At 48.2% G+C, this 143,528-nt stretch overlaps 1 protein-coding gene and 1 long non-coding RNA gene across 5 annotated transcripts; both read right to left on the reverse strand.

Moving 5' to 3' along the window:
* Window positions 1–3,373: 3,373 nt before the first annotated feature.
* ARHGAP25 (Rho GTPase activating protein 25) lies at window positions 3,374–95,301 on the reverse strand. 4 transcript variants are annotated; one of them, XM_008254309.5, is made up of 11 exons: window positions 94,860–95,301; window positions 48,115–48,314; window positions 40,542–40,629; window positions 34,719–34,835; window positions 20,689–20,896; window positions 15,243–15,375; window positions 13,196–13,269; window positions 11,587–11,708; window positions 10,613–10,809; window positions 6,561–7,093; window positions 3,374–4,136 (listed from the first exon to the last, which is right to left on the reverse strand). In XM_008254309.5, the coding sequence occupies exons 1-11, from the start codon at window positions 94,918–94,920 to the stop codon at window positions 3,929–3,931; spliced, it is 1,941 nt and encodes a 646-aa protein (XP_008252531.2). In that variant the 5' UTR covers window positions 94,921–95,301; the 3' UTR covers window positions 3,374–3,928. The 4 variants fall into 4 exon arrangements, with proteins under 4 accessions (XP_008252531.2, XP_069925127.2, XP_008252532.2 ...); XM_070069026.2 differs by lacking the exon at window positions 94,860–95,301 and adding an exon at window positions 94,578–94,746; XM_008254310.5 differs by lacking the exon at window positions 94,860–95,301 and adding an exon at window positions 56,879–57,016.
* A 3,939-nt stretch (window positions 95,302–99,240) lies between these two features.
* On the reverse strand, window positions 99,241–100,679 carry LOC149128070 (uncharacterized). Its single transcript, XR_016229679.1, has 2 exons — window positions 100,557–100,679; window positions 99,241–99,469 (listed from the first exon to the last, which is right to left on the reverse strand). It is a non-coding gene; the product is annotated as an uncharacterized LOC149128070 (long non-coding RNA).
* Window positions 100,680–143,528: the final 42,849 nt, after the last annotated feature.

Raw genomic sequence — 143,528 nt, forward strand, 5'->3', positions numbered from 1 at the left:
TTCAAAAATCACCTCCATCAATCCTCATCGCTGTGTGAGCACTGGCCCTTCAGCTTATGACTCCGGGCTTGTTTTCCTGTTGAACAAGTGGGCACACGATGGTGTCATCTGGGTCTGTTCCTCTGTGATTCTAAGCGTGTCTTCCAGCAGCAGGGGAAAGAGCAGCCACAGGTCCACACCCAGGTGAGTAGCGGCTCTGCAGCTGCACTGGAGCCCTCCAACTCCAGCCCTCTCTGGCCAGCCTGGGCTCCCCAATCAGCAGCCAAGGCTCCAGCTGTGGGGCCTGTGTCCTCCCAGCCTTCCGGGGCAGGGTGAAAGACTGCGTGTGATTCTTGTAAAGGTGGCCCAGTGGGGCTGGCGCTGTGGCATAGCCAATAAAACTGCCGCCTGCAGTGCCGGCATCCCATATGGGTGCCAGTTCGAGTCCTGGCTGCTCCACTTCCAATTCAGCTCTTTGCTGTGGCCTGGGATAGCAGTGGAGGATGGCCCAAGTGCTTGGGCCCCTGCATCCGCATGGGAGACCTGGAAGAAGCTCCTGGCTCCTGGCTTCGCATCAGCTCAGCTCTGGCCATTGCGGTCATTTGGGGAGTGAACCAGTGGATGGAAAACCTCTGTCTTTGGTTCCACTGCTCTGTGTAACTCTGTCTTTCAAATAAAAACAATAAATCTTAAAAAAAAAAAAAAAAAAAAGGCGGCCCGGTTTATGCAGCCGCAGGCCCAATGTTCTCTCTGCTCCCCAGCCAGCATGAGGCCTGACTGCTGCTGGTATCTGCACAGGAAGTGGTGGAATGCGGGAGTTTACACGACGCCAGTGTACGGCATCTTCCGGGCCAGGCCCGTGGAGCCCAGCCAGTGGATGCCGGCCACTGTGCCGCCCCTTCTCAGCAGCCTGGCCAGCCCTGGGTTCCTGTTTTGTGCTTTTCTCAGACGATGGCCTCTGAATGGAGCTTGAACAAGTCGGCCAGAAGAGCAGCTACAGATGTTTACTGCTTGCTTCCTGTGCAGCAGCTCCATCCTAGGAATGCCAGACTCAGTTCTCTCCTGGCTTCAGACTCTGACCACAATCATCCCAGCTGACCCCTAGGACAAACTGTTCTACCCAGGGCACAGCCTTACTGGAAAGCCACAAACCTGCCTCAGACTTGAGAGAGAAGCGTCCTGGAGAAGCCACGCTCGAGGCTGGGAGGCCAAAGAGTGCAAGGGGCTCTCCAGTGCACAGCGAAGATCTTTGCAGGTTTTCAGCAGGTGCGTGGGCAGAATCGGGGAAGGTGAAGGTGATGGGTGTGGCTCGACAGAACGAAGACTCAGCAGAGCCTTGTCTTTGAAAAGCATTTGGAAGCAGACGGGAGCTGGAATGGGCCTGTCTCCCAGCACTGCCTTCTAGAACGTGGCCCCAGGTCCAGGTGAGTTCCAGATGCATGCCCCATCATGCATCTCGTGGATGCCCTTTTTGGACATTGAGGGCGGTGGCATCGGAACCCACATGCCCCTCCCTTGTCCGCCTATGGACTCAGGAGGACCTGGGGATGTGGAAGAACGCTGTTTCTTTGCCCCCTTATCTGGAGGGTGGCACAGGAACAAGGGGGTGGCAACTTCAGCAAAGTCGGATTCTCGACAGTGAAGAGGAGCTGACAGTCCCAGCCTCCCCAGTGCTTCAGAAGCTGCAACGGCGCTCTGCTCTCTGGCATCTGCACTCCCAGACCAGGAGGGGCCGGGACACACATGTGGCACTGCCACGCAGCCAGGCTCTGGCTCGCAGACCCAGCGAGCTCCTCTAGCAGGGCCTCAAAAGAAACCGACTGCACGGTCTCCTCTTCGACCAAATGATCTTGAGACTCGTCGCTTCCACTCTCAAATCAACTAGCACCCTCCGGGTCAGTGCGAGGGATCTGCACACACTCACCAACACAAGCCAGGTATCCAGTAAGGGTTTCCTGCGTGTGGATCTAATTAAAATACAGGTAAACTCCAGGAAGACACATATTTGACCGCGTTTCTTAGTGATGTCCCAAATTTCCTCCTCAATCTCTGTAAGCAGGGCTATCAGAGGATGCTTTGTGCTGTCCCCCACCCCATCAATCCTCAAGGGACTGTGTGGTGGGGCAGGGCCTGCGCACCAGGAATAAGCAATTCTGACCCTTCTGTCTGTGGGTACTAAGTCTTGGCCACAGGCAGGGGGCACTAACCAGACTGAAGAAAACGATTAAAGTAAAAGGCGTGAACAGGTGGCACACATATGCTGGGGAAGGCTACGCCCTCACTAGGAACCTCAGACTGCACACCACAAATTAAGCCATGGCTTAATTCTAGGGTTCAGGTAAACTCATGGGAGCAATGGGATGGAAAGTACTAAACACGTACAGCTAATACCTGCTGGAAATCACGCCAGGGGTCTAGAGAGCTGAAAGTACATTCAAGAGCATCTATCGGCCTTGGATTTTATCTCACTGGTTTCTGTCCTGAGTGTATTACCTTATGCATGGTGTAGTAGTACAGTAGTACATGTATACACAGTTCTCCAGCTGTCCCACAGTATCCACGCTGGGTTGGATACTAACATCCTGGGGTATTAAAGTCCCTTAGATAAAATGGTGCTGTATCTGCACATAGCCTGTACCCATCTTCCCATATATTTCAAATCATCCCTAAATTACTTACAGTACTTGACTCAAGGTAAATGCTAGGTAAATAGTTGCCATACTATATTGTTTAAGGCATAATGATAAGAAAAATTAGAACATGTACAATGCAGACACATTATTTTTTTCCTTAGTATCTCTGAGCCGTGGTTGGTTGAATCCATGGATGTGGAACTCATGGATGTTGAGGTCCGGCTGGAATTTATAGACAGATATGTCTACAGTGGGAGGATGCTCTGACCAACTCCTGCTGATGGCATACACAGTCAGAAGAGCTTGGAGACAATCTAACTAGAAGAATGGAAACAACCATAAAAGACTCAACTAAGCAGAATAAAGGGTCCAAGATATTACCAAGGGTCTCTGCCAGGCTGACCTGATGTAGAAAGGGAATAGTCAGCTGTCCACTGGGAAAGTCCCTCCCCCAGGGATTGCCTAGTGCCCTATAGTCTCTTAAAGGATAAATTCACTTGCATTTTGGTGAGACAGAAAAGAATATCATCATCCTGACTCTTACCGTCTAAGCCCGCAACCAGTCTCTGGCGTCTCATTACACTTAGCAGCCTTTGTTCTCAGGCCCTCCACACACAAGCATGGCCCTGAAAGGCTAGGAGGGGCTGCCGCCCAGCCCACGCCCAGCTCACCAACCCACGTGCCTCAGAGAGGGGCCGTCCGTTGAAGGAAGAACCGTCTTTTATGAATTCTCACAAACGCTCTGTAAGCAATAGCAATGCCCTTGCTTTTTGCTCTTTATTTGAATACTATTTTCCCATTTGGTTTTGCTTTTATAAATACAGTTTATTGCTTGTTTTTCTTAGTCTAATAATAAGTCTGAGAACCCTTGAGCAATGTGCATTATTGTAAAGGTGGCAGAATGAGGTTCTGACTTCAGCAGGTGCAGCTTTTCCCAAACACAGCCCTCCAGGTGTCAGCACATGACGCTGAATATCGTTTCCTGCCCATGTGGCTGAGACGCCCTGAGGCCATCCACATGGAAAACACAAAACGAAATGTTTGAGTCCTGCCTCTGGCTTACCAGCCTGTCTCACATATCTCTGTTGGACATGGTCATTCAGCAAAGGAAAGTTCCAGGCCACACATCCTGAGGCCGCTGAGAGTAACACAGTCGCTTTGAGTGCTGCAGCAGGTGGCCACAGACGTGCACAGGTGTCGCAGCTGACTCCACTGATTTATGTGCTGGGAAATGCAGTGCCTTCTCCCCAAAGTCCTCTCCCTCTTAGGGAGTAACCGCCTCTCTCAAGATGTCCCTGTGGCACTTCCCGGGATGCTCAGGCATCAGGTTTGGGCTCCTTCATGGATTTGACAAATTCCTTGACTTCCTCTTCCAAGACCTTGTTCCTCCGCTCCACATCCTCCCGGGAGCGCTCCACGTTGCGGAGCCTGATTTCCAAGGCTGCGAATTTCTTCTTTTCCTGCTCCAGCTCTTCATTGAGCCTCACCACCTTAGCCCAGACATCGTAATTTTCCTTCTCCAGACTATGAGGAAAGAAAGTGAACAGGGCATTAGCTCTAGAATCTTCCTGCACTCTGACCCCAACCTCCGCTCATTTTCCTCCCCAATCACAGAACCATATGCAACTCCTATTTCTTATTCACGCCCCTCCTCCTACATAAAGACTTCCCAGTAAATCTGAATTCCCAGAACATATCTGAGCCCCTCCTTCCTCACATAACACTCCTATTATTGCTATTGATATTCATGTTGTTTTGTGTGTTTTATGTCATCTTTGTAAGAAGGGACCCCTGATATATACATATTGTTATTAGTCCTGCTTGACGAGCTGTGGAAGCCCCATCCATGTTCTCAATCTCCTCATGCAGGTTCAAGGGTGAGCACAGGCCATCACGCTCTCTATTAAAGTCCTCCTGGGGACCAGGATTCGAAGAAGCAAAGGCAGTCACCCTTCGGGAAGCAATGGTCCCAGGTGCCCCACCCTCACTTCTGAATCCTACTGCAAGTGGAATATACGTAAGATTCTGCATTCCTTGGATTTTCATTGCTATTGACCAAAATCCTTATGTGGTCCCAGGTAACCCCCTGCCAGGTTGAATTAACCCTTAGGAGTGAGTACACAGAGATCATTTTTAAGCCAAAGAAGGGAATTTCAGATGAGTGTGACTGGAAATTTGTTTAGCGTTTCATTCATTGGTGAGCAGCCTCCCAACAGTCCTGGCTCCCCAGACAGCCTGCCCATGCTCGTAGGGAGACTCGACTCCCATCTGCTCTGGGTGCTTTCCTCAAGGGCCTTGGCCTGTTCTGTGTAATGGCCCTCTTCAGAGCCTTGCCCACGCCTGCCTACTCCTTCTGAAAGCTAACTTGGGCTCCTTCCTTCTGACTGGCTCATTTCAGATCTAATTTTCTTCTCCAAGTTCTCCATGCCCATCTGGCTCTAGCGGAGACGATGGATTTCCTCTTGACCACTGAGCACGGGGCAGAGGTGGAATCCACACGGGCTCAGGTGCCTGGCGGACCCGGGTTCACATCCCAGCCCACCTACGTATGATGAGTTCTGAGACCTCCAGGAGGGTTTTACACCTCCCGAGGCCCATTTCTGCTGTTCAATGGGGCTTCCCTATTTCACAGGACGGCTGTGGGGACTGCATGAGCAGACGGCACTGAAGCACAAAGCTAAGAGTGGGCACCGCTCACTGTCAATCCCCCTCACTCTGCTGTGGTTGAGCTCCCTGACAGGTGGGCTCCGAGGTTCTGTCCTACCCAGCAGGAGTGGCCGCCGCCATGGCAGCTGGTTCCTCTCCTACTCTCTCAATGCCACCAGATAAGAACACACTGTGATTCTTCTCTGAGACAGCTGTAGTTACTGGCAAGACATCACACAAGTCTCATCATCCTACCAATGACTGCTGTCAGGTTCTCAGGCACAGAAGCTATGTTTTGCTTCTAAATGGGCAGCTCTGGACCAAGAAGTATCCATAAATATGAGAACCCCGCTCATTCACATTTCACTCATTTTTTTTTTTTTTTTTTGACAGGCAGAGTTAGACAGTGAGAAGGAAAGATAGAGAGAAAGGTCTTCTTTCCATTGGTTCACCCCCCAAAATGTCCGCTACGGCCTGCGTGCTGCACCGATCTGAAGCCAGGAGCCAGGTGCTTCCTCCTGGTCTCCCATGCAGGTGCAGGGCCCAAGCACTTAGACCATCCTCCACTGCCCTCCCGGGCCACAGCAGAGAGCTGGACTGGAAGAGGAGTGACCAGGACCGAATCTGGCGCCCCGACCGGGACTAGAACCCCGTGAGCCACGGCACTGGCCTATGCATTAGATTTTAAAGCTCGTCTGGAGATGGCTTAGAGTGTATGGGAGGATGTGTATGGGAGGATGTGGGTGACCCATGAATCACAAACCAAGTGCCAACCACCCCGAAGCTTCCACCTTACTCAAGCTTTCTGGAGGTCACCAAAACCCTACTGTGCTCTGGCTTCCTGTTTCTCCCCCCTCACCCTGTAGCCTTGCCCTCCCTCTGCTCCAGCTTTCGCCTGCTATCCTCCTGTGGCCTCTGCCCCTCTGCTTCTCTCCACCTGCCATGCTTTTTCCATACCTGTGGACCTGACTTGGTTGCAGAATCAATGAACAGCTTTGAAATGAAACAATTAAAAAGCTCCTTTTAATCCATCAAAGCATGTTGATCCTTAAAGAGCCACTATTTATTTGGAAACTAGTGACTGAGTTACTTAGAGATATACATTTCTGGAAATCAAATCATAAGTTTAGAGCTTACACTAATTTAGTCTCATCACTTCCCTTATCCTTTCTCCCTTGGGCCTGCTGCATGTCAACTGTCTAAACTGAGTTTTACAGCGTGAATTCTTTGGGAGATGAGAACAACTCCTCTGCTCAAGACGGAAGCCAAGCACTACCTAGCGCTCCTCCGCGTGTGACTCACTTTTTAATCTGCTCCTCGTACATTTGCTTCTGGGATTCGATCTCCTCTCGCAGCTCCTGGACCGCCCTCTGCAGGGACTGAAATTCCTCTTCTTCAGAGTTCTTTTTTCCAGGCCCTGTTTCAGAGTGTGGGCCGGCAAGAGGATCTCTCTTGGAGTCCCAGGCAGGGGGAGAGAGGGCGCCCACTTCCTGGCGAGAGGACCTTGGTGGGGCCGGGACATTGTCATAGGTGGAAGTCCGCTGGGAGTTGGGAAGGGGCCGTATGTCTTGAGACATGGTTCTCCTGTGCCCCTCCCCTGCCTTGGCTTCTGTGGAAGGCACCCAGAATTCATTCTTAAAGATCTCCACTTTGCCGCCGTTGGCGCCTTGGAAAGCTGACGTCAAGAAACATTTTCGGTTAGGGAGCGTCTGAGTCCTTTTCCGTGACTGCAGCTTCCAGTCTCCTGGCTTGTCCCTGGGTGCTTTGCTGCTGTCCTCTGGAAGTCCATCACTAGGCTGCTTTCCGAAGGGGCTGCTGGCCTCAGAGTCGCTTGTCTGGAAAACAATGGCCATGGTCATTGCAAGAGTTTTCCCCACCCTGTCTTGTGCTCCCCAGATCAGGGCTTGGAAGAAGTGTTTCTTGGTTGCACACCTACGACGCGCTTAAACAGAAGCGTATTTCTTAATTTATCACATCCGTTGATTACCTGCCCGGTACTTTTTTTTTTCCCTGAAGGACATTGAACTGACAGCAACCCTCGCTCTACAGATGAAGTGAGTCCACTGTTTGTTGGTGGTAAAAGAATTCTACACTAGGATACTTTTATAACCCCAGAATGGGAAGTCTTTCAAACTGTGACTCAAAATCCAGAAGCCATAAAAATTCAATGAATTCAACAACTGACATAGATTTCCTTGACCTTTTGAATTAAAGGGAACAAAAATAAAACAAGCAAGTCACCACATGCTAATTCAAAAATAAATGACAAAATGGCAAAAGTATTTACAATGCATATCACAGGCAACTCTAACCTAGAAAGCTTATAAAAATCATTTCCATAAACCTCACAGCCAATATAAATATGGATAAAGGACAAGATTAGACAGGACACAGAGGGAAAAAATGTGACTGATTTTTACACACAAGGAAAACCTTTCTCATAATGGCAAACTCAAATTTAAATTCAAATTTACTGGAATACCAATTCTCTCCTATCACACGGGTAAATCCTCTAAATTTGACAATTCACTGTTGGCAAAACTATAGGGAAACAGGTTCTCTCAGGCACTGCTTGCAGATATGTAAGTGGCATAAATTCTAATAAATTTTATAAAAACTACACATTTAAATCCATTTGCCCTCTGAACTAGCAGTTACACTTCTGGGAGTTTATTGCAGAAAAACATCTGCATGGATATGTAAGGAGATATGGTCAAATTTCCTCATTGCAACCTTGTTTGTAGTACAAAGGACTGAAAACAACCTGTTCTTCTATAGGGGCTGGGTAAGTAGAACATGAGACATGCACAGAATAGGATGTTATACACCTGCCAAAAGTGAGGTGATGGCCTGCTGACACTGGGAAGTCTCAGGACTTGGTGAGAGTCTGCTGAGTGCAAAATGCCAGCTATAAAGTGCGTGTGTACGGAAAGAGAAAGAAAGTGACATTATAACACATTTTGTGTAGAAAGTGTGGTAAGTAAGAGTTTGCTTCCATGTGCACTTACATTTGCATAAACAAAGACTGGAGGGAAAAATAAAAAACTAACAGGGGCAGGGAGGGTTGGGGTAAGTGGAGACAGGTGAAGCAGCAGGACTTCTCAATGTATACCTTTTCCTATCTTGATTCTTTGAACCAGGTGTATATATTATGTAAATGTAAAATCAGGGGCCAGTGCTGTGCCATAGCAGGTAAAGCTGCCGCCTGCAGTACCAGCATCCTATATGGGAGCCGGTTCGAGTCCCAGCTGCTCCACTTCCAATCCTGCTCTCTGCTATGGCCTGGGAAAGCAGTGGAAAATGATCCAAGCTCTTGGGCCTCTGCACCCAAATGGGAGACCCCGAAGAAGCTCCTGGCTCCCAGCTGTGGATCCGCACATATCCGGCCATTGTGGCCAATTGGGGAGTGAACCAGCGGATGGATAGACCTCTCTCTCTCTTTCTGCCTCTCACCTCTCTGTGTAACTTTCTCCCTGACTTTCAAATAAACAAATAAATCTTTCAAAAACATTGTAAAATCGGAAAATCAAGACTTAAGACCCCCCTCTTGTTCTTTCAGCTCATCGTCTGCCTCACAACCTCATCTGGAGTTGGAAGCACTGGGTCCTGAGGTGGGAACAAGAGTGGGTCCCCTTCTATACCAGGCTGGGATGATGCCGTGGGCCCGCTGGTCAGCTTCTTGGAGTCTCGGCTCCTCAAGCATAAAATGTGGACGAGAAAGTCTGCCCTGCACAGTTAAGATAAGGACTCCAGAGATGACATATTTTTAAAAATGTATTGGCTTATTTTATTTGACTTCTGAACTTTTTTTTTTTTTTTTTTTTGACAGGCAGAGTGGACAGTGAGAGAGACAGAAAGGTCTTCCTTTGCCATTGGTTCACCCTCCAATGGCCGCCACAGCCGGCGCGCTGTGGCCGGCACACTGCGCTGATCCGAAGGCAGGAGCCAGGTACTTATCCTGGTCTCCCATGGGGTGCAGGGCCCAAGTACTTGGGCCATCCTCCACTGCACTCCCTGGCCACAGCAGAGAGCTGGCCTGGAAGAGGGGCAACTGGGACAGAATCCAGCGCCCCGACCAGGACTAGAACCCGGTGTGCCGGCGCCACAAGGCGGAGGATTAGCCTAGTGAGCCGCGGCGCCGGACTGGCTTATTTTATTTGAAACATACATAGACAGAAATGAGAGAGAGAGAGAGAGAGAGAATGAGCTCTTATCCACTGGTTCACTCCCCCAAATGATTATAATGGCTGGGGCTAGGACAAGCCAAGGCTGGGAGCCAGGAACTCAGTTTGAATCTCTTACATGGGCGGCAGCAATCCAATACCTTCTCCCTCCCAGATTACATGTCAGCGGGAAGCCGGAGTCGGGAGGCACTCAGGTGTGGGACACAGGCACCCTAACCAGTGTCTTAACCACCGGGTTAAACATTCACTGCACTGCCAGAGGTGATCTATTTAAATCTTCCAGCATGGTGGCTATGGAGCCAACAACAGACAGTAAAATTCCGTTAAATCAGCACCATAAGGGCTGTTTTCAAGGATTGCTGGGATGATCTCTTCACACAAAGTGTAAAAGTTTCTATTTGGTTTTAGAGTACAAATACGTTGCAGTGTTTCTAGAAAGACCTCAGCTAAGGAAGACCACAACCACTGTCTACCTTTTTTTCATCTCTAAGATTACTGGTTACTATAGGTACTTTTCATTATCTGGTCAGCCAGAAATCTTGCATTCATTTCTTGGCCACACATAAAGAATCAAGTTGCTATATTAAGTTTGCATGTTCTTTATAAAAACATCTGTCCCTATAAATATATGAAAGTATTTGACCTTTGTAAATGATTGCCCTCAAATAGCCTACATTTCAGAGTCTGCAGGGTTTTTGGACATTGAGAACGTGAGCCCCAACCCTTCAGTACAAAGGAGGGGCTGACATTGCTGAGACAGTTTATCAGGGAATGAGAAATATTCCACAAACACATCACATACTCTGAGAAAGAAATCACGTTTCACGGCTTAGCAGGAAACCGGCTCTCACTCAGCTTTCACCCAGGATTTCCAACAGTCCTCACTAGCATATTTGCAGTGTGGTCTATGTTTTGCCCTCGACCATGAACTTCCTGACCTATGTTGGAAGGGGTTGCAGGGAGGCCGCCATCATTCAGCCTTTGGGAGATCAGTACACACATCACTGACCGCCCCCTCCATGAAGCCAGTAGAGAAGAGATTTTGAAGGAGGCCAGGCTTTCGGGCTGTCTTCATACTGGTCTGCTCCAGCTGTGCCACAAGCCCCCAGATTACCCAGAGCCGCTCTCGCGTGGAGTGAACAGGACTAGCAGGGAGGTTCTGCATCTTACCCCGCTGCTGAAGCTGTCCGTCCTGGACACTGGGGGGTCTTCACTGGCATCCCAGCCCACAGAGCTGCGAGGCACAGGAGGCTTCTTGGGGTCATTTTTCTGGGCAGGAGGTGACAAGGGCACATCCTTAGACTTGGGGAACAGGACTTCGTGGTCTCTGATCATCATTGTCATCACTCTTTGGATCTGAGGGGTCCCTGCAAGAAAGCAGAGAGGGATTAAGAGGCATGAAATCCATAGCATGTCTCTACACACGACTCTCAAAACAGAGGCTCCCAGAGACCTCACTTCGCTCCTCACAGGATCTTTCTCAGTTGCTTAGTGGATTGAAGGGATGCAATAGAAGAGAGGTAGCAGAGAAGGGTGAAAGAGAGAGCTATTAAAGTATTTTCAGCCTACGATGCACTGGATCAGTCTCTGACCAGAAAAAAAATAGGCTATATAACAAGAATAAAATATAAGGAGAGAAAAATCAAGACATCTTTTTCTCCTAAGGTGGTCCTCAATATAACATTTGGTTTCTTTTGGGACACACAGAAAATATGCGCCAGGCATACTATTTCTCCAAACCCATGTCAGGCATCAGTAGTCTATGCCGGCACTTATGCTCGTTGAGAGAAGATACAACCTCAGAAGTCTGATAACACATTTCTACAAGCAGCCTTTTCATGAGCTGGTCTTCAAGTGAAACCATTTACTCTATCTGGCTAAAGGCATTCAAAAGTAATGAAAGATTAAGAAACACTGTTTTCAGGCTAGCCTACTATACCGTGTGAGCATTGGGCAAACATTGACTTCTCTCTTCCGTTGTTATCTGCAAAATGGTCATAATTCCTGCCCTGCCTTATTTCACAGGGCTATGGTGCAACTGAGTCAGGAGATCAGCTGAAAATGCTTAGGAAACTACAGAGCTGTACACAAGCATCAGGGGTAGTGTAGTATTGCTGCCGCTTCCTCTTTATGACCAGCCCTACCTCGCATGATCACTGCAGGGTCTTCCACTTTCGACCTGATGAGATTCACACCAATCACCGTGGCCAGGTTGTCCACGCTCATCTTGTTAACAGCGCAGTTCAACTGGATTTCATGCAGGAACCTGCAGGCAGCCAAGAAATCCCATAGTAGAAAATGCAAAGCTGTCAGGAGAACGAATTTCAAGGTCCTAAGAACTCAGGGGTGGATCCCAACTCTTTCCCGGGTCTCAGGATTATCTCTAAGAGTTAGCTTCTTCCTGAAAGACCCAAGGCCAAGGAAGGAAGAGAAACTAGGAGCAGCCTGCCCAGCTGCTGTGGACCAGGCAAGGGGCTGGAGGTAGGAGGGGGAACCACACCAGCAGGGGGCAGGATCCTATTCAGGGAGCAAAGAGGAGACTGGAAGAACTACAATCTTGCCTTACAGGCTTGTCTTCCAACTCCAGAACCCACCCCACTCAAGTCTTCAGAGAGGAAAAATTTGTTGGTGAGAAGGTCTTGGATGGGGCTCGTGGTGCCTTCTCATCCCCATCCTCCCATTTCAGCCTCAGGTATTTCCAATTTCCAGCAAGTGCTCAATAACTAAACTGAATTTTGACTATAGTTCTACCCATTTGGGGCATGCAACTCTCATATTCACTGTAAAGAAAAAAAACGAACACATCAGTGGGGGGATTTCCAAATATTCTGTAAAAATCATTTTCAAATGGGTAGAAAATTCCAAACACAGAGAAATTGTTAAATAATTGGTGGTGTGCCCAAATGATGAGAATAGTACAGTATGGAGTAGTATAGATTCATTTATAATTGCATAGTCTTATGTTATGATATAAGAAAATGCATATAACATAAAGTCAAAGGAAAAAAGTCAGAATATGACTCCTTATATGAGTATACTCATATATATATGTATATATAGTGTAATTTTAATTTGTATTTCAAAGTTGTGCCCTATATTTATGTTGACATATGAAATGGTCTATCACAGGGAGAGAATACCCAAGGAAACATACTAAGTATTAATAGTGATTATTGCTGGATGAGGGACGTGCGGATAATTTTTATTTCTTTTTTCTAGTTTGCTGTATTTTCCTGGTTTCCAAATCAAGCAAGGATAACTTTTGTAATCTGGAAACCAAAATAATAATAATAATAATAGTAATAATAATAATAAAAGCCAGAACTGGGTCTGTGTGGGTTGAAAATCCAGGGTCCCAGCCCAGGCACGAGATGATGCCACAGGCACGGCGCACAGTAGGTCCTCAGAAAGTGAAAAGGATGGCCCAGGATGAATGTCTCCAGGGAGCTAAGTTCCAACCCAGGGTTAGGAGAATGGGGGATAATTCTAGAAAGACTCCGCATTCTCTCACACGTTCCGGGACTTTGGGCAGTGCAGGGGCAGACATGAAGGAAGGAGCACGTTCATTTTGTATGCAGATTGGGTAATCAGGGATCCTCGCAATTACTGTGTGCAGACAGGAAGCCAGCTCCGTGCTATGTGAACACAGCTGACCTCCCAATACTCTGGGCCAGAGTCTCTGGTCCTTGTCTAAGCAGAGCCTTGTTTCCAATGCAGCTGAAAACTGTACGGTTGGTAGCAGGGGACTCTCACCTGCAGAGGTAGCTCAGGAGACTGTAGTTGTCGCGAGGAAGGATGGAGAGCTGCTTCATCAACTCCTGCTGAGCCTGGGAAAAGTTGCATCTTCCATGAACTCTGAAGACCCGTATACTTGACTTCTTTAGCTTCTAAATCCCAATAGTGCATTCAAACAAAACTAGTTTGGGGGCAAATATTGCTTTTGCCTACAGGGATATATCACCCTGTAGGCAATCAGTAAATGAGCCAGCCTAGGAAGTCAGCCTGTCTACTTGCCAGCAATGAGATCCTGAAATGTTTTTGGGGTATCTGTCCAGAAACCACACACTGGTGGTCACACCTGTTCATACAGTTTTGTGGGTTTTTTAAAAACTCATTTTGGAAAAACAACCAATTCTTAGAAAGTTGCAAAAAAATATCCTGGAGAGGGGCGTGTTTTGTTGTTAAGATGCCCACATCCCACACTGGTGTACCTGGGTTCAATCCCCAGCTCCAGCTCCTGACTCCAGCTTCCTGCAAATGCACACCGTGGGAGGTAGCAAGTGATGGCTCAACTCGTTAGGTTCCTGCCCCCCCCGTTTGGGTGATCTGGATTGTGCTCTGGGCTCCCAGCTCTGTCTGCCCTGGTACAGCCACAGACAAGTCCCAGCTGAACTAAGATACCTGCATAAATTAAGACTTCGCTTCATATCCTTTCCTCTCTCCCCCTACAAAAATTACAAGTCATGTATAACATCCCCTCCATCAGGTCACACAATCTAAGTTTTGCTTGGAAAATAGCTACAATAGCTCTAGCATGTTAACTGCTTGTCCCTGTCCTCGTCCTCTCCTGATTAACTTGGGCGAGGATTTACTCAAATCATCAGGTGCTTCACTGCAGGCCAGGATCGAGAAGTCTCCCACAAGGATAGGGCACTCTTTCTTCATTCATTTTTAAAATACGTATTCTTTCTATGTTTTGCCCTTAGTCTTCAAAGAAGTTCTGGGTACAAGAGATATGATTATTACAACTGTCTAAGTTTGTGCTGTCCAATACAACAGCTTGCCACATGTGGCTGTTTAAATTTAAATACATACAAATGCGATACAATTACTAATAGACTCCTCAGGTGCACTAGCCACAGTACAGGTGCCTCACAGCCATGAGTGGCTAGCAGTTACCACTGGACAGTGGGGAGATAGAGCATTCCATTCAACACAGACTGTTCTAATGGTCAAAGTAAATACATAGTCTCATAGATGAGGCATAATTTGCTTAATGGCAGAATCAGATTTAAATGCACATCTTCATTATAGATTTTTTCTATGCACCACCTCACCAGAAAAAACTTTTAATATAGTCATGACAGAAACCAACCTATTCAAAGGAAGCACTTAGCCCCCCCATGTTAGCAATGCAGTACACATACATTCAATGGCCATTTGGTGTTGAAAATCTTGGTTCAAAGCCATGAAGGCTTTACAGTGGTGAAATGGGCTTATTCATTTCTTTCTGGTTGGCTTGTTAACATACTCCAGTGTGGTGATTGTTGACTGCAAGGCTTCCCTGGAAACAGTTTATGTAGGATCAAAAAATTCTATCTATGAATTTGTGTGCTCTCACAAGCACGATGGTGCAGCCGGTAAGCAGGACCTTCAGGCAGCTGTGGCTGAAAAGAACAAAGAAGAGCCCCGGTCCTCTCCTCTCCTGGCACACACATTCCCTTGGCACACACATTCCTTGAGCAACCCTGTCTGCTGCCCCAGCCATCACAGAGCTTGTACAGGGCTGGCGAGGCCAGCCCGCCCCTGTGTCTCAGTAGGTGTGCCGGCGCCGCAAGGCGGAGGATTAGCCTAGTGAGCCGCGGCACCGACCCGTTACTGGATTCTTAAACAGCCTATACGTTTGCCAGTCACTGTGATTGGCATTGTCTGCCTTTTGCTGCTGAGCTAGTTCCAGTTTAACAACGAATCTCATCCAGAGGCCTGGGCCCCCTGATCCACTGTTGCCTACGAGAAGAGCAATCAGGAGACAAATCACTCTCTCCTGAAGCAGGACACTGGGTGCTAATGGCATACGAACCTTGATCTCATCCGCATTCATGAGCTGCCCACAGAGCAGGAAGCCCTCGTACTGGCTCCAGGGAACCACAGGCTCTGGCAGGTCTCGGAGGTAGAGCTTTAGGAGGGAGGCCACGGTGTGCACGTCCGTGTCACTGCAAGAAAACAGGCAAAGCTCTTCGAAAGGGGAACTGCAGCACTCTCCCCACCCCCACCCGCGAATCCACTCAACAGAACTTCCAGCTTCCAGCTGGCGTTTCACGGAATACTAGAGGCTGATGAAAAGTCAGGCCAGAGTGCTTGTACTAGTGCCCCCTTCCGGAGTAACAACCTCGATGTTTTTCCCTCTCTCTTCCGCCTTGAAGGGAAGTTGAAATCCCTCCTCCCCCTTTTTTTCTAAATTCTTTTTAACTATCTGGGTTTTTATAGCTTTTTTTTTTTTCAAATCACTTTGTACCACAAGCACTGTCTAATTAGTCACTAATTTTTCATCAGTTAACTATTTATATCTTTGGTGTATTGATCCCTTCAAGCTCCCAGAGTGCTTAAAATAATCCTAAGAGTCATTCATATATTCACTCAAGAATTCACTCAATCAATAAGCTTTGAGAGAGCTTCCTAGGTACAAGACACTGCGCCAAGTACTGGGATTTCAGTAGCAAGCCCAAGGGACACCCGGGGCTCATAGCCTCATGGAGTCACAGAGCCTGGGGGACTCAAATATTACCAGGTCATTGTTAGTGCCATGATATGGGAAACCAGGGCTCAGGAACAGTGGGAAAGGGATGCCCAAGCCACAGCTGGGGAGCCACTGGTGATTCACCAGATAAACAGCACCGCAGTGGGACGCACAAAGGGGCTACAGCACAGGGCAGGCAGCACATGTGTCAGCCTGGAGGGTGGGAGAGGAGCCCCCTGCAGGCGCTGAGATGGCATCCAGATGACTGCCTGGTGGCCTGCGAGCGGTAGGGGCTCTTTGGTTCAGCTTGTCCAGTTTACAGCAATGCTCAGCAAAACACAGTCAGCAGGCAAATCTGCTCTATGTGCACAGCCTGTGACCTCAGAGTGATTTTTGCATTTTTAAATGATTGACAAAAAAACTAGCCAGAAAGAGAAGGATATCTCACAGCGTGAAAATTAGGAGAAATTCAAATTTCAGTATTCATATACACAATTTTAGAAGCACACAGCCACACTTGTTCACAGATGTGTTGTCTTGGTCTGCTTTCTCACGGTGAGAGCAGAATGTGGTTGTGGCAGAGATGGTCTGGTCTGCACAGCCTAAATATTTAATACAAGGCCCATTAGGAAAATGTTGATGACCCCTGTTTCATAAGGGTATTGCTACAAGAGAAAATAAACCTGAACCTTGTATACACAGTCACGTGTTGCTTAACGACAGGATCTGTTCTAAGTGATAGGCCACTAGGCAATTTCATGACTGTGTGAACATCACAGAACATATTTACACAAACCTGGATGGTTGAGCCTCCTACACACCCAGGCTGTATGGTGTTCACTGGCTTCTATGTGTCATTATACAGCACATGACTATACGTTAAGCTCTTTAAGGAACAAATGTTTATCTCACATAGATAAAAACTGACGTTATTTTTCATAATGTGCTCTAATGCAATCCTTCCTTTTTAAAATAGTTATCTTTATTTGAAAGGCAGAGAAAGAGAGAGGGGAGACCTTCCATTTGCCAATTCATCTCCAAATGCCCACTACAGCCAGAACTAGGCCAGGCCAAAGCCAGGAGCCTGGAACTCAATCGGGGTCTCCCACATGAGTGGCACGGATCCAACTGTGGGGAGCAACTCGGACTAGACTGTTACTCGAATTAAGACTTATTCTATGCATCTGCTCTCCCACAATATGGCGCTGGGAGAGGAGGAAACAGCTTCTACACAGCTGCCTCCAGTTCAACCAATAAATAGCAGGACCTGCTCCTGATTGGAGGAGAGCAGCGTACTCGGCGTGTGGGTAGCAGAGTTGGGATTGGTGGAAGAGGACTATAAAGGAGGAGAGAGACAACATGCACCAGGAACATCTGCCTGAGGAACACCTGTGCAGCCCCCGAGAGAGCCGGCCGGCGGTGTGCCGCTCTCCCGCGGAAGTGGGGAAAGTGGCAGGGGGAACCGCCCTTCCACGGAGGTGGAAGGGTCGGTAGCCAACCCGGGAAGAACCAGCAGCAAACCCGGGGAGGGCCGAGCAGGCAAAAGAACAACGCAGGGTTTAGTGTCGTTCCTCCACGAAGAGGGGGAGTGACATCCAACCACTCGGATCATCACCTGCTGCCCCGAGGGTGTGCAGTAGTAGGAAGGTGGAGTTTGGAAGCAGAGCCAGGACTCAAACCCCGGCACTCTACTATGAGGTGTAGGCATCCCAAGTGGTATCTTAACCACGATGCCAAATCATCCCCAAATTGGCATTCCCAGGAGGCAACACACGGGCATCTTGAAAAGCTGTGATCTGCTAAGAGGTGTTGATAACCTGGGAGGATGGGACAAGAGCTGGAGGAGAGAGGCATCCGGGGCAGTAGAACCAAGCACCTGGGGACCTGACTGTAAGCCCTGCCCTGGTGTTTTGTGTCCATTTTGTTGGCTGTTGACCGCCAGGTGTCAGAGCTACCTTCTGAGAAGGCTCCACCGCTGCACCGTGAACTCCACCTCCACAGGAGGACGCAGAGCTGGCACAGACCTCTGCCTGTGCCCCTGCCTGCAGGAAGTCTGGGGCGGGGGCCATTCACGTAACATGGGGATTTGGGAAAATCCTTTCCTGCTGAGTCACTGCCTAAAAATACCCCTGGACAAAGGCCGGCAAAAGCATCCATGGCAAAATACAATGAGAAGTTCCTCCGAGTGTCAGGAAGACAACCAGCTGACAATTTGCAGATGCTGTGTTCTCCCCAAGTCCTAACATCACACCCTAATGTCCTTAATCTCAGTTCACCTACTTGTCTTTCCGGTTTCAGGGGGCCATGTCTTCACTCGACCTCTAATTAATCTCCCCAATCCCCTCAATTCCATTAACCCCAGGTAGTGAGAATCCCACAAAGCCCATCTCCTCCATTCACTGCCCCGCTTCCGGTCACTGCTGCTCATCAGGTCTCTGCTTCAGGCCTCTACGCAGCCTCCTATCTGGTCTCCCTGCTTCCAGTGTTCAATGCGCTGATGCACTGTCCACAGCCCGGCATGGCCATCAACACACAAAACACACCCATGGAATGAATGCAGACAACAAAGAATTTGAAGCAAGAAAAGCAGCATAAACAGTAAGTGTAGAACTCAACTTTTTAAAGAAAAACAACAATTTTCTTTAAAAGGCAATTAAATAATTTGATCAGAACAAACTTTAACAGCTCAAATATTCAACATTAGAAAAGAGAAAATTATAACCAATAATCAGAGATAGTATAAATAGGTCAAAGTTATAATAAAAAACGCAATTAGCTATATCTGAGTTATTGTCTTAGAACACTGATGCCTACAGGAAAATTCCCAATTCATTTTATCAAAGATTATGCTGATAAGTGGTGCTCACCACTTGGCCCAACTAATTCCTGTATTGGGTCTCAGCTTAAATATCATTTTCTTAGGAACCTCCTGAAATCCACCAAGCCCCTGCTCTAAGTTTTCATAGTTAGCTATTTTTCTTGCTTACAGCTTAGCAGAGTGGACCTTATATAGCTGTTTCTTTAACTTTTGGCTTTAACTTTTGTGCACCAATTATGCCATGGCTGACACAGATGTCAGTCACACAGAACAAATTCCCAGCATCATTTTTCCTGAGTTGGCTATTCCTCTAACCCACTGAGACATCCTTGAATGATTTTTTAAAAATCAAGGACCAAGAGCAAATCAGGCAGGAGCCGGGTGGCTTCTGAGTTCAACAGTGGATGGGCCAGCGCTGTGGCATAGTAGGTTAAGCCTTCACCTCTGGTGCCGGCATCCCATATGAGCGCCAGTTCAAGTCCTGGCTGCTCCACTACCAATCCAGCCCCCTGCTGATGGCCTGGGAAAGCAGCAGAGGATGGCTAGGTGCTTGGGCACCTACACCCACATGGGGAACCCAGGATCAGCTCCAGCTGTTGTGGTCATTTGGGGAGTGACCCAGTGGATGGAAGACCTCTCTCTCTCTCTCTCTCTCTCTCTCTCTCTCTCCAAATATTCCATAGCAATCAGACACTCCACCACCAACCCCCATGCTGACTTTATAGGTCAGGCAGTTATCTGGAAAATCCCAATAATCACCTCTATTCCTTTTGCCTTGCTGTTTGGATTATTTTAACAATAACCCACCTGTATCTTTTAATCCACTCAAGGCAAATTAAAGACATAAAAAGGGGAAAAGTGGCATGTAAATGTGGGGAGCTTAATGGAACAGATCCCTGCTCACAAAAAACAGTTTACAGTGTTGCTGATGAGTCCCTAAAGTGGACAACCCATATCCTGCCAGAGCCCCAGCAACAAACACCCCACCTGGGGCTTCCCAAGGAGGCCGTAGGACGTTAGAGTAATCTCTCTTGGTAAATTAACGCATTGCATGCCAAGGGCAGAAGAACAAGTATTGTTGGTGATTACAGTGGGGGGGTGAGGGAGAGGTAGCAATGAGCCTGCCTAACACTCGGGTCTTCACAGTTCCCCCAGGATCAGTGCTACCCCTGCACACCTCCTAAGTTCTGGACAATTTCAGCTTTTGCACACTGGATAGAGCTCAGGCCCATCTTACTAAACTTTGCTTTATGGGCTCTTAACCTGGAAAGAGCAACCCATCCTCCGCCAGCAGGACAAGCGCACACAGGCCGCTGGGGCAAATGTTGCACAAGAGGCAGGGCTGAGCAGCGCCAGGGAGGGCATTGTGCTACAGAAGGAAACGTGTGCTGGGCAGCTGGAGAGGGGAGAGGAGCGGGAGGGTGGCAAGAAACGCCGCCGCATTGCTCCATGTGCTTCTAACAGGGGTGTCGAGGAAAAGGCCAGGGGCAAGATAGTGAAATGTGCTCCCCCAAAAAGGGCCCAGGGCTGCAGTTAGAACTGCTCAGTGCTGTGGCTCGGACACTAGCTGAGAACCCCCCCAGTTCTGCTGTGTTGGGAGCCCTGAGGAAGCCCGCTGGCCGTGCCTGTGCAGCCAGCTTAGCTCTTTGGTGTTCCTCCTCTGCCCAGGCGGCGGGCTTCGGGCCAGTCCTCACTCTTCTCTCCTCCTTGGACTGTCCCCTCTCCTATATCCTGCATGCCCCTTGACCGTGCCCAGCACCGCTCTAGTGTGGTTGCCACCATCCCCCACACACAGCCTCAGCATACTCTCCTAACTGCTCCAGGCCCCCAAATTCCAAATTATTAGTGAAACAAAAGGCCCTTTCTGCTGCAAGCCAGACTCTTGGGAGCATCTGTGCAAGACACACGCTCATGGCATGGGGGGCTGCTCTCACGGAAGCCAGGCAGAGCGCGCAAGGACAGCCTGCCTACCTGTCGAAGGACGGCCGCTCCCCCGCGTCAAAAGCGTCTCGGAGCTGCTTCACCAGGTTGTCCTGGCCAGGCAGCCGGAAGATGCCCTCTTCATTCACGCCACGCTCCAGGATGAACTCTGCACACTTCTCCACCAGGATGGGCACTGGGTGAGGCCCGAACTTCTGCTCATAGGCCACAGTCTCATCCAGGCGCTGGCCAAACACCGCTGCAAAGAGAAAAAGGAGGCCCTGCCCGTCATGGCACCATCCTTGGATGGCCAAACGGCTCCGAGTGCTTGCCTGTGTCGGGATCCTCTGTGTCGCCTGTCACTTCAAAGGGGTCAGTGGGGGCGATACTAAACAAACTCTGGGGAACAAATCACTCATCCTATTTCCTGGAGCTATTAATGTGGGACAGTGTCTGTCCGTGTTCTCATGTTGACTCACATTCTTCCATATTTAACATGATTGGCAGTTTCTACGGAGTACCTGTGTCCTAGGAATCCTTCCCAGCACCCTGCACACCTTTTCCCATTTGGTCTCGACAGCAACCTCAAGAGGTGACAGTGCTGTCACACCCACTTCACTATTAGACACTGAGCCCTGGAGCCACCAGTAGACTTGGCAGGTCAGGTGGCATGGGGTGTGACCCAGTCTGAATTCCAGGAATGGGCATTCGGCCTAAGATAAGAGGCCAGTTGGGATATTCGTGTTCCGCATCACAGTGCCTGAGTTCCATGTCTAGCTCTGATCCCTGACTCCAGGTTCCTGCTGATGCACTCTGTGAGGCAGCAGGTGGTGGTAGCTCAGGGGGTTGGTTTGCTGGGAGGCCTGGACTGGTTGCTGGCTTTTGGCCCTTGAGCCATCGTAGGCATTTGGGAGTGGGCTGGTAGATGGGAGCTGTCTGTCTCTTAAATAAATACATGAATGTTTTTTTAAAAAAATAATCACTCTGGCCGGCGCTGCGGCTCACTAGGCTAATCCTCCGCCTTGCGGCGCCGGCACACCGGGTTCTAGTCCTGGTCGGGGCGCCGGATTCTGTCCCGGTTGCCCCTCTTCCAGGCCAGCTCTCTGCTGTGGCCAGGGAGTGCAGTGGAGGATGGCCCAAGTGCTTGGGCCCTGCACCCCATGGGAGACCAGGATAAGTACCTGGCTCCTGCCATCGGATCAGTGCGGTGCGCCAGCCGCAGCACGCCGGCCGCGGCGGCCATTGGAGGGTGAACCAACGGCAAAGGAAGACCTTTCTCTCTGTCTCTCTCTCTCACTGTCCACTCTGCCTGTCAAAAAATAAAAATAAAAAAAAAATTTTTGAAAAAAAAAAAAAGAAAGCATGGTGGCATTTAAAATCACTTAGGTTGTTTACTATGATCTGCTATTATAAACACTGCCATAACAGGCATGCTCATTCACCCAGCAGAGGTCTGGAATGTAGGCTGTACAATGTGTAATTTCTAATTAATTGCTTAATTAATTCATTAACATTTGGAGGGAAGAACACAGATGTTTCTTTCTTTTGAATTATTTACTTAGAACACATTTCCACATACAGAATTACAGGGTCAAATGTTTTGACCATTTTTATGACCTGATGGTATGCAAATTGCTTTCTAAAAATATGTTTCCAAATTATACATCCTCCAGCAATGCAAGTGTGGACCAGCTCCACCCCAGTCCTGTCGGCACTTGGCCCTGTAATTTCTCCACCTCCAGCAGTGTGGTGAGATTAGTTTCTAAGCCAAGGCCCGTGTTGCCTACCCACCTTCCCACCATGTCCTGAAGGCATTCCCAGTGGTTTTACTTTTGTCCTGCCTCCTTTTCCCTCTGTTGTAATTAGGGCTTTGTTGTACCCGATCCGTAAGACCTTGGTTTGTAAGTCCCTTGATTCTCCCCGTGATTTTCTCTCTGTCTCTGACTGGTCCTCCCTGTCCACTCTGTGATTCACCGTCCACTCCACCTCTACAGAGAGCAGTACCAGGTTCCTGAACCCTCCGTGTCCAATGTCGCCTGCTCACTGCCCACACCCCGGTCAGCCTGTGCTCACTGTGATCTTGTCCTCTACCAAGTGTGAAACCCTCCTGCTAACGACCTCTCCAAACTGCTGGTACACAGCTGTCCACTCTTCCCTGTTGCCACAGTGATGTTTCTCAAATGCGCCCACAAATCCCTGGGAGCTCCTCACAGCCCCTCCCTCATTAGGCCAGGTGCTGAGAGGAGAGGGAGGCAGATCTTGGAGGAGCTAAGTGGACATCGGGACTCCACAAGCCCAACCAGATCAGCTGTTTGACATAGTACATTTCAGCGAGGCTTTGTTTGATTAAATATTTCAGCGGATAAAACTGGAAAACCAAGATAGGCATTCCCCAGGTAAACATTCATCCTGGTGCGACTTCGTGCCGTGCTCCCGAAGGCACTCACCCTGACATTTCCAAAACACAGAGCTCTCCTGTCCCCCTGTCCTCAGGCAGTCCCTGTCCTGTCCGGGGTAAACGCCCCCTCTCCTCTCTGCTGGTTGTCTTCCCTGGCCTTCCCTGAGCCCAGCTGGGGAGGTGACAGCCCTGCTCCGTGAACTCATCCAAGTCCTTCTGAGCAGCCCCACCCCTGCTACGCTGTGCTGTAATGATTCGCGTGTGCCTGTGTCTGCCATATGACCGCAAGCCCCCCGGTGCTGGGACTATGGGGAGGGTCTAAGGAATCCAGTGATGGGAAAAATATGGGAATATTAAGCTCAATATGTAACATAATAATAGCATAAGGCAGACGGTCACCAATTTTTTGCCAAATTACTTAATGAGTTAATTTGTCTTCAAGCAAGTATTCCCCATGGCCAATGATTATTTTGGCATTTCTTTAAACACTCATAGACCTCTCCTTGGGAAATGAATTCAGCCTCACATTCAGCTTTATGAGTGCCCTGCCATGGGCCAGCAGCTGGCACCTGGAACAGGTGTGTGTATGAACTGGTTCTTGCTTTCAGTTGATCGACCATCAAAAAAAGAACCATGCAAAAATGGTGATAAACAATTAGGAAGTATCAGTAAGCATGCAGCATTAGATCTCTAGCTGTCTGTGAAAGGAACTGGGAATATATGTTCACCAAGTTGGAAGGACATGATTGAAATGATCTGATCTAGAACATAAACCACTGGCGTTAGGAAAATCCCCTTTGAGGGTCCCGTCCAGGGAGGAGCCCTGCACAGGGAGAGGCAGATGCCTCTTGAGAAGCTGAAACTTGGGTTCTAGGATCCCACTGGGTGCTGATGGGAAAAGACAGTCCAAGCACAACATAAGCATGTGTGAGCTTTTGGACGTGAGCTCCGTTTCTGAGGAGGTGAGGAAGATGCCTTGCGGGGGACTGGAACCCAGCTCCTTCTCACGTCCCTCTGCATGGCCAGCTTTCTAGCTCTTCTCCTCACATGAGCCTGTCATCCTTGCCCTGTGCACTGTTTCCAACTCCAGTCTAAGACTTGGGTTCCAGACCTTCACCCCCGAGTTCACCAAGCAGCTCCCTCCCTCTCTCAGCAGGTGGCCTTCTTTCTACACATGGAGGGAGACAGTGGACTCCCTTAGTCCCTGTCTCTCCTACGCTTCTTCCTACCTGTGTCCCGTCCTCTCTCGAGATTCATGCTTTCCTGAGATGTGTGTGCCACTCCTCCCATGCCTTCACCTCTTCATTCTCTCTGTGGATCTTAAATTTTCCTCTTTTTTTTTTTTTATTTGACAGATAGAGTTAGACAGTGATAGAGAGAGACAGAGAGAAAGGTCCTCCCTCCGTTGGTTCACCCCGCAAATGGCCGCTACGACCGGAGCTACCCCGATCCGTAGCCAGGAGCCAGGTGCTTCCTCCCAGTCTCCCATGCGGGTACAGGGCCCAAGCACTTGGGCCATCTTCTACTGCCTTCCCGGGCCACAGCAGAGAGCTGGACTGGAAGAGGAGCAACAGGGACTAGAACCCGGTGCTCATATGGGATGCTAGCGCTGCAGGCAGAGGATTAACCAAGTGAGCCACAGCGCCGGCCCCAAATTTTCCTCTTTAATTGAGTCTAGTTTTGTGTCAATTATGCTCTCACTCAAATGACCTTTCTTCTCTGCACCAATATACTCATAGTAAAGATGTGTCTCCTTCCAGAGAGATGGCCACCCTCACAGCCCCCACTTCCACTTGTCACTCTCTTCTCAGCCTCTCAACCCATCCCAGTCTGGATTCCTTAGACCCTCCCCATAGTCCCAGCACCGGGGGGCTTGCAGTCATGTGGCAGACACAGGCACACGCAAATCATTACAGCACAGCGTAGCAGGGGTGGGGCTGCTCAGAAGGACTTGGATGCGTTCACGGAGCAGGGCTGTCACCTCCCCAGCCGGGCTCAGGGAAGGCATGGCAGGGACGAGGAGGTTCATGCAGGGCCAGGGAAGACAACCAGCAGAGAGGAGAGGGGGCATTTACCCCGGACAGGACAGGGACTGTCTGAGGACAGGGGGACAGGAGAGCTCTGTGTTTTGGAAATGTCAGGGTGATGTGCCATCGGGAGCGTGGCAGGAAGCCACGCCAGGATGAACACCTACCTTAGGAATGCCTATCTTGGTTTTCTATCAGATCTGCTCACTAATGCTTCTGGTGGCCTCTTCAAGGTCATGTCCAGCCCACGTTGATTCCACACCCTCCTGGTCTTCTCTGAAGACTCACGTGGTCTCGATTCTTCCCCTTTAAGACTTTCTATCTTCTTTTCTTCTCTAGGTAGACATTCTTCTTAGGAAAGTATATATGATTCTCCTATTTGAATACCACCTATAATCCACTAACTTGTAAATCTGCAGAGCTGGTCCAGATATCTCTATCTCTAGTTGTATCTCTCTCTCTCTCTCTCTCTCCATGCATACATGCACATACACACACAGAGATAAAACCAGCATCATCTCTCCCTCCATATATACATAAACAAAACACACACTCCATAGCCACCACCACCACCATCATCATCTCTCTTTTTCTCTCTCTCTCTTCTTTCCTCCCTCTCTCCCTCCCTTCTCTGTTCCAATGTGTAATGGCAATTCTCCATCTCACTCTCCTTCCACCTCAAACCACTGCTTCTCCTATAGCCTTCCTCACAAGCAATGCCATCCAATCCACAAGCCAAGCTCCAAGCCCACTCCTAGACACTGAAAATCCCAAATCATCAATATAAGGTACCTGCATTCAACCAACTCAATTAGCAAAATTATGAGTGCTTGAATTTATGCAGTATTCTCCTCTCCCTCCAAATAGATCAGGACACTCTAAATACCTTTCCATCAATTGTCTGTTCTCATAGCTACTGCCAGGATTATTGCAAAAATTTCTTTTACAAATCTATTCCTTCTATCAGAATTCACAAAATTATTCAGCAAGCATAGACTAGGCATGAACTGGGGGTCAGATCATTTGGTAGCTAGAAATTGTGAACCAAAGAATGAAAATGGTCTTGGCTCTTCTAAATTCTTGAGTTAACGCCCTTCCTCCAACTCTCCACCTGGAAACCTGATGGTCCTGACTTTGGACCTCTTCTCAAAGGGGACAAAGTGGTCACTCCCTCTGAGCCTACAGAGCTCCCTGTGTACACTTCTGTTTTACCACCTTGCCTGCCATTTGACGGTGTTTTACCTAAACATCCCTCTTCCACTGCAATGTGGGCTTCTCAAAGGCAGACATCCTGTCTGGCTCACCATCTATTTTTATCTCCTGGCACAGAGACTAGCACATGATGGACCCGTCTCCAAAGTGCTGCTACTACCTGCTATCTCGCTTTCTTCCCACTCCCCGCTCCTTCTCTTTGCTCAGCACGTCTCCAAACCTGCTCCTTACTAGGGGATCAATGGCCTTTCACCATTTTAAATCCAGGCCTTAGATCTTCAATCCTCATCTCCATCGCTCTCACAGCCCCGTGTGCACAGCTAACCACCCCCTCTTTCTTGAGACACCGTCTCACACGGCCTTAGGACACCACACTCTTGCTCCTCCATCTATCTCACCGGCTGCTCCCGCCCAGCTCTCCGGGTGATCCTCCTCCTCTCCTTGTCCTCCAAGTGCTGCAGTGTCTCAGGAGCCCCTTGCCCACCTGCATATGCTGGCCTCATAGTCCCAGGATTACAGTCTCATCCAATGATAGAGACTTTGGACGCTGCATCTCCAGACTAGGAATCAGGCAAAGCTATTGCCTCCGACTAGAGTAACCACTGTGTGCGCCAGATACACGGGGGCATGAGAAAAGGGTATCCTCATCTCTCGAGAGGGTCTAAGTCAGGCTTTGTCCCTCTGCATCTCAGAGGGACATCAATCCACCTCTCCCGGACCTAGAGGCCCAGTGCTGCATGCCAAGCCCTGACCTCTGGATCCTGACTGCCACTCTTTGAATATGGATGGACACAAAGATGCCTAGATGAAGAGAAATCCTAAGAAAGCCAGGGAAAGAGGCTGGTCAAGGAAGAAGAGAGTCACTCCCACTCCATTCTCTACTCCAAGAACCACAAGGACAAGACCCAGGCCCTCATCCTGCGTTGTGCTCTCCTAGGTTCTACCCAGTCCTGCAGGGCACTGGCCTTCTAGGGCTCTCCACACCCTCCGGCAGCAGAACAGGGGAAACCACTCATTCACTTGGAACTCTTATCTCTTCAGCTCAGCCACCATTAGTGTAGGAATTTCCACCTGAGGTGTAAGTGTTAATTATGTTTATAATTATGTATAATCAATTGTTATACATTATAATTATTATTGCATATAATCTATCATTAATAATTAGCTAACTTAATTAAGTCAATGCTGGCAATGCCCTAGGTGCTGTCGTCTGTGCTATCTCATTTGGTCCTCAGGAGAACCCTGCAAAGTAGATAACATTGCTCCATCCTACACATGACAAAACTGGGACTTGGATTAGGAATTCGTACAGTCATATTTACCCTGTGATTCTCTATTCAGTACTTTAATTTCTTTGGTTTAAAGTCAATGAGGTGAAGTTTCAGACACCATCAAATCTCAAGGGAAGGGATTCAGGTATAGGGATGCTTGGAGCTGCTCCCACAGACCTCTCATGCTCTCCCGGGCCAGCCCCACCTCTCCTCATACCACGGCCACCTTGGTCTTCACCTGCCCCCAGACTAAAGCTTTGGCCAGAAAGCGCCCCCTCCCGAGGGAGACTTCACTGCCACAGACTAGGTACCTGCCCACCTCTACACCCCGGATTGGCTAGAAGACCCCAGGATACTGACTTGGTTTGGGGAAGTGAACAAATCAGCTGTCACCTCCTTCCCAACCTTGTTCCTCTTTTGTCCTAACTCGGACACTCATGGGCTCAGACATGAGCCCCTCCTCCCACTCTGCCTCCAGCCCAGCCCAGGCCCCCAGGAGGGCTCCCCATGCACCTGCCAGGCCAGTCCTGTTCCCTGCGTCCCAGGGACTCAGTCCAGGAGCGTCCTCTACGCGTGACAAGACCAGGAAGAGAAGCCGAGGAAAGTGTGTCTAGTGGAAGAAGTGAATCAAGAAACAGGAGCAAATACCTTTCCTTCGGAGCTGAGGTTTTTTCTTCCCGAAATCCCGGCAAAAGAGCAGCGCCAGGGCAGAAAAGCCACAGCCCAGCTCCCATCGCGGCATCTTGAGAATCTGAGGCATAACCGGCCAGGACTCCAACCTCTGTCCTGCAGCCTCGGGCTCTCCGTCCGCCCAAAGCCGGAGGAACCGTCCCTGGCTCCCAGCTCAGCACATGCTCGCTAACGCCAAGCGCAGCTCAGGTCTGAGTCCTGTGCAGAAACTCTGGGATCTGTCGGCACCTGCCCAGGGCCCGTGGCCCCTCCTCCCTACACCACTTCCCCTCCCCACTCACCTTTGCACACAGGACTCTTGGCTTTGAAAGAGTGAACATAAAGCTGTCAGGGCCGCGATAAAAATAAGTGCCTCCTTTTACTTAGCAGCTAATTGTCAACTGCCATTCAGGGGATACCTCGGAGGTGGGTTTAAAAAAAAAAAAGCCACGCGCAAGCCCAACCCTTACCAGCACTGCCCCATATATCAAAGTGTCTGGCACGAACACAGAATTTCACTTAGCATTTAGGAAAGCAGCCCACCCTCCCCTGGAAATGCTTTCAGAGCTGCACGTGGCGCAGTCGGGAGCTTCAGAGTGAATGATCCTGGAGGCGGGCTGTTGGGCAGAGATGCAAATGGGCTGGCAGCCCTGCCAGGCCTTCCCAGGAGACTTGAAATGGACTCCGTGCATCACGGGGGGACAGGCAGGAGCAAGGTTGCCAGGAAGGGCCCTGGAGCAGGCTCTCGCTGCTCAGCCATCCCAGATCCAGAGCCAGGAAAGGAGGACTGGCCTGGGACACGACACTGCCCCTGTGTCAGACTCTGTCACGTGCACATTGGCGCCCCCCAAGCACTGTGTAGATCTGCTCACTTTCCTCCATGTTCACCGCTCTCACAACCAGCTGCCTCTCTTGCCTGGATGACAGCTTGAGCTCTGTGTTTGCTTTCTTGCCTCTACTACGATCTGTTGCCATCAGCTCAGTCCATTCTCCACACAGCAGCTAGAGTGGTCTTTTACATAGGATCTGAATTCTTGGCTTCTGGCTGGAAACCTCCATTGGGGCCTTGCTGGTCCTCCACAGAGCTATCTCCACTGTCACGATCTTCCTATCATCCCAGAACCTGCTCTGCCTGTCACAGGACCTCTGTACATGCTCTGCCCTCTGGCTGAGATACCATTCCTCTTCCCCCTCCTCTCTCTCTCTAGCCATCCTCCGCTGGGCCTTCCGAGGTGGGCTCACTTGTCGGTAGCTCACGGCAGCCTTCACTGTCCTTGACAAAGGCTGACTTTCCTACGTGACACTTCATAGTGTCTTCACAGCTGTAGCTCGTGTCTTATTTTGGTCCCCACATAGACTGTGAGTTCTGTGAGAGAAGCGACTTTGTCTTGCTTTCTTCTCTCTTCTTTTTCTTACTCTGGTATCCCCAGAGCCAGCACGGTGCTTGGCACATGGCACATGATCAAGAAACAGCTGCAAAGTAAATGAAGAAACAAGTGCCGGGCTGCTCTTAGGAGCTGGGGGCAGGCACAAGGAGGCATTTAGTGGAAAGCAGTAGAAATTGTCCCCCTTATTGTTCCATTTAAGTAGACAGAAAGGACCAGAGCACTCGAAATAGCAAGGAATCAGATGCAGCACACCCCCACCAGACTGAACTTGGCTGTGCCTTGTGGACTCATGCTGAGAGCAAGTGGGGGGGCGGGGCTAAGTATATGACCATTCAGTGCTTCCATACCACGTGCCTTGCCTTGGCAAACACACAATATGCCCAGGGCCTTATCACTGGGCTGGGCAGAGCAGAACTAGGAACAATTTAAGGCAGAGTCCATACACCTGACAATGACCCAAGCAAAACCTCAGATGGCTGCTCTGAGGAAGAGGACCAGAGCAGGGCTGCACTGAGGACCAGTTTGCACCTGGACCACCTGCTCGCTGGTGTTGGGACAGGGACGAGGCTCCAACTGGGGGGCCTGGAGAACACATGGCCTTCTTGGCTTGAGAACGGTTGGCAGCAGTCAAGACAAAAGTGCCTCTGTCCTCTGCCTCCTGGCACCAGGATCGCACCCAGAACTTCTGGGGGAAGAAGTGGTCCAACCTCTCCAGCCAGGCTCCCAGGAGAGGGCTGTACAAGAAGAGAAAGGCCGAAGCACGAGGCGCTGTTCTCGAAGGTAGAGGACCACTCAGATCCGTGCGCGAGGCAGCAGAAGCCAGGGGGAGGGCAGGGGCTGTGCGGTGGAGACCATGGGGCCATCTCTCCAGTTGGGAGGCGAGGCAGCGGCAGCGGGGCCGGGGCAGGGTGGGGCACTGGCTCTGCAGATCTGTCAGCACACTGGCTGCTGACACTGAACATCGCGATTGCACTGAGAGGGCACATGTGGGCGACAGGTGTCTGGACAGAGCTTGCTGCTGAACGCAGAACTGTTCGCCTCCAGCTCTCGTTCTGGGCAGTCTTGGTAGCTTGGATCAGATTCTCTAAGGATGTCTGGGCCAAGGCTCATTGCTGACAAGCGTGGAGGAAGATCATTCCAGAGGCAGTCGCCCCTTACTGGCAGTTTCTCAGATACGCTGATCATCCTGTTCACGGAGAGGAGAGCCTCCAGGAGAGGAGCAGAGCGCTGCTTCAGGGAGAGGAGGCCATTCCCCGACCCACTCATCGACTAAATATTTGCTGAGCATCTACTGTAGCAGGCTCTGTTTAGATATGTGGGTCCAGTACTGAGCAAGACAGAGAAAAATAATTCTGGCCAAGGCGAGTGAAGTTTTCATTCTAGGGCAGCTTAACTATGAAGGAAACCAGCAAGTAAAACATTCAGCACAAGAGAAAGCAGTACATGACCAGGTGGGAAACGCAGGAGGAGGGAGGGAGCGGGAGGGCTGGGGTAGGGCGGGAGGGAGGGAGCGGGAGGGCTGGGGTAGGGCGGGAAAGGGGCTCAGGGTCAAACGCCAGGGCCAGGGCCACAGCCAGGCTTATGGACAGCATATCTGAGCAAAGGCCTCGAGGAAGCAAGGAAACAAGCCATGTAGCTCCTTGGAGAAAGAGGAGTCCTGGCAGGGGCAAGGGAAATGCAAGTGCCCTGGGGCAGGAACACGCCTGGGGTGCTTGAGGAAGCTGTTGAAGGAGGGGGTGAAGTGAGCCCAGGGAGCGGGTTCTAGGAAACTAGGTCAGAGGTAATGGGGCGGGGCAGGTAGTGCACTGGAAGTCATTATGAAGCTGTTGACTTTCACTCTAAGTGAGAAAGGAAGTGATTGGAGACTGCTGAGCAGGGAAGGATCCTGGTAAGACAGACTGAACAGGCTCACAAATGGACTGCGAAGAGCCAGGGATGGGGCCAGCGACTTGTCTTATTGTGTATCACCTGCGATACATCCACCCCATATGGGTGCTGGTTCGAGTCCAGGCTGCTCCAATTCCCATCCAGCTCCCTGCTAATGGCCTGGGAAAGCAGCAGAAGATGCCCAAGTGAGCAGCTGCACCCATGTGGAGAACCCAGATGAAGCTCTTCGTTCTTGCCTTTGGCCCAGCCCAGTCCTGCCCGTTGTTCCTATTCAGGAAGTGAACCAGCAGGTGGAAGACTCCTCTCTCTCTTTCTCTCTGTAACTCTGTCTCTCAAATAAATAAATACATAAGATGAAGAGGAAGAGGAAGAGGAAGATGAAGATGAAGGAGGAGGATGAGGAGATGGAGGAAGTGGAGAATGAGAAAGAGAAGGAGAAGGAGAAGGAAGCGGCGGCAGCGTGGGCAGGCACGGCTGTGGGGAGATGAGGGTGGAAGCCATGGCTGTGATCCGGACGTGAAAAGGATTCCGCACTTTCCACCAGGGTGGCAGTGGCAAAGGTAGTGAGAAGAAGGCAGACTCCAGATGGAAAAGCCACTGACAATTTCACAAGGGGCTGGAAAGACACAGCAGCCACACTTCTCAGTGGAGTCATATTTGGGGGACATCCCCTGCTGATCGAGTCAGCCCATAACAGGGGTAATGACAGGTGCTTCACACGGTGGCAAACCTCCCGGGCCCTGCCCCACACAGGTCTCTGGGTTCCCTCAGGACCGAGATTCCCTGACTTGCAATTAGGAAGAACAGACATCCGCTTTGCCCTGTGGCCTTAGTGAGACTTTGCTCTCCTGAAATGCCTTGGCAGTCTGGGATCTAGGATCTGGGCTCCATGAATAACTCTATGAACGGCCATGGTCCCCATCAGAGTAACACTGTTGCTCCTTGCGTAAGTGGCCTTGCAGCCGACGCCACCTCCTCCGGACTTTCCGCCACCCACAGGACACATGCTTGACTTGCTTCTCAGGGTGGGGGCCTTCGGGAGAAATTCCCCAGGAGGATTATGACTGAGCACAGCCGCTCCGCATGGCACCGCTCAGCCAAGCATCACAGGAGGACGGATCCTAGTAAAAGTACACAGGGGGCATTTTGACTCAGAGCAGGTGCATGACTGAGCAACAGCCACACCCACGGTCAAGCACTGGCCTGGGAGAGCAGCAGCTGTCGACATGGTGCACAGTCTCATAACCAGACAATAAGGAAGGTCGCAGCTATGGTCACCCAGGATGAGACAGCATATAATTAAGCTTGAATACATAAAAACCGCATCTCAGCCCATCAGCACAGCAAGGGAAAGCAATGTGTGTAGGCACCGGGAAATGGTAAATGAAACTGCTAGTGTTTTTTGTAAATGCGAAATGCACGTGTTTGTAAGGATGGCTGTGGCGGGTCCCCTTGGGTTGGGGCTGTCTCCCACTCAGGTCATTTCTGGCCTCCAACGCCCTCTGGGTGGGTCACCGGCGATGACTGCCTCTCTGCCCCAGGTTCTAGATCCAGGCAGCATCCTGAGCTCAGCTGATATGGGCAGAATCTTTCTCCAGAATTTGGAAGGCTGAGCTGGTGTTGAAGGGAGATGCATAGGAAAGCTGGGCTGGCACAGCAGTGTCTGGGGCAAGAGTATACACAAGGGGGCTACTGACTACATAGAAACAGGCATTCATGCAGAGAAAAGCAGAGTAAGAAATTACAGGGACCCGGAGAAATGGACAGGATAAGCTCAAGGCCTGTGCGCTTAAGGCTTCTTGGTAGTTCCTGCCCCTGGTTTAGTTCTGTAGTTACCAACTAAATCTCTTTGTTGCTTGAGCTTATTGGACAGGATTTTTCATTTCTTGTAAACAAACAACCCCTGAAATGCATCAATGAAAATTCAATAGAAACAGAGATGTGCTTATGTGATAAAATAAATGCTATTAAACTGTATATATTTTATTATATCTATCATTTGGAAAAAAGGTATGTACATGAGGGCACTTAAAAAAGTTTGTGGAAAATGGAATTCAAAGATAAGTTTATTTTGACGCAAAACAGTTCTGAAATCTATGCATAGTTGTTTCATAATACACACATTGCACCAACTTTTTGAAGAGCCTTTCTATGCATGGGTTTCAACAAATTTTGCACCAAAATCAACTTTCTTTGAATCCATTTCCCATGAATGTTTTGAAGGTCCCTTGCATAGCAAGACTGGCTAGAAATAAAGGCATAAAATTGCTTCTGATGGCTGGAGGGATCATTTTTTCCCCAGATTTCCATACAATTATTGCGGTGTTTATAATTTTTGAAAGATGCCTCCAGGCTATTAAATTAATATCTAAGCCACGAAAACCTCCATCAGTGATTTGCTAAATGAACCAGGCAGTGTGGTCAACAAATAATTCTACATTTACACAGTTCTGCAGATCTCACAAGATAGGTGTGTTCCTGAACAGCTACAGGAAAATGGTAGCTTGGAGCCCATGCACACCAGTTCTTCTTTCCTCCTTTTCAAAAAGGAGGAAAACATACCAGATTGGCACGTTTGTTAATTTCAAGGTCTTTTTTGCAGGTTTTTTTTTTTTGTGTGTGTGTGTGTAGGGCCCTCCTCAACTGTGGAAACACCACTAGCAGTCCCAGAGAGCTCCAACACTTGAGCCACGTAACCCAGAAAAGTGTTGAACACAGAATTCACATGTCCCTGCAGCAGCCTGGACACAATTCCTGAACCCTCCCCCAGTCATCTCCCCCTCTTCTGGACAGCAACTTTGTCTTCTGTGCTAATCAGCCTAACTTAGACTTTCCGTACAGTTTCTGCCACCAGCCCTGCCAGATCCCAAAAGCCCCATGACCAGGCAAACTCATGGTGCTGCATGAGTTAGTGGTGCTGGGGACCCTGGGTCAGCCGGTTCAACCCATCTATTTCACACATGAGCATTCCTTGGCCAAGAGAGGAGAACAGACGCTCAGGGTATCACAAACATTTGCTGACAAACTGCAGAAGGCTTGGTGGATCTGGAGTCAACTGTGCAGTGACCCAGGGAGGGGAGCCCCGAACCCTCTTTTCTTCCACTGGATGCAGGTCTTGGCCGGGCTGTCACCCTTGAACACTGTTCCTGGGGGATTATGGTTGGAACTCCTTCCACACAGTGCCTGAGAAATCACAGACCTGCCCGGGGAAGCCCACAGGCATCCTTACCTCCAGAGGGTGTGCCAGCGACTCTCCTGAGGAACTTAACCCACTCCTCCATCTCCGCCTGGGAACTGGCCATGAGCACATAGGAATCCTGTCCTGTGCGGTTCTGGTCCCATGAGGCTGGAGGAAGAGGTAGCACAAATGAAGGTCTTGGAGTGGGGAGGGGGTCGGGGCGAGGGGAAGGGGAAGATGTGAATTCACTCCTTGAGTAAATGGGGCATTGCCAGTCAAACAACACAAAAGCAGTATCTATTTATGCGCAGAGGAGCAGGCATCCACGCGGTTTGTCCTGAAGCTCTAATTCTGACAAATCACAGGACACGAGGATTTCCTACTTGGAAGGCTTAAGCTGAGAGTTGCCCCCATCGAGGATAGAAGTCACCTCTTAGCAAAAGGAAGAGGAAGTTCAAGGAGAAATTTCAGTGTGTGTGTGTGTGTGTGTGTGTGTGTGTGTGTGTGGCGGGGGCGGGGGGAGAGGATAGGATCAGCCCATGTGAGTCCAAAATGACTTCAGTTCATCACACAGTAATGCAAGCTTTTCTCGGGTGACCATGAGCTGGGAGATGGAAGTGGAGGCAGAGGACAGCAACCCTGGGGGACAGGGACACCTCTGTTGCGAGTCGGTGTTTCCTGTTCAGAGGACTGCCCTCCTGACCACACCAGACCTCACAAATGGGAGGCTCTCCTCCGCAACTCGGTTAATGGACATGTGAAGCTTTTCAGCACTTTCTGTCCCATTTCACTTTAAGATTACAGCCTTGTGGTGTTTCCTGGTTGCTGTTCTCAAATGGACAAAAGGTAGAGGAAGCGACAAGTGTAAGGGAGGAGGAGGCCAAGAGAAGAATGGGGGGAAGTGACAAAATGAGAACAAGAGAGAGGAGGGGGAGTAAACAGGGAAAGAGAGCAAGCGCAGCTCTCAGACCAAGGAGTAGCAGATCTGGGATCAGAACTTCAGCATCGTCCACTATCCACTAACCTCCTTGCAAATGGAAATCTGCAAAGCTGGAACTTTAAGTTGTCCAAAAGGAAAAAAAAAAAAAAAGTTCCTTGGAGGAACAAGAAAATAATAAAGAAAATAAAAGTGATCCCTTTCAACTGTAGGATACTATTGAATTTCTAAGTGCCTTTTGTAAACATCAGCCCATTCTTCTCCCAGGCCAGGCCTGTTTGCTCTGACAGAACCTGTTCTGGCTCCAAGTTCTGTTCAAACTTGTGCTTTCTTGCAGGACAACAACAGATATTCAACTCCCCTTTGGCTCTGGTCTCTTGAACCTAGCCTAATAGCACCAAGCTTCACTATAGTTCACAACTAGTTTGGGACAATCTGATTCTAATCTTTTTATGTCACCAGCTGTCTGACCAGAAGGTCCAGTCCACAGAAAATCTGGCCATTCAGGACCACCCTGAGAGCTGGTTTATCCAGGAATAAAAAGTGCTCATTGCTGAAAGATCTTCTAGGAGTTGCCATATCCCTTTGAAATAGATGAAAGAGTCCATAGTAACAGACCTAAAGGTTACAGATGCAGAGCCCCCTGCCCGTCAGCACCCTGTGTTATGGTCAAACTTGAGCAAGGCCACTGCTCTCCTTTCCTCCACAAAAGATTCTCTGCTAGCCCATATTACTTTCAAATTTGACCTTGGACCAAAGTCGTCAGGCTTCCTTCATCCCCCTGTCTATGTTCCAGTCTACAGTGTGGTCAAAAGCCGCCTTCTCAGTTCACCCTGACTCCTGGGAGACCCTTTAGTTCGGTCACAGGCAACCTCTTCGGGAAACACCCAGCCCGCAGGATGTGCAGGAATGGCCAGGGAGAGTGGATGGCCAGTGACAAGACGGGTTGGGGATCAGGTTGTTCCAAAGGGTAACAGAAGACAGGGCTTGATGGGCTTGATGTTAGAAGATAGGTCTAAAAGACCAGAGCTGGAGGGAATTCAGTTACCTTTTTTATTGCCTTCAGCTCAACTATTTGGGTAGGACTGGGGATCAAGGACAAGTTTTCTCTGAGGGAAACTGACTGACAACGTACAAAGCCCAGGAACCCAACCCTGCCCTCAGGTGCACACTCCCCAGCCTGGGGAGCACGTGTCACCAGTTAGGCAGACACAGGCCTGCCTGCTTTTGTTATTCTAAGGAACTTCTATTCATTCTTTTTTTTTTTTTTCATTCATTCTTTAACACCCAATTTAGGAGACATCCATTCTAGGGACCTTTTCTTAATATCTCCGCCCCCTCGTGGGGGGCCTATTCTGTAGTCCTTTAACATCTTAGCCTGACCTCTACCACGGCAGGGGCTCAATTATCCTAAACATTGCTCTCCTTATCAGTACAATCCAGCTGATTACTTGATAGTACAAACCCGAAGCCCTGCACAGAAACAACAACTTGCTACGTGCACGGATCTCAACAAATGCCAGTAAACCTACCTTTCCTGTTGTCGACACCGACCTTTGCCTTTCCTATATCCAGTCCATCAGCCAATGAGAACTTCTCTGCCTTGAAATGGTGACCAGAAATGGATTACTTCTCACTCCCTTCATTGATACCATCTCCAGCTTGGATTGCTGTAGGAGCCTTCTCACCTGTCTCCCTGTTCTTCCCCTGCCTTTATTAGCTACTTTTTATTCTCAACTCAAAAGACTTTAAAAACGTGAACTACGTGATGTCACCGTTCTGCTCAGAAGCGCTTCTAGCACAAAACCTGAAGTTCTCACAAATGCCTACGAGGGCCAATAAATTCCGTGTCCACCCCTCCCAAATGCCCTACTGCGTCCACTGTCTCATGACTCCGTTCTAACCACATCGGCCTCCTGGATGTTCCTGGAACGTGGAAACAGGCACAGGGATCCTGCACTGGCTTTTCCCTCATCACTGGAGGCTCTTCCTCCAGATGCGCCAGGCTCACTCTTTGTCCAAAGGTCACATCTTCAATGACACATTCTCTGTCAGCTCTGTTTAAAATGAGTGCCACCCACACCTCGGCTAGCGCTATCTCACCCGCTGCTTTAATTATTCCATAGTACTTAGCCCATCAGAGAAACTGCGCCATTTACTCATCTACTCTATCGGCTGCCAGTCTCCCTCCACAAAGCTGTAAGCTGCACACAGGGTGTTTTCTTCTTTGGTAGATTCCTTGTCCTACCATACCACCAAGGTGCTCAATAAATGTGCTGGCTAAATGAATGACAGCATCTCCCAAAGTGTTAGGAGAATTCAATGAGGCAGGATATGCATGAAAGGAACCTACATCTCTGGTGACTCCCTGGGGTGGGAGGAGAACAGAAGTTACTCAGCTGCAGGTTGGTGGGGAGACACAACCTTGCCCTAGATTGCTCCTGCTCCAGTTTTTTTAAAAGCATACCAGCAGTGAGTGGCTTCCATGTGGCCTTTGTGCAACTAAAACTCATGATCACCCAGAAAGGATCCTGATTAGGGAACCCATGTCTTGCCCTGAGAATCACTGACCACTGGAAAGCATCTTGCACAAGAGGATGACAAAAAAGGAACTGCAAATTCTCTACATCATGACAAAAAAAGGCTGTCTTTTTTAAGGATGGGTGGAGCCCTGGAAGGCCTTTAGGAAAATGGTTCCCTACCTTGCTGTTGCTTTAGAGTTCTTGTTGTTGTTGTTGTTGTGTGTGTGTGTGTGTGAGAGAGAAGAGAGAGAGAGGAGGGAGGGAAGGCGAGAGAGAGAATCTTTCCAAGGATCCCCAGCAGCCCAGAGTGTGAGTGACTATGAGAGGATGACCCCTCCTTCTCTGGCACAGCAGTCTTCGAGGAGGCTGGCCTTCTGTTGATTTATTTTATTTATTTGGAAGACCGAGACACAAAGAGAGAAGTTTCTCATCTCCTGGTTCACTCCCCAGATGCCTGAAACATCCAGAGCCGGGCCTGGCCAAAATTAACAAGCCTGGGATTCCATCTAGTTCTCCTACATAGGTGGCCGGGGGCCAAACACTTGAGCCGTCACCTGCTGCCTCCTCGAGTGTGCATTGGCAGGAAGCTGGATCAGGAGCAGAGCCAGGACTCAGACTCAGATACTGTATTATGGGATGCAGACATCTCCAAGCAGCATCTTAAACACTGTACCGCATGCTTGTCCCTCGTGCTGGACTTCCATGCAGAGCCCAAGGGGAATTGTCAGCAGAGCTCCCGGTGGGGTTATCCTAGCTTGAACACTCAGACTTAGGAATGTGTGTTACCAAGAATGTCTGCATCTCACAAATTGCCCTGTGAGAAGGATCCTAGGAATGGGACCCTTGTTTTTCTATTCCTAGGGACAGAGATACAGAAAACAGGCTCTTTTTCTGAGAAGAAGAGAAAATAGACCTTCAGATTAAAAAACAACGGGATGGCCATCAGGGGACCACTTGGGAACTTAAAAATAATTTTTCCTGGGGCCAGCCCCGTGGCTCACTTGGTTAATCCTTCGCCTGCGGTGCCAGCATCCCATATGGGTGCCGGGTTCTAGTCCCGGTGGCTCCTCTTCCATTCCAGATCTCTGCTGTGGCCCAGGAGGGCAGTGGAGGAGGGCCCAAGTGCTTGGGTCCTTGCACCCACATGGGAGACCAGGAAGAAGCACCTGGATCCTCGCTTCAGATCGGTGCAGCGCCGGCCTTAGCGTCCATTTGGGGAGTGAACCAACGGAAGGAAGACCTTTCTCTTTGTCTCTCTCTCTCTCTGTCTATAACTCTACCTTTCAAAAAAAATAATAATTTTTCCTTTGTTTTCTCTACCTTGTCTTAGCTCATTTTAGGATCTTCCACTCCCCCCCCCCACTCCCCATATAATTCCCTCTAGTTGGCTGCCAGATGTCAAACTCTTACATGGCACTACTTGGCACTGAGCCAAGAAGTTTCTTTTATCCCTCTCCTCATCATCCTTGTCCTCACTTTATAGATAAAGAAAAAACATGGAGAAATGAAGAACCCCATTACATAAATAGTAAGTGGCAGGGTCAAGATTTGAATGCAGGCAGGCCGGCTCTAGCCTGGGCATTCTAACCACTGGGCTACTTGGCCTCCTGCATCAACCTTCTCATGCACACCGCCCCCTTGTGAGAGTGGGAAGGAAGAGTCAAGGGAAGGGCACTCAGGGACCGGTGGCCTCCCCGGCTGTGGTCAGTGTGGCAGGGACAGCAAGGTGGTGCGGCTGGACTGGCAGTCCTAGAGTTCCAGCGGGGCTAGGGCTGGCACAGGAGCAGGAGGCAGGGAGGAGATGGGGAGAAGCAGCCTCCCGTGGCAGTCACAAGTACGAGCCCAACTCCCCACTCCAGACACATTTGGGAAGAGGACTTTTGATTGGGAAGAGGCTCCCTGCAGTGTAGCTGATGTGTACACGCATGTGCAGCAGATGATGGACAGCACCTGGCATGCCCAGGGCTCAGTCAGCCAAGCTGTCATTTCTCTTTAGGTCACACTGAACTGTAAGAGACTGATTTCTTTCCACCATTTTTGATCTACCACGATGGCAATTTCACGTAGGCCAACTTGTATCTTATCCGTCAATTTTAACGTCCCACTACCTTCTAGATTGAGCTCCTTGTAGTGAGTGAAGATTTGGCACTTTGTACCTGGCTTCAAGCATGCACTCATGAAAAGTTACAGAGTTCAACCAAATGAGCACCCACTTAGTTCACGGGGTGCTTTTCATCCACTTGCTGTTAGCTTATGAGCTTGGGTAGGTTCACTAGCCACACACACAGCCATGATACATTCTGCAAAATGGTTGGTTGGTTAGTTGGCTGACCCCCTGAGGCTAGCCCCTGACTTCCAGGATCCAGAAACAAAATGGGAATGTAGTGCACCTCTACCCCACTTCCTGAGGCCTACCTGGAATGACTTCAAAGACAAACTTCCCAGCTTCTTCAGGGTGTGTGGCGATCTCCTTGACTGTGCTTCCTGGCAGATACATGGAGCCCTGAAAGACCAAAATCAGATCTTCAAGATGTGCGGCAATCTTATCACCTATGACCAAGGTTCAGTTGGAGGACAGATAGGAGAGTGATGGCTGGAATGCCAGGAGGGTGGGTGGAGAGGACCTGAAAAGTTAGCAGCCCAGTCCTGATGGGGATTTTCTGCTACTCGGGCCATGGTCAATTTAAGTGGCAGTGGTGTGAGAACAGGCTGGATGCCTGGAGAGAGAAGGAAAGGTCCTGATATACAACACATGCCATCCACCAACACTCGCCTCTTCACACTTTTCCCAAGATCCAACTTCATGGCCAAACCAGACACTTGATGGTTGAAAGGCAATGCTAAGGGTGGTAAGACAATACACCACCTGCTAGCAGAGGCAGTTAGGGAGGAACCACAGGTAGCCACTCGAGGAGACAGGGTCACCTAGCAGCAACAAGAGCCAGTGAGCAGCACCTTCAGGTGTCTACTGCTTGCTAATCTCCTTGAATATACAACTCACTTATTCTTTCTAGTAATCCCCCAAGCAGGTTATCATCACACATACATTTTATAAGTGAGGAAACTGTGAATCAGAAAGCGCCAGTCATTTTTCCAAGGTCACAGGGCTAATAAGTAAAGTGGCAGAATGACAGCTCGTTCTAGAAGTGAGTCTCAAGACAGTGCTCCTTAACATCACGGCTGAGATGTGGGAAATAGTCAGCTTCACCCACCCCTTCCCCAGAGCCAGGGAAGGGGTTTGTAGGAAGGGGCAGTCTCAGTAGGATACGCAACATAGCAGACACAGACACGGCATCCAACGGACAGGTCACTTCCACCACGTGCATCTTGGCACTTTATCTTCTACAGTGCATTTCTCCTAGGAGCCCCAGGCCAGCTGCATATCAAGATCATGGCATGATTTATCACTTCAGCTTCGCAGATGAGGAAACTGGCGCTGGTACCATGGAAGTCCAAGTGATTGCACAAAGTGACAGAGAAGACGGTACCAATCGATATTCCTAAATCACATCTCACTAGACGCTGAAGACAGTGTGTCTGATTCTGAGCTGAGAAAACATGTGTCTCTATTCCAGAACAAAGAATGGATAAGCAGGATTGGACCAGAGAAACCTGGAAAGGCAAAAGAATCTTAAGAGTCGCTCAGAAGTAAGATAGTAAGATCAACTCGAGTGTCTCAAAGAGTAAATGTTCTTGAAGTATTAGAAATAAAGATGTCTAAGACTGAGTGAGAAAGAGACAAGATGGAGGGGAGGACTAGGAAAGGGGAGGAGGAGGAAGAAGAGAGGACCAGAGGACAGTGAGGACGAGAAGGAAGGGGACGAGGAGGAAAGGAATGAGGAGAAAAGAAACTCTATACCACAGAGGTCTGCACTTTCTTCACCTTCCTCTAGTTATTGCTTAAAACCACCTCCACTGCTACGGTCGACTTCATCCATAGTCGTCCCATCACTGCCATCAGGACCAAAGGGCCCTGAGATTGTGCTGCAGGTCTGCTTTGGGCAAGGCAGGGCGTGAGAATCAAAGGCCAAACCACTTTTTTTTAAAGACATTATTTTTTACTTATTTGAGGGGTAGAGTTACAGACAGAGAGAGGGAGAGACAGAGAGAAAGGTCTTGTACTGCTGGTTCATTCTCCAATTGGCCGCGATGGCCGGAGCTGCGCTGATCTGAAACCAGGGTCAGGAGCTTCCTCCAGGTCTCCCACACGGGTGCAGGAGCCCAGGAGCTTGAGCCATCTTCTACTGCTTTCCCAGGCCATAGCAGAGAGATGGATCGGAAGAGGAGCAGCCAGAACTAGAACCGGCACCCATATGGGATGCCGGCGCCACACAGGAGGATTAACCTACTGCGCCACAGAGCCAGCCCCAGGCCATGCCACTTTCAGACAAGAAGGAACACGTCCTGATGGGAAGAGAAGGAAATAGCAAACTGCAGAGGTTCCTGCCTCCCTTAAGTGCCACTCTAAATCGTCAAAATTGTTTCATCAGAAAATAGTAAAAATAAAATAATAAAAATATACATACCCTGTATTGAGCGGTCTGTGCTAACTTCTCTGACTATATCAGCACACCTAATCTGCATAAGAACTTTTATATCTTCCCCCATTGCAGAGCGGAGGAAGTAAGGCTCAGAAGGATCACACAGCTAGTTAATAAGAAAGCTCTGACTCAAGCCTTGGTCAGTCTGATTCCAGAATCACGACTGTTACTTTTAAGTAAGCGTCAGAGTTCACCTGATTCCCACCAAGTGTAGATGACCAACTGCAGGCCCTCTCCTCACACTGAGCATGAGGGCTTTGAACATTAAAACTGGATCGGAGAGGATGGATAGAGGGGAGACCTCAGATGGAGAAAGAATTGACACAGAAGGGGAAGGGCCCAACTGGCTCATAACCACTTTCACCTCCTGCGCAAGTTGACGAGGGTGGGCTTTGTGACGAGAGAAGGAAGGGGAGCTTTAGACTGAGCCCACCAGTCCTGCAGCCATGGAGCGGCGGTGACAGCAGAGGCAGGGACCTGCGGGAGCCAGCTTGTTTTGTTTTCTTTCTTTTTTTTTTTTTTATTTGACAGGTAGAGTTATAGACAGTGAGAGAGAGAGCCAGAGCTGTCTGGACTGGAAGAGGAGCAACTGGGACTAGAACGCAGCGGCCATATGGGAGGCCGGCGCCACAGGAGGAGGATTAACCAAGTGAGCCACGGCACTGGCCCGCTGGCTTGTATTGATTAACAAGAACTAGCTGCCACCTTGTCAGGGGCATTGTGAACCACTTGCTAAACACTGATATAACTGAAGCTTAAATCATATGAACTTATGATGAAAGATTTTATACAAAACAAGATAATAACACAAAAGTTGTTCGCTTCCTAATTATTAAATATAAAAGGCTCATGGAAAATGAAATTAAAAGCTAAACTTATTTGTGTGCAAAAACTTTTTGAAACCCAGGCATATTTTTTTTTTTAAATTTTTGCCAGGCAGAGTTAGACAGTGAGAGAGACAGAGAGAAAGGTCTTCTTTCCGTTGGTTCACCCCCCAAATGGCCGCTACGGCCTGTGTGCTGCGCTGATCCGAAGGCAGGAGCCAGGTGCCTCTCCTGGTCTCCCATGCGGGTGCAGGGCCCAAGTACTTGGGCCATCCTCCACCGCCCTCCCGGGCCACAGCAGAGAGCTGGCCTGGAAGAGGGGCAACCGGGACAGAATCCGGCACCCCGACCGGGACTAGAACCCGGTGTGCCGGCACCACAGGCAGAGGATTAGTCTAGTGAGCCGCGGCGCTGACCCAGGCATATTTTTTTTACAATGCACATTTTCCATGAACCTTTTAAAGTCCCCTTATATTTTACTATTACTTCTGCTGTTGTGGTTATTTCCAGTTATTCTCGCTGTGCGATGGAGATTCTATGCAACACAGGGCTAATGCACATCTCCTCTCTACTCTGAGTCAGTGATCTCACCTTGGTGGCTTGAAGCAGTTGTGACGGGAGAACTCGGGTCACAGAAACCGGCAAACACGTGAAAATCAGCATCCCCACCAGAGCCGGCTGGTAAACATTTACCAGCACACCACCGACAGAAAGCCACGCGCTGGGTTAATTGCTACATTTAATGCAGTACGGGAGCAGGTGTTTGGCCTCAAAGTTAAGATGCCTGTGTCCTCCCGTTGGAGTGCCTGGGTTTGATTCCCAGCTCCAATTGCTGACCAGTGTAGACCCTCAAGTCACCCACATGGGAGCCTCCGATTGAGCTCCCAGCTCTTTGCTCCAGCACAGCCACAGCCCTGGCCACTATGCAGTGCGAGTTTTCTGTCTGTCTCTCTTCCTTTCACATCTATTAATATGTAATTTTTTAAAAAGTAGGCCAGAGAAATTTACACTTATATTAACCTTCGAAAAGGATGTACAGACTGTCAGTTCCAAGAAGCTATGCTTGAAAATTCACGTTTCCTCTAGGAAACCGTTGTCAATTTGATGGGGGACAGTGGTGTTTCGTGAGCTTACTCTGTGTATCCTTAATTATTGCCGAGATTGAACTCTGCAATATATGCTTATTAGCCATTTCATTTCTTTGGTAAGTTGCCCATTTGTATCATTGTTTATTTTTCTCTGGAGTTGCCTGGATTTTTCCTATGGATTTAAAAGAATACTTTAAATATTAAGAATATTTGTTTACTATGTAGACGTACACATTTTTTGCCCTATTAGTTATTTGCAGTTTCACTTTATGTTGGTTTTTCAGATGTATTTTTATTGAAAAAATTGGTCTTTTGTTTGTGCTGTCTTTGCTGTTATGATTAAAACCTCCCTACTCGCCTACGTTTTCCTCTGGCATTTTTACAACTTAATTTTTTCACATTTAAATCTTTAATCCACCCCGAATTGTGAATGGTGTGAAACATAATGCAGAAATAAGTTACTATTTTCCCCCAATAATGTAGCTCATGTCCAACTTTCTTTTCATTTTTAGATTTTTGTAATGGATAGGAATCCCAAAACCATGTTAGAGTACAGTACAATAGTAGCATTTCATTTTAAACAGATTTTACTTTATCTTAATGAAATAATTATAACTGTGTAAAAATCTTTAAGGATGTCCAGATATGTATTTAACTCTTGTTTGTGGCCATCAAACACCTTGCGATAATAATACATGAATTTCCATCCAAATCCTCAACAGCAGGAAATTAATTAAATAAATTATAGAATATCCATATAAATGGTAATTTTACCACCAGTAAGAATCACATCATAAAATAATATTTAATGTTGGGGGTTTTATTCATGGCACATTATTAATTTTTAAATATTATTATACAAATTTCATAATTATAATAGATGACTTTCCAAATGTCAATCCATAGATAAAGCTGGCAGAGGTTTAATTTAAGTATCTATTTCTTGCCGATGGAACTGTAATTTTTTTTTCTATTTGTGTTTTTCTGTCTGCTGAATTTCCTATCACTTACATGTATAGCTCTTGTTATCAAAATATGCATATCGAAATACAGTAAAATAAATTATTGTATTCCTAAAACTTCTACTTTCTATGCCTGAAGTGAATGCTGGAGTTTATCAAGTGCTTTTTGCAGCCATTTGTTGAGAGGTTGTATGTTTTTCCTCACTTGCCCTATTGATTTGATGAACTAAATTAATAGATTTTCTAAAAACAAACCACCCTGTCCTCTTGGAGGAAGCTTCACCTAATTATCCAAGGCTCATTTAATCCTGAGAAAGCCCTGAGCGCCCTCCTCTCAGAAGTAAAGGGGAGAAGCAAGGCCTTTCAAATATTTATTCTACTCTGTGACATTAGTTTACGGTTTTACAAAATGATATTTTACATATGCTTTATGTCATTGGTTCCAGTGACAAATGCAGGCCAGGGAGCATTATTTTACAAAAGAAGAAAGATCGGTCCAGAAAAATTAAATAATGACATGGCCAGACGGTGGTGGAGCCAGGAAAAGAACCCAACCTTCCACATGAGGAACCTCTCACAGGCCTCACGCCATGGAAACAGACCCCGGCGTCCTCCTGGTCTGCTCAGGACAGCCAGCACACCCTGGCCATCTCCCTCCCTCACTCTCTGCAGAAGGGAAGGCCTCCTGAGTTGTCTCAATGTGGCCGTCTCAGCCCAGAATGACTTGGCTCTCGTGAGCCCTGGGTTGTTCAAGAGCAGAAAGTCTGGTTACCATGCCCAGGACATCAGGCAGCAGGCCCAGCCAGCTGAGTCCTGCGATGCTTTACAGATCCTCAAGTCACCCCTGAAACCATCCTCTTCAAAATGACCGCTTCGTTTTGTCCCCCACACACACCCATTCACCCTTAATACCCACACACTTCCTATCTTCACCCATGGTTTTTTTTTTTTTTTTTTTCTTTTTCATGGCTCTAGAAGGTTCTAGACTTCTTCCCTAAAAAGTCAACACTGGCCAAACCCATCTCCACAGCCTCAAGTTCTGGATGTCCAGGAATCTGGGTTACCCCTGAGGTCCTAGGGTTCTGGCTAACGGCCCTCTCACTCTCACACACTGCTGTGGCCGGAAGCTTTAGTGACGTGGGGAGAAGAGACCAAAGCCCCGGATTTAGGATTAAAGCCCACCCTCACAGCCTCATCCACTCTGTCAGGGAAGTCAGACGTTCCAAGTTCAAAGAACATTTGGAATCTGACCATCTTCCTCCAGCCCCTGACTCCCGCTGAGATTCCAAACATCATAACCTCTTACCCTGAGTATCCATGCTCTCCCTCCCCAGACCACATCTGGAACTGGACACAGAACCAGAGCCTTCTTTTCACCACAGGAGTCAAAGAATGCTGGAACCGACCCTGCCCCCGACCGTCCTCAGGAAATGCTCGGGTCCCTCCAGCAGCCTGGAGAACCCTTCACAACCTGCACGCAAACCTGGCCCTCGCCCTCACGGCCTGATTCCCACTCCCTGGCTCTGCGCCAGCCACACTGACCTTGCTCTTCCCACTCAGCCAGACTTGTACTACCTGGGCCTCTGCGTGGAAGGCTCATGCCCCAGGGACGCGTCAGGCTCATTCCTTGCCCTCCGCAGTCTTTGTTCCAATGTCGCCCTCCTCCTGAGGTCACCGCAACTGCTGTACTGAAAACACAGCTCCTCTCCCACACTCCAGGCCCCTCTTAACACATCCTACTTTGTTCTCTACAGAACTCATTTTATCTAATGAACTATTCACTTCTCTTATCAATTATATTTATTTCTTATCTTTTCCCCCATATTCTAAGCACCACACTACAGGGATTTTTATCTGTTTAACTCTCTGGTTTATTTCATATGCTCAACAAATATTCACTGAACAAAAAAGCCAATGAGGGGCTGGCGCTGTGGCATAGCAGGTAAAGCTGCCACCTGCAGTGCCAGCATCCCAAATGGGCACCGGTTCGAGTCTCGGCTGCTCTACTTCCCATCCAGCTCTCTGCTATGGCCTGGGAAAGCAGCGAAGGATGGCTCAAGTCCTTGGGCCCCTGCACCCACGTGGGAGACCCGGAAGAAGCTCCTGGCTCCTGGCTTCGGATTGGCGCAGCTCCGGCTGTTGCGGCCATTTGGGGAGCGAACCAAGAATATCTCTCTCTCTTCTTCTGCCTCTCTGTAAATCTGGCTTTCAAATAAATAAATAAATCTTAAAAAAAAAAAAGCCAGGGAAACCCCAAATCAATTCTGCTGAACCCCAATCCACTCTTTCCGAGCCCTCAATTTAGTGTCACCACCATCACCCCTGTGCTGTGAGCCGTGACTCAGACCTGCACGGGGGACACTCCCCAGCACCCACCTCTCAATAATCCTCGCAACTAAATTTATATATCTAGAAAACGGTCCAAAAGCAAAAGCACCCTCCACTCAAATGCATGTGTCTTGTCCTATTGAGGTCTGTGTGACATCTGGTAGAATCTTGGGGGGCTCCCTGCCACCTGCCCGGTGCCTGGAGGGGGCCGGCCATGTTAAGGGGGACAAACAGTCCGCCTGTACCTGCGGCTTCATGTCCTCTTCGTCCTTGTAGTAGTAGAGCTGCTGGGCCCTCAGCACGAAGTACCGCTGCTGCCAGTTCTTCACGATGGACCTCTGCTTCTTCAGCCAGCCCATCTTGATGGGCCTCTCCAGCGGGTTGGGGGCGGACGACAGCTGACAGGCCGCCATCTGCTCGCCAGTCATCACGCTCCTGGACCGCGCTATGAAAAGGAGCACACACACAGTCAGGCAGGCTGACTGAGGGACATGCCGCAGAGAGCAAGGAGTGGGTGGGGAGGCAGAGGAAGCCCCGCGTGGGCCGAGAGGCCAGTGCGGCCACAGCCAGGTCCAGGTCACGGGCGTGGAGGCAGCCGAGGGGTCAGCTCCCGACCCGGGCCGGAGCCAGACAGACACGCACGCAGTCCGGCAGCTGCCGCGGGCCCCCTCATTCTGCAAAGTGAAAGACTGGCTGGAGCCTTCTGAAGAGGAAGTGGCCGCAGCATCTGACACAAGGTGCTTCCTTTTCCTGCGTGGGAGTCAGTATCTGACAAGAGAGAGGAGAAAACAAGGGCACGGGGTGAGTCCCACGCAGCTGCCGAGGCCACCGGAAGCCGCCCTGGCGCTCTTCCACGGAGGCTCGGTACGAGGAGGCACCGGTCACCTTTTCCTGACCTCACCGTGAACTGGGGACCCCACGAAGACCCCGGCCTTCCCCGACACGCTGCTCTAAAGAAGCCTGCCACGCGGGCAGCCTGCAGGGGGTGGGCATCTCGCCCAGAGTTCTCAGGTTCCATTCTGTCCCCGGCCCACTGACACTGCCCACAGCACTGCTCCTTCACTTCCCAAAGGCTTGGGATGGCCAAGACTGGGCCAGGCTGAAGCCAGGAGCCCGGAAGGCGATGCAGGTCTCCCACGTGAGTGGCAGGAACCCAATTACTTGAGCCAGCACCTGCTGCCTCCCAGGGTGTGCATTAGCAGCAAGTGGAATGGAGAGTGGAGCCGGGACTTGAACCGAGGCACTCTGATATGGGATGCCAATGGCCCAAGAAGCATCGCAGCCTCCATGCCAAATGCCTGTTCCTACTTTACTAACAGTTGACTTTGCTTCCTACTACAGAGGTCAGTTTTGAGAGCTTCCTTACCTTCTCTCTTCACTTCAAAATATCACCCCCCCCAAAAAAATATCATCCCATCACCAAGCCCCCTTTCTTCCTTTTCCTAGCTTTAGCACATTTAATTGTCAACTACTCCTCCTTGCTTCTAATTTCTATCTCTCTCCTCCAAGGCCTCTGGTTCTCCACCTTTATTTACACCCATTGCCTGCTTGCAAATACTAGATTTTCACGCAGCATGAGTCTTCATCCCAGACACTAAGGAGATCCGGAGTCATGCCCCTGTAGTCCTGCCCTAATTGGGCTCCCTTGACCCTCACCAGGGGTCTGTGTTCCAGCAGCATGCCCTTAGACCTGGTTCCAGTTTGCAATTCCTCCTCACCTCCTATCAGGGATCTGCAGAGGTCAGACCATGTTGTACAACAGGTTGCCAGACACACTTTATTTCACTTCCTATTGGATGAACTTCATCATGAGAGTGCATATCTTCGGTTGTAGTAAAAAAAAAATCTGATATTTGATGAAATTTGCAAAGGGCTTGCATTATCAGTGTTTCCTGACATTCCAGGTAAGGACTTGATCTTAGATATTGCTTCTCCATTCCCTGCCCGTTTCCAAGTCTACCATTGGAAACTCAAAGACCGGCTCCTCCAGGGTTGATTAGTTACTGCAAGGCTGTGTAAATGGTGCAAAGGGAACCTAGAAGGATTTTGTTAGGAACAGAGTGAAGAGGAAGAAATTTGAAGGACTGTATAAAGTTCTCTACCTCTCTAAGCCAGAGACTGTACCTTGCAAAGACTCCTATCTATCCTAGAGAGAGGGCAGAGAGAGTGGACTGGAATAAAGGGGGTGGTTTCCAAACAATGTTTGGAAGAAAATGGAATGAATGAGGCATTCTGGTAGATGCAGGGGCATTGTCCTCCATCTCCATGGCTTTTGTGATCACCCACCAGAAGCCAGCCACGAGAAGAGGAACAGTGTCATGAGGACCTCTTATGGCTTCTGTGGTGATGCTACTAAATGAGTCCACACGAGAGATGGGGAAATCAGGCAGGTAACACGAGGTAGCCATGAGGACTCGAGCCTCGTGATCCCTCCCAGAAACCCACAGAAATGGTTAGGACCACTATGGGAGATGGAAGAAACTGAAGGTCTCCAGTGACTTTTTTTTTTTTTTTTTTGACAGGCAGAGTGGACAGTGAGAGAGAGAGAGACAGAGAGAAGGTCTTCCTTTTTCCATTGGTTCACCCTCCAATGGCCACTGCGGCCAGCCTGCTGCAGCCGGCGCACCATGCTGATCTGAAGCCAGGAGCCAGGTGCCTCTCCTGGTCTCCCATGCAGGTGCAGGGCCCAAGCACTTGGGCCATCCTCCACTGCACTCCCAGGCCACAACAGAGAGCTGGCCTGGAAGAGGGGCAACCGGGACAGAATCTGGCGCTCCGACCGGGACTAGAACCCGCTGTGCCGGCGCCGCAGGAGAAGGATTAGCCTAGTGAGCCATGGCGCCGGCCTCCAGTGACATTTGAAGAAGGGGAGCAGGATTAGATACTGCAGATTGAAGAGAACTCCGTGACTGGGATATGATCTTGTGCTTACTGCCGGGAAATTGTCCAGGCTGCATTGGGGCACATATAACAGCCACAAACCAAAGCCCTCCCTGCAGAGGAGGTGAGGACTTTGTTCTCTCAGACCTGCCCAGAGGTGCTTGCTGCCCTTGAGACAGAAGGCAACTGTCTCGCCTGCCTTCCTAGGATCATACTTATATTCTATAAATGATGCCACTCACCATGCAGCAAAGCAGTGTTTCTTGGGTACCTGTTATCAGCCCACTACGACTGTGGACACTGGGACACCCCTTCCAAGTTAGAGAGTAGGGGGTGGGGGGGCTCCGTACAAAGCTCCACACTGCTGGAATCAGTCCCAAACACCAGAGGGCAGGGGCTCAGAAGGGCCAGCACATCAGCAAGGGAATATGCTGTCCCGTGTGCAGAGTGACCTCCTGCCTTAGCCCGCTGCATTGCTCACCAGGCAGGCCTGTCCTAGGATGATACAAAGACCAGAGAAGGCCCAGTGACCTTGAGTTGGGTTTGGTTTTGACTGACTTTCGTTGTTAGTTTCCGTAAGCAGTCTGTCATCTTTGTGGGTGTGATTTGTTCCCAGAAAGAGTAAACAAAGAGATCCGTTACTATTATTAAAGCTTTGTCATAAAGAAAATGAAAAATAGATAAACATCACTGTGAGCCAATCATTGTACTGCGTGCCTGTTCCCAGCCCTTTGGGGAGGTGGTCTGAGCAGGCTGCAGATTAGGGAGGAGCTATGAGCAGACCAGGGAAACAAGGAGAGAAAGCAGTTGCCCAACACCAACAGAATGCTCTAGAACAAGTGGGAGATGAGCATTTCAATGAGGCCAGAAACCCACCCTCACTCTAGCAGAGAGAGGCAGAACAGGCACCTAGCTTGGAAAGTCCAGTACAGTAGCTATTAGCCAGGAGTGCTGTACACATCCAGATGGACTCACACAAATGGAAAGCTACAATCTAGTTCCTCAGTCACACCAGCCACATTTGCAGTGCTTAGGAGCCCTGTGTGGCTCACAGCTATAGTACTGGACAACACACATAGAAGACATTTCTGTCAGTGTAGAGAGCACTGTTGTCCAGCCTCTCCTGGAATCTGAGGGTTATCGGTAGCAAGTACAGTGCTCAATGGGCCGTAGAGCTGGGCAGCATCTCATCAAATGCAGAAAGCAAGCTGGAAGGTCCAGAGAAGACGGGGCTTATGTGGCAGGATGAGACGTTCAACCTTGATCTGAAAGGTAACAGGGAGCCCCTTCATGTTCCTGAGCCATGAGAAAATACGGCTGTGCTGGGTAATTGTACTACTTAGGCTGCATCGTGGTCTGCAGGCGAGGTGCAGTACCAGAAAGGAAAGAAGAGAAATGGCAGACGAGTCCCATTCTCACGGATGTTGTTTCTGCAGCAGAAATAACTGCTTTTTGCCCAAGTTCGAGCAAAAGAAAATTAAGGAAGGGAGTAGGAGCGGAGGTCACCTGGGACCCAGAATCACTGCCTTTCTTCATCTTCTCTGCTTCTGACTCCAGCTCCAAAAACAATCGATCACAAAATCCCCAAGGGCCTACTTTTAAGATAGCTCTTCTTGGCCGGAGCTGCGGCTCACTAGGCTAATCCTCCGCCTTGTGGCGCTGGCACACCGGGTTCTAGTCCTGCTCAGGGCGCCGGATTCTGTCCTGGTTGCCCCTCTTCCAGGCCAACTCTCTGCTGTGGCCTGGGAGTGCAGTGGAGGATGGCCCAAGTCCTTGGGCCCTGCACCCCATGGAGACCAGGAGAAGCACCTGGCTCCTGGCTTTGGATCAGTGCGGTGTGCCGGCTGCAGCGGCCATTGTGGGTGAACCAACAGAAAAGGAAGATGTTTCCCTCTGTCTCTCTCTCACTGTCCACTCTGCCTGTCAAAAACAAGCAAGCAAAAAAAGACAGCACTCCTCTCTTCTCTATATTCTCTTTTGGGTGGCTGTGAACGGCAGACAAAGTGTGAGGAGTTCATTCAAAGGTAGGGAAGCTCCTTCAGGTATTTTCTCTCACGTTTGACATAAGCCATGCGTTCGTTTGGAAACCATGTTTCGTTGAATCAGAAAAGGGAGTGGAATTTACGTGGTTTCGCCTCAGTCCTCTCTCCTGAGCTACACACTTATCTCTCTGGGGATCTACATGCACCTTAGTGTGACTCTTAAACTCACCAACGTTGCCACCTGAACCTACCACCTTGTCCTTTCTCACCTTCCACCAGGCCCCTGCCTTGCACCGACAAACACATCCGAGCTGCTGAGTGTCCCACAGGTATCTATGATGCACTGTGAGTGACCTCATCTCAGCCAATCAGCCCCACCAGAAAGCTGCCCCACCCTGCAGTCAACACAGAACAACTTGCTTACGACATAATCCTTCCAAAACACAAAACTGATCATGTCACTCTCTTGCCTGAACTTGTGATAGTAATATGTACCTTGTAGGGGTGATTAATGCATGGGGATTAATAATGGTAAGTGGATGGGTCTCAGCCAGTGCCTGGCTCTTAAAATATGGGCCTTAAGTGGAAGCCACGATCATTCATTTATTGTAATATGGACTCAATGTGTTAAACGAGAGTAAAGAAACAAGAGACAAAAAGGGGGAGGGATGAAAGGAAGGAGATGGAAGAAACAAAGACAACAGCTGCACGTTGTGCAAATCTGGAGGCTGACCAGGGTGCTGCTGATGGCAGAGGAAAAACTCTAAGAGACACTCAGCCACCAGCTGAACAGGAGCAGGAGGCAAAGACTTTTGCAAGGGTCTGCGTTTGAGCAGCTCAAACCCTCCCCACCCCTTCACTCAGCACACGCTGGCTGAGCACTTGACATGCATCAGGGAACAAGGCCAGGGTAAGCAGACAGGGGGAGTCCAGGTCTGGACAGGATGAAATGCGAGCATGGACTGAGAGCACCAGGCTCCTCCAGAGCTCTGGTTTTGACAGGAAAGCCTTCCGGATTAAGAAAGAGGTTGGGGAGAAGCAGGTGCAAGTGAAAGCCAGGAGGGTCGAGTGATGTGAAAAGTAACGTGACAGAAAGTTCAGCAACCTGGGGCCAGCGTTGTAGCACAGTGAGTAAAGCTGCTCCTTGCAACACCGGTTCGAGTCCCTGCTGTTCCACTTCCGATCTGGTGCTAATGTGCCTGGGAAAACAGCAGAAAAATGGCCCAAGTGCTTGGGCCCCTACCTCCCATGTGGAAGACCCAGATGAAGCTCTTGGTTCCTGGTTCAGCCTGGCCCCACCTTGCCTGTTGCAGCTTTTTGGGGGAGTGTGAAGCAGCAGATGGAAGATCTCTCTCTCTCTCTCTCTCTCTCTCTCTCTCTCTTTCTCTCTCTCTCTCTCTCTGTCTTTCCCTCTCTCTCTGTAATCAGGCTTTCAAATAAATAAATAAACCTTAAAAAAAAAAAAAAAACAAAGAAGTTCAGCAACCAAAGAAAAGGCTGAGCATAGAGGAAATTGCCCCTGTAACCTGAGTTTGTGGAAATAAACCTAGAGGAACTTCAAACAGAGCTTCATACCTCCTTGAAGAGTGTCTGGCCAATGAATGGCTCTTAATAAAATTTGTTGAGCGAACAAAAGAAACATTTTAGAATGAAATGTGAGCCCTCATCAAAGCATTTTATATTTTTGTGGGAGCAGTTTGCTTATTTGAGATTTCTGGATATGTTCCCTTGTGCCTACTCAGAGTGGCGGGTAGGAGATCCAGCTCCTGATCTATTAACCATTAACATCAGTGGTTATTTATTAAGCACCGACCACGTGGCAGCTGGAGTGCAAACACTTTAGATGTTAATGCTGTTTCATGCCCATGTTGTTTATAAACATAACCTGTTCTCATGCCCATTTTACAGAAAAGGAACTGGAGCTCAGAGACATGGAATTATTTTCTCCACTAGGAGAAACTGGAAATCCAATCCTTCCAATCTTCTTTTTCCTAAAGGTGTATTTATTCATGAGAGAGAGAGAGAGACAGAGAGACAGAGAGAGAGAACCTTCCATCCGCTGCTTCAAATGGTGGGGCTGAGATGATCCAAAGCCAGGAGATAGTAAATTCTTCTGGGTCTCCCACATGGGTGCAGGGGCCCAAGCATTTAGGCCATCTTCTGCTGCTTTCCCAGGCTCATTATCAGGGAGCTGAATAGAAGTGGAGCAGCCAGGACTCTAGCCAGCGCTCATATGGGATGCCAATGTCACAGGCAGTGGCTTAACCAGTTACGCCATAGCACCAGTCCCTAGAAATCCAATCTTGAAGGCCAATGTCCATCATAAGGTCACCCAGGGCAGAGGGGAGCATGTGTTCTAGTGGTAAAGAGGGCTGCCACCTGGGGAGTCATTCTCAGAGTTGGAGAAGAGTGGAGAGGCAGGGAGGAAAGCCACTCCTTCTAATCCATCACATGGAGCACTGTGTCCAGTCCATTTCCTGTGCTGCAACAGGGTTCCAGAAAGTGCTCATTTAGAAAGAACAGAGAACTACGTAGTTTGCCATTCTGGGGACTGGGAAGTGCAGAACAGAGTGGCAGCACCTGCTGAGAGCCTTGGTGCTGTGCCATCCTGTGGCAGAGGTTGAGGGCAGAAGGGCAGGAGAGGGCAAGAGAGGACCACACTCTCCTAAGAGCCCACTCTCACAGTACATAACCCATTCCTGCAGTGACAACACTCACCCATTCACCAAGGCAGAGCCCTCCTGATCTCGTCACCTCCTGTTTAGGCTCCACCTCCTAACACAGCTGCTTTGCAGACTGCATTTCCAACATACGCATTCTGGAGGCCACGTTCAGACCTTAGCAACCTGCCTCAGCCCCACACGTTTCCCCCGGGTCTGATGCATAAACAACTTTGTGCTACAATTTCCGCCCACTCTATGCTCTGCGTGGCTCCGCAGGCCTTGAAAAAAAATGACAAGAGAAATGGTACTGAAACCTCCAGCCCACAGGCAAGGCTTAGCTGAGACCCAACAGGAAAATGGAAATCCACCCATGTCGCCCCAGCTCTGTGCCCAGGCTCATTTGCAGAGATCTAAGCATTCTGACCAAAGCCCAGAGTGGCCAAAGCGTGGGAAAGAGGAAGACTGTGGTAAGTCAGCGTGGGCCCTGAGCTCAGCCCACACCATGGTACGCCCCGCCCCGGGCCAAGACGGAGCTGCTGGAGCCATCTGGAAGAGCAGACCCAGGATCACTGCCCCCAGCCAGTGACAGAGATTGAAGCAGCCTTCTCTACACCCTGCACAGTACACATGGGCACTGCCCCACCCCCACCCCCACCCCCCACGCAGATCCCCGCCCGTCCCATGACCAGACTGTGGGACGATGGCCCTGGGTTTCCACCCAGAAGAAGGTTGGCAATGATGCCACTTTCCTCACCCCTTTCCATCTCCGAAGCAAACTGCCCTCCGTCTACAAGCGTCCGCCATTCGGGGGTGTGGGGGACTTTTAAATCCTTTCCACTTTTAAACCCTGCCATTCGTTCTGGAATGCTTTAAAAATCTTTCTTAACTTTGGTATGAAAAACACTGCCCCCTTAAAAAAGACAACAGCCATCAGCCTGGTGGCAGCCCAGGACTTTGTCCGTGTGCCCTGAGATCAAATCACACGGGCCTCCCCCGAGGCAGAGTCACACGGCTTGCTCCGAGTTGTCCCCGAGTGTCTGCCGTGGCACCCAGGAATGAAGCAGGTTTGCTTTTCCCGTGTTCTGTAGCTTAGAGAAATCTCTATCCTCATTTGGCAAAGTGAGATTTTAACCCACAAGAGCCGATTCGGCTTTGGAAAGCATTAGTACAGAAGCCTTCTACAGAAAGAGGTAAAAATGCCAACTCAATAATAATATAAATAGTACTGAGAGAGAGGAGGAGAAATCGGGTGTGTGTGTGCACGCGCGCGGGCGTGTATGTGTCAGAGCGGAGAGAGAGAACACTGCTCTGTTTCTTACTTCCCTTCCGCAGCTCTAGAAACCCAAGCTAACTGCAGGTCTTGCAAGTTTCCCTGCACCCAGGCACACTTCCTGAGGCTCGGGTGCTTCTCCTGGGGGCCACCCGTCTGGGGTCCACGTTTCGCAGCTGTCACATTTCTTAGGGATTTAGCGTGCAATTATTACCTCCTCTGCGTCTGCAGATGCCTCCATCCGTTGCCAGGCTTCAGCCGGCCCCCTCTGCCTGGCGCTGCATAACAGGAAGCCGGGTGTACTAACGAGAAGCTCACAGAATTGTGATCGCTTCCTACTCAGCCCTGCCCCGGCGCTGCCCCTTCCTCTGCACAGGGCAAAGTGGGGATTGGACAATCGGGTGGTAAATTTACCCTGGGTTGACCATGTGGCCGGTAGACTGCATCTGGAAGCTACCTGCTTTCCCAGATACGATGTAAGGAAAAGCAATTGAGATCCTTTAGGACTGAGGGATCATTAGCAGGAAACACTACCCCAACCCCAAACACACACACAACGTCTGCAGGGGGTTGCAGCAGGAACACCGGGAAAAGGAGGAACCCCTTGATTGTCAAAGCTCCTGATTTGTTTCAGGTAAGACTGTTTGTTGCATCAGTCACTAGCATTTATAAATAACATGTGTATCGGGATGTTTGAAGCATTGGTATTTTTTTTTTTTTTTTGACAGGCAGAGTGGACAGTGAGAGAGAGAGACAGAGAGAAAGGTCTTCCTTTTGCCGTTGGTTCACCCTCCAATGGCCGCCGCGGCCGGCGCACCGCGCTGATCCGATGGCAGGAGCCAGGAGCCAGGTGCTTTTCCTGGTCTCCCATGGGGTGCAGGGCCCAAGCACCTGGGCCATCCTCCACTGCACTCCCTGGCCACAGCAGAGGGCTGGCCTGGAAGAGGGGCAACCGGGACAGAATCCGGCGCCCCGACCGGGACTAGAACCCGATGTGCCGGCGCCGCTAGGCGGAGGATTAGCCTAGTGAGCCGCGGCGCCGGCCGAAGCATTGGTATTTTGTAGCGGAAGTGAATTCTGTGGCCTCAGCACTTCGCAGCCAGACCCCTGCCAGGGCCACCCTTGAGGCCTGGTGACTGAAGCCATGCCTATCCTGACAGCCGTCACGCCTGCCCGTCTTCCCAGGGCCTTCACTGGTCCTGAGCAGAGTGAGTTAGATTTCAGCTGTGCTGGAGGAATGAGCGAGGAGCAATGGCTGCAGTAACACGGGTCTGATACAAGTAGTGATGCGTTTCTTCTATTCTTCATCCTGGCAAAAAGATTCCCCACTAAAAACCAAAGCAGTTTCATGTTGGGCGGAGGGCAGGGGACACCAATAAAGTATTCATTCACTTGGCTAGACATATCAGGTAATGTGGTCAGGAAACAGAATACCCCTGGGGTTGCTCGGCTTGGTTTTTATATTTTGGGTTAGAATTCTAATTTCCTAGAAAAAGGAAACGAGGGCTACAGGGAATTCTCAGGACTGATGGCAGAACATACACATTGTCTAGTTCCTGTACATCAAGCACTGTGCCTGGTATGCAGTGAGTATCTCACAGACACCTTTTAGTGGCTTTACATAGGTATAGCTAACATGTAATAAGCTGCACAACTTGATACATTTTGACATAAATACAAACACGTGAAATCACTACCATAACCAAGGCACTGAAGGTATCCTTCACTCGTAAAACTTTCCCCCACGCCTCCCTTGCAAATTCCTTCCACCCAGCCCTTGCTCGGGCAGCCCCTGCTCCACACTCAATCATGTCGCCTTCCCACCATCCGTGCCAGAGAGCTCCAGTTCTGCCACACCCCCACCAGCACCAGGTATAGTTGCAGTCTTGCTAATTTCAGACACTCTAATAGTTGCCTGGTGACAGTTCTTTGTGGTTTTAATTTGCATTTCCTTAATAACTAATGATATCAGGCAGCTTTTCATGTGCTATGTCTTCTTTGTTCAAATCATTTGCCTGTTTTCTAAAATTAGAAATATCCCTATTTTTAAAGACTCAAACTGAAGCATGAGGAAAATAAATTATGTCTTGTCTGGGATTTTCTTTAAAATATCTCAGCAAAGAAAAGGATAGATGTAAATGTGACAAAATCTTAATACTTGTTGAATGTCTGTAACGGGGACACACGAGGGTTCATTATACTTACTCTTCTGTTGCTGTTTGGAAGGTTTGTATAATGAAACATATTTTCTTTCAGATTCTACTAGGCTTAAAAGAGTATGAGGCTTCATTTCTTCACACATCAGCTGTTGCCCTGAACTTCAACTTGCTGATTTTCCCAGGCCTGCATTTCCAGACCTGTTGGTTATTTGTCCGAGCACAAGGGAATGACACTAGCCAGATGTTCTACCACACCCGTACGCATTCCCTCCCAGACAGACCCGCCCCTTCATTTGCCTGCACTGTCCTGTTATCAGTTAATGAATGGGAAGAATGGAGGCACTCCTGATGCTCCCAGTGCAGAGTATTTCCTGTAAACTCCACGTTTATTCAACTCCCCTGGAGGGAGGGCGGGCAGCAGGAACTCCAGGGTGGCCTCTGACACACTGTGCAGAGGAGTGCTCAGGGGGACTTCTAGGTGGACTGACCTCATGCCAACAGCGCCCATGACCAAAATGCCGTCAGAAAGACTGCAGGACAATGCAGGCAGTCACGAGAGGATATCAGAAATGAAAGTGAAAGTAAACAAGGATGCTTTCTGTGTGCCTTCTGCAATGGGGGGACAGGGATTTCTGTAAGAGGTGGGGTAGTGAGAGCAGAGGGCCCAAGGAGAACCTACGCTAAGAGCTCTCAGAGAGGAGCAGCAGTGCTGGGGGCATAGCCAGAAAGCATTTCTAGAAGTGCACAGAGAACAGAGGCCAGCATGGGGCACATTGTTCCCAGTCTACCCCAGGCACCCAGCATTAGGCCAAAGAATGGTGGCTTGCTGCCTCCTAAACCAGACACTGCACCAAGGTGAGGGCGGAGTGCAGTTTTCTGATTAACCTGGGGCCATTCCAAGGAGAAAAACCAGAAGAAACATTCCGAGAACAAAGAGGGAGCTATTCTCTGGCCACCAGATGCTTCTAAGTTACCTGGTTGGTCAGTGCCCACGATATACATATATTGAATCATCTCACTGTACCCTATAAATATGTACAATTATTACATGTTAACCACAAATGGGAAAGAGTTACATAGAAGCTGACCACACCCCACAGCACTTTTACTACTAGGACTCTAGTCAGATGAGGAGAAAACACGTATCTTTTACGTGGGTGTTCTCAGCAGCATTCATCATGGTAATTCAAACTGGAAACTCTCCAGAAACCGTCAACTGGCACATGGGTGAACAAGATCTGGGATACCCAAAGAATGCATGACTGCTCAGCACGGAAGAGGAAGGAGGTACAGATCCCGGCCACATAAGGAAACTCAAAAACAGAATGCTAAGTGCAAGAGGTTGAATGCAAAAGACAACATTCATGAATCCAGATGTGAGAAACATCCAAAGCCAGCCGGCGCCGCGGCTCAATAGGCTAATCCTCCGCCTGTGGCGCCAGCACACCAGGTTCTAGTCCCAGTCAGGGCACCGGATTCTGTCCCAATTGCTCCTCTTCCAGTCCAGCTCTCTGCTGTGGCCCAGGAGGGCAGTGGAGGATGGCCCAAGTGCTTGGGCCCTGCACCCCATGGGAGACCAGGAGAAGCACCTGGCTCCTGGCTTCAGATCAGTGTGGTGCGCCGGCCGCAGCAGCCATTGGGGGGTGAACCAACGGAAAAGGAAGACCTTTCTCTGTTTCTCTCACTGTCCACTCTGCCTGTCAAAAAAAATAAGTAAAAGAATAAAAAAATTCTGAAAAGATTGTGAGCTTGTATTTTATAAATTCAACATTCGTTTATATTTAAAACCAGCTATCAAGGATAGAACACTACATTCTTAGGATGTTTTAGAATATTTATCTCAAAGCAACAATAGGAGGGAATGGAAGGAATGTTCTATACTGCTTAATATCCCGCCACTCAAAATTAGAACTGTAAGTTCCTCAGGCCAAGTGTCTGCTTGGTATTTAGCTGTCTAAGGAAAAATCATGATGCACAGGTAAGAGTCTTCAAAGACAGAGACAGTGACACAGCAGGAAACGTCTGGGCTTCCACTGTGGGCTGTGGAGTGTGAGAAGATTCCCACTGCTGTGACATTTTGTAATTCTGTTCATTTCTTTCTTTTTTTCTTTTCTTTTTTTTTTTTTCTTTTTTTTTTTTTTTTTTTTTTTTTGACAGGCAGAGTGGACAGTGAGAGAGAGAGACAGAGAGAAAGGTCTTCCTTTTCCGTTGGTTCACCCCCCAGTGGCTGCTGCAGGCCGTGCACTGAGGCCAGCGCAGCACGCTGATCCGAAGCCAGGAGCCAGGTGTTTCTCCCGGACTCCCATGCGGGTGCAGGGCCCAAGGACCTGGGCCATCCTCCACTGCCTTCCCGGGCCACAGCAGAGAGCTGGACTGGAAGAGGGACAACCGGGGAAGAATCCGGCGCCCCAACCGGGGCTAGAACCTGGTGTGCTGGCGCCGTAGGCGGAGGATTAGCCAAGTGAGCCACGGCGCCGGCCTCTTTTTGTTTTTTAAGAGTTTGATGGGGAAAAAAATCATTCTAAAATTCATGAACGCAACCCAATAGAGAAAATCCACATCCACATCTTACTTAGCTACTGATTTGTGAGAAACGTTTGCGATTTTTATTTTTCCACGGAATGTGCCCTTTCCCGCCTTTTAGCCCAGCACAGGCTGCGCGCCCCGGTGGGTGGCTGAGTTCAGCTCTTCAGAGGGCAGAACGTCCTTGCAGGACTAGGGTGCTGACACCCACCAGCTCTGCTTCCTCTTCAAACTTGTCAGATGTCATCAGCTGTCCGCACAGTGCTTAGGGAGGTTTCCCTTTTATCGCCCAAGGTCCTCACGGAAATGCTAGGACTTATTTTCTTTTTTCTTTTTTCTTTTTTTTTTTTTTTACAGGCAGTGGACAGTGAGAGAGAGAGACAGAGAGAAAGGTCTTCCTCTTATTGCTGTTGGTTCACCCTCCAATGGCCGCCACGGCCGGCGCGCTGCGCTGATCCAATGGCAGGAGCCAGGTACTTATCCTGGTCTCCCATGGGGTGCAGGGCCCAAGCACCTGGGCCATCCTCCACTGCACTCCCTGGCCACAGCAGAGAGCTGGCCTGGAAGAGGGGCAACTGGGACAGAATCCGGCGCCCCGACCGGGACTAGAACCTGGTGTGTCGGCGCCACAAGGTGGAGAATTAGCCTAGTGAGCCGCGGCGCCGGCGCTAGGACTTATTTTCTATGCATCTGTGGGCGAGCTAAGCGCCTCTGTCTGACCCAGCTTTTGTAGTTTTCGCAATGGGCTGGGGCTCTGAGACATCTCTTTGTGCTGGCCACGTCTTCACAGTTCTGGTCGAAGAACTGGAGGAATGCCGCTCTTTCTTTTTTTTGTTGATCTGTTTTTAGACAATGGTCACTGAAGCACAAGCTAAGCTTTGAAAGAGTGAGTGCCCAGGCTGAAGAAACAGGAACCACGGATGGGCAAACAGGAAGTGGAAGAAGGGGAACCCCGAATGGGTGCTGCCACAGACGGACACCACGGCACCCACCACTTACTCCGAGTCTTGAGGCCCTCTGGCCTGGTGCCTACTAGCATGAGAAAGCTTTTTTTTAAGGCTAAAAAAGATAATTTGTAATGTTTGATTTGGGTGATTTTTTCCCCCAATGATCTTTTATTGTGGTTAAAAAATATATAACATACAAAATTTACCATCTGAACTATTTAAGAATACACTTCAGTGGCATTAGGCACATTCATATTGCTATGCAGTCATCTCCAGAATGCTCTTTGTCTTACAAAACTGAAATTCTATACCCTTAGCAGTGATGTCCCATCCACTCCTCCCTAGCCCTGCTAACCAACACGCTACCTTCTGTCTTTACAAATTTGTCTACTCTAGGTACCTCATGTAAGTGGAATTGTACAATGCTTGTCTTATTGTGACTGGTTTCTTTCACTTAATGTAATATCCTCAAGGCTCATCCATGTTGTGGCGTAATGAAGAATCTCCTTCCTCTCTGAGATTGAAGAATAATCCAGTGTATGTGTGTGTGCCTGACGTTTTGTTTATCCATTCATTCGAGCGACACTAGGGTCACTTCCACAATCCATCTATATGAGCAGTGCTGCTATGAATGGGGAGTACAAATATCTGCTCAAAACCCTGATTTCATTTTTTGAATGTTTACCCAGAAATGGAATTGCTGGATCATATGGTAGTTTTATCTTTCGCTTTTTGAGGAAATATCTTATTGTTTTCCATAGTGGTTGCACCATTTTATATCCCCCCTCCCCCCGCCAACAGAGTACAACAAGGGTCCCAATTCCTCCCCAGCCTTGCCAACAACTGTTAGTTTCTGACTTTATTTTTAATGGCAGACATCCTGGTGCATGTGGGGTATCATCTCAGTGAGGTTTTGGTTTGAATTTCCCAGTGATTACTGATGTTGAACATCTTGCCAGTGGGATATCTGCTTCAGAGGATTTCTATTCAAGTCCTTTGCCCATTTTTGAATTGAGGAAGCTGTTTTGCTAGAGTTTTAGGAATTCTTTCCATATTTTGGATATTATTCCCTTAGCAGATGTACCATTTGTAAACATTTTCTCCCATTCTGTGGATTGCCTTTTTACTCTGCTAATAGTGTCTATTGATAAATAATTTTTTAAATTTTCATGAAGTCTAATTTGTCTAGGTTTTTCTTTTGTTGCCTATGCCTTAAGTGTTGTATCTAAGAAATCATTACCAAATCCAATGTCATGAATCTTGTGTCCCAATGTTTTTGTCTAAGAGGTTTATAGTTTTAGGTCTTACATTTAGATAGTGAATCCATTTTTGATTTAATTATCATGTATGATGTTAGGTAATGTTGAATTTCATTCTTTGGCATTTGGGTATCCACTACTTTTGAAAACACTATCGTTTCCTTAAAAATGCCTTGACACCTTGTTTTTAAAGATTTATTTATTTGAAAGGCAGAGTTGCAGAGAGGCAGATGGCCGCAATGGCTAGAGCTATACTGATCCAAAGCCAGGAGCTTCTTCTGGGTCTCCTATGTGGGTGCAGGGGCCCAAGGACTTGGGCCATCTTCTACTGCTTTCCCAGGCCATAGCAGAGAGCTGGATTGGAAGTGGAGCAGCTGGAACTCCAACCGGCAACCATATGGGATGCCATATACATTACAGATGGCAGCTTTACCCACTGCACCTCAGCACTGGCCCCAACTATACATATTAGAGTTTATTTCTGAACATGATATTCTAGACTATTGGTCTATGTGTCTCTCTTTATGCCAGTACCACACTGTTTGATTACTGTAGCTTTGTGCTGAGTTTTGAAATCATGAAATATGATTCTTCCAGCTATGTTCTGTTTTTAGAATTGTTTTGGCTATGCACAGACCCTTGAGATTCCTTATAAATTCTATGATATGTTTTTTCTGTTTCTGAAAAAAAAAATGTCAAGGGGATTTTGGTAGGGATTGCATTACACAATGGAACACTACTCAGGCATAAAAAGAATGCTATCCTGTCTTTTGCAGCAAAATGGATGCAAATGGAGACCATTATGCTTAGTGATATAAGCCAGACTCAAAAAGACAAATGTATGTTTTCTCTGATTTGTGGTAGCTAATATATAGCATACCAAAAAAACCCTGAAAATATAACAATGAAATTGACACATCATGATTTGATTATTATTTAAAGCCCTTGCCTATATTCCTGTGGAACTATGGTCTTTCTACTTTTTACCATATGTAACACTATATGTAGTAAAGTATTAATACTGTGCTAATAAACTAAATTGAAAGTATGTTATCAAAAAACTACAAGAAAAAAAGAAGAAAGGAAGAAGAAGGGAGTAGGAAGATAGGGAAGCATTGTTATGTTCTCGGAATTATATCTGAACTACATGAAATCTGTTCTCTTCATATCAATAAGAAAGTTTCCAATGTGTGAAGAGATAAATATATTTGCCTCAATTGGATATTATACAGTATGTATATGCACCAAAACACTGCATTGTACCCCATAAATATGTACAGTTTTATATGTCTTACATTTTTAAAATAATTTTAAAAAAATTAAATTATGTCCAAAAAAAATCTGTAGACCACTTAGGTAGTATTGATATCTTAGCAATACTAAATCTCCTATCTGTGAACATGGATGGAATGACCTCTGATTTATTTCTTCTTTAATTCCTTCCAGAAATGTTTTGAGTTTCTACAGTTTTGTAACAACAAGTCTTTTGTTTACTTGGTTAATTTCATTCCTAAGTATTTTATTCTTTTTGATTGTTATAGATGAAACTGTTTCCCTTGGCCGGCGCCGCGGCTCACTAGGCTAATCCTCCGCCTAGCGGCGCCGGCACACCGGGTTCTAGTCCCGGTTGGGGCGCCGGATTCTGTCCCGGTTGCCCCTCTTCCAGGCCAGCCCTCTGCTGTGGCCAGGGAGTGCAGTGGAGGATGGCCCAGGTGCTTGGGCCCTGCACCCCATGGGAGACCAGGAAAAGCACCTGGCTCCTGGCTCCTGCCATCGGATCAGCGCGGTGTGCCGGCCGCAGCGCGCTGGCCGCGGCGGCCATTGGAGGGTGAACCAACGGCAAGGGAAGACCTTTCTCTCTCTGTCTCTCTCTCTCACTGTCCACTCTGCCTGTCAAAAAAAAAAAAAATAAAAATAAAAATAAAATAAAAAAAAAAAACTGTTTCCTTAAAATTACTTCTTTGCATTGTTAGTGTATGGAAACATACATGATTTTTAAATGTTGACTTTGTAGCCTGCTACTCTACTGGATTTGTGTATTAGTTCCAATAGTTTTTTTTTTTTTTATGAAATCTTTAGGGTCCTCTACATAAAAAATCTGATCAGACATAATTGTACTTCTTTTTTTCCAAACTGGAGGCTTTTTATTTGTTTTCTTGCCCAGTTGCTCTGACTCAGACTTCTAGAGCTATGTTAAACAGCAGTGACAAATGACACCCTTGCCTTATTTATTCCTCATCTCAGAGCAAAAGCTTTGTCTTTCACCACTGAGTTTTTCATATACAGATTTTATTATGCGAAGGTAGTTTCCTTCTATACCTAGTTTAAATGCTGTTAGCGTGAAAGAATATTGAATTTTGTCAGATGCTTTTTATTCATAAATGGAAATGATTGTGTGTTTTTTCCTTTATTAAGGTGTATTATATTGATTGTTTTTTTAATACTGAATCATCCTTGGTCAAGATGTATAATCTTTGATATGCTGCTAGAATCAGTTTCGTACTATGCTGTTAAGAAATTTTGTACTGGGGGCCGGCACTGTGGCGCAGTGGGTTACTCCTCCGCCTGTGGCACCGGCATCCCATATGGGTGCCAGTTCTAGTCCCAGCTGCTCCTCTTCTGATCCAGCTCTCTGCTGTGGCCTGGGAAAGCAGTAAGAAGATGGCCCAGGTCCTTGGGCCCCTGCACCCACTTGGGAGACCGAGAAGAAGCTCTTGGCTCCCCGGCTTCGGATCGGCGCAGCTCTGGCCCTTGTGGCCATCAGGGGAGTGAACCAACGGATGGAAGACCTTTCTCTCTGTCTCTCCCTCTCACTGTTTGTAATTCTAACTGTCAAATAAATAAAATAAAATGAAAATAAAATGCATGTAGAAAACTCATGGAAAGGAGAGATCATTTAAAAAAAGAAATCCTGCATTGATTTTATAAGGGATATTGATTTGTAGATCTCTTACAGTGTGTCTATCTGACTTTTATATCAGAGTAATAGCAGTCTTATAGAATGAATTAAGGAGCTTTCCCTTGTCTTCATTTTTTTTTTTTTGGGAGGGGGGAGGAGAAGAGAGCTGGTGTTAGTTCTTTAAGTAGCAAAAATCACTCATGAAGTCATAGGGTCTTTTCTTTGTCAGAAAATTATTGATGGGGGCCTGAGCTGTGGCGTAGGGAGTAAAGTCGCAGCCTGCAGTGCCGGCATCCCATATAGGCGCCGGTTCGAGTCCCGGCTGCTCCACTTCCCATCCAGCTCTCTGCTATGGTGTGGGAAACAGTAGAAGATGGCCCGAGTCCTTGGGCGCCTGCACTTGCATGGGAGATCTGGAAGAGGCTTCTGGCTCCTGGCTTTGGATCAGCACAGCTCCAGCCGTCGTGACCAATTGGGGAGTGAATCAGCAGATGGAAGACCTCTCTCTCTCTCTGCCTCTCCTTCTCTCTCTATGTAACTCTGACTTTCAAATAAATAAATAAATCTTTAAAAAATAGATTATTGAGTTTTAATTCAATCTCTTTTTTGATATGTACATTCAGATTTTTTATTTAGTTATGACTTAGTTTTTTTCAGTTTTCTGTTTCTAAGAATTTTTCCATTTAAGCTAGGTTATCAAATGTTTAAGTGTGTAATTGCCCATTGTACTCTTATAATCCCTTTAATATCTGCAATAATAGAATAAGTAGTAATTGCAAGATTGCTCTGATTTTAGTTATTTGAGTGTTCCCTGTGTTTGTGTGTGTGTGTGTGTGTGTGTGTGTGTTTGACAGGCAGAGTGGACAGTGAGAGAGAGAGAGACAAAGAGAAAGGTCTTCCTTTTCCGTTGGTTCACCCCCCAGTGGCCACTCCGGTGGCACACTGCAGCCAGCGCACCGTGCCGATCTGAAGCCAGGAGCCAGGTGCTTCTCCTGGTCTCCCATGCGGGTGCAGGGCCCAAGCACCTGGGCCATCCTCCACTGCACTCCCGGGCCACAGCAGAGAGCTGGACTGGAAGAGGGGCAACCAGGACAGAATCCGGCACCCCGACCGGGACTAGAACCCAGGGTGCCGGTGCCGCAGGTGGAGGATTAGCCTAGTGAGCGGCGGCGCCAGCCTCCCTGTGTTTTAATAGTCCATTTAGATAAAGGTTTGTCGATTTTGTTGATCTTTTTGAAGAAGCAACTTTTGGTTTTGTTGATTTTTTTTCTTTATCATTTTTCTATTCTCTATTTCCTTGGCATCTGCTACCATCTTTATCGTTTCCTTCCTTCTACTAGTTTTGGGTTTCATTTGTTCTTTTTCTAGTTCCTTAATTATAAAGTTAGGTTGTTAATCTGAGAACTTTCTTGTTTTTCTATGTAAGTATTAATAGCAATCAGCTTCCCTCTTGTACTGGTTTCTCTGTGTCCCATAAGTTTTGACATGTTTTGTTTTTGTTTTCATTCATCTCTAAATATTTTCTTATTACTCTTCCATTTCTTCTTTAATACATTGATTGTTTAAGATTAAGTGGATTGTTTGCTTTTTAGCTTTCCTTCTTATTCTAACTCCATCCCCTTGTGGTTAAAGAAGATACTTTGTATAATACCTATCTTCTTTAAACATTAGTGAGACTTAATTTGTTTCCTAAGATTTGGCTTATCCTGAAAAATATCCCATGTACAATTGAGAAAAATGTTTATTCTTTTTGTAAGAGGTAGCTGACTGATTGTGCTGTTCAGGTCTTCTGTATCCTTACTTGTTTTCAATCTGGTTATTCTAAACATTATTGAGAATAGCATAGTGAAGTGTCCAACTCTTGATGCAGAATGATCCATTTCTCCCTCCAATTTTGTTGATATTTGTTTCTGACATTTGGATGGTCGAAAACATTCGGTTTTAGGTGTGTAAAAGTTTATAATTGTTATATATTTGCTGCATTGAACCTTTTATTAATATGCAAAGTCCTTTGTCCCTTGCAGCATTTTTTTTTTACATTTAAAGTCCATTTTGGTATTAGTACAGTCATTCTTTTTCTCTTTGGCTTAAAGTTTGCATGGAATAGTCCTTTCCATTTTTTCCCCTTTCAACATATTTGTGTCTTTGGATCTAAAGTGAGTCTCTATGTAGACAGTGTATAGTTGGATCAACCTTGCTTTCTTTTTGTTAATTTAATTTTAATTTTAATTTTTTTTTTATTTGACAGAGTTACACAGTGAGAGAGAGACAGAGAGAAAGGTCTTCCTTCCGTTGGTTCACCCCGCAAATGGCGGCTACGACCGGAGCTACGCCGATCCGAAGCCAGGAGCCAGGTGCTTCTCCTGGTCTCCCATGCAGGTACAGGGCCCAAGCACTTGGGCCATCCTCCACTGCCTTCCTGGGCCACAGCAGAGAGCTGGACTGGAAGAGGAGCAATTGGGATTAGAACCCGGCACCCATATGGGATGCCAGTGCCGCAAGTGAGCCATGGCGCCGGCCCCATGAACCCTGCTTTCTTGTCCATTCTGCCAATCTCTGTCTTGTGAATGGAGAGTTTAACCTCATCTGCTTTTAAAGAGTGACTTACTGCCCGCGCTGCGGCTCGCTAGGCTAATCCTCCACCTGCGGCACCGGCACCCCGGGTTCTAGTCCCGGTTAGGACCCTGGAGTCTGTCCCGGTTGCTTCTTCCAGTCCAGCTCTCTGCTGTGGCTTGGGAAGGCAGTGGAGGATGGCCCAGGTGCTTGGGCCCTGCACCTGCATGGGAGACCAGGAGGAAGTACCTGGCTCCTGGCTTCGGATCGGTGCAGCGCACCGGCTGCAGCACTCCGGCTGTAACGGCCATTTGGGGGTGAACCAACGGAAAAGGAAGACCTTTCTCTCTGTCTCTCTCTCTCTCACTGTCTAACTCTGCCTGTCAAAAAAAAAAAAAGTGATTTACTTTGTAATTTTGCTATTTGTTTTCTACACACCTTAAAGCATTTTTGTTCCCCATTTCCTACATCAATGTCTCTTTTATGTTTATCTGAATTTTTGTAAAGTTTAAATTCATATCTCATTTCCTTTTGTGTATGTTATTAACCTATTTTTTGTTATGATTGGGATTACATTTAACATCCAAAGTTACAATAATTTGAATTTATACTAGCTCAACTTCAATAATATATAAATATTCTGTTCCTTTTAACAGCTCTGTTCCCACCCCTTTTAGTTAGCAATGTCATATAATTACATCTTTATCATGTGTGTAAGAAAATAGTAATGTTAATACATTTGCCTCTTCAATTGCAAAAACAAAGTGTGAAATTACAAACCAGACTTACAATAATACTATCTGGAACTCCATCCAGGTCTCCCACATGAGTGCAGGGGCCCAAGCACTTGGGCCATCTTCTGCTGCTTTTTGAGGCCATTTGCAGGGAGCTGGATTGGAAGTGGAACCATACAGGATGCTGTCACCACATGCAGTGGCTTTATTCACTAAACCACAGTGCTGGCCCCTATTTATTTTTGTACTTTTTTAAAAGGCAGAGCATATGAGAGAGAGAGAGAGAGAGAGAGAGGAAGAGAGAAAGAGAGAAAGAGCAAGGTTGTCCATTTGCCATGTAACTTCCCAAACACCCACAACAACTTGAGCTGAGCCAGGCTGAAGCTAAGAGCCAGACACTCCATCTGGTCTCCCACAGAGTGGCAGGGAGGCGTGCACGTGAGCCATCATTGGCTGCCTCTCAGAGTGCGCGTTAGCAAGAGGCCAGATTGCAAGCAGAGGTGGGACTCAATCCCAGGCACTCCAGTGTGGAATGTGGGTGTCCCACGCAGTGGCTTAACTGCTGTGTCTCAACCCCCACTGCATCTGATCCTATTTTCTTCAGTGTTATTTCTTTCTGTTCCTCAGTCTTGATAATTTCTACTGTCCTGTCTTCAAGGTTGCTGATTCTTTCTTCTGCCTACTCAAATCTGCGTTTGTGACCCTCTAGTAATTTTTCTACTATAGTTATTATAATTTTCAGCTCTGGTATTTTTAAGGAATCTGTCTATTAATATTTCCATTTTGTTCAGATATTATTTTCTTGACTTTCTCTACATCGTGCTTTAGCTCTTTGAACATTTTTATGATAATTGTTTCAAAGTCTTTTTCTTCTTTACTTCTAATCTTTTTTAAAAGTTTAATGATTTGAGAGAGAGAGAGAAATCTTCAATTTGCTGGTTTACTCCCCAAATAACTGTCACCTCCATGGCTGGACCAAGTTGAAGCCAGAGGCCATGAACTACACCCAGGTCTGTCACGTGGGCTGCAAGGACTCCAATACTCGGGTCATCACTCACTGCCTTCCTAGGTGTGTTACCTGGGTGCTGCATGGGAAGCAGAGCAGCCAGGGCTGCTGCTAGGTGCTCCTCAGGGACATTTCCTGTCACTGTTTTTTTGCTGTTTGAATGGGATACACTCTTCTGTTTTTTTGCATGCCTTTTGATTTTTTATAAATTGAAAACTGGACATTTGAACCTAACACTGTGGCAACTCCAGAAATCAGATTCTCCCCTTTCCCCACGTGTTGCTGTGTTTTGTTTATTTGTTCGGTGTAACTTACATAGATTGTCTTTGAGCCACCAGGTAGCCCGAGGCATAAACTTAAAAAGTTTTCTCTTGTTTTTCCTGAGACTGCACCTCCCCCTGGGCATGCTCTAACTTCCCCCACAGATGTGATCGCTCTTGAATATCCTCAATGTCTAGCTCCCAAACAGGGGAACAAAAAAAGGAGTGGGGCTTGGGTAGGGAGGAAAGTCACTGGTCCTTTAAATTCTCTGGAAGTCACTTCAGCCAAAGGGGTGGGCCTAACAACGGGGGGGGGGGGGGGGGGGCAGGGGAATCACCACCTCTTCGCCTGAACCTTTGGGATCAGAAGCAATGGTCAGCCATCAGAGTGTAGATTCCTGTTACTGGGAGATCACGGTTCGTTTTTCCAACCCTGGCTTTTACAAGCTGAGCACAGCTGCTCCTGAAATGCCTGTGCAGCTGCCTGCCTTTGGAGTAAGGATGCAGGAGGGCTTGCTGCTAGTGTCAGGGCCCCGACTGATCAAAACTGAATACAATTTACGTCCAAGACATCCCCTGGGAGGTCAAATGCTCTTTAGTCACTAGATGTTCAGAATAATTGCCCCAGAGGTAACTGTGCCTAGGTGGGGAGACAGATTCCTAGTGCTGCCTGCTTTCGCAGTGGGAGATTCCTCTATGGCTTACTTTTTTTTTTTTTTTTTTTTGACAGGCAGAGTGGACAGTGAGAGAGAGAGACTGAGAGAAAGGTCTTCCTTTGCCGTTGGTTCACCCTCCAATGGCCGCTGTGGCTGGCGCACCGCGCTAATCTGAAGCCAGGAGCCAGGTGCTTCTCCTGGTCTCCCATGGGGTGCAGGGCCCAAGGACTTGGGCCATCCTCCACTGCACTCCTGGGCCACAGCAGAGAGCTGGCTTGGAAGAGGGGCAACTGGGACAGAATCCTGCACCCCAATCAGGACTAGAACCTGGTGTGCCGGCGCCGCAAGGCGGAGGGAGGATTAGCCTATTGAGCCACGGCGCCGGCTATGGCTTACATTTGAAGGGGATAATTTTATTAAATTTACCATGAACCAAAGAGAGATCCATAAAACAGAAAATAAACTGTTGGCTTTAAACAATGCTGGCATAGGGAACATTTAGAAAAGAAACAGCAAATATTTTAATGTGACATTTAAGAAATGGAAGAAAAGGGTTTGCTTCACTATGCTTTAGAATGAATCATAATTTTTTCTCCTTCAGATTTTTAACTACCATTCCCATCCCTACTTCTCTTTCTTGACATTTCCTTATTCTATCATCTGTGAAATGGGATGGCTTAAAATCAGACCCCAGAGAAGTAGGAAGGAGTCGTACTGAGACTCAAGAAAAGATTCTGAAAATATCTATTCCTTCTAATATATGGGAAGTTGCTCCAACTAGACAGAAGCATGGCTAATTAATTGACTAGAGCACTAAATTCCATTGCTGTGTAGTACACGTTTTCTTATAGCCAAGATGAGTCTTCAGAATGTCATTCAAAGTAAATGGAATAAATTTGAGAAAGCGGATTCAGAATGGTATTCTGAAGTGTTCTGCTATAAAAATAACTATGTAGTCCAATCTTCCAGCACTTTCCTATGCATGATAAAAGATACTTTGGAAAATGTGACTTTTATGGCCTCTGGGAGGGGGACTGGAAAAGAAGGGCTGTGGGTTCAGAGAAATACAGAGAATGTGTGTGTGCGATCCTACGTGTGTGGGTGTGCGCACATGGGCAGCGCCGGAGAAGGAGAACGAAAGGAAATCGGTATGAGCCATTGCAGGCAGGAGGGGAAGGGAAGCCTGAGAGTCTACAATGTTTTTGAAGTGTATTTGGTGACCACAGAATACCCTGGGTTGTAATCACCAGAAACGCTTGACACAATCCAGAAAAGATGGATGTGATGCTGGACTTCTCCAAAATCGAAATATTCTCCTTCCTAGAAGCCACTAACAGAGTGGAAAGCAAGTCATACATTGAGAGAAAATATTTGCTAATTGTGAATATGACAAAGTACTTATATACAGAATATATAAATGACCCTTACAACTCAATAGTAAGTAAACATGGGGCCAGCACTGTGGCGTAGAGGATAAAGCCACTATCTGTGGTGCCAGCATCCCATATGGGCGCCACTTCAAATCCTGGCTGCTCCTCTTCCTATCCAGCTCTCTGCTGTGGCCTGGGAAAGCAGTGAAAATGGCCCAAGTCCTTGGGCCCCTGCACCCGCATAGGAGACCTGGAAGAAGCTCCTGACTTCTGGCTTCAGATCAGCCCAGCTCCGGCCATTGCGGCCATCTGGGGAGTAAACCAGTGGATGAAAGACCTTTTTCTCTATCTCTTCCTCTCTCTCTCTGTAGCTCTACCTCTCAAATAAATAAATAAATAAATAAATCTTGAAAAAAAAAAGCAAACATACTAATTTTTAAAATGCTATCTGATCTGATACTTAACCAAATGAAAAGATACTAGACATCATTAGCATTAGGAAAATGTAAAGTGAAACCACAATGAGATACAACCACCAACAGATAGAATAACTACAACAAAAATGAAAAACTAACGCTATCAAGGAGTGCTAAGGATGAGAAGCAATGGGAACTTCCTTACATGTCTGGCGGGAATTCACAAATCAATGGCACAGCCACTCAGGAAGCCAGCTTGGCAGTTTCTTTTCTTTCTTTTTTTTTTTTTTTTTTAAGATTTATTTATTTATTTGAAAGTCAGAGTTACACAGAGAGGAGAGGCAGAGAGAGAGAGAGAGAGAGAGAGAGAGAGAGTTCTTCCATTTGCTGGTTCACTCCCCAGATGACCACAATGGCCAGAGCTGTGCCAATCCAAAGCCAGGAGCCAGGAGCTTCCTCCAGGTCGCCCATATGGGTGCAGGGGTCCAAGGAACTGGGCCATCCACTACTGCCTTCCCAGGCCACAGCAGAGAGCTGGACTGGAAGTGGAGCAGTCAGGACTCAAACTGGTGCCCATATGGGATGCTGGCACCGCAGGCTGTGGCTTTACCCGCTACACCACAGCACCGGCCCCACCAATTTGGCAGTTTCTTAACTGTGAGTAAAACATACACTCAACATGGGATCCAGCAAGCCCAGTCTTCAGTATCTACCCAAGAGTCATGAAACACCATGAGCACACAATACCAGTAAGCAAATACTTATAGCAGCTTGTTGGTAATTTCTAAAAATTTGAAACAGTCCAAAAATCTTTTCAACTGATGCATAGAAATATACAGGACAAAAAACTACTGGTGATGTAGGCAGTGAAGTAGCCTAGGAGGAGCTAAGATCACCAGCCACGGCCCCTGCAACCGGACCTGCAGCGCAGCCCTGCCTACATACCCACAGCTTTCCACGCAGCTGAAAACCCCAACTTCCAAGGTTTCACTGCACAGACCTGGCCTCAGCTAAAAATACTCAACATGACTGCCAGCTGTGTTCCCATGACTTTCAGCTCATTGTAAGTTCATGCCTACTCCTTCCATGCACCTGATGTCATGACACTTCTGGGTTTTCCAAAAAAGCAAGGAAATAGGTGATACTGAAGCCCCCCTCCCAACTCCACCCTCTTTGAATATTCAATTAAACCCCGCCCCAGACACTGCCCCCAGCCCCATGTTTCTGAGATGGCTGCGATGGCCAGGAACCTTGTTGAGTGCAGCCTTCTCTTGGGCATGCCCGCGTCCTTCCTGAGAGTGTACTCTCGCGGTGCATGGAAATAAATCTCGCTTCTCTGCTGACCTTTACCTATGTCATGTCCTCAAATTCCTTTGTGTTAGAGACAAGAATCTGTACCCAGCCACTCCAGGACATTGGTGCAAGCAGTAACCTGGCTGACTCCCAAATACATTACCCTGAGTAGAGAAAGCCAGGCTCCAAAGGCTACATACTATAGGACTCCATTTATATGACATTTTTGAAAGAAAAAGTCCTAGGAACAGAGAACAGATGAGTGGTGCCCACCGGCAGTGTTAGGGAAGAGGAGTAAGAAGACACGCTTTCTCTGCGGTGATGGTAACGTTCCGTGTCTTGATTACACTGCTCTATGGACTTAACCAAAGCTCATATAATTGCAGACCAACATGAAGAAAGTTTACTGGATATCAAGTTTAAAGTATCTTTTTAAAATCTGCTCCCACTTGTTCCATATGTGTTGCACAGGAATGACATTCCCAGCTGCCCTGACCTCTAGATGTTTCCATAGCTAACGTGAGTTCTGAATGAGAAAATCAAATGATGTTTGCCATTCTGTACTGACTTGGAGCACAAGAAAACAAAGGAACATGGCGAGATCAACACGCCAAGCTACATCTACCCCAGCGACCTGGGAGTGAAGCCCAGAGCCAGTTGTCAGGGCCCCCTCACTGAGCCTTCCCTTTCACCATGGCAATGCTCTCCCTAGCAACAAGCCTGTTCTGCTTCGACCACTGTCAAAGCCCGTACCGCCTGCCCACAATCCTCATCCACCACATTCATTTTGGTGTCCCAAACAAATAAAGGAACATAACCAGCAGTGTTTCCTTCCATAGACACAATCTCCTAATTGAAATACCACCAGGTGATAGCACAAAGGACAGCAAAATGATAGCCAGTTGTGTGGTCAAGGTCCCTGCACTGGACCTTCCAGGTGGAAAGTAGTAGAAAGCTCTCTAGCATCCAGGATGGCTCCCAACAACAAAGATTTACCTGGATTATCCAGCCCAAAATGTCACTAGTGCTGAGGTTGGGAAACCCTGACACAGACACATACACACACATAAGTTGTCTTCAAAATAGTTCATGGAAAATGCAGATTATTATAGAAGTATACACAGATTTCAAAGCCTTTTGCACCAAAATAAACTTATTTTTTATTCCATTTTTCCATGAACTTTTTTGAAGGCCCTTCATACATAGTATATAGTGTGTATGTGTGTGTATGTGTGTGTGTGTAGCATATTATTCACAAAGTCTAATGTAAATTAATTTAATTTATTTGGGAGAGAGACAGAAGGCTAAGGAGAACTAGCTCCCATCCAAGGGTTCACTCCCCAAATGTCCACAACAACCAAGGCAGAAGCTGGGAGCCAGGAGCTCAATCCAGTTCTTCCACATGGGTAGCAGAAAAAAAAACTACTTCAGATCCCACTGTTGCCTCCCATGGTTTGCATTAGCAGGAAGCTGAAATCAGGAATCAGAATTAGATATCAAGTCTAGCTACTCCAATGTGGAACCCAGGCATCTTAACTACTAGTCTAAACACCTGTCTCATAGGGAAATATCAGAAAAAAAAATAACAATAATGACTTGAGAAGAGTAGAAATCAAGGTGCATTTTCAGGATGTGAGAGGTCTTTCTTTCTTTCTTTTTAACATTTTAACAGAATTACTTATTTTTATTTGAAGGAAAGCTATCTTCCATCCATCCACTGGTTCATTGCCCAGTTACCTGCAGCATCCAGGACTGGCCAGGGCCATCATCCACTGCCTCTCAGGCACAGCAACAAGAAGCTGGATCAGAAGCATGGAGTAGCCAGGACTTGAACATGCCCTTTGAAATGGAGTGTGGGTGTCCCAAGCAGTGGCTTAACCTGCTGTGCCATCATGCCTGTTCCAGGTTTTGAATTCTTTTCCGAAAGATTTATTTATTTTGAAAGAGTTACAGAGAGAGGGAGAAACAGATAGAGAGAGTTTCCATCCTCTGGTTCACTCCCCAGATGGTCACAATGGCCAGCTCTGGACTAGGCTGAAGCCGGGAGCTTCATTCAGGTCTTCCACATGGGTGCAGGGGCCCAAGCACTGGGTCATCCTCCAGGGCTTTCCCAAGCACATTAGCAGGGAGCAGGAGCAACCAGGACTTGAACCAGCGCCCATATGTGATTCCAGTGTCACAGGGGGCAGCTTTATCCACTATGCCACAATGACGGCCCTTAGATTTTGAGTTCTTAAAAAATTGAAGGTGCTTCTCCCTTGTGATTTGCAGGACTCAGTTCTCAATACCCCTTTTCTGTGAACTTCAGACTGAGAGAAAATGAGATCCACACAGCCTGAAGCAGCTCTGCATCCTGTCCCAGTCAGCCACTTTGAAGATGCCTGGGTTGCAGAGCTCACGCCTGTGGCCCTGCATGGAGGTTGGTTGGGAGCCCTCTGAAAAGTGGAGTTGGGAGAACACCCCACAGAGGCCTGTGACATCTGGCAGCAATGCGGCAAGGATGGCTCCTACTCTGTAGAAGCTGCCACTGGCTAAATGGCTGTGCCTCCCCACCCCCACCCTGTAACTCGAGAGTAGAAACAGCAGATCTGCCCCTGAAATGGAATGCATAATATTTCTTTTTTCCTCTCCATCTTGAAGGACAGTTTGCATTATTTATATTGCTGCAGAACAATTGCACCCACTTGATGTTCCACAGTTTGCAAAGCCAATTTCATAAACCTTAGCAAATGTTGCTTATTTATGTCATACCCGAGTTTGACTCCCTTAGAGACGGCATGGGGTGGATTCTTTTGCTGCCTGCCTCGTAAGATACATGGGCCAAGTGACATCATTGAAATCCTTGCTACAACACCGTAAGTGTGATCCCAAAAATGTTCTTGAATGAGGCCCAAAAGTGAATCCTCTACTCCACAGGCTCTTATTACTTTAAAGTGAATGAAATGGCTGCCTTCAACCAGCACAGCAAATGCACCCCAACCCTGGCTGGGTGTGCTGCCACCTGGTGGCCACAGTTTGCTTCAACTCACACATCAATGAGGGGGATGCAGTCCTGTGGCTAGACTGGGCAAGAAAAGACTTTGAACTAGGGAACCCATGTTGTGATTCCTACCAGCCTAATCTTTTCCTCCACTTCTGTCTACACACAACACTCAGAAAATACCTTGGGCTGGGGCTGGGGAGCTGGGCAGGGCAGAATATGGGCGATGTCTACCTGTATTGTACCTGGGCTACTTCTTACAGGATTGCTTGAGGAATTGAGGGGACTTTCACCTCTGTGGCATGACAACCTCCTTTGAGAAGCCACATGCGCACATGCAATTTTCATACAATTTGGGGTGGGGCTGGGGCTTCTTGAAGCCAGTCCACAGACACAGAGGGAAAGATAACACAGAATTGATAAAAGATGCTAACCAGGCATGACTGTGAGTCACTCTGACATGGGAACAGAAAGGGAACAAGTTAGGGCAGGCCTGAGAAGGGGAGAGGGAAAGCTACTGCTATCTGGGGGCAGCCAGCACCCCCCGAACCTCCAAAATGTGCCACATGCCCCTGTGGCTCTCTGACCAGCTTACTCGTGCTGTGTGCCCTCCGCCTGGCCTTTTCACCCTTCCTGTGAGCTCCCAGTTTTACACAATTCCCAGCCCTCCCCAATCCCCCGGGAAACCAGCGATTAGGCTAGCCCCGCCAGCGCACCGAGGGAGGGAGCTGATCCTACACCCTCCCTGGGTTCTGAGCGAGGATGAGCACCCTTTAGTCCCTTCTGGGACGGAGGGAGACCCTGCAGGCAGAGCAGCGGTGAGTTAGAGCTGCATACCATTGCTGCAGTCTGCAGTGTCACTGCGAACAGAGGCCTTGCGGGAGACTCCACAGGCTCTTTGCACTTAGCGCAGGCGAAACACATGTCAGCTGGGCTTGCTGTAAGAGTGATGGTACACCCTCTGTTCCAAGCCCCTCCTCCCGACCGACACACACGTGTGCACACACACACACACATGCACAATAACTTTCACCTCTGGTTTTGGCTACAACCTACAGTGGTGTTATTTACCTGTGGGCTGTTGTGCAGCTATACACTGAACTTACTGCTATAAGGTCCACTGTTGAAGGAAAAACTCTAAACTGGAAACCACTAAAAGAAAAAGAACTCAATTCCAAACACTGTGGGGCTCCCTGCTCCCAGCCCCCTTCCGGCCTGTTGCTGTCACTGCTGCGGCCCTGTCTCAGTGGCACTTCAGCAGTAGACCCCAAACTTCGCTGCATTCCGGACCCCGGGGCACGTCAAGAAGCCTGAACACCTAGACCGCACTCCTGGCCACTTGCATCAGCGTCCCCCGAGCGCAGCCAGCTAGGAGCATTTTTTAAATCTCCCCAGGGCAGCCAAATCTGAGTGCCAGGGAGTTAGAGGAAGCGGGGAGAACGTTCAGCACCAGAGCCTGCTGCTGCCTGTCCGCGACTCCCTCGAGCCCTGGTGTGGCGCTTGTAGGCACAGAGGACATACAGGGAGCAAAGGGAAAGCCACGAAGACTGAGGGCTGGGGACAGGCATTTGGTGCAGCGATTCTGCTGCCCCTGGGGACCCCTGCATCCCGCATCAGAGGACCTGGGTATGAGTCTGGCTCTGCTTCCAGGTCTAGCTTCCTGCTGATGCACATCCTGGGCGCCAGCAGATGATGACTCAAGTACTTGGGTTCTTGTTACCCTTGTGGGAGTCTTGGATGGAGTCCCTGGCTCCTGGCTTCAGCGTGGCCTAGCTCTGGCTGTTGAGAGCATTTCGGGTGTGAACCAGAGAATGGAGCATCTCTCGCTCTCACTCTATTCCTCTACCTTTCAGATAAAAATAAATAATTTTTTTAAACACTGAAGGCTTGGAAATAATTAGGAGGCTCACAGTATAATGTAGCTTGACATGGAGGTAAGAGAAGAGGGTGGATTTGAGACGCATGTAGGAGGTGGAATTAATAGGACCGATGGTGCCCTGGTCGGGGTGGGAAGAGGCTCTGAGATGAAGGACTGGCTAAAAGATGAGCCCAGTTCCTGGGACACAAGGTGCAGGAACACCAGGGACAGCTACATAATTCAGAACCCAGCGCAAAATGAAAATGTAGAGCTGTTTGCACAGAAATGTTTAAAAATTTCAAGATGCTGACAACAGCACGTTAAACCCAGCCGAGGGCCCTTCAGAGCGTGGGAGTGGACAATTGGAGGGCATGCACGGGGAGATGACTAGATGTGGACAGCCACTGACCGATGGCCTCTGTCTTCAGGTAGGACCCACAGACATGAGGGCTGGAGTCACTGTGGAAGATTTTCCTACTGATCAGTGAACGTCCTGTAGGCTACAGAAGTCTTTGTTCCTATGGCCTAGAAGCACTAACTGGCTGTTGGGGTATCGAGGGCATCGGAAACTCTGATGACAAGTGTTTGGTGGAAGAGGCTATGGCATGGGCCCATCCAGGTGGAGAAGGTAATACCATTGCAGGCAAATGTTACAATGCCAGTACATCAGAGCTCAGTGTGGGGACTAGGGATGAGCTTTCAGGGATTCGGGTGCTTGTCAAATATTTGCAGAGGCTGAAGGTGCTCTAAGCCCCTGGAGTACCTCCTGCAGCCGTCAGACCCGAGTTTCTCGGGAAGTGCGCCCCTCTGAGGATACCACTGGGCAAACTCCACAGGTAAGGCCTCATCCCCATGGCAGCTGCCCCTGCTGTCCTGGCTAGGATACTGGAGAGTGGATCTGGAAGCCACCTGGGCCCTGATCTTACTCACAGAAGCGGCAGCAGCAGCAGCCACAAAGGAGCCACTGGAAGACGGCCCCCTTCACTGCCACTTTCTACGTCGTGTCCAGATGAGCGCAGTTGGCACCAGGTAATCTAGATCTCAAGTCCTGGCAGCGGGGGAGTCAGAGAAGTGTTTCTTTTGTGCAGTTTTTCAACCTCTCCACGCTGAGGGAGGGTAGAACGAAGTTCAAGTGAAATCGCCCAGACTAACAACCACAGTCTGTTCTGTCATCCTCAACAGTCGAGCAGGACGAGTACTCTCTCAGTGTGTGGTTGCTGATACAGTCTGCCTGCTGCTTTGAGGCTGCTTTGACTTGGAGGCCTTTAGATGGTGTCCTTCCAAGCTGCAGATCCACGTGGAGGTGCCTCTCTCGCCTACTCACCTTCTCTACGATTTCCCTTCCTCCTTTCCTTGTTCTGCCCTTGTCTGCCTCCATATAGTGATGTCTCTCTCTCTCTCTTCCTCTCTCTCTCTCTCTCTCTCTTCCTTTTTTTCCTCTCTCTCTCCTCTTCCTTCTTTCCTTCCTTCCTACCCTCTCCTTTGTGCACTAGTGTCCTGTTTACACCATGGCCAGATTATGAAACCGAAGTGTCACTTTAGTATTTGTGTCTCCTGAGTACACTAGCTCTTCCCAGGCTCACCAGCAAATGCAAACTGAAATTTTCTCCTAGGGACGGGTGCTGTGGCATAGCAGGTAAAGCCTCTGCCTGTAACACACACATCCTATATGGGCAGCAGTTCAAGTCCCAGCTACTCCACTTTGAATTCAGCTCCATATAAATAGGCTAGGAGAAGCAGCAGCAGATGACCCAGGTGCTTGGGCCCCTGCCACCCACATGGGAGACCTGGAAGAAGTCCTGGCTCCTGGCTTCAGATTGGCTCAGCTCCGGCCATTGTGGCCATCTGGGGAGTGAACTGGTGAATGGACAATCTCTCCCTCTGTCTCTCTCTCTATATATATCTCTGATTTTCAAATACGTAGATAGATAGATGGATGGATAGATGGATAAAAGAAATTTCCTCCTAGAGGAAAAACAACTAGATTTAATTGTTCCTTTTCCCTGTAGACCTCAACGTGAAAGGTTTCTGGCTGCCTGAGTTGGGCGCTCCCTGGATGGTACAGAAGGGAACCCGTGTCCCGTGAGAGATAAGAGGGCCAGGGGAGGCCCGTGAACAAGCCTGCCCTGACCGCCCCGACTCTGAGTGTCCCACAGAGGCGTTCTCCATCTCGCTCCCATCTCAGCTGCCAGGAAGCCTCTGATTAGAGGATCCAGAAGCATCCCCGTGACCTTGCCCAGCGGTGCACGCCCTCAGGGGTAGATAAACGCTCAGTTACTCACGTGCTGCTCCAAATGAGCGTCAGAAACCAAAAGTCTTACTAAGTCCCAGTTACGTCTCTGGATCAAACCATTGCGCAATCACTAATAAGGACAAACAAACAAACAAACAGAAAAAAAAATAGCGAAACACGCTTTTGTCTGATTTGAACTTACTGAACTGCGCTGGGGTAAAGGAAAGTTAGAAGGCCACTCGTGGGCCAGACCCCAGATACTACACAAAAATCCCCTTGATACCTACTCTGTGCAAGGCATTGTTCTTGTTCTTAAACGACAGGACGATCTAAAAACAACTACATAAAGCCCTGTCTGCGAGGAGCTTAGGGTCTAGGGCCCAAACATTTAACTGAATGAGATCACTTCTGGTGTGAACAGTCTTAGGAAGAAAAGAAAGTAAACAATGGAATAAAGAGAGACTGGAGGGCCCAGCACTGTGGCGTAGTGGACTAAGCCTCTGCCTTCGGTGCCAGCAGCACTGGTTCGAGTCCTATCTGTTCTTTTTCCATCGGCATCCCTGCTGATGGCCTGAGAAAGCAGCAGAAGATGACCCAAGTACTTGGGTCCCTGCTCCCACATGGGAGACCTATAGGAGGCTCCTGGCTCCTGGCTTCAGATCAGCCCAGCTCTGCCATTGTGGCCACTTGGGGAGTGAACCAGCAGATGGGAGATTTCTCGCTCTTGCTCTCTCCCTCTGTCTGCAATTCTCACTCTCAAATAAATAAATAAAAATTTTTAAAAAAGAAAAAAAAAAGACAGAGATTGAAGTATGGGGTAGTTATAGTATACACCACGGTCAGGAAGGACCTCTTTGGAGAGGGACTAGTGTTGAGTAAGACTGAGAGAAGCGGCGCAAGGCCAGGGTAGGACCTGGGAAAGGACATTTCAAGCGCAGGTGGGCTCTGAGGCAGCCCCAGGACCAAGGGTTGGGGGAACCAGAATGCCAGTGGAAGAAGAGCACAGGGCTGGGCTGGGACAGGGGCCTGACCCACAGGCAGGGGTCCTGGTCTGGAATTTTTGAGTCTACTGTTTTTAAGGAAGAAATGATGTCGTTTGATTTCTACTTGGAAAAGATGTCGACTCTGGCCATGCTGCAGAAACATCCAGCGCAGGACATGGTGGGCGTGAAGACAAGTTACAGGAGAGCGGGCAAGAAGAGGTGAGGTTGCAGCGTCAGAGAACACGCAGACAATGATCAGGTTAGAGGCGTCCATCCGTGATGACGTCAGGTTCCGGATGTGGGGGCAGAGGGCTGAAGACAAACAGAAGACGATGCTAGGGTCTCCAGCTTAGTGAACGGCGATTCTATCACTGAGGTCAGGTGAACTGGGTGCTGTGGGCTGGAGATCAGGATAATCCAGAATTCTGTGGTGGCTACACTGGGAGAAAGAAGACCGCGAGGCATCGAAGTGGAGGTGCCGCACTGTCTGGGACCCAGAAGAGAGGCCGGTGCACGCAATAAAAGTGCGGCTTAAATTTTTTTTTTTTCATTTCTATATATTTATTTTCATTTTTACTTGAAAGGGAGACAGAAAGAGATCGTCCACCCACTGGTCCACTCACCAAATGCCTTCAAGAGCCAGGGTTGGATTAGACTGAAGCCCAGAGCCAGGAGCTCCATCCAGGCCTCCCACCTGGTGGCAGGGACCCAAACATCTGAGCTATCGCCTGTTGCCTCCCAGGGTGCACATTAGCAGGAAGCCAGATTGGAAGTGGAGAAGTCGGGACTCAAACCAGGCACTGTGATACAGAATGCAGTCTCCCAGAAAGTGATGTAACTGACACACCAAATGCCTGTCCCAGGAGTGGAAGGTAAAGCCACAGGAAAGGCTGAGATGACCCAGGTGGTGACACTGGATGAAGGAAAGGGAAGACAACTGGCCATGCATTTAAAGTGAATCCAGGTCAGTGCAGTGCGCCGGCCGCAGCGTGCTGGCCGTGGCGGCCATTGGAGGGTGAACCAACGGCAAAGGAAGGCCTTTCTCTCTGTCTCTCTCTCTCACTGTCCACTCTGCCTGTCAAAAATAAATAAATAAATAAATAAATAAATAAATAAAGTGAATCCAGGAGGCTCAGAGGTCTGATTTTTCTCCAGCAGTTTTGGCTTCTGAAGTACAGGCCCTGAGCAGATAGGTTGTTGGATTTAAACAGCCAGGAGTTTCAGGGTGGTTATGATGAAGAAAGAGGGCCAGCAGGTTATTCAGCAGTGGACTTCAGTTAGGAATCTATGGTAACGGGACACAACAGGGTGACTGAAGTGCAATGGTGGGGGGACCAATGGAACGGTGGCTCGTGGAGCTGATGTCAGAATCGCTGAGGCGGGTGGTGAGCTGGGCGCCCGGACGTGGCGGTTACAGGGTGGGAAGTCTGTAAGTGCAATCTCGGGGGTGGAATGCAGGGGAGGATATGGTTTTCTTATGACTGTGAGTGGCTGAGCTGCCTGGAGGAAGTGTTACAGAACAACTACAAAGCAGGAGGAATCACTGCCCCCATTTTTCAGAGGAGAAAACTGAGACACCAAGATGGGAAAGTGATTTGCACAAAATCAAAGAGGTGACGACAGGGCCGTCTCCAAAGTCCTCGCCGTCCAGCACGCCCGCTTTTCACACTCCGCTCTGGCTTCTTAGCCACGATGCTTTCTTTTTTCCTTTCCAGAAACACTTTTTACCCGGAACCTTACTTTTTATCTGCGAAGACAGAAGGGTGACTGCACTGTCAATCGATTTTATTGTCATGCTGGGCATGGCAGGCAGAAGAGTGAGATATGGTGACAATCTGGTGTTGGCCTGAGAACTGCTTACACGTAGAATCTTCTAGAGAGAAACAGACCAAGTCCTCCAGTGGAAATGCACCTGCGTTGTCTGCGGTGCTCTCTGCTGGCTCTCACCCAGCACAGCAGTCATGATTGGGGATGGAGTTGTTGTGGAAGGAGAGCTTAGACTTTGCCCAAAGCTTGCCCCTCACAGCTCTTTATGGGCTGTGACCCAAGCGGGACAGAGGAGACTAGTGTTACAGAACACACCTTGTGCCAGCTATTTAAATGTCACAATCCCAATTTTCTGGAGTCTTGTTTCCCTCACTGTCTCTTTAGGGGGTTATCAGAATTGAATCCGTTTTATCTTCTTACAGCCTGAGTCTAGACCAGCAAAAGTGTCCACTCAGCACGTGTCAATGAGCAAAGACAGATGAACAAAGTAGTACAGTTCCAAGGAAGAAGGAGAAATTGATCACACTTGGACAATACTCGAAGACTTCCTGAGAGTGGTGGCCATAGTAATGGGAGAGAGGAAGAGTTTGGGGAAAAAAGTCTATTGAATTGAATAGGAAACTTAGAGCGCAGCACGTGTGATTCTGGGAAGAAGTATCCTGCAGTATACTGACAGGTGTGGCGCCCAACCCTTCCAAGGAAAGTGTGAGCAAGAAGATTTCATAAAATCAGAGGGAGGAAACTAGCCTGTCAGCTTCATAGAGGCTGAGAATAGGGAAATGAACTTGGAAGGACTTTGGACAGTAGGAACTAAAAAGGAAGAACAAAATTCTCATTTTAAAAATGTTTTGCTGGGGCAGCATTGGAGATGGTGAAGCCGCCACCTGCAACACTGGCACCCCCTTGTTGCAGCGCCAGTTCAAGTCCTGGCTGCTCCACTGCCAGTCAAGCTCCCTGCTAACGTGCCTGGGAAGGCAGCGAGTGATGGCTCGAGTGCTTGTGCTCCCGCCACCCACGTGGGAGACCCAGATGGAATTCCTGGCTCCTGCTTTCAGCCTAGGCCAGCCTGGACTCTTGGGTCCATTTGGGGAGTAAACAGGTGGATAGAAGACAGCATTCTCTCGCTCTCACTCACCCTCTTTCTCTGTCCCTCCCCCTTTCTATCTGTCACTGTGCCTTTCAAAAAATAAACAAATAAATCTTTTTTAAAAAGATTTTATTTTAAAAAAGATTTGATTTTATTTTAAATTCAGAGTTACACAGGGAGAGAAGGAGAGGCAGGGAGAGAGAGAGAGAGAGAGAGAGAGAGAGGTCTTCCAACTGCTGGTTCACTCCCCAATCGACTGCAACGGCCAGAGCTGCGCTGATCCAAAGCCAGGAGCCAGGAGCCAGGAGCCCCCTCCAGGTCTCCCAACGTGGGTGCAGAGGCCCAAGGACTTGGGCCATCTTCTACTGCTTTCCCAAGCCATGGCAGAGAGCTGGATTGGAAGTGGAGCAGCTAGAACTTATGGAATGCCAGCACTGTAGGTAGCGGCTTTACCTGCTACACCACAGCGCCAGCCCCAAATAAATCTTTTTTATAAAGACTCTTCCAATAACTCAATTTTACACTGAATTATATAACCTCACAAGAAATTCAATTCAAGGAATATGTGGAGAGTGTATCACAATTACGGCATTTGTTTTCTCAAAACACCTGCTTTTCTCAGGCCTGCAGAGCTGATTCTAAGATGACTCTCTGGGTTGTCGCACTGAGATTCCCATAATCCAGGAGCCTCCCAAGGCCCAGGCAAATTGGGACAGCTGGTCACCCTGGGTGGGAGTGAGAGCATGGAATGCTCGCAGGATAGAAGATGGGTGTCAAATGGAAGATAAAGCAGATGGCTCTCTCCAGACAGGGCCCAGAGGGACTGGGCTGAGAGGACTGGAGGGGACAACTAAGTGTCTATTGTCATATAGCTCTGGGTTCTTTGCTCAGTAAATGCCTCACTCATTAGCAATGTGGGTTTCTGAGTTTTAAATGACCAGGTACATGGAATAAAACTCTCAATGACAGTGACAGAGAAAGAATGTGCTCGTGAGAACCACTGGGTAGAAAGAGCAAAAGTGAAGGGGAGAGAGCTGGGAGCCTTCCAATTGTATCTGAACACCAGTAGTAGGCCAGCTGCAGGACCTGTACAGCCCGTGGGAAAACCACTCAGCCGCCACTGTGAGCCCCAGTGCGCGGTCATAGGCAAGTCCATGCTGCACCCCATCGGGCCCACACAGAACAGTCATCGACCTCGCTGGAGTGGCCAGAGGAAGCCAGGACAGGGGGAGACGGTGAGCAGGTCTGGGGAAGGACCTTTCAAGCAGTGCACAAGCCAGAGGCACTGTCCCCCTACATGAGGTAAAGATTGATGGAACTGCGCCGTCTCATCAGCATGGAGCAGAGACGTCTCTACAGCAGGTGTTCTGCAGGAAACGTAGCAGAAGCTACTGTGCTCCTTACTGGTAAGTCACGACTCCAGCATTTTTCTGTTTGGGAAAGAACTGGCAAGAGCGAGCAAACAAAATAAAACCAGGAGAAGGAAATAAGACCAGCTGTGCCCATGCGGTTGATAAAATCCACATGATCACAGAGAGACTGAACACAGCAGCCTCTGGAGATATAAAGAACAAGAAACATGGCCCGCCCGGGCTGACACCCAGCAAGACAGAGCGTCAGCAGATGTTGGAAAGACCACGTGTCCCAAGCCAAGAAAGAAGGTGTAAAATGGACCGAGACAACTGCTGGCTGTAACCTTTACTAATGACATGATCAAAGGAGTGGAGCCACCTCGCAGAAATGCCCGTGCTGGGGATGACAATGACCATGACACCTCCGGAACACTCACTGTGTGCCAGCTATTATGCTAAAGGATTCTCATAGATCACCTGCGCTGAACCTCCTAACAACCGTGCCAGCAGGCATGATGGCAGCTGTGGATCCTGAGGGCCAAGGTCACAGAGCGGCGATCAGGGATAGTCCTGTTCCAACGCAGACCCTCTGACTCCATACTCGGCTTTCTGACACTACGCTGCAGCTGGCGCCACCCAATGCAGTTATTTTAGACTTTGTCAGAAAACTCTTTGTGTCAACTTTATAAAAATGAGTTTAAAATGTTAAAAATGATTCTGCATCAGACTCACACGCTGCACGCTTCCTCTTTCATTTTGAAACTCCCTACCCAGGAGGAAGCACACGAATGGCTCAGCAGCCACAAGTCAGGGTTCGGGTAAGAGAGGGTTGGCAGCTCCTTCTAGAATGAAGACCTGGGTGGGAGCACTTTGGGGGTGGGTGGGGAGAATGGGGAGGGAAGGAGAGAGTCAGTCCCAGGTCTGGTGACAGACACCTCGCAGCTCATGGAGAACATGTGCTGGCCACAAAGCTGAGACACTCCTTCTCCACCACGGAGGAGGCATGCTGTGGGGCTGCTCTCAACATGAGAGGCACAGCATGGGGAATGTCCCTACAGCACAGAGCGAGAGCCAGTGTCTCATGAATGAACGGATGAGTGGCTGAGCGGATGGATGAGAGGAAATGACTCACCTGGACCACAGTGTGTGCAGCTCCTGGGAGCAGATATGAGTGGCCATAGAATTGCGTTCTCATTTATGAACTAAAAGAATGGATCCTCAGCATTTTAATGATATTTGAATCTTCTTAGAACTATTGCAATGGGGGTGAATATTTGGTGCAGAGGTTAAGTCATCACCTGGGACACGTGCATCCCGTATCAGGGTGCCTGGGTTTAGATCTGGCTCCACTTCTGATTCTAGCTTCCTGCCAGTGCACATCCTGGGAGGCAGCAGGTGATGGCTCAAGCAGTTGGGTCCCTGCCACCCAAGTGGGAGATCTGGATTGAGTTCCTGGCTCTTGGCTTTAGCCTGGCCCAGCACTGGCTGGTCAAGCATTTGGGGAGTGAACCAGTAGAGTGGAGATTTCTCTCTCTCTCTCTCTCTCTCTCTCTCTCTCTCTCTCTCTCCTCTTCTCTCTCTCTGCCTCTACTTCTCAAAAAAATAAACAAAACTTTTAAAAAAAAATCAGTTGCAACCAAGCATTGTGACATCTCCCCGGGGTTCTCTTTTGCTATATGGCATATTCTTATACTCTCTTTTTAAAGGGAAGAATGAATGAGGTTTTTCAGGTTCAAATAGAAAGTCATATGCTAGGAATATACAAATTCTTATCAAAGACAAGCGATATAAGTATGCTAACCAGATGAGTGGAATCATCGTGATTGAGCTTGAGAGTGAGCTCAGCTTCCTGGCAGCCAAAGCGAAGAGGCAAACACAGTAAGTTGCCCTATTATCTTGTCACAAAGGAGGAAGCACAGCAGGCCCTCAAGGAAGACCCAATTGCTTCTGAGCACTGAGTTCTCAGGGACTCCTCGCGTGGTGTTATCCCTGGAATCAGTGGCATTTCCCATCCCTCGCTCTCCTGTTTCCAACATCATTAGGAGTACATTGCACTGGCAGTAAAGGTAAAACTGAAGGAGCAGCGTGAAAGCATAACTCCGCGAGCCCTACTCTGTGGGGGCCCCAAGACAACGTCATCCACGCCTGATATCAAGTTGGAAATGAGGTTGCCTATAAAGAAAGGAAGCAGATGTTTGCCAAGCGCTTACCACCTGCATGCAACACCTTCTTCCTGTCTGTGTTCGGTTTCCTAACCTTATTTGTACAAGTCGAGCAACGTGCCCTGGATTTACTGCCCTTAGCAGTGGGGTCCCAAGCCCACGTCCTCTTTTCTCTACCACATGTCCTCCGCCCCCGTGCCTGCCTGCCCTCCCACCGCCGTGGGAAAGAACCAATGAACAATGCAGCCCCTGGACAGGCTTCTCTTGCTGCCACTCTTTTCAGGCAATTTCTGGTTATTCTCTCCCACGAAGGCCTGGAGTGCTGGAGTCACATATTTTATTAAGAACACATCATTTTGTTCCAAACTCAAATGAGCAGTTGGGGCCAGAAGGATGAGTCAGATCATGCGAGTTCAGGGGCGCTCCTGGCTCTCCCGCCATTGGAAGCAGGTGGTCTCAGAGCTGTAAAAGTCTCTGTTTCAATGGCATGAGAGGGGATAATTATATTCCCTCTGCAGGGACTGGCAGGCGTGCACGCCCCGCCCCCGGACAGTGGAGACTACGCAAGGATGGCAGGTCTGGGACCCGCTGCGGAACGTACACAACTCTGTCTTGAAGGAGAATGGCTATGACAGGCACCCCCGTGCGGCTCCCACACGTTCTCATCAGGGGGCTCCCCCTCCCCGTCTTGGACCTGTTTCTTTGCACCTGCGCCTGCCTGCCTGTCAGCTCTGCCAGCAGGGGAGAGCACCGGCATCTCTCCGTGTGGCCGCCAGATCTGTGGGTCAGATCCTTTTTTTTTTTTTTTTTTTTTTTTGTAAAATTATTTTTAGGTTTTTCAAAACGGCTTTCAAAGATAAACTGGTAATGAGTGAAGCACAAAACCGGGAACGTCATCTCTTTTCTTTCTTTGTAACTTTCGTGTCTCAGTTCCCCCGGGGACTCTACAAGATTTGCTTGCCGCCGTCCTCTGCGATGGGCTGTCCCGTGTGCTTTCCCTGGCTCTCCTCAAGTGCTATTTGGTCTCCACTGCTGTGGCCACCGCTGGGCTTTGCTTCACTCCGCACACGCTGTCAGCCCTTGTGTCTCAATCCCTGTAATTAGTCAGCCCTGGGAACTCTCTCTTGCGAGGCTGAGGTTCTTTACTTTCAGGTTGCCTTGGATGAGAAGGAACCGTCGTCGTCCGCTTTCTCCTCTGTCAGTCCCAGGAACTTTCCAACACCTCCATGGTGGGCGCGCCTTGCTCCAAGGACCACACTCCAGCTGGGCAGAGTCTTCCCTGAGTTCTCTCATTGGATGTGTGTGAAGGGTGAGATGGAGACACAGCACCACCACGAACGCATAGTGCGTGGCTATGTCTATCCACATCAGGGCCATGGGACAGCTGGATCTAAACCTGTTTTTAGAGACACAAGCACCTAGTGCTTGCCTCCGCCCATCCCAGGGCACTTGGCACCCTTTCTAGCACAGTGCACAGAGTATAAGTCAGCCGGTTCTAATACTGCAGCGGGCATTTTGTACATGAGTGGGGATAAAGCCAGGTCTGTCTTTCCTTTACCACTCATTCTGCTCCTGCTGCTGGAGGAGCCATGCACCTGCGGGAGGGAGGGAACTTGATAACGACACAGAGACAGACATTTGTATGTTAGCAAGGAATCATGGTATAAGCTCAGCATGCGTACAGGTGTGATCCTGGAAGGAGCACCTGCTGGTGTCACTGTTCTCAGCCTAAGGAAGGCAAGTGCCTATCCTTGACTCTGCCTGCGTGTGCTGGCTCCTTTATCCGTCAGGAACTGGGAGCCAATCAGGGAGCACAAGGCTTTGGCCACAGCAAATACACTGCCCTTGCTCCAGAACTCAGGCTGGTCAGGATTAGCAAGTGGAGAGTTTGGCAGTGAATTGTAGAGACAGCTGAACATCAAACAAGCATAGGCGACCTCACTATGGGCTGTGTGGTTTCGAGATTCCCAACCTGGGGCGCCAGCATTTCAGTGTTCAGAAATGCTAAAGAAGGCTGGCCTGGTCACTGTGGAGCCATGTAGCTCCTTCAGGATAACCTTGTGTCTGGACTTAGACCCAGAGGGCTGGCACAGAGCAGATGTGGCTACGGGCTTGTTAGGAACTTTGCATTCAGATGAGGGCTTTGGAGCTGCCTGCTAGATCTCCAAAGAACCTGTGCCTTCTGTGTATCTATATATCTGTATAAAACCATATTTTCAAATCTGATTTCTTTTCACAAGAATAGTAACCTACATAAAGCTTTACGGTTTTATAAATTGGCCTACTTATGAAAGTGTCAAGTAACACATGTTTACATTCCTTTTACTTTGATTTTCCAAACAGCAGAACTAGATCCCATATCAGACAAATAATTAATAGGTTAGTATCCAATGGAAATAAAGAGGGGCAGTTTTCTCCACTAATGGCATTATTAACTATACTATTTAGAGACTACAATGAATGAATTTTAGTTTCTCATAAGTTTTTTATTCAATATTAAATTTCAAGGAGAATAACTTGAAAACAACCACTCTTCCCTAATTACTTTCATTATGTCTCTCAGAAACATATACCCATTGAGTCCTCTTATCCTCTAGTTTGGTTTAGTGGAGCTAAGAAAAAAAAACACTGGATATAATATGAGTGGTTCAGTAATCGACCATCAGAATATCCCCAGCTAAGACACAGAGTAGAGAGGGCTTTCCCTGCATGGTGTATGCCCCCTCAGTGCCAGGGTGCCCCTACCTGCCAGGCACAGGTGTGCCAGGCCCTTGAGAGCCAAGCAAGGGAGGACGCTGTGCCCAGAACCTCCCCTCCAGTGACGGGGATGCAGGCGAGAAGCCAGACATATGAAAGAGTGAAATGACTGAGTGGGAGGCTGTCACAGTTCTACCTGCTGGACTGGAATCCAGGATGGCAAAGGGTTAAAGGAAGAAACACACGCTCTGGACTCCCTTGAAAGTCAAGGCCTCTTGCTCCACGTCTCCCTTCTGCCTCCACGCGTGGCTGTCCACCAGGACCAGCAGGACAGATGCCCGATGATGTGCACCACATCCTCTCTTCACTGCCTCAAGAGATGCCAGGCCCAGGTGGTGGTCTTGGGGAAGTCCTGCCCCCCACCCCCTGGGCCCCCCAGGTCTCTGAGGTGGAAGTACAGTGGAGAGTCCCTACCCCACTCTCAATGACTTTCACTTTCACTCAAGCCCTGGCTCAGCACTCGCAGGTCTAGGGGAGGAGCTGACCAGGAAAGAGTAGGGCCCCTTCCTGTGCCACACAGTAGGTCAATATCTTTTATTTCCCCAGCAGGTGCTCTTCCTAAAGTTCTTCCCAAGCTACTGCCTCTCTCTGAAGTCAAACAAGAGGTCTTCAAAGAGTTCACAGAAAATGCATATTATGAATTTTTTATGCATGGATTTCAAATAGCTTTGCACCAAAATTAAATTATACTTTAATTCTGTTTCCTATGAACTTTTCCAAGTGCCCTCCTGTCTTACAAAAGCCTCTTGAACATTGAACTGGAAGGTGAATCCTGGACTATTCTTTGGGTGGCCTTACAAATGTGTTCCCTAAGTGACCATCCGTTCCAGGTCCCAGTGATTCTCCACCAGGAAGACATCTTCCCTCTGTCCCCCACCTCCTGGGAACAATTGGCAATGTCTGGAGGTGTCTGTGGTTATCACAAGTGGTGGTGATAGCGGGGGTGCTGTCATCATCTGGTAGGTAGAGCCCACAGATGCTGCCAAACATCCTGTAATGCAGAGGACACCTCCATACCAAAGAACTAGCCAGCCCCCAAATGTCCTTAATGTCCAAGTTGTGAACCCTGACCCACCCCTCACTACCCACACAAGAGGGCTTGAGGTGAGCTCCTCTGATATATGTTCCTACAGGGGCACTTGGTCACAGGATGCTGGAGAAGAGGCCAGGAGTCCTGTGACTGAGTCAGTGGCTCTCTCCCCTCAGAGGACTCAGCTCATAACCCAAATTCTAGGTTATGTGACACTCACAGAAATGCACTCTACTGCATTCCAGTTCCTCAGGGCAGCTGACTTGCAGATGGCATGGATAATGACAAAGTTTCCTCTGTGTTTCATTGACCTTATTTTTTTTCTTTAAGTAATACTAAATGATGGCATCTACTTGTAGCCAAACATTCACTAAATCAGCAAAGATTTATTGTGTGCCCAGCAGGTCGAGTCACTGGGCTCTGTGCTTGATGGATGGTGAATCTGAGGCTAGTGCAATTAGGCGGCGGCCCCGGCAGCCGGAGTCCTGCACCAGGTGGGGAGGGAGGAGTGGGTGCTTATTAAGGCAGAATCCTATCTCCCTCCAGACATTCTGATTTCCTAAGTGAGGATGGGGCTGAGGAATCTGTAGTTTTAGCCAGAGACTCAAGGCGACTCACTCAGGCCATCCATGGGACCACACTTTAAGAAACGATAGTAGAAATCCTGAAATCCTACCAATCCCAGGTCTAAAATCTACCATGGTAATTTCCTGAGCCCCTGGAAGAATATGATTTAACTATAGAACTTTTATGGCATGGAGTGAGCATTAGACAAGCCCATTTGTTTCGGTGGTAGTCAGGAGAAGAGTCCCTTGTATGTGAGAGAGGTGTGAACGCTCATCTCTGCACCCAGCGTACAGCGAGTACAGATCACTAATCTTCCCTGGTTACCAAATGAATGACTCCCCTGATTACTGTTTTCTTTCAAACCCTCGCTCAAACAGCTGTCATAAGCACTCCTTGTTGGTGACTTCTCAATGGATCTCTCTTTAGTAGCACAGAGATCACCATCAGAGGTCCAAATCTAAACCTTGTTTCAGGCGAAACTCTCCAAAGCTATTAGAAACACCAGAACACTCACTTATGGCTAATATCAAGGACGTCATCTCACTACACAGGTGAGACACATAGAAAACATAGGCGGTCACTTTCAGCCCAATTACTCGACGCCAAATTTCTGTGCTCAATTTAGTAATAGAAGAAATCAACAAAAAGAACCTTATGATAATCATGAAATAGCAGATTAAATTGAATGTATCATCATGCTCACTGGAGGAGAGACATACGGATTAAAGGCCAGAATATCTCAGAAAATGTGCCAACATCTCCTAACATGACTAATTATAAATATATCTCATTTTCAACTCATTCTGCTCCTTTATACTTGTCTTTATCATACTTTCACATGTCTCTGTGTTTCTGTTTTGTCCTTGCTGTGCACTTTTTGCTGTGGATAACCCCACCAATACCCACTGAGCTCACAAAATTGGACCCCATTGACTTTACTCCCAGATCAAGTGCTGCCAAAGACTCCAGTCTTTGTGTTGCTATTGAAACCAGGCAAAATACAAATGAATTTCCAAATAGGATGGAAATGGTGCTTCCATAATCTATAGAGGAAAAACTCACAGTTTTGTGTGTGGTCTGTAGCCTTCAACCATGCACAGTAACCCAGGTCCCACACTCCAAAGAACTCCATGTCCCTGGCACCATCAGATGAAAGAAAAGGCCCTCCAGCACTTTGGAACTTTGAATCTACCTATCAATTCAAATGCAAATCTTCCCCCCTCCAAACTCCAGTCTGCTGATTTGCTGTCAGATGCATTTTTGAGTAGACCCTGCTCCCCGCACAGCCGCATGCAAATGGTGGGTGCTCAAGTATAAGAGGCGACAGAAAGACTGGGACCATACCTATTTTTGCAGCCTCCACCTTCAGGTTGAAATCCCAGTTCCTGGGCAGCTTTAAGGACATCTTGCTCCGGGTTTGGAGGAACAACTTGGGGAGCCGCGCGTCCGTCCTGATCGGCTCCGGTCTCGCCTGTCCGCTCTTCCCCTCTGGTTGTGAATGCTTTCTCCCACTTCGGATTCCTTCACAGCGATCTTAGGTTTGAGGTTGACTTGCCAACGTGCCTCCTCTTCCTCTCAGATGAGAGGTCCATCCATCTGTCGCTCGTAGACGGCACCCAAGGGCCCACTGTCCCGCAGGGCTGGTGCCTGGCTCCTCCGGCTTTCAGTTTTACCAGAAATTTCCCAGTTGACCTCTCTTTGTGCTGCGTCATGGGAAGCAAAGCTCTTGTTCAAAAGAATCTCAGGCCTCACCAAGGCAAGGTCCTGATAAACAACTGCCGCCTCTGGGCTTTTTTTTTTTTTTTAAACTGTCTGCTTCCTTGCATTTGAGGAAGTGGGTGGCTGTTCAGTGTAATGATGCGTTATGAGCACTCTTCGTTGAGAAAATGGTTTTTGGAAACGTTTGTAAAACTAGAGTGAATAGTTTGGGGATTAAAAGAAAACAAGTCCAAGACCCCTACCATATACCTCTACTTTAAGCTCTCCTGCTCCTCCCCGGATGAATCAAAGATCCAAAAATGATCACGAAGATAAGCATAACGCCCCACCCCCACCACCAAATTAACTCCTTTTAAATTCCTGCTGCTCTGGCCGGTGCCTCGGCTCACTAGGCTAATCCTCCGCCTTGCGGCGCCGGCACACCGGGTTCTAGTCCCGGTTGGGGCGCTGGATTCTGTCCCAGTTGCCCCTCTTCCAGGCCAGCTCTCTGCTGTGGCCTGGGAGTGCAGTGGAGGATGGCCCAAGTGCTTGGGCCCTGCACCCCATGGGAGACCAGGAGAAGCACCTGGCTCCTGCCTTCAGATCAGCGCGGTGCGCTGGCCGCAGTGCACCGGCTGCGGCGGCCATTGGAGGGTGAACCAATGGCAAAGGAAGACCTTCCTCTCTGTTTCTCTCTCTCACTGTCCACTCTGCCTGTCAAAAAAAAAAAAAAAAAAATTCCTGCTGCTCTAAGGACACATAGTAAGCACTCCACCTGCCCAGGACAAAGGTTCCCAGTGATCCCAGCTGATGCAGGGAGGCTTTGGATGCCTTTAGCTATAAGTCCACGTTCACTGGCCAGACCCCTTCAAAGGCCAGCATGGTTCTTTCTTTATCATTGTGGACACCATGTGAGCTTCAGCATCCCACGACATGAGTTCAAAACTCAGTTCTTCCACTTTCTAGCTCTGCAACCTTTTAAAAGTGACTCTTACTTACCTATTTATTTGTTTGAAAGGCAAAGAGACAGAGAGATGGCGATCTCTCATCTTCCAGTTCATTCTCCAAATGCCTACAACAGTCAGGCAGAAGCCAGGAGGAGCTGGGAATTCAATCCAGGCCTCCCACATGGTGGCAGGGCCCTCAGTCCTTGCACTGTCACTGAGTGCCGTCCAGGGTACGTATTAGCAGGAAGCTGGACTCAGGAGCTCGGACTTGAATCCAGGCACTCCAGTGTGGGATGTCGGCATCCCACGCAGTGTCTTTACTGTTGCACCAAATGCCTGCTCCTGGCTCTGTAACTTTTTTTTTTTTTTTAATCTTTTATTTAATGAATATAGATTTCCAAAGTACGACTCATGTGTTACAATGGCTTCCCCCCCATACCGTCCCTCCCACCCACAACCCTCCCCTTTCCCACTCCCTCTCCCCTTCCATTCACATCAAGATTCATTTTCGATTATCTTAATATACAGAAGATCAGCTTAGTATACCTTAAGTAAGGATTTCAACAGTTTGCTCCCACACAGAAACATAAAGTGAAAAATAATAGATGATTTTTTTTAAATGATGATGAAATCAGATCAGACCTATTGTCATGTTTAATCCCAGTGAGAGTCAAGTTGGGAATTGATAATTTCTTTCTTTTTTTTTTTTTTTTAACAGAAGATCAGTTTAGTGTACATTAAGTAAAGATTTCAGTCGTTTGCACCCCCATAGAAACACAAAGTGAAATATACTGTTTGAGTACTCGTTATAGCATTAAGCCTCAGTGTACAGCACGTTAAGGACAGAGATCCTACATGAGGAGTAAGTGCACAGTGACTCCTGTTGTTGACTTTACCAATTGACACTCCTGTTTATGGCATCAGTAATCTCCCTATGCACCAGTTATGAGTTTCCAAGGCTATGGAAGCCCCTTGAGTTCTCCGACTCTTATCTTGTTTAGACACGGTCATAGTCAAAGTGGAGGTTCTCTCCTCCCTTCAGAGAAAGGCACCTCCCTCTTTGAAGACCTGTTCTTTCCACTGGGATCTCACTCACAGAGATCTTTTTGCCAGAGTGTCTTGGCTTTCCATGCCTGAAATACTCTCATGGGCTTTTCAGCCAGATCCGAGTGCCTTTAGGGCTGATTCTGCTGGCTCTGTAACTTTTAACGAGCAACTGAATCTCTCTGGGCCTCAGCATCCTCAATAGGAAAAAGGAGGCTGACAGTAACCCCGCCTGCGCACAGCACTGCAGAGGCGTCGAGCACAGAGCTTGCCACACAGTGGTTGTCCCACAGGCATCAGTTCAGCCCCTGTGCTGTTTAGCTCGGTTCTAGGACGGGCTTTCCTACGTTTAATGGAGTCTGCCAGGCCTAGGAGTTTAGTGTTTGGGCCCTGGCAACAGATTACCTGTGTTCAAATGCTGGCTCGAACAGTTTCTGGCTTTGTGAGTTTGGACAGGTCTCTTGACCACACTCTCAACAGCAATTTCCTCAACTGTAAGCGAGGCATATGGGGCCCACCTGTCATGACTGTTACGAGGTCTTATTAGCTAGGAGGTACAAAATACTCAGAACAGTGATGCCAGCCAGCCCCCAGGCCACACATCCTGGGCCCATTCAGTCTTCACCCGTCCGGGATGAGCAGCTGCTGCTTTCTCCGCTGATGGCCTTGCTCCCTGTTTCACTGAGAAAGAACTGGAAGAGAATGCCGTCAAGACCCCTCACCCTGCCACACAAAGAGGTGTCCACACAGCTGCCTGTGAGCTCTGCGCTCCACATGTTCCCTATCTCAGGCCGTCACGCCACCTTCTCTACTGTGTCAGCACTTCCTTCTCTCTCCTGGACTTTCTTTCTTTCTTTCTTTTTTTTTTTTTTTTTTTTTTTTTTTTTTTGACAGGCAGAGTGGACAGTGAGAGAGAGAGACAGAGAGAAAGGTCTTCCTTTGCCATTGGTTCACCCTTCAATGGCCGCCGCAGCGCGCCGCGGCCAGCGCACCGCGCTGATCCAATGGCAGGAGCCAGGTGCTTCTCCTGGTCTCCCATGGGGTGCAGGGCCCAAGCACTTGGGCCATCCTCCACTGCACTCCCAGGCCACAGCAGAGAGCTGGCCTGGAAGAGGGGCAATCGGGACAGAATCCAGCACCCCGACCAGGACTAGAACCCGGTGTGCCGGCGCTGTAAGGTGGAGGATTAGCCTAGTGAGCCGCGGCGCCAGCCTCTCCTGGACTTTCTCACTGTGTTCAACTTACCACTGATTACCCCATCTTTTAACAAATCTCTGGATGTCACACCCCCTCAGCCACAGTCCCGTCTCTCCTTGCTTTGTGAGCTAAAGCTTTGGTAGACATTGTCTGCAGAAGTTTCTCCTTCGTCCCTCCTGAATCCACCCCCCATCAATGTTTTTGTCCCTAAAATTCCACAGAATGTGTTCTTGTCAACCACACTGACAACTTCCCTGTCACTAAATCCACAGGCCGATGCTCCTTCCAAATCCCACCGATTTACCAGCAAGACTGGACACATTCCATTGCTTTCTCCAACTCTGAGCCCTCTCCCCATGTGGTTCCCAGAACCTAGGCCAGGTCTGCTTGTCTTGCTGACTCTACCTCTGGTTCCTCACTGATTTCCCCTCATCTCTGACCTCTAAGGAAATCAAGCCTAACCAGTGGGCTTTTTCCCGTCTGCACTCATACCTTGCTGAGCTAGACTGGCTCAAGACTAGATGCCATTATTTACGGATGACGACAAGTGATATTTCCAGCCTAGGCTGTACAGCCCCCACCCCTGACCCACCCCACACTTGCATCTCTGTTTAGGTCTCTAATAGTCATCCCAAACCAAAGATGTCCAAGGCTTCTATTCCGGGGATCAGGCTGAAGGAGCAGTGGTGACCGGGGTGTATTCTCATCAAGCATGACAGAAGCTTTAAGAAGGAAGAACCACAAAAGTGTACTGAAAGTTACTGCTCGCATTCCATTGGCTTAGCCCAAAGCCTGTGAGACAGGAAGTACACACAGCCCCTGGAGGAAGGGAAAAGCACTTTTTTTTTTTTTCAAAGATTGATTTTATTTATTTGAAAGACAGAGTTACAGAGAGAGGTAGAGACAGAGAGAGAGAGGTCTTCCATCCGCTGGTTCACTCCCCAGATGGCTGCAACGGCCAGAGCTGTACTGATCCGAAGTCAGGATCCAGGAGCTTCTTCCAGGATCTCCCACGTGTGTGCAGTTCTTGGGCCATCTTCCACTGTTTTCCCAGGCCACAGCAGAGAGCTGGATCAGAAGAAGAGCAGCCGGGACTAGAACCGGCGACCACATGGGATGCTGGTGCTGCAGGCCAGGGCTTTAACCCACTGTGCCACAGCGCGGGCCCCAGCACTGTCTGCTGGTCAGGACTCCAGTCCTCCTCCCTCCCCAGCTTGCCCAGCTGTCCTCCAGCTCCCCAGCAGCGCTGGACTCCTCTGAACCTTGGCTCAGCCATCGGTAGACTCTGCGTGATCTCCTGTCCAACCCCAAGCCGGCTGCTCTCTCCCTTGTCCTAAATGAGGGGGCAGTCATCCTGGGCCCTACCCCCACTCACAGGGAACTTGCCACCTCCCAGAGTTTCAGTCCTGAGATCCTTAATTCAGAAACTCTGAGAATATTTTGGGTTTTTATTATTGTATTATTTTAAATGTTGGATTAGTGTGTAATATTTAGACATTTTTATAGGGTACAAGTCTAATATGCCAACACATATATACAACTTAAATCAATCATATCAGACAATTAGCCTTTCCATTTCCTTACCTTTTCTTTGTGTATCGTGCCCACCAGCTCTTCCTTCTTTATAGAAGATACAGTGCATTATGGTGACCCAGAGTCACCCCTGTGTGTATAGAACACCAGACCCCCTCGCCTCCCTCTGACAGCACTTGAGAATTCACTGCCCAACTCCTCTTGGCCTCTCCTCCACCCTTCCCAGCCTCCAGTAACCCAGTTACGTTCAGCTCAACTATATATTTTTTGGAATTTCTGAAAATATTTTGAGGGTGGCTTTTAGAAACGCACAGGGAACTTCCTTTGCTGTGTAGGGTAGGTCCCTGTGAGTCTTGGAAAAACTCATGACCTGTGGGGGAAGTTGGTCGTGCACACTCAGGCAGTCAGAGGAAAGGCAGCCTTGCAAAGACGCGGTGCAGCTGGGGTCCCTGCATCCCTCGGCAGAGCCCCCTCTGGGTCAGTCAGCTGTGTGTGTGTGGGGAGGGGGGCTGTAATGTTGCACCCTCCCTCTCTGGCCTTCATAGAATGAAGAATACGATGTCTTTACTGGTCCCAAAGTTTGAATAACCACCCACAATAGCCAAAGCAAAAATCCATTTACCTGTTCCTTATTGCATGCTAACCATTTATGGAGGGCTGAATGTCAGCTGGACCTTGGAAGAATGTTCATGAACAAACAGACTGAGCGTGTCCCTCCCCCTTCCCTTCAGGCACTAACAGTCTGTGGCGGGAGAGGAACAATTGAGTGTGCAGTTAAACATGACATAAGAAAGGCTTTGTTGGGGAAGTGTGGGGAACGGTGAGGGTTTGTGGGGGAGGAGCCTGAAATTGGGGCTTGGAGAGTGAGCGAAGGCTTCCTGGAAGAAGTGCCTTTATTAAACTAAAGTTTGGTGCAAGAGCTGAGGAGACCAAAATGTTCCAAACAAGGCAAATGGCTTGCAGGAGGCACGTGGGCAAGCAAGATGCCTTCAGGAAGGCTGAAAGCATGGGATGGAGGTGAGGGGCCAGGCGCATATGGGCTGCAGCCTGCAGGCCACAGAGAGCCTTGGTAAAGAGTGTGGACTTTGCCCTGGAGCAAATAGAGGCCTCAGAGGAGTTTCTATTAGGGTGGGGAGAGAGGGCTGCTGTAGGCATTCAGGTGAGAGGGAGCCAAGAGAGGAAGAAGGAGAGATGCGCAGAGGGGAGAGGGAGAGAGGGGGAGAGGGAGAGGGCAGCCGCAGGGGCAGGGAAGAAAGGAGTCCTTTGGGTGGTGAATTTATAGCCTTGGGGGAGTTCTTACGGGAGGGGGAGGACAGAGACACCTGAGCGTCTGACGCCACTTCTGGGTGGAGCTTCTGATCAGAGAGAGGGGCGAGAAGTCGGGGTCCCCCCGCGGAAGCTGCAGGGCTCAGCGTGTGTGCGTTGTGTTTGGAGACCCACAAGCACCTGAATGCAGATCTTCTGCAACTGGGCAGGCCTCGAGCGCAGATCATTCCTTCCTCCACACGTTCGCTCGGTAAACATTTGTCCAGGACTGGGCTGAATGCGAGTAAACACCGGCGGTCAGGAACCTGGCTAATCCGCAAATGGCTCACAAGAGAGAAGTGTAAACAGAAGGCAGTGCTGTGAGGGGTGCCAAAGCAGTGCACACACCGGGGAGGGTGGGCGGGAAGTGGTTAGCTCAGCTTGGGTGGCCAAGGGTGGCTTCCCAGGAAATGGGATCTTCGAGAGGTGAGAGGTGATCGCGGTGATCCAGCAAGACCCTGCAGACAAATGCAGCAAACGAAGGGGGCGGGCAAATGCAGCAGGCGTTCAGGGAGGTACCCGGGCTGGCTGCGGGGGTAGACACAGCAGGGTAGGAGCCTGCTACCTTTACTGAGGCAGGGGACCCTACCCTGAGCTGAGGGTCACTGGAGAGTTTTCTAAACATTTCTTTCGCTGCTGTTTCCCACTACAGAATTCTAGGCACGATCTTTGTAGAAGTTTTCAATTAGCAGAAAGATAATTAAAATCACTCTTACCATCTGATATGTAATAAGAATTTTTGTAGTTCTTAGTTTCCTGTCTCTTGTTCTGTTTACATGTGTAGGTGATCTATGTATTTACATGTTTTATTTTTTTAAAAAACAGCTGTATGTGCTGTTTATTTATTTTTGACAGGCAGAGTTAGACAATGAGAGAGAGAGAGACAGAGAGAGAGTTATAGACAGTGAGAGACAGAGAGAAAGGTCTTCCTTCCATTGGTTCACTCTCCTAATGGCTACTATGGCCAGAGCACTGCACCGATCTGAAGCCAGGAGCCAGTTGCTTCTCCTGGTCTCCCATGTGAGTACAGGAGCCCAAGCACTTGGGCCATCCTCCACTGCCCTCCCAGGCCACAGCAGAGAGCTGGACTGGAAGAGGAACAACCGGGACAGAATCCAGTGCCCCAACCAGGACTAGAACCCCGGGTGCAGGTGCCGTAGGCGGAGGATTAGCCTAGTGAGCCACGGCGCTGTTTTATAAGTTGTTAAGCTTACTTCAACCAAAACAAAATATGAAATATTGTCATTATACATTTTACTGAAGCATCACTACCAATGGATTCATAGTTTTTAATTCTATGGTGAAAGCAAACTTTCTTCACTCGATTCTGTTTCACCGAGCATTTGAGATGTGTGTAAATTGTCATAATATCCTAGTAGCTAAAAATCTGGATAAATCCATTCTCCCTCCTCCCACTCCAAGAGGAATTCTTGAAGATACACATGCTGAGAAAGTGGATAAGCTAATGGGAAGACGTGTCATGGATTCCAAATTGCCCTCTGGAAGTTTCCACCAATTTCTGTCCCATCAGCAGTCTGTGAGGGGCCCATTTCCTGCTGAGCCTGTGAGTTGACATTGTCATTTTTTAGAACCTCCAACTGAAGAAGCAAACGATCCTGTGTCAAGCAGTGGAACTAAGACTATTTTGTCACATGCTTCTCGGCCATCTGTAGGGGTTAATGTGAGCGATTTTGCAAGCCATCAATGCAGGTTTTCTGGTGTCTTTGTGGCCTTCAGCCACAGGCTCTAGGATCTTCAGGCTCCGGTTTTCCCTGAACTAGCACTCCGCTTTCTCACCTCCTTGCCCTTCGTTTCTTCATCTCTGTTACTCTCCTCTGACAGCTTTGTTAGTATAGATTCCGCACACCACACCATTCATCCATTTAAGGTGTACAACTCAGTGACTCTTAGTATATCACTGAGCTGTGCATTATCAGCACAACCAGTTCTAGGCCATTTTCATCACACACACACACACACACACACACACACACACACAACAAAGAATCCCCGTATCATACAACAGAGCAGAGGTGAACATACACTCTCCATTTCGCCAGTCTACTTTCTGTCTGTATAGATTTGTCTATTGTGGACATTTCATGTAAACAGGGCCAGACAATACTCTCATGTGATCTTTTGTGACTGTCTTCTTTCACTTAGTATACTGTTTCAAGGCTCATTAATATTGCAGAATGTATCAGTACTTTATTTCTTTTCCTGGTTAAATAGTATTCTGTTGTATGGATTCTGTTGTATGCCATGTTTTGCTTACTCATTAACTGATGGCCATTTGAGTTGTTTTCACTTCTTGGTTATTATAAATAATGCTGTTATGAGCATTCATGTCCAAGCTTTTATGTGGCCATAACATATGCTTTCGTTTCTTTTAGGTATATCCATAGCAGTGGAATCATATAGTAACTCAGAGTTCAAGCTTTTGAGAAATGACCAGAATGTTTTCCAAAGTATTTATACTGGGGCCGGTGCTGTGGCGAAACGGCTGAAGCCACAGCCTGGAATTCTGGCATCCCATATGGGGGCTGGTTCAAGTCCCTGCTGCTCCGCTTCCAATCCAGCTCTCTGCTATGCCCTGGGAGAGCATTGGAAGATGGCCCAAGTCCTTGGGCCCCTGCACCTGTGTGGGAGACCTGGAAGAAGCTCCTGGCTCCTGGCTTCAGATCAGCACAGCTCCAGCCACTGCAGTCAATTGGGGCGTGAACCAGAAGATAGAGGACCTCTCTCTCTCTCTGACTCTCCTTCTCTCTGTGGAACTCTTTCAAATAAATAATAAACCTTTTTTAAAAAGTAGTTATACTGTTTTACATTCCCTTCAGCAGTGTTTGAGAGTTCCATCTTTTTTCACATCCTCCCCAATGCTTGTTACCTTCTGCCCTTTCTATTTTGGCCATCCTAGTGGGTAAGAAATTTTATCTCATTATGCTTTTGATTTGTATTTCTCCAGTGGCTAACGATGTTGAACCCCTTTCCCTGTGCTTATTGACTGGACTGGTTTCCCTAAGCAAAAATTCTCCTTCTGAAACATCTCAAGATGTTTCCTTTGTTTGTTTCCTTTGTGGCAGGTAGGCAGAGAGAGAAGCAAGAGAGAGAGAGAGAGAGAGAGCTCCCATTCACTCATTCACTTTTTTTTTTTAATATTTATTATTTATTTTACTTGGAAGTCAGAGTTATACAGAGAGAGGAGAGGCAGAGAGAAAGAGAGGCCTTCCATCTCCCCAGTTGGCTGCAACGGCCAGAGCAGTACCAATCTAAAGTCAGGAGCCAGGAGCTCCTTCTGGGTCTCCCATGTGGGAGAGGGGCCCAAGGGCTTGGGCCATCTTCTACTACTCTCTCAGGCCATAGCAGAGAGCTGGATAGGAAGTAGAGCAGCCGGGACTGGAACCGGTGCCCATATGGGATGCCGACACTGCAGGCAGCGGCTTTACCCACTACACCACAACGCCAGCCCCCAAAGATTCACTTTGCAAATGTCCCAAATGGCTGGGGCTGGGCCAGGCTGAAGCTAGGAGCCAGGAACACAATCAAGGTCTCCCACGTAGGTGGTAGGAACCCGATTACTTGAGCAGCCCTTGCTGCTTCCCACGGTGTTCATTAGCAGGAAGCCAGATCGGAAGTAGAGCCAGGAATTCAGCCCAGGCACTCTGAGGTGGGACTTGGACATCTGAACTGGCACCTTTATTGCTAGGCCCAATGCCCGCCTCTGTTTGGTTTCTTTTTAATTCTTCCTTAGCAGAAGCTGCTGCATGCTGTGCTCAGACCATTCCGAATTTCTGGCAGCTTCCTTCCCACATACTTCTGCTGTCCTGAGGTGTCATCTTGTCCCAGATTCTCGCCTGGCTCTCTGGAACTTCTAGATGATGCTGGGCCTGCACAGTCTCAGCTTCCTGAGAGTGTTTAGATGCGCTGGAGAGAGCCCCTGGTCACCAGACCATCGCCAACATCACCTTTATGGTTGCAGCCATCATTTTCTGTAGGGATTTATAAGGATGCCTGGCTGGGGAGGGGAAAAGGGAGAACCCTGCAGTGCCTCACTGAGAGACATAAGAGACTTGGAGGAAGGCACAGGGAGAAAGGAGCTCAGTTTTGCGGATTCTACACGGTGGAGCCCCTGAGTGAAGACCCAACTCCAGGAGAGGCCGAAGGTGAGTGCCTGCCTTTGTCTGGGTCCCCTGCCTGGACGGACTTTCTTTGAACCCAGGCCACTGTGCAGTAGGACAATGCCCTAGGGAAAAAAAAAGATTTATTTATTTATTTGAAAGGCAGAGTGATAGAGAGAGAAGAGACAGATGAACAGACAGAGAAATATTCCATCTGTTGATGTACTCCCCAAATACCCACAGAAACCATGGGTGGGCCAGGCTGAAGTCAGGAGCCAGTAACTCCATCCTGGTCTCCCACATGGGTGGCAAGGACTCAAGTACTTGACTATCATCTACTACCTTCCCAGGAGCATTAGCAGGAAGCCAGATCAGAAGCAGATAAACCAACACTCAAAATGCTCTTTTAATCAGGATACGGAAGCTTGCCAGAGGTCCGCTCTCTCCAACTGGTCAAGTGCACTCAGTCAAAACACTTCCAGTCCTCAGGGGCAGTGTCAGGTGTCATTGTGGTCACACTAGTCCTGTCATTTTCCTTATTACAGATTTAAGAAGAAAAGAGAACTACATTACAGATACATCTCATTGAAAAGTTGCCTGAAAAAAAAAAAAAAAAACAGTAGGCTGAGGTCAAGCAGGTTAGGAGAAAGCACACCCTGCTCTGTGGACGCTAGTCGGCCTGTTTTGCTGCTTGAATTTCCTAACTGGTCCACAAAGGGGCTCCAGCTTGCAGGGGCACCCAACTAGGAACTCCACTTTTAGCTAAGGGCCACATTTTGCAACCTTGAGTGACAGATCTTTGATATGTGTGGCCTGGAATTGGGGCATTTGGAGGAACCAAAAGTAAAGATCTTTTTAATGTGAACTGTAATAGTCTATGTCTTTAAGAAAGCTAGATTTAGGTTTTTTTGTTTTATTTTTAAAGATTTATTTATTTATTTATTTTAAAGTCAGAGAGAGAAGGAGAGGCAGAGAGAGAGAAAGAGAAAGAGAAAGAGAGAGAGAGAGAGAGAGAGAGAGAGAGAGAGAGGTCTTCCATCCACTGGTTCACTCCCCAGTTGGATGCAATAGCCAGAGCTGTGCTGATCCAAAGCCAGGAGCCAGGAGCTTCTTCCTGGTCTCCCACATGGGTTGAGGGGCCCAAGCATTTGGACCATCTTCTACTGCTTTCCCAGGACACAGCAGAGAGCTGGATCAGAAGTGGAGCAGCTGGGACTAGAACCAGTGCCCATATGGAATGCTGGCATTGCAGGTAGTGCCTTTTCCTGTTGTGCCACAGTGCTGGCCCCCTAGATTTAGTTTTTAATATTTATTTATTTATTTATTTATTTATTTATTTATTTATTTATCATTTGAAAGGCAGAGTTACAGAGAGACAGAAGAGAGGTCTTCCATCTGCTGGTTCACTTCCCAAATGGCTGCAAAGGCCAGAGGTGAGCTGGTCCAAAGCCAGGAGCCAGGAGCTTCTTCCAGGTCTCCCACATGGGTGCAGGGGCCCAAGTACTTTGGCCATCTCCTGCTACTTTCCCAGGCTATTAGCAGGGAGCTGGATGGGAAGTGGAGCAGCAGGGACTCAAACCAGTGCCCATATGGCAGCAGCTTTACCTGCTAAGTCACAGCGCTGGCCTCAGAAAGTTAGATTTAGAAGGGACAAGGTCAAAGTTTTATTCTTTTCCTTAGCTATATAGGAAAACAGAAAAACCACCAGATGGCAGAAGATTTGTGTCTCCTAAACATCTGCATGAGCTTCAGGTGACCAGTATAGGCTCCTTGGCCTGGATCATTGGGCCTGTTCTTCCCAACCCAGGTCAGTAGGTGAGAGGTGCCTGTCTCTACTGATCTCACCTCCGCCAAGGTCCCTGACATTGGATCTGATGTCTGGCCACAGTCTGATAGCCCCTTAACCCTTTACTTTTTCTGACTCTCCTGTAGCCAAGGAAAAAATCTACATGGAGGCCTAAAGACCAAGACTGGCATTGTTGCTGTCAAAACTCTGCCAAAAGAAGGCTGTTCTGTGGATCACGGGGTTAGGGAGAGAAATGTCCATTTAAACAGGGAATTTGTTTCTCATTAGTTATAAACAGAGCCTGCTGTGTTTTTTTTTTTTCATATTTTTTTTATTTTTATTTTTATTTTTTTAATTTTTGACAGGCAGAGTGGACAGTGAGAGAGAGAGACAGAGAGAGAAAGGTCTTCCTTTGCCGTTGGTTCACCCTCCAATGGCCGCCGCTGCAGCCGGCGCACCGCGCTGATCCGATGGCAGGAGCCAGGATCCAGGTGCTTTTTCCTGGTCTCCCATGGGGTGCAGGGCCCAAGCACTTGGGCCATCCTCCACTGCACTCCCTGGCCATAGCAGAGAGCTGGCCTGGAAGAGGGGCAACCGGGACAGAATCCGGCGCCCCAACCGGGACTAGAACCCGGTGTGCCGGCGCCGCAAGGTGGAGGATTAGCCTATTGAGCCACGGCGCCGGCTAGAGCCTGCTGTTTTCAAAGGGAAGTGCAAGGAGCAACTCAAGAGGCTTTCCCCCATGCAGTACCTCCTTGTGGCCATGACAGACTACAATGTATTAGATAGGACCACGCGGAAGTGCCAAGATTTGACAGCTTTTGACCAGCAAAAGCAATTTCATAGGGTTCAATGTCATAGGCCCAGTCTGCTTTTTGCCATTCATTCAACAAATATGAATAGGGCTGTTCACCTATGATTGCCAAGCACTGCTAGGGTGCTGAAGACACAGCTAACAGCAAGACAGACAACAATGCCTGCTTGCATAAAGCCATCCTAGCGAGAAGAGACAGACAGTGGACAAGATAAACAAGCAAATATACTAGATGGTGGCAAGTGCTGTAGAATAAAAGATTAGAGGCTACGGGAACAAGGGGAGAAGGATCAGGTAGGAAAAAGGGAGGAAGGTTGTAGTTTTAAACAGCTGCATAGCAGAAGTCTCATGGATTAGGTGACATTTGAGTAAAGACCTGAAGAAAGTGAGAACGAGCCAGGTAAGCATATGTGCAAGAACCTTCCGTGGGAGGAAGAGCAAGTACATGAGCTCCAAGCTCCTCCGGGGTGGAAACGAGCCTAGGGCACTTCAGAAAGTTAGTGGGCAATGCAACTGAAAAATTTTGAAAATTCACGCATAGTTTTTTCATACTACATATTTTCCAAGAACATTTTGAAGACCACTTGTATGCATTTCAAAATTTTTCTTTTTTTTAAGATTTATTTATTTGAAAGTCAGAGTTACACAGAGAGAGAAGAGAGGCAGAGAGAGAGAGAGAGAGAGGTCTTCCATCTGTTGGTTCACTCCCCAAATGGCTGCAATGGCCGGAGCTGCGCCAATCTGAAGCCAGGAGCCAGGAGCTTCTTTCCAGTCTCCCATGCAGGTGCAGGGGCCCAAGGACTTGGGCCATCTTCTACTGCTATCCCAGGCCATAGCAGAGAGCTGGATCAGAAGTGGAGCAGTCGGGTCTTGAACCAGCTCCCACTTGGGATGCCAGCGCCTCAGGTCAGGGCATTAACCTGTTGTGCCACAGTGCCGGCCCCTCAAAATTTTTCTGCACCAAAATAAATCTATCTGTTAACTTCACTTTTAGAGAAGTTTTTGAAATGTCCTCATTTGTTCAACAAACAGCAGGAGGCAGTGCATCTACAGCAAAGGGAGACAGGGGAAGGTTATCAGAGACAGAGCCAGCACCTTAACAGTGATCCCATTGCTTGGAGTTCTATGGGACTCTGTCAGGACCTTGGTTTTTGCTTGGAGTGTGGTTTGTAGGAGAAGAGTGACTTGATTTGATTCATACTTATAAAGACCACCGTGGCTTCCATGTTGAAAATGCACTGAGTGAGGGGGAGGGCAAGGGCAGGGGCAGAGAGACATCGGTGCCTGACTGCCACAGTCCCAGTGAGCAAGGAGGTGGGCGTAGGCCGGTGTGGACCATCCAGCACACTGCATGGAGCTGTGTGGCCGATGCACTGCGCAAGGCACCTGCCTCATGAGGCCCAGAGCCTAAGCGTGGAGCTGCAGCCCTCCACAGGAAGTCACAGGGCTGATGTTTTCTAACTGTTACCAAAGCAAGTGTCCTATGGACCAGTGAAGTCTTTAGTGGTAGCCAGGGAGGAGATGAGAAACACATCTTAGCTCAATCCTGCCAGCTGCATTGATGGGTTGGAGGGGGAGTGTGAGAGAAAGAGAAGAATCAAGGGGAACTCCAAGGTCATGAACTGAGGAAACAGGAGCGTGGAGGTGCCGTTCGCTGAGATCAGAAAGCCAGAGAAGGAACACACCAGAGTGAAGAGTGGAGACGGACAACATGTGAAGCTGGAGATGCCCCAGCAAGCACCCAAATGGAGATGGTCCAGTAGGCAGCCGAATATGAGTCTGGTGTTTATGGTTGCGAATCATCAGATGGATAGTTTAGATAATATAAAACCACTGGGCTCCTTGGCCTTACATTCTGTGGCCATCCAGAGCAACTCAGGAAGAACATGGCCAATGTTCGCAACCTGGAAGGTCACAGGTGTCCACCGTGCATGTCCTTTCAACATCCTGTGAAGTTATGCACCGAGGGGCTTTCCTCTCCTGAGGCAACTGACCATGCCTTTGCTGTGCTCTGTTACACAGGGGCTAGCAGGGGTCTGCATTGTGGCATAACAGGTAAAGCCACTAGCTGCAACACTGGCATCCCATGTGGGCACCAGTTCATGTCCCGGCTGCTGCACTTCCAATTCAGATCCTGGCTAATTTGCCTAGGAAAAGCAGTGGAAGATGGGCCCTTGCTATCCACAGTGGAGACCTGGATGAAACTCCTGCATCCTTGCTTTTGTCTAGCCCAGCCCTGGTTGTTGCAGCCATCTGGAGAATGAAGCAGAAGATGGAAGCTCTCTCTCTCTCTCTCTCTCTCTCTTTCTCTGTAACTCTGGCTTTCAAATAAACAAACTTTCAAACCGAAGGCCTAGTTAGAGAGAGGTCTTGCTCAGGAGAAATAAGCATCATAGGCTGAGAGTCAGAAAGTGCGTGCTTAGAAGCCAGGTAAAGCTTGGGCAGCTTAGAAGAAATGTTAGGACCCTGTTATCCCGAGAGTCTGGGAGCCCACAGCAAAGTGGGGCTGAGTCCAGGAGGGTTTCCCCAGGGAGAAGGGAAGATATCCTTTCAGGCTACCCAGAGAACTCTCGCGATCTCACACCTGACCATCCAGCTCCTTGGAGATATTTGTAATAGGCGGGACAGGTAAGAGGAAACAGATGGGAGCCCAGGGCAGTTACAGGAAGGCGGGTGACCATCCAGAGTACGTCAAAAAGGAAGAAGGACAAAGGGGGCTCTTCTTGCCCTAGGGCTCCCTCTAGGGATTAGCAAGTGAGTCCTCTGGGTTCAGAGGACTTAGAGGAGAAAGAATAGGACCCTGAATCTTGGTATCTTGACCGCCAGTGTCCATTTTTGAGATCTTCCAATAAATCTAGCCCAGACTTACAATTTTGCATGAGTCCATTGGCTTTCTGTTTGCAACAAGTCTCCAAATTGGTCTGCAGGCCTAGGCAGGTTTCTCAAGGATCCCCACGGGGGTAAGAGCCTCAGAATGCCCCTCACTCCAGGTGATCAATCTCCCTCATTCACCTTGGCTCCACTGAGCATTTTTTTGCTGTTAACCAGCAGACATAATACAAGCACCTCGGTGACTGCAGGCTTTCTTAAGAACAAATTTTTTTCTTGCTGAGTGCCTTGAACACAAACTCACCACCCTGTGTGGGCCAGCCAAGACAAGCAGCTGGAGAGGCAACAGTCACATGCATCATTCTGGTTCTCTCAGGATTCTGCTGAGCCTGGTTTTCCTTTTCGGGCTTTCAGTGTTTTCCCCTAACTTAAGAATTACTAGTTCCTCCATTTCTCATCTAACAAGCTGCTGTTAGCATCTTGCTTTAAATGATGGGCTCCCATGGGAGATAAGTCCCACCCATTTCCCTTTCTTGTCTCTCTCCATCCTTTGACTCCTCTTTCCTGGGAGATAACGCCGGAGTTCATGCTGACAGAGTGGGCTGTAGCCAGGTGCCTGTGGTCTTGGTAGGGGTGCTCCAACTTTGCATTTGCATTCTCTAGGAAGTTATGTACCCCACACCAGAATCCAAACATGCTCGCTGGGAGTCCAGTTCAACACTGGCCAGGTGTATCTGCCCCCTCGTGATCAGCCAGAGTAGACACCACATTCCACAGCAAAGAGCCCAATGGCAACCGTCTACTGTGTGTCCTGCAGCCTTACTCAGCTCAGAGGGATCTCATCTAAAGACGCCTCCAGCATGGGCCCGGGGAGCCCAGTTTTCCTTCCCCAGAAGGCCCCAGGGTAAATCTGTACCATCGGTGCTCCATCCCAGGAACCCATTCCCACCGAGCCCTCTGCATTATGAGGAAGGCTCAAAGGACTGAATGCAGTACCCTCGTGGCTGCGGTCCCCTCTGTGGGTAAACCACTGAGCCAGGGGTTCTGAGAGACCTTGTTTCTCAGGGCTTTCTTGGCCCATATCTGACAACGTGACCACCAGACCCTGACCCTCCCGGCACCACTGACCTCTCCTCATAGGGATTTTGGCCCATGGACAGCCTGAGCCTCCCAGTGACTGTTCTCTCCTGTCCTGCTGTCTCCTGGGAATAGGGGACGATATCTTCCACTTTGAAGGGCCCTATGATTCCTACCCCTTGCCCAGCTGGCCAGCATTCATGCCACTTTGGCACACTCTGCCACAGCAAACACTGACACCATTGCTATGGCTGCTGGGACCCAGGGCACCCACAGCCCCATCCTCTCAGCTATGAATGTAGGGCTGTGCTCCCCAGAAGGGACCACTTCGGAGAAAGGCATTTGGAATGAAACAGCCCAGGGAGCCTTTGGATGCAGCTGCCTTTGCATCAGACCCACAGGTGACCACAGCTGACCACTGGGGCCTGCAGGGTCAGGAATGAAGCTGTCACTAAGGACTGGGAAGCCAAACACAGACTCGGTGTGACACAGAGATGCATTGCTTGATAGCTAAGTGGTTTGTGGCTGGAGTGACCTGGGCTCAATCCCACAAGTGTTGAGCGTGGCCCTCTTGCATGACTAACTTTACAGGCTCCCTCGCCTCACAGGGGGCTTCGTTTTCCTGACCACATTGTCACGCCATGAGGCTGTCCACCTCTCCCGAGTGGATGACCACAGTCTGTTAAGATTACAGTTGGCAGGGCCGGTGCTATGGCATAGTGGGTAAAGCAGTGCCAGCATCCCATGTGGGCACTGGTTCAAGTCCTGGCTGCTCCACTTCCAGCTCTCTGCTATGGCCTGGGAAAACAGAAGAAGATGGCCCAGTGCTTGGCACACTGTAATCACATGGGAGACCCGGAAGAAACTCTCGGCTCCTGGCTTTGGATCAACACAGTTCTGACCATTGCAGCCAACTGAGGAGTGAACCAGTGGATGGAAGACCTCTCTCTCTCTCTCTCTCTCTCTCTCTCTCTTCCTCCCCTCTCTCTGAGTAACTGGCTTTCAAATAAATAAATAAATTTTCAAGGAAGAAAAAAAGAATTACAGCTAGCTTCCTTTAGCATGTGTCAAATTCCCTGACAGTCTGACTCTCATCCCTCTCTCTGGACCCAGCAGCACGAATTGGCCAACTACTCCACACTCTTTACCATCACCAAGACTTCTAAATGGCACCAGAGTGACCAACTCAAAACACAAGGCACAGCCACTGTGCTCCATGCCCCGTGGTTTAGTGGTTAGGTTGCTAGTTAAAACCCTCATGTCCTGTGCGGCAGTGCCTGGGTTCGGGTCCTGACTTCATTCCTGACTCCTGCTTCCTGCGAATGCGCACACTGGGAGGAGGCAGGAGTGACTGCTCAAGTGGTTGGCCTGGCCCAGCCCTGGCTGTTTACAGGCATCTAGGGAGTGAACCAGCAGGTGGGAGGTCTCTCTTTGTCTGTCTGTCTCTCTCTCTCTCTGTTTCTTTCCCTCTTTCCTGCTCTCAAACTTAATAAATAAATAAATAAATGCCAAGATGTGGTGGCATCTGTCTGCTGGAGCACCAGCCCAGTGTCTCCAGTGGAGCCCCAGATCAACCTCCTCTCTCCCCAGTTTGGAGACTGGGGGCCTGCGTGCCTACTGAGGGCGTGTGCACTGAGTGACATTTGCTCATGTGGGTACAACACCTGACTCAGCTGTTCTTGAGCGCCCCAGTGCCTGCAAGAGACGTGGCAAGCCAGGGAGTTCAGGAACCTAGGCTAGGGTGAGAAGGAAGGTAAGGCCCAGGAGCCCAGGAGCCATTCTGGTTTCCAGTCCTCAGCTTACTACCTGTGTGACTGTGGGCCTGTTGGTTAAGAGCGCTAAGCTTTACTTCTCTCATATGCAAAATGCAGGTAATTATTACATCTACCTCGCAAAGCTGATGAAAAGATCAAATGAGGTAACACATAAAAAGTAGCCAGCCTGGTGCCTGGCACAGAGCAATTCTTAATAATTTGTAAGAGGGGGGAAAGAGGTTCCAGTGGTGAAGTTATGAGTCTTCAAGAGCCCTTGATACTGCATTTCACATGACTTTCTCAGAAAGCGAGCTGGGGCAGTGAGAAGCTAAAATGTGCTGGATCTGCGCCAACCTGGGGGACGTGAGAAGTGTCCTCCCTAGTTTGAAAGGCTTACCGGGCTGCAGAGCCACCCGGGGCACCTGGAGAGGCGTACGGGGAGGGGAGAGGAAGGGTGCTGTCTGTCCACAGAGCACTGCAGAGCCGAGGTGCACAGGGAGGAGACTAATTCTGGACCACAAACCACTGATGTGGTTAAAGGAGCTCCTCCTTGCCAGCTCAGAACCACAGCACAAGGGCAAACAACGACACACCCGATTTGGTGGCTTGGACATACTGGGTAGGAGGAAGTGGTATCCTGGGGAGGGGAAGACGCAGGTAGGAAGGGAGAGAGTTCTAATCCCACGAGGGATCCACGTGGCAGAAAGGTGAGCTTGTCCTCTTCTGTCTACCTGGCGTTTCACTAACAGGAAATCCAGTGCCGCAGTGCGAGAACTCTGTTTTTAAGCCAAACCCTACTTCTGGGCTGGTCAGCTTCCACGCTCCTGAGATCACGAGATGCTCAGCAGGGAACTGTCAGAACAGGAAGTGACAAAGGCAGCTGATCCCACTGCTGATATGAAACTCACAGTTCACGTTGAGTAACTGATTACACACAGAACACCCGGTCCTGCCAGGGGAAGGGAAGGGTTCATGGGCACACGTACTTTCGCTTTACAGTAAGTGTGCACATTGGCCAAGACAACACTAAGACCCTCAGAGCCAATGCTAATCCATTCTCCCCTCGTGATTCTCACCGTGACCTTTTAGGTGAAGAGGGCGGATACTCATTCATTCAATTTTATATATCCAAGAAGCATGGAATGGGTGGATAATTTGTATACTGGTCAGGCTAGAAATTCATATTTTGTCCATGAGTTGTTGCAAGCTATAGTGTTCAGAAAATGCACAGTGTGATCTTTAAGATAAAGTATAAAATTCAAAATAAAGAAATGAGTCTCTGATGATGAGTCCTGATGTCAGAAAGACGAAGCAAGTTTGGGCCAATCTCATTAAAGGAGTCATCGTACTTTATCCGTTAAGCAAAATAACTTTGTTTATGAAATTGGAAGTAGCCATGCCGGCACCGCGGCTCACTAGGCTAATCCTCCACCTGCGGTGCCGGCACCCCGGGGTTCTAGTCCCGGTTGGGGCGCCAGATTCTGTCCCAGTTGCTCCTCTTCCAGTCCAGCTCTCTGCTGTGGCCCGGGAGTGCAGTGGAGGATGGCCTAGGTCCTTGGACCCTGCACCCGCATGGGAGACCAGGAGGAAGCACCTGGCTCCTGGCTTCAGGTCGGCGCAGGGTGTCGGCTGCAATGCGCCAGCCATAGTGGCCACTTGTGGGGTGAACCAATGGAAAAAGGAAGACCTTTCTCTGTCTGTCTCTCTCTAATCTGCCTATCAAGAAAGAAAGAAAGAAAGAAAGAAAGAAAGAAAGAAAGAAAGAAAGAAAGAAAGAAAGAAAGAAAGAAAGAGAGAAATTGGAAGTAGCCAGTGCAATTAAACCTTGCACACATTTTCATTTGAAACATAACTATTTCCAATGTTAATCTAGACTGCTAGTAGTTGAGATTGTCGCCTGGCAATTTCTCTGGGGGTTCCTGGTACCTTGGGCAATGAGGATGTTCATGCACAGTAAGAGCCTGGAGTCTGGGGATGCCTGAAGTCTCTGTGCAATTCAGTCACCTCTGTGAGCTTAGCTGGCATCTCTTCAAACCCATTTCAGTTGTGAATGATTATATTGGTCAAGTCAGTCTTTGGAATCACATTCAACTATCCCAACACATCCAGGGTAGGAGAGTGTTTTAGAAAATAGCTGACAAGCTGCAAAACCAAAGAGCCCACCTCACGACGCGACTTTGGGGACAGGGAAGTGGGCAAAAGGCTGAAAGCAGGCTATGGCACCAAAAGCATGCCTTCCAGACAATGCCAGTAACAACGTGAGCATGACCACAAGGTTCAGAGGAATTTGACCTTTGCACAGAGCAGGGTACGTCTGACATGTTCCCTTGTCTAAGATCTCTGCTCTGTCCCGGTTTCACTCCTCTGCCCTGCTGATCCTTTGAGCTGCACTTTGTCAGGGAAACTCATTAGAGTGACTCTCTCGAGACCGTCGAGCCAAGGGGCAGCATTTCTCTCTGATGCCTATGACGCTCAGCCTGGGGACCTGCCCTGTCTGTGTGATTTCTAGAAAACCTGTTGGTGCACAGGAAGTTGCTAGCGTTCTTCACCAACGCCATCAATCTGATCTTTGCATTACATTTAAAAGTTCCTTCTCAAAGTAGCCGTTAAGTTTTAGATCAGGGGACACACGGGTCAGTGGGCAAGCCATAAACGTCAAATGTCACTCATGCTGCGTTTGGGACAAGGCCGGAGATCGAGAGCAGCTCCTTCAGCTCTGTCTGCATGCCAGTCTCTGCCATCATCACCCATTGTGGTTTCTGAGCCCCAGATTTCTCACCTGCAATGGCAGGACGATAACATCTACAGTGGGGTATTTTTTTTTAAAGATTTATTTACTTGAAAGTCAGAGTTATAGAAAGAGGGAAGGACAGAGAGAGAGAGAGAGAGAGAGAGAGAGAGAGAGAGAGATCTTACATCCCCTGTTTCATTCCCCAGATGGCCACAATGGCCAGGTGGAAACCAGGAACCTGTAGTTTCATATGGATCCTCCAGAAGGGTGGCAGGGGCCCAAACACTTGGGCCATCTTCCACTGCTCTTCCCAAATGCATTGTCAGGGAGCTGGATAGGAAGCGGAGCAGCCGAGACTCAAATCTGTAAGCCGGTGTCACAAGCAGTGACTGCCCAGCACACCGCAATGCCATGGGGTATTCTTGTAAGAATTGGGCTTCTTGAATATGAGTGGTCTTCAAAAAGTTCAGAGGAAGTGCAGATTATGGGAAAACTACATGCATTGCAAAATTTTGGCACCAAATAAATTTATCTTTCCATTTCATTTCCACAGATGTTTTGAAGTTCCCTGGGACGTAAAGTACCTGGCTCCTAGCAGACGTTGCTAAATAGTAGTGGTAGTAACTATTAAATTCTTCAAAACTGTGTCTGACAACAAGATCATAAGCTGAAAAATACTCCTCTGAAGATATCCAGGTTCTGTCTTTCCCTCGAACTTGAGAACATATCCCTGTGGATGAATATGAAAAGTTTCTTTCTCTTCCATATTCTCAACATTTCACGTCACTCTGGTCACCACAAGTGTGTGTGTGTGTGTGTGTGTGTGTGTTGGCACATTGCCCACCCCTTTTCCAGCACCAGCTGGGTGTACTAGAATTCAAATCAGTTGTGACACTATCTACCTGGAGGCAGCATCTGGCCCCGGAGGTTAAGGCCTCAGTCCCATGAGACTGCCCCCACCTCAGACGCCAAGCACAGTCCAGAGCTGTCGCATGTACTTCTAATGGATCAGCTATATATTGGGATTCCCATGATCTTCTCCTTGCCTCCACAATTTGCTAGAATGGCTCACAGACCTGAGGGAAACACTTGGTTTTACCAGCTTATAATGTAATAAAGGATATGGCTGAACAGCTAGAGGGAGAGTACGTGGGATCAGTTCTGGGGGGATGCTGAGCGCAGGTGCTCCTGTCCCTGTGGAGGTGGGGGACGCTGTCCTCTGGCGCGTGGATGTGGTCACCAACCTGGAAGCTATCAAAACCCCAAACTTCAGGGGTTGCTTTTTTAAGTCTCAACACGTAGGCCTAACCAGCTCTTATCTCAATCTCCAGTTCCTACCACCACCGCAGAGCGTGGGGGTACTTTGAAAGCTCAAAGTGGCTTCATCGTCCTCGTGGCCAATGCCCATCAAGAACCATCCAGGAGCCCAGTCAAGAGTTGCCCCCCCTAGGACAAAAGATACTCCTGTCCCCCAGGGACCACCGAGAGACCTCGGAGCTCCGTGTCGGGACCCGGAGACAAAGATGACAGATTGGAACAGAGGTTGCTCCTCTCCTAGTACCTCGAACCTGTAGGAACACACGAGGGTTTTAGGCACTCTGTGTCAGAAGCCAGAGACAGAGATCCGTATGCCGATGTCTGTTATTTCACAAAGGTAAAGGGATCTGGGGCAGATGTGATTCCGCCAAGGAGCTTACTATGGGGACACTCTTCCTGGGTGACTCAGGTGGACCCGGGTTGGAATCACAGGGAGGCAGGAGAAGATCTGACCACAACTATCGGAGATGCAGAAGTGGGATCAAAGGAACGCCAGAAAGGGGCCAGGAGGCACGGAGGGCAGGCGCCTCCAGGACCGGGAAAAGCTAAGGAAACAGACCCCCTGCCCCCCGAGACGTTTCAAAGAGAACCTATTGGCTGACACCTTGACTTTGGCCATGTGAGTCTGACTCTGAACCCCAGAGCTGTCAGTGACTAAATCTGTGTTCTTTGAGCCTGTGGAGTTGGTAATCATTTGTTGCAGTAGCAAGGGGAAACTCAAAGGCTGTGGAATCCCTTTGCCTGTGTGGCCCATAAGCTGCCTCTGGAGGCATGTTTCAACCAAAGCGTGTTTCCTATCTTTTCAAAATGAGATGCTCACACATTAATGGTGCACTTATTCTGTACCAGACTCAAAAGTGGGCAAGCCTACCATGGGAAATGCTTACAGGAGGAAGAACAGAGACCAGACCACAGAGCCATCGCCAGCGGTCCTCTGCCTTCCTTGTGCATTTGAGTTGCCTGAGTATTCATTCAAATGAAGATTCAGATTCAAGAAGCCTGGAGGCTGGCCTGAGACAGCATTTCTTTTTCTTTTTAAAGATTTTATTTATTTGAGAGGCAGGATTACACAGAGAGAGAGAGAGAGAGAGAGAGAGAGACGGAGAGAGAAGAGATGTCTTCCATCTGCTGGTTCACTCCCCAGAGGAGCGCAATGGCCAGAGCTGGGCTGATCTGGCGCCCATATGGGATGCACGCACTGCAGGCACTTAGTCTACGACGCCGCGGCGCCAGCCCCATAAGACCACTTCTAACACCCCCCCCCCCCCCCGATGACGTAGTGCTGCTGGTCTTCAGGCCGTACTCTGATGAGCCAGGCTCTAGAGCACGAGTTTCAGGGCACACATTGAGTGGCATTGCCTGTTCCCTTAATGGATCTGCCATTAGCTAAGTTCCCGCTTCTCTCCAGCGCTTTGTCAGTCTCCTTGAGAGGTACCCAGTTACCTACTGCGTGCTCACAGCTGGTAGCACGCCATTCATTTCTGCTCCCACCAAGGCCATCATGTGGATGAACTCAAGTGTCTGCTCCCCCACCTAACGACTGCACCCCAAGCTAATACAGTCTTATTATAGAATCACAATGATATGAAGTAGGTTATTTAAGCCAGTGAAATATGAGTGCAAAGGAACAACAGAATTCTACCTATGAAAACTAGGCTAACAGCTTTAGAAAAGGAGGAGAGTGAATACCACTAGAAAACATGTACATTTGTGTGTGGGTAAGTGCAGGGAGAAATCGTCCAAATCTCTGCACTTGGCATGACATCCACTATGTCTAGGCTTTCACCCTCATTCCAAAGGAACCAGAACTTTCAGGGCTTTCTGGATAAAGTTTATCCATATGCATCTGCTTTATAGGTAAGTGTGAAGGGCCACTCCATGGGGGGATGGCGCATTTGTTTACATTCCAGGCCTCTGAGTCCACGTTGGCCACACTGGAGCTTTGTCAGCACCACAGACCTGTGGGAGGCTGTGATTCATCTCTCATCTTGTGCAGGGGAAGAGTCTGAAGGTCAAAAGAAAGGAGCAAATTGATGCAGGTTTGGAACCTGTAAAAACTGCAACATCCTGACCCCGTGGCCGGTCACGATGCTTCTGCCACACTTTGCCCTTTTGGAGGGGGGTCCTTAGTAGATGGAGCTCAGGACCTACCTGTGGCTTAACGTGTGCTTAACTCTCTCAGGAATGTTAAGCAATTGGCATGAAACAGATGCTGCTAGACATATGGAATGTCACTTTCTGACATGTAAGAGAGATCTGTACTTACTGTTCCACTAGGGTCAAAGAATAAAGAGAAAGATGGGCTGTGGCAAAGCCATACCAACTCGAAGGAAGTCTGGGCAGAAAATGCTATGCAGTGGAATAAGGATATACCTCTTAGATAACCCCAGGGTTCCCATGTTGGTTTGTCACCAGTGTGAGTGCTACCCAAGAAAGCGTTGTGTGGTTGAGGATTTAAATAAAACTATTTACAGTATGGCCATTCTCAATGTTTTTGTGCTTGACAATAAAACTTCCATTTCATTAGATTATTGAGGCAAACAGGCTCATATTTCATGTTTTCCGAGAGGGAAGGAAGTTCATCCCAGCTCTAGGCAAGGAGAGAAGTAGTTCAAGGCCAACTTAGGAACCCCATGGGTCTCTCCCCTGTCAAGCTGATTCATGGTAGTGTCCCTGCCTATCTTGAAAGGTCTACATACGGGAGGAGTGAGCCACAGAATGTAAACAGTCATCCATCATTTCCATTTGGCCTGGCAGGTAAGTGCTAATTCAGACTCCCTTGTCCCACACTGGAGTGCTTGGGTCCACCTCTGGTTCCAGCTTCCTGCTAATGCAGACCCAGGGAGGAAGTGGTGATGACTCAAGTAGTTGGATTCCTGCCACCCAGTTTTGATCTCATCCCATTCCTGACCACTGCAAGTATTTGAAAAGTGAACCAGAGATTGGGAGCACACTCTCTCGCTTTCTCATAAAGAAATCAAAATTAAAAAGAAAATAAACATTTCCATAGCATCGGAGTGCAGTGGTTCACCTTTACCTTTGGGAGATACGTTCCAAGACACCTAGGAGATGCTTGAAACTTCCAAAAGTACAGAATCTTATATATACTGCCTTTTGTCCTATACAAATTCATATAACGCTTAATTTATAAATTAGGCACAGCATGAAATTAACAGTAACTAAATAACAGAATAATTATAACAACATACTGTAATGGAAGTTATTTCAAAGTTAAGAACTATTTCTTTCTGGAATTTTCCATTTAATATTTTAGGACCAAGATTGAGTGCAGGTATCTGAAACCACAGATAAAGAGAACTACAGGACAATGTTGTACCTGAGCAAGTGTAAACAAAGGAGCGCCACACATTGATAAAATTTGGTGGTCCTTTATTGCCGGTGGTGGAGAGTGGGCTCATGCCCTAAAGAACTCTCCACCCTGAAGCCCAAAGCAACAAGGTTTATAAAGACAAAAACCACAAAATCAGGAGGGGAATACATGGTTGCTAGGATCGGGGAGGGGGGAATACATGCTTATTGGGGTCAAGCTGACCTAAAACCTATGCGAAACTAGTATCAATTATAATCTTGACAATACCAGTTACAATCTTAACAATTCCAATTATAATCTTGACATTAATCCAGGTATTGGTTTTAATCATATGTAGGACATAGACAAATTACATTTTTATCATTAACCCAGGTGCAGCCTATCCACTTCCAAGCTTGAGCGGTCACGCTAGGGGGTTTCTGTGCCCTGCCAAGTGTGATGTAGTGGACTGCTATTGTTTAACTGTCTTAGATCCAAGTTTCAGACCAGAGTCTCACAGTGTGGGGGTCACCTTCCCAGAATGGAGTCTCAGGTTCTGAAAATGGAGTGCCTACTGTCAAGGTGTTACTTCAACAACTGTATTCCAAAGGGGTCACATAGATTTCTGGAGGGGACCCCCCAGAAACTCCCCTCCTTTTTCCTTAACTTCTCCTCTCCTTCTTCTTTTGCAATGGGTTATAAGGAACAAGAGTACCAAGTCTTAGTAAAAGCAAACAAACAGAAAACAGGGCCTTCTGATTTGAGCTGGCAAGCCAGGCATATCTCTTTTTCTTTCTGCTCTCCCAAGATCCCACCTAAATAGTAAACAGGATAGACAAGGAGGAAGGTCATATATGCTAAGGATTTTCATGAATCTCTGGAAACCGGTCCATGGGTGGAATTACACCAAAAGCCACAGAAGCAACAACACTCAGAACACAATCTAGACATACCCAAGGCAGAGCAGGGAGCCAGGAGGAACCCTGGACTCAGAAAGGGCAGGTAGGACAATGACTGAACAAACACCTAGGAAACAGACAATGGAGTAGGTTCATTCTGTAACCCCCCACCCCCTTTCAGATATCCTTGGTTCTTAGGCCCCAGTCCTGAACCAGGGAGCTGGACTTTGCAGCCACTTATCTGCATGTCTAGGGGGGCTAGGGCCCCAGAAAAGTCCTTTACTGGGGTATTCAACTGCTAAACCAGACTCAGTCATCATCATCAAAATTACCCAGACATCTTGTCAACCCCCTGTCCCTTGCTGGGTGCGGTTCCCACACATTCTAATTCAGTACGTCAGCCTCAGTTGTGGGGTTGGATTTGCATGTCTACCAAATTCCCAGGTGGTGTTGAGGGTGATGTGTGGAGACCCCCTGGATCTGAGGAGGCGGTCACCAGTGAAGGGGCACGGCGTCTTCTGACATTTTAAGAGTGGTTCTAACCTGACTTCCTGCCCTCGTGTTTCAAGTGAAGCCGCCCAGAGCACCTGCTGCATCCGCACGCTCAGAGCTTAGTCACTCCTCTCGATTAGGGAAGTTATGATTGTAACCAACAGAAGAGCTAAAAGCGGAAATATTCAAAAGTGGCTTCTTTGGGGAGCAGGTGGGAGAGCGGGGAGAGAGGCAGGAACATCTTACTGTTGCTGTATGCTCATGTGAATGGTTGGGACTTTTTCTTCCTCTGTGTTATTGCTGTAATAAGAATACTTTTGTGGTGCATACATTTTATTTTCTTAGTAAACTTTTCATCTTGCCTCTGAATATGCATTTCCATATATCAAGATCAAGGTTATGAATGGAGTTTGATATAAATTGGAATAACTATTCTTTCTAGGATGCCAATAATCGAGTTAAAATCATCATAATGAGGTTGAAAAACTATTAACCTATGTCTTGGACACACATTCATCTTGGGAAAGACACTCTTCTCCATAGGACAAATATTTTGAGAAAGCCCTTGGCCAAATTGATCTCCCTTCCTTCTCAAGCCGCTGGCACCAGCACCAGCATCAGGGACCCCCTGAGGGCCAGCACCAAGGGTGGGGAGAGGAAAGAGCTGAATGCTCTCACCCAAAGCCAGAAGCCCTTGGGGCGCCTTGAGGATTGTAGCGGGGAGCAGAGGAAGCAAGGAGAGGGGCTAGGAGCTGCATTCCGAAGGAGAGGGGCGAGGAGGCTGCATTCCGTCAGTGATTTCACGTGGTGAAACACACCACACAAGAGGTCAAGTTGCAAGCTTGACATGGCGTAACCTAGACAACACAGGAGGAAGTGGAAGGCCAAGAAGGCAGAAGAGACTCAGGTCTACAGCAGGTTTGTCCACACTAGAGAGATGGAGAAGAGACCTGGGTTTCACTTTCCACGGGCCCCGTTACTAGAGGGTTGAAGGCAACTTCACCTATAGCACAAGGGGCGGCTCAGCTTCCAGAGCTGAATCCCTGCTACAAACAAGCTAGAAAACGAGCAAGATTTCAGCCTTGTGAAATTGTCAGATGACGGGGGACTCTGAACTCCTGACCTCTCACTCACCTGTGCAGAGACCTCTTCGGGGAAGTTTGTGGGTGGGGGTGGGGTGGGATGAGGGGTGTCCAGCAGTGTCCTGTGTCCCCTGGGCTAGATGTCACGGTGGACAAAAGCCAAGCAGGTGCTCCAGCTGGAGCAACTCAGAGCTCCTGGGCTAGTGTTTATCAATGGGGGAGGCCAGAAAACCAAGTCTTGACCACGACAGGGATGCTCTCAGCAGATGCATCAAAAGCCGGCCGGCGCAGCGGCTCAATGGGCTATTCTTCCGCCTTGCGGCGCCGGCACACCAGGTTCTAGTCCCGGTCGGGGCGCCGGATTCTGTCCCGGTTGCCCCTCTTCCAGGCCAGCTCTCTGCTGTGGCCAGGGAGTGCAGTGGAGGATGGCCCAAGTACTTGGGCCCTGCACCCGCATGGGAAACCAGGATAAGTACCTGGCTCCTGCCATCAGATCAGAGCGGTGCGCTGGCCGCAGCGCACTGGCCGCGGCAGCCATTGGAGGGTGAACCAACAGCAAAAAGGAAGACCTTTCTCTCTCTGTCTCTCTGTCTTTCTCACTGTCCACTCTTCCTGTCAAAAAATAAATAAGAAAAAAAAGCCTACAGTTGTCGGTCTAGTTCCCTCCATAATCATTATTTCATTCATCATCTGAGAAACAGAGACTCTGGTTCAAATGGTACTTATGTTCCATTTGGTTCAGGTTCCTCCCTAATACCCAGGAAATAATCTGAAGTTCTGCCATTAGTACAAAATCATTGTTATTATTCCATTTTCCTGGGAACTTAATGGGTTCTGTTCATCAATTTCTTTTCTTTTAAAATTCTTTGAAAATTCATGTTTGTGCCTTTTTTAAAAAGCACTTTAATTTCTCTTCACAATTGCAAGGCCAGGTTGATTTTTTTTCCCTTTCTATGGCCAATTCTTCTTTTCCTTTATAAATTACCTATTTGACCCATTTGCTGACCTAACATAAAAAAAAAATCATGCAATCTGCCCTGGGTAATTGGCTGCTTCCTCTATGGAGTGAGTAGAAGTGATGGTCATTAGATTCGTTCATAAAGCATCTCTCAGAGAGGATAACACTATTATCTTACGGAAAGGCATTCTTTAACTTATTAGAAAATAAAGGGAATTAAAAACTTGAGGAGAAATATATGTAAATGTGAATTTAGTCTCAGTAATCCAAAGCCCATTGCATTCTGGTCTCTTTGCCTCTACTCTAAGCAAGGATCACAAGGGGCAGTGCAGGTGTCCACGCTGGCTGACCCATGTTAACTGGGTCCTCCCTGACCTCAGGGACAGCACTCATGCCAGACCCAGGGAGGCAAAGCGGGACTGAAATACCAGACACACTCACTGGCCAAATTACAGGACATTTGGAGCTTGGCTTAACCTGCTCCAAATGATAACCCGGTAGAGAAAAGTTGTCAGTTTTTCTACATCCATTACCATTGGGAATACAAGTGTTTGTCAAGAGGAAAAACCCTTGTTTCTTAGCTCCCTCTGCTGGCCTTTCAGAAAACCAGTCCCCTTCTCCGAGTCCTGGAGCTTTGTACACAGAGGACCTTGTTCCTGCCCAGAGTGAGCTGACGTGGAAGTCAGGTCCACATCAACCTGGGAAGGCAGGCCTTGGTCTCTCAAGGAACCAATATCCCACAATATGAAAATGGAAGAAGGCCTTCCCAATGCAAGTCCAAATTAAAATGCAGCTTCTCCAGTATTCTCCGCAAGAAGTAAGCCTGCAGTGCAATCCCAGGAAAGTTTATTCTGAAAAAGAATCCTAGGTGAGGAGCCACAGGTCCTGAAGGTATTTATTTATTTTCAGTTTTATGCTTAATGCAGATCCCAGTTGCCACAGTTTAAAAATGTCTTTTGTAGGCCTAGTTGGGTAAGAAATGGAGAAATAGCTAATCACTAACCTGACTCGACATGTTTGACTACTGAAATGGAATCTACAGCCTTGCTTCTTTTGACTAAAAAAAAATCTGTTAATTCTCTTATCATTTCTTCACAGTTCCTATCCTGAAAGACTCTCAGGAACCAATAAGAGCCATTCGGAGACACTGCATCTGGGTTCCCAAAGGCTTTGCTGCTATCCTGTCTCACTTTTCTCATTTCTTCTCCTGTGTCATTGCATTCCAATCAGGCCCTTGAGCTGCCAACTACAGAGCCGCCCAATGTCTGAAGGGTCACAGCCCTCAATCTGTCCATGGCCATTCGGCATGCAGGGTGGCAGGGGAGCCAGGGCACAATGCTGGGCGACACACTCTGCACACCAGGCCCATAGTCCTGAAGGTTATAGATCAAATCTATCCCTGGCGAGAGAAGAGATGGCACCAGGTCAGCCCAGCCACTGCAGACTGGTTCTCACTGACCAGGGCACAATTTACACTCAGATTCCAGTTCAAGGTGCACCAAGAAAAAATAGTTTCAAGGCTCCAGGCTATATCCATGACCTTGGCCTAGCCAAGGTTATGCTTTACTGTTATTATATCCTGAATTCCCTGAGGACTTCAATCAAGGTAACCTGCTACCTAAAAATAAAACTCAGTAAACTATATTCTTTTTTTTAAAGATTTATTTATTTATTTATTTGAAAGCCAGGGTTACACAGAGAGAGGAGAGGCCAAGAGAGAAGTCTTCCATCCAATGGTTCACTCCTCAGTTGGCCGCAACAGTTGGAGCTGCACCAATCTGAAGCCAGGATCCAGGAGCTTCTTCCTGGTCTCTCAGGCGGGTGCAGGGGCCCAAGGGCTTGGGCCATTGTCTACTGCTTTCCCAGGCCACAGAAGAGAGCTGGATCGGAAGAGGAGCAGCTGGGACTTCAGGCCAGGTGCTAACGCGCTGCGCCACAGCGCCGGTCTCAGGAAACTGTGTTCTAAAATACACATCCCATCTGTACCTCTAATGACATATATCATGTTTTGGTGTCTGGGTTTTTCTGTATTAGTTTGGCTACTCCAGCCCACATATCTCTGGTAGGCCCCGGGAGCTGTGTACCTAGGGGAGGGAACCTTACTCCTGTGGTATTCACGCAGCTCTGCGGTCATTGCCCTTGGCTGAGCACTGTGGTCTCTCTTTAGCTCTTCATGTACACAGAAATTTCCTGGCTTGTGGTTACCACACTCTGGCAGGCAGATCCTGTCCCTGCTCCAGTGCAGCTCATCCAAGGATGGCCATTAGTGCCACTGCCTGCTGCAAACAGTGAGCCCTGAGGCACAGAGTCGTGCAATGCTCTCAATGGGAATGAGAGAGTATGAGTGTTACGTGCTGAATAAGGGATCCCACAGCAGGACTGCTTGAGTCTGTGGTACTACAGAATTTTCCATTTTCCCTTCCGCCTAGATATGTGGGCATCTAAGCTAAAGGCAGACCGTGGCCTCTGAAGTCCCACTCACCCAGGGAAGCACATCTTTGTTACTGGTCCAAGCTCCCCTTGTTTGGTTCTTTCCTGCCCCAGATCACAACCTTGCACAGCCAGCTCATTCTAAGCCATCCCACTAGGTCACCAGAAATACCCAGTGATGTCTGAACCCCAGCAGGATGTGCAGAGACAACACGGCACCAACCAGAAGACGCCCTTACCCACAATGCAAGCGGCCATCTGTCAAGTCTGTTCACAGGTTAACCAAATCAGTCTGAATGCTTCACCATAGGCTGCTCTCCAGTTGCAATCTCCATACAAAAAATATGCTTTTCATTGGAAAAGGTGCTTTTCCTCAAAGGAAAGACACCTTCACATACTCACAGTGGAACTGGAATGACTGTGTTTTGATCACACTAATCGACATTCGTAAGTTTTTATCTTCAGGAGTGGTGAGATGGGGGGAAGGGCATGTGTGTCCAATGTCAAGAACAGAAAAGATCCAACCATTAAGCAAGACATCATCATTTCTTGGAAGTACTTTAGTGAAAGTAAAGAGAAAATAGGAACATTTTTACAACAAAAAATATGTTCATTTTTAAAGGGTATACCATTCAAAATAAACAACAAAGACACTTGAAAGTGAATGCAAGTGTTAACTTCAGAATGTGCCCAGTAGAAAAGGTCATAAAATCTCAAGTTCTCCCACTTGGTCTCTAGGTCATTAAAAAAGACACAGGCATATACATCTATTATTTCACATCACTGAGATTTAAAGATAGAAACCGAGACCTTTTCAAATTTGTTCTCTTAAATTGACCATTGATACAGAACAATGAATCCTCATTTGTCATTTGATCAGATCAGTTCTTCCCATCCAAGCGCCACAATTGAATTAGCCCGGATGCAGACTTGCCCTCCTTCTCACCACACCACCTCCCTTCCCAGGCTCGCATCTCTTCTGTCTTCTGCCTCTGCTTCCTACTGCCCTTCCACGTATACTTTTAGAAAAGTCTTTTGGAGGCCTGCATCGTGGCATAGCAGGTCAAGTCCCCACTTGTGAAGCTGGCATCCCATATGGGCACTGGTTGAAGACCCAGCTGCTCCACTTGCAATCCAGCTCCCTGCTAATGACCTGGGAAAGCAGTAGAAGATGGCCCAAGTCCCTGGGTCCCTGTAACCCACTTGGGAGACCTAGAAGAAGCTCCTGATTCCTGGCTTGGCCTGGCGGCCCAGCCCCAATCATTGTGGCCATTTGGAGAGTGAACCAGTACATGGAAGATCTCTCTCCTCCTCCTCTCTCTGTAACTCTGCCTTTCAAATAAGAAAAAAAAATCTTTGAAAAAGTGGAAGTCTTTTGAATGACCTCATTTCTTTCTACCTCTGTGTGCATTGATGCCAATGAGTCATCTCCTTCAAGTACGTTTGACTTCTGAAGCTTCATCTCTAACTGTGTACTGAAACTTTTCTTTTTTAATGAAAATCTAATATCCGCTGTCTGGGAGGTACAGGGAGACACGAAAACCCCTGATTCCACAGCCTTGCAATCCCAAGCCCTGGTGTTCCTTGCCAGTGGATTCCAAGTCTCTGTGTATTTTCTGTTGCCTATCACCTTGGACTTGGAAGTCAGCACTATTTCTTGAGTTGGGTAGGATTTGCTGGAAATTTGGAGAAACACCAGGCAGCACGGTTCCCTCTACCATCTCACATGTCCCTTCTACCTTCGTTCTTCTTTTCTCTGAATATACCCTGTGAACCCCAGATTCTTCCTTTGCTATTATGGGGAGCATTTTCTCTCTCTTACAGACTCTCCTCCAAAACTCACAGACAGCAACTCTGAGGCAGGCAGTGGAACTGTTCACCAGGACTTCCCTTCCCTGGAAGATGATGGGATTCTGAAGAGAAGATGTTCTTTTGCCCGTATGTAAGGTGGTTTTGAAAGGAGTTAAAAAGGCGGCTGGAAGACAACCAGCTTTGGTAGTTCAGAACAGACCACGGGTCAGCCTTCTGTGGGGCACCACGGGGAGAGGGGCTGGATGAGGAAGGGCAACAGTGGCCACGCCAAAGGGAAAGGACTGCACCTCGGCACACTCAGCAAAGCGTTTCCAGCCGCACTGAGGACATGTGACTGCACAGGGATGAGCAGGTAGCAGACAATTAACCAAGGAAAGAGGCTTTGGCGGACAGGCATTGGGCGCAGCAGTGCAGACGCCACTTGGTATGCGCACATCCTGTATCAGAGGGCCTGGGTTTGAGTCTGGCTTTGCTCCCAATTCCAGCTTCCTGCTAATGTGCACCCTGGGAGGTGGCAGTGATGGCTCAAGCACTTGGGACCCTGCCACCTGCATGGGAGACCCAGTTTGAATTCCCTGCTCTTGGATTTGGCCTGACCCAACTCTGGCTGTTGCAGGAATTTGAGGAGTGAACCAGTACTCCTCTCTCTCTCTCTCTCTCCACTCCTCCCCCCCCCCCCCAACAAGAGGCTGCGGGGATAAGGAGGGGTTGGCACGCACTGGCACCGACGGGGCTTAAGATGTGGATTGGGCGATGTGCTGCTCCTCTGTTACAGCAGGGTTTCTGCGTAAGGTGCAAAAATAGCTTCACTGTGTTTTCATTTTTTGAAAAATATGAATATAGTTACCTGTACTGCATGGTTCAAACTCTAAACAATGCCTCGTAAGTCATAGAAAAGCAGTCAGACAACCAAAAAGTCATTAAAAACAATGCAAGATGACTCAAATATGCTCCATCTCTTGAGGGCCCACCTTCTTATCACAAAGTCAAACGGCCGAAGCCTCCTCTCTCTCTCAGCTCTTCCACTTCCCTATCTCCCAGGTAGGGGAGGCTACATCACCTGAGAACAGCCTCTCTCTTATCCTCAAAATCCGGCCTACTGGGTTCTTCCAAATTCTCCACCTCATTCCTGGAGCAGTAGGGACATTCTGGAAATTCTGTCATTGATTTTGTTCTTTCCCTTTGATGGTACTTTCACCCCTACTCTCCTTCTCCCCTCACTTCCCTCACTTCTCCCTTTCCCACAAAGGTCATTTCTGGTGTTATTACAAGGTCTAGCTTATCAGACAGCAGGAAAAGTATTAGCTAGAGAATTTATACTGGAAATAAAAGAGAAACTACAATGTTCCATGTGGCAAGGGGCAGGTCAGAGAGTATGAGTGTCTGTGCCTTGTTTGCTTTTGTCTGCATTGCTCAAGGAAAAATGGTATTTTAAAAAAGAATCAACACTTCTCCACTGGTTTTATATTCAGGTAAGGAGGTCCATTGAAAAAAGCCAAAAAACTACGAAACAGAAGCTTGGGGTGAGATTTTCTGAGGCTGGCACTGACGGCTGCCCATGGCCCCTGTCCACTAGGGCTGTTCAGGCACTAGGGCTGTTCAGGCAGGCTCTTTCTGTCGGAAGACACCACCCTATGGAGGCCCGATGTGATGACAGGAGAATTCTTGGACCTGTGAAGACAGATGTGAGATCACTGAGCAAGGTGTTCAGGGACCTTGAGTGGCCTAAGCCACCCGTGCTGGCCCTGGGGAGGGGTCTGGCTCCCTCTGCTATTTGCTTTGGCCCCTTACATGTTAGCAGCATATTGATGCAACTGTCCAGAACTATCAGCCCAATGGAGAGGAATTCTCCAGGCCAGGTAGCTGTGAAAAACTAGGGTGGGACCCTCCTGCCCTGGTTATTGGCGAGGAGCCAGACTCGCTAATGTACTCCTGCTGGCTGGATCTTTAGAAAGGGCTCTGAGGCCAGGCACAGAGAGAACATCTCAGCCGCATGCTTTCTGGAAAGATGGCTCTTAGCTGAGCACCTGAATCAATGGCAGGCCTTCTGCAAACTAGTGGCACTGGAGAACTGGCTCCTATCCCCAAACTCTGCCCCTGGGTGTCTCAGTACAGTGAGCAAGCCTCTTCCCACACAGTAGGGACCACGCAAGCTGTGTTGGGAACAAGACACCCCTGCCAGCATCTTACTGTACCTCCACCTGCAGGCAAGGGGCGTGTGTGGCTGAACTTCATCTGGGAATCGCCAGCTGAATGCTGGGATGCATGACCCAAAGATCTTTGCTTGCTTGCTTGCTTTTTTTTTTTAAGATTTTGTTTTATTTATTTGATAGGCAGAGTTACAGAGAGAGGTAGAGACAGAAAGAGAAGTCTTCCATCCACTGGTTCACTCCCCAGATGGCCGCAACGGCCGGAGCTGCACCAATCCGAAGCCAAGAGCCAGGAGCCTTCTCCGGGTCTCCCACATGGGTGCAGGGGCCCAAGGACTTGGGTCATCTTCTACTGCTTTCCCAGGCCATAGCAGAGAGCTGGATCAGAAGAGGAGCAACCAGGACTCGAACTGGTACCCATATGGGATGGCGGCACTTCAGGCCAGGGCGTTAACCCGCTGAACCACAGCACTGGCCCCAAGAGCTTTTCATTTTAGACACACAGAGGTCAATTCCAAACAGGACTTATTCCTACAAATGATCAATGTTCTATTTGGAATTAACATGCAATAGTCAGATTTTAAAACAAAAATACAAACTAAAACAGGAACTCATGGAATTGACTATTAGGTACAAGTCTTAGGCTATCCTTGAAGGAAAAGATATGCTATATCCTGCTCTTTATGAATATCGCAATCCTTGGAGCTAGCAAACATCGACTATTTCCTGTGTGGTAGGACCATATTACTTCATTTCTTTTAATCTGTGGTCTGCTCCTCCCTGTATCTCAATACGGAGAATGGATTCAGGCCCAAGAGCATGGAGACGGCCCCAAAGGCCCCAAAGGCACACAATAACCGCAGGCTTTATTTTAGTTCAGTTAGGAGCACACTTCTTCAATAGGCACTTCAACGCAAATGAGCCCAGCTTAAAGAAAGCCCCGCTAAATTACTCAGAAAGGGCCGGCGTGGGGGAGATTTCCAAGGGAGCCTTGCGGAGAGAAGCAGGAGGGGGGCGGGGGCATGGCCAGATCACTTCCTGCCAGCGCTTTCTCAGCACAGCACAGCACAGCACAGCACAGCACAGCGCTTCTCTGTTTTCCCGCTTTGTCCATCAGGAAGATGAGAGCCTCCTGGCACTGAGGCCCGCAGCCCACAACCCACAGGGCATAATTAGACGCAGTGTTCCAAATCAACTGCAACAGAACCGAACTCCACGTGGGCTTCTAGAGCCTTTGTCTCTTTCACCACGAGAAAGATGGAAAGTCTTGCTTAACCCTCCTGGCTTCCATTCCGGTTCTGCATTAGTGAGTTACTCAGCCCCCTGTTCTCTAGGCCCTTACCAGGCCAGCCCACTTCCCACCGGCATGACCGAAACCTGCACAGGAGGCAGTGGTTGGTGGCGGAAGGGAAGACGATGCGTAGTTTGGCTTCTGATGAACACGGCCTCTGGAAAGTTCTGCACTTACTGTGCTCTTTCCAACAGGGACAGTTCTGCCTCCCAGCCCCAGGACTCGTGATAACGCACACCCATGACTTGTCTTCTCACCTACTTGTAGAGGGGAAAAGCAACAGCCAAGAATGCAAGACCAGATTCTTACTCCAAATCTCGACTGGCCATGATCTTTGCCCAGGTGGCTGCCTTCCCTAGGGTGTCTCCTCAGCTGAAAATGAGGAAGTTGGAGCAGGTGCTCCCCAGGGTTCCTTCCAACTCTAGAACTCAGCTATGTGAGGCCCCTGGAATAGAGACATTTTCATGACGGAAAGTTCGGAGACTTTACCAGGCAGTAAGCCAGCACGCAAACCAGAACGTCGCTCAGATGGAAATCGCTGCCTGGAAGTGTTATTAATAAGCCCTTAATTTTCATGTCAGACTCACATTTCCTACAGGAATTACCTGGCCCTTATTTAAAACATGATGCCAATTTCAGCTCCACTGATGATATTGATTTGAGTATAAAATTTCATGTAAAACACATTTCTTCTAATTACAGGTTTCTGCTCTGCTCAGTAGCTAGGAGATAAATGAATATGTGATCTTCCCTTCAACAGCCTGAGGCTTTATTAAATTAATAAGTAGAAAATAAGAGCTCAGAAGGACATTGGAATAAGAAAATATGAATACATAATATTTTCTAATTATTTCCTGAATTTATCTGAGTTCCACATGTGCCTCATTATAGTTTCGAAACTATAATACTAGATTCTGGAGATAAAGAAATGAAAATACTCCAATCTAGTTTGAAAAGAAAGAAAATAGAGTAAATGGGGAAAGGTAATATTGTCATAGAAAGCTTGACTTCAAAAATGCTACCACTGGGGACGGCTCAGTGGTGTAGCAGGTAGAGCCGCCGCCCGCAGCGCTGGCATCCCATGTGAGTGCTGGTTCGAGTCCCGGCTGCTCCACTTCCGATTCAGTGCTCTGCTAATGGCCTGGGAAAGCAGTGGAAGATGAGCCAAGTCCTTGGGCCCCTACACCCGAGCTCTTGGCTTTAGATCAGCACAGTTCCGGCCATTGCAGCCAATTGGGGAATGAGCCAGCAGATGGAAGACCTTTCTCTCTCTGCCTCTCCTTCTCTCTCTGTGTAACTCTTTCAAATAAATAAAAAATAATAATAAAACTGCTACCATTAACTTGGTTATATTTTAATGGAAATTGCACAGTTTTCTAGCAAATGCACAATAACAAAGACATTTTTCCAGTATGTGTGTATGGTGGGGCAGGAGCAGGTGGAGCACGCAGGTGTGTCCATACATGTTTGTTGACCCAGATGGGACATTGGATATATGTAAGGGATCATTTCTATGGAAAACTGTAGAGGGTCGCAGAAGGCAGCGCTTTGTGGGAGAGGTTGCAGGGTTTTCCATTCCTACTAGCACTGTATGGACGTTGCTGACTTCTCTGCATTCTAAGTGATGCTGTGTCATTTTTTTTAATTTTAGACATCCTGAATGATATGAACTGTCATCTTATCATGATTTTATTTTACACGTCTCTAATAACTAATGATTTGCAAACCTTTTCACATGCTTATAAGCCACATGTGTATTTTTCTTGTGAAATGTATATTCAAGTCTATTGCATGTTTAAATTGGGTTGTTATTGTTAACCTTTAAATTTCTTTCAATATTCTGGATGGGGAAGCACTGCTGCACAGTGGGCTAAGCCCTTGCATGCAACGCTGGCATCCTCCGTCAGAGTGTTGGCTCACAGGCCACATCGTCAAAAAGAATTCCCTGACCATCAACCCGCAATAGCCCTCAGCCTCAGTCACGGTCGACCTTTATTTCTCCTCATGTTCTGCTTTATTGATTTGTTTACTGTTTATTCCCTGTCTTTCCCCACATGCTCTGCCTGATTTGTCACCAACATATTCCAAGCGCTTAGAGACCTGCCTGACAGGGAGCAGGCCTGTAGTAACTATTGGTTGAACAGATGCATGAATGAATGACATCGATTCCCTACCGAAATTCTTTCTGAAGGGGAATACAGCTTTCTCAGAGGTTTACTACTGGTTAGTTATGCAACCTGAAACAAATGCCTGGGGCCAAATTCTCTCTCCTGTACAACAGTTTAGATTAAGGAAGTGCTGAGGTGTCTTCTAGCTCAAGCATGGTCTCCTTATAAGCCTTAAAGTTCTGTAGAAATGTTCTTCAAGTGGGAGCACTATAAAGACGGGATAGTAAGGGTGGAACCAGGACTGGGGAAGGCTCAGCTGCTGCTAAAATGGAGGCCCAGCGCCACTGAACAGGTGATTTTGTGTAGTTCATCAGGTACCTGGAGCGGCTTTGCCAGGGCCACTTCCTGGTGTTCTTGAGCTGACAGGTAGATACAGGTAACATGCCAAACCTTGTAGGTATCGGTGGTTGTGAGTTACAGCAGGACCAAGAGGGAGACTTCTGATACACATTATTGCAAGGCCCTTTCTTCCATAGGATATTCACCACCAAAAGCTGTAAAAGCCGACAGCACAGAAAACCTTCCAAATTCGTTCTCTGAGCCCACTTTATGGAAGCCGTCACCCTTTCCTCCTCACTGGGGTTACCTTGTCCTGGCTCTGGTTCGGTTGTCCTGGATGCCGTTACCCCACCGCACCCCCTATATGTTAACCCACTGCTTTGTCCGATGCCCTCAGTCCCGCAGTCTTGCTGTGGTTTTCCTGGAAGGAAATGTCCAATCGCTACTGAAAAATTCAAAGAACTTGGCTGTCCTTCTGAAAATGTCCCTAGCAGGACGAGGAGGCCCCTGAGGCGTTAGCCATGTGGGCGACAAGAACGTCTAGTTGCTCTCCAAGTACAGATGACAGCTTCTCGAATGTGGATTTGAGGAAAATGAAGAATCCCAACTTCATGGCCTCTCTGGGGCCTCAGCGCCAGGCCGGGGGTCAGAGCAGATTTTTTTGCTCTTGGAAACTGAGATTACAAAGAAAATCTCAGTTTTACCAAAGTGAGTCTCCCGAGGCTGCTGTGAGTCAGGGTAAGTAGTGGGAAGAACACTTAGTCACAAATCGGAGAAGCTCATCTCCTCTCCACGTTGTCTCCGCCCAGCTGGGCAGCATCCCTGGGTCTCAGACTGCAAATCCTTGAAGTGTGTGACTGATCCTCCAGCTCCAGACGACACATTGCTCACATGTACCGCCAATCCCTCCTAGACCCCACGGGAATAGCTGCAAAGAGCTTTACAAACAAACAAAATCAAAGCAGGCGAGGAAAAATGATAAGACTATGTGGAAGCCAGAAAGCAGATGGATTTCATGGAATAAGAAAACAAAACCCCCCAAATTAGCAAGGGAGGCTGAGAAGCAGTCAGGTGTACTGTTGCACCTCTAAAAGGCCTGGGAATCAGGAGGGCTTGGTGTCTGTGGGAGTGAAGGTAAAGATAAGAAAAGGAAGTCTGTTGAGGAGAGAAGCCCGCCTCCAAAGCTCTCATCCGTGCTGTGCTGGGTGTCTGTTCCCTCCTCCTCGGGAGAAGTCTAGAAGGCCGTTCCTTGGAGAGGATCGAACAGGAGGACGGTATGTTTGGAGCATAAAGCCCAATCGATGGAAGAGTTAGCCTTATCCCACAGCCTTATTCCCCTGATGGAAAATGTGGTGGGGGAATACTAAGGCTTATAGCCTGAAGGTTGAGTCATGGCCTCTTTCCTTGAGATCCTGCAGTCTAGCTTATAGCATTCACATAGAAGACTTGCAGATCCTTTGCTGTGAATCTGAGCAGCCCAAGAGAAAATAACTGAAAAAAAAAAAATGTCTTATTCCCAAAGGGTGCATCCCAGCCAGGAACCCTGGAGTTGTGAACACAGTGAACAGGTTTTCCCGTAACGCCCAGAGCTCCAATGCACCCAATTTGTGCCCCATTCTTGTTTTTTTTTTTTTTTTTTTTTTTTTTTTTTTTTTTAATTTGAAAGAGTTACAGAGAGAGGTAGAGACAGAGAGAGAGGTTTTCTATCCACTGGTTCACTCTCCAGATGGCCGCAACAGCCAGAGATGTGCTGATCCGAAGCCAGGAGCCAGGAGCCAGGAACTTCTTCCGGGTCTCCCACGTGGATACAGGGGCCCAAGCACTTGGGCCATTTCTACTGCTTTCCCAGGCCATAGCAGAGAGCTGGATTGGAAGAGGAGCAGCTGGGACTAGAACCGGTGCCCACATGGGATCCCGGTGCTTCAGGCCAGGGCTTTAACCTGCTGCACCACAGCACCGGCCCCTGTGCCCCATTCATAAATATGAACAAAGGGTCAGGAATCCTCAGGCATCTGAGGGATGAATTCAATGTAAGAGACAGGCCAAAGCAGGTAGGAAAAAATAACAGCCAGTCTTTACTGAACCTGTACTGTAAGCTAGACACTATTCTAAGTACTTTTTATGAAGTTACTCATTTAATCCTCACAACAACCACTGTTTAGATAAATGATAGGATTATCTCTATTGGAAAGATAAACTAAACCATGGAGACATTAAGGAACTTGCCCAAACTCACACTCTTCGTAGTCAGGGAAGCTGTTACTCTAACTAGGCAATCTAGCTTGAGTTTCTGTTTTTAACCACCACCCCTAAAAAGTGACAATTCATGAATTCATTTAAAACTACTGGTTGGCAATACAGATAGCTCAAAGAAAAGAGAAGGGCAAAATAAGACAAAACCCTCAGAAGAATAAGGGAAGAAATTACATCTAAGAAACAAGAATCTAGAAAAATGGAATATTCGAGAACCAATAGAATTTTAACCATCAACTATATGGAAGTGAACCTGAGCCCACACACACCGCCTTGAATGCAGAGGGTAGGGACCCTCAGGCCCTCATCTCCTAGCCTCCAGCTTTAGCTTAACTCACTGAATCGAAGCAGTGGTACAGCCAGCCATACAAAAAACTAATCACCAGACTCACGAGGTCATTTGCTTCTCCAATAGGTAACACTTTGTGGCCAGTATTGTCCTGAGGGGTTTCATTAGGGGAACTCCAGGTCTGGACAGGGGAATCCCAGGTACTGAGCACAAAGTAACTGCCACCTGCATGGAGCCCGCAGGCTGCCTGCAGCCCACTGGACCGTGACACCAGCAGGTGATGGTGTGCGGGCAGCTCACGTGGAGCGTCCTGTTGATGCTTCGGGGCAGGACTGTTGGCTTCCTGCTTGTGCAGATCTAAAGGTGCACATTGCCTTGTTCCAGAGAACGATGACCTGGTCAGGCTGGGTCCAACGTCAGCATCTGTGCGCAAGGATCACCATGGTGAAAAAAGGAGGAATACACCAGAGGCTGCGGTGACTCTGATTTCAACCAGACCAGCTCCCTCTTCTTGGCAGCCTCCGTGAAAACCCCAAAACGCCCTCATTCAGGAGGGCGGTAGATCTTGAGACGCAGTGGTCTGCTACCCCTTCAGCCATCGACAGATTGAAATTTCTCTTTCCTTCACCCTCCAACCTCATCCGTGTTACTGTGATTCGGCTCTGGGGACAGGACTCAAGCTTTCAGTAACAGACACAAAAGTGAAAAATTCAATAATATGGAAATCTTCCAGAAAACACAGCAAGTCATAGCTTCATAGCTGGTTTCCCAGCATCCACACTTGGTCCACTCCCCCCTCAACACTGTCCCCCAGCCCCTACAACTTCTCTCATTGCAATGAGCAGAATGCTAAAATTTAAATCTCAATCAAGAGGTAACTTGGGTTCTCCAGCACTGCTAGCTCCCCTCACATTTTGGGGGAACATCGCATTCTTTACCTTGACTGGCGATGGCCTGGGTGCAGTGGTATGTGGCCTCCTCCCCAACGTCAGCCTTACCCCACTTCCTCCTGACTTCTTCCTGCCACACTCACCTCTTGCTGCTCCTGATACCAAGCTTGCTCTTCCCTCTGGGCCTTTGCACTTGCAACTTCCACTACCTGGAAACTTCGCTGAGACTTCTGTAGGGCTGGCTCCTTCATCTCAACCTCCAAAAGTCAAGAGCTTCTCAGTCTGAGCCACCTCCAGCTCCTTTCTAGCTCCTTCCTTGAATTATTGCCACCCCCCCGCCTTTGTACTCTGCTCCCCTTTTCCCCTAACTTTTCACATTATCAGGAATTGTGTGCTGATGCATGTGTGTTCCCCTTTGTATTTTCGTGTGATCGATCAATCTGGACTATAAGTTCCATGAGGTCTGGAACTGTCTTGTTCATTGCTGAATTCCCAACATAACGATGGCCCTGGTACTTAGTAAGCAATGAATAGATATTTGTTACATAAATAATGAGTGAGAAACATTGGATGGTTAAAAAACATGACACTAACTACAATGACCATTTTATTCCTAAGTTTTCAGTTTGCAAAACAATAAATTAAAAGTTTGTGTAAAGCAAAAAGAAACTAGTATTATTTTTCTTATGCCCATAAGCTCTGGAGGGGGTAACTTCCAAGATAATGTCTGGACTGAACAGGAAGCTCTGACATTTCTGCTCTGAGCCCCAGAGATGGCTCCCTCTGGCAGAGCCTTGGGCACAGCTGGGAAGGGCACAGCACTTGCATCAGCTAAGTGTGTCAACAAAGCAGCGGGCTGCCCCTGCTTGTTATCTGCAGGGATAAAATGCTTCACTCGGGCACCCGAGAAGGGAGAAGCATGCTCAGTTCCCAGTGAGCTCAGTTCACCCTGAGAGTGATTCCTGGCCAAGGGCTCAAAGAGAGTTCTCTGGGGCAAGAAAAGTTCAACATCATTAGCCTTTCCACAGCTGTGCAGGTTGCTTTCCGCTCCCAGCCCTGAGGTCCTCACTGGGGAGGATGGGTTTTCATTAAATCATGAAGGAGGATTTTTCTGTGAAGAAACATCTAGACTGTCAACTCCATGAAATATCTCCATTGTATTAGGAGTTACAGAGAGAACAACAAGGAGAACGTCAGAGGGAATTGAGTAACCGATCTCCCCATAAATAATAACCTCACTTCCCCAAATCACCTTGGCCTTCAAGAAAAGAACTAGGCTGATGGCTTCAGCATGACAGTGCAAGTTGGCAACTGGAATTTACAACCCAACAACAAAGAGAGTCCAGAGTAGAGAGCCTGGTGTTGAGAGGTTGCCGAACCTACAAGCCACTTCCAGAAGCAGATGTGATGTGAGGACAGAAACTTAAGTTCTCCAGAGTGGACACAACACAGAGTTTAGTGTCATCTGATAGTTCCGTAGGTTAGCAGTCAGTTATACTGGGCTAAAGTCAGTATTGGCAGGGTGGTTTCCTCCTAAAGTCTCTGAAGGGAGGCTTGCTCTCTTCAGTTTCTGGTGGCATTGGCTTGTGAACCCTTCCTCCATCTACAAAGCACATCAGTCCAGTCTCTGCTTCCATGTCACATCGCTACCTTCTCTCTGCAGTCAAATATCCTTATATTCGCCACTTTATCAAGACATTTGTGACAACACTTAGGGCCCACCTGGATAATCCAGCATAATCTCCCCATCTCAAGACCTCAAGATCCTTGATCACATCTAGCACACCCATTTTTCTACATAAGGTAGCACTCAGAAGTTCTGAGTATTAGGATCCAGGTATCTTTGGGGCCATTGCTCAGCCCATTACAGTATAAAGAGTAAATTATTTGTGTATATACACACATATACAAGGTACCTTCACAAATCGTTCATGGAAAAGGAATATTATGAAAAATCTATTCATGGAACTTTATGAGCAGGATCTAGTTTGAGGCTTTCAGGATGAGACATCAGCTGGGAAAGAGCCCCAATCAGAGCAACATGAATTCTGCTAAAATTAAAGCAAGAACAAACAATAAATTTCTGGCAGTGCTTGGGTGAAAGAATGGTTAAATCATTGATACTTTGTAAAAGGTCTATGGGGTCAATACCCCAAAGAAATCATCAGTTTACAAATGGATAACTCGGGGCTGGTGCCGTGGCGCAGTAGATTAATCCTCCACCTGCAGCGCCAGCGTACCATATGGATGCCAGTTCTAGTCCCGGCTGCTCCTCTTCCAATCCAGCTCTCTGCTATGGCCTGGGAAAGCAGTGGAAGATGGTCCAAGTCCTTGGGTTCCTGCACCCACATGGGACACTGGGAAGATGCACCTGGCTCCTCGCTCCTGGCTTCGGATCAGTGCAGCTCTGGCCGTTGCGGCCATTTGGGGAGTGAACCAACGGAAGGCAGACCTTTCTCTTTGTCTCTCACTGTCTGTAACTCTACCTCTCAAATAAACAAACTCTTAAAAAAATGGATAACTCATTTTAAGAAGGCGTGAGATGATGTTGAAGAGAAAGCCATGGTGGCAGATCTCTGCATCAATTTGCCAAGGAAAAAAAATAATCTTGTTCATGCCTTATTTGAAAAGGACCAATTAACAGCAGAAGCAATAGCCAACAACACAGACATCTCAGTTGATTCAGCTTACAGAATTCTATTTTTTCCAGTTTTTTTGAAATCCCTCATATGTGTGTATACACATGTACTTGTATATGTCTGTGCATGTATATAAATATATCATATATATACCTATATATGTGTATAGACAATGCCCCACAATTGTTCATTGTTCTTGGAGAAAACCCCAATATCTGACTGCTGATTCTTCAGACCAAGATTAATTTGGTTTTCATAATATAATTATATATATATATATATAATATAATTGACTATGTCAAACAGACACAACTAAAATACACATAGGAATGATCCCTGAAAAACAGATGTTTACTTTCAGCGTTTGTGTGTGCATGTTTCCACCCAAGCATTTACACACTGAGGTTTACATTATCAAGGTCACACGTTAGGACCAAAAGTTCCTTACCCCATGAGGGATGAAGCAATTAGACTCGCTGGGTGTATGAGTTAGCTTTTTTGTCACTATTACAACATGCCTGAGAGATGCTGCTTACGAAGCAATGAGACTTCTATTGCAAACATTTCGGAGAGCTCGGTTTTGAAACAGTCTCAGGTGCTCCCTTCTTACTACCCACAGGCTCCGAACTCCAATCTTGATGACCAGTTTGGGATCTTTTCAGGTTATCAGTACATGGAAATTGGCAACTCCATTGGCTCCATCTGCCCTAGCTGTTGCCATTTAGCTTTAGAGACAAGGGCAAAAACTTGAAAACTTTGCATGCTTAGATTGAATTTTTGTTATGATTGTGTAATTAAAAGATGGACTCCTTGTCCTCAAATCCTCTCTGTACATTGCAGACATAGAGGATCACATAAGGAAAGACCAGATAGTACGGCTCGCTCTCAACGTCATTCAGAGGATTCCCTCCCAATCCTTGGCTTTGTCTCTTTAAATACAAAAGTGGAAGAGACCCTAGAATCTTACAAAATCATTGCAACTTAGTGACCTCATGGAGAGAGCACAATGAAGGATGGGTTTGGAATGGGCTGGACAGGTCTAACAGGGACCAAGAAGGGATGGAGAAGTGCCCAAGGTCAGTAACAAAGTGAGCTAAGATCTCCTCTGGGCCTGAAGGCAAAGAGGAGGAGCAGTTTCAGGGAACAAAGAGACCGCCAGCTGTGAAAGACAGCTGCCTGACAGCAGGGGCAGGAGGCAAGGCAGCCCCCCCCCCCCCCCCCCCGCCCCCATGACCTGGAAAGTTGGAAATCAGCTGAATCAGTCCCTTCTCTGGTTTATCCTCTGACATCCTGTTGATGTGTGCCATTGACCTAATCCAACAGGAAACTACAAGGAAATGTTTCTCAGTGATGCAGCCCAAGAGGTCAGTCTCAGGTTATGGAGCACGGGAGAGAGAGGATCTAGAGAGACAGATGGAAAATAACCTGCATGAAGGCCTTCAGATTTCCTCTATTTTCCCACCAAATGACCGGGACAGTACAAATAGGGGTAGATAGAAAAAAATAAGATGAAACTGGGAATAACTAATCTAAGGCAAAATATCACTGATGAAAGTGAAGACTTGGTTGTTCTCTTTAAATTGAGGAAATATCCAAAACTCAGGGCACCAGCCCCAATGACAAGATATTTGACTGTATCTCTATACTCCCTGGAAAAATGGAATTAAAAAAACAAATTTATTTTGGTTCAAAACACTGAAATCCATGTATAGTTTTTCATAATATGCAATTTCATGATATTTTTGAATATATTCTCATATGGACTCAAAATATCTCTTTTACCAAAATAAACTTTTTCTCTTTTATTTGATAAGCAGAGAGAGAATTCCTATCCACTAGTTCACACCCAAATGTCCACAATGGCTGAAACTGGGTTGGAGCCAAACCTGGGAGTTTTGGGATCCAACCCTGGAAGGGACCCAACCACTTGAGCAATCACCTCCTGCCTCCTAGGTTGTGCACGGTTAGGAAGAGAAAATAAGAGAACTGAATGCAGGCACTCCAATGTGGGCTGTAGGCATCTTAACCCCAGACAAATGCCCGCACCCAAGATCAATTCTCCTAACTACATTTTCTGTGAACCTTTTAAATTATACTCATACAATTGTCTAGCAAGACCGAATCCCAGGATAAAACTTTTAATAAAATAGCAAGGGAAAAAAAGAGACCCAGCCTGTCAATCATGGGTACAGTTAGTGCTCTCATTCCCATCTCCAAAAAGCAGGGCATGGGGCACAAACCATCTGGTCAGAGTCATGAATGAAGGAAGGGAACAAACAGGTGTAGAATAAACAGGGCTTACCCATCTTGGATTTGGGTGAAACATTTGGTCATAGAGTTCGTTCTGTCCAAAATGAATTAAATAAAAACAGGCGATAGAAAAGTTATGGACAATTACAAAGAAAAGGAAAGGAAAGGAAAGGAAAGGAAAGGAAAGGAAAGGAAAGGAAAGGAAAGGAAAGGATGAGGGAGAGAGAAGAGGAAAAACAAAGGAATAAAATCTGCAAAAGAAAAACAGTCTACTAGCTACTCTGGAAGAAAAAAAAACATGTCTCAGGAAATAACTGTAGCAAATTCTTTGCCTTAAATATATAATAAGAATGTGGAAAGCGTGTATCAAACATAATGCAAACCAGCAGGAATATTTCAGAGCTAAAGAAATTCTTACACATTCAAGAGAAAGTAAAACTCTACTCAAAGGAAAACTCACTTCCTTAAGCGCTTAAGATCCAAGAAAGAATTTAACGTGCATATACGTTCCATTCAAGGGCTGAATAGGCCACCAAAATTACGCTTGATCTTAGCCAAAAGGCCAAGAAGCAATGGCCATCAAAATTAAGATGAGAAAAGCAGAGATAAAATAAGTCATGAAGACGGTCAAGTAACTGATACGCTATGCAAATCTGCAGAGCTGCTTCTTA

Source organism: Oryctolagus cuniculus, chromosome 2 (genome assembly GCF_051225735.1).
Source record: "Oryctolagus cuniculus isolate XC-2025 breed Fujian yellow rabbit chromosome 2, ASM5122573v1, whole genome shotgun sequence".
In the NCBI taxonomy this organism is placed as follows: Eukaryota; Metazoa; Chordata; class Mammalia; order Lagomorpha; family Leporidae; genus Oryctolagus; species Oryctolagus cuniculus.

Excerpts from the sequence above, each read along its gene's own strand:
- ARHGAP25 (XM_070069026.2), bottom strand. The coding sequence starts at position 94,647 with ATGGAGTTCTTTGGAGTGTGGGACCTGGGTTACTGTGCATGGTTGAAG. Across the intron at positions 34,836-40,541 it reads TGTCTTTGAAGTCATTCCAG|CCTCATGGGACCAGAACCGC; the intron begins GTAGGCCTCAGG and ends CTCTTCCTCCAG. Across the intron at positions 20,897-34,718 it reads CGCTGGCACACCCTCTGGAG|CGGTGTTTGGCCAGCGCCTG; the intron begins GTAAGGATGCCT and ends TTCTCTTTGCAG.